General features: G+C 34.2%; 9 protein-coding genes, 1 long non-coding RNA gene and 1 other non-coding gene across 24 annotated transcripts; 7 read left to right on the forward strand and 4 right to left on the reverse strand.

The window, feature by feature from the left end:
- Nucleotides 1-3,093: 3,093 nt before the first annotated feature.
- Nucleotides 3,094-6,858, reverse strand: LOC122276226 (transcription factor bHLH144). 2 transcript variants are annotated; one of them, XM_043085793.1, is made up of 5 exons: nucleotides 6,697-6,858; nucleotides 6,178-6,320; nucleotides 5,579-5,751; nucleotides 4,348-4,482; nucleotides 3,094-4,230 (listed from the first exon to the last, which is right to left on the reverse strand). In XM_043085793.1, the coding sequence occupies exon 5, from the start codon at nucleotides 4,167-4,169 to the stop codon at nucleotides 3,456-3,458; it is 714 nt and encodes a 237-aa protein (XP_042941727.1). In that variant the 5' UTR covers nucleotides 4,170-4,230; nucleotides 4,348-4,482; nucleotides 5,579-5,751; nucleotides 6,178-6,320; nucleotides 6,697-6,858; the 3' UTR covers nucleotides 3,094-3,455. The 2 variants fall into 2 exon arrangements, with proteins under 2 accessions (XP_042941727.1, XP_042941726.1); XM_043085792.1 differs by having other exon boundaries at nucleotides 3,094-4,482.
- A 2,298-nt stretch (nucleotides 6,859-9,156) lies between these two features.
- On the reverse strand, nucleotides 9,157-10,465 carry LOC122276228 (glucan endo-1,3-beta-D-glucosidase-like). The gene is made up of 4 exons (XM_043085795.1): nucleotides 10,330-10,465; nucleotides 9,837-9,865; nucleotides 9,489-9,729; nucleotides 9,157-9,395 (listed from the first exon to the last, which is right to left on the reverse strand). The coding sequence occupies exons 1-4, from the start codon at nucleotides 10,397-10,399 to the stop codon at nucleotides 9,370-9,372; spliced, it is 366 nt and encodes a 121-aa protein (XP_042941729.1). The 5' UTR covers nucleotides 10,400-10,465; the 3' UTR covers nucleotides 9,157-9,369.
- Nucleotides 10,466-12,840: 2,375 nt separating this feature from the next.
- TRNAL-UAG lies at nucleotides 12,841-12,920 on the forward strand. The gene has a single exon. It is a non-coding gene; the product is annotated as a tRNA-Leu (tRNA).
- Nucleotides 12,921-14,198: 1,278 nt separating this feature from the next.
- On the forward strand, nucleotides 14,199-17,100 carry LOC122276229. The gene is made up of 2 exons (XR_006228813.1): nucleotides 14,199-15,569; nucleotides 16,760-17,100. It is a non-coding gene; the product is annotated as an uncharacterized LOC122276229 (long non-coding RNA).
- Nucleotides 17,101-20,102: 3,002 nt separating this feature from the next.
- Nucleotides 20,103-24,730, reverse strand: LOC122277794 (mitochondrial inner membrane protease subunit 1). Of its 7 annotated transcripts, none has more exons than XM_043087949.1 (7): nucleotides 24,544-24,729; nucleotides 24,235-24,459; nucleotides 23,201-23,311; nucleotides 22,170-22,216; nucleotides 21,981-22,043; nucleotides 20,789-20,879; nucleotides 20,103-20,383 (listed from the first exon to the last, which is right to left on the reverse strand). In XM_043087949.1, the coding sequence occupies exons 1-6, from the start codon at nucleotides 24,652-24,654 to the stop codon at nucleotides 20,837-20,839; spliced, it is 600 nt and encodes a 199-aa protein (XP_042943883.1). In that variant the 5' UTR covers nucleotides 24,655-24,729; the 3' UTR covers nucleotides 20,103-20,383; nucleotides 20,789-20,836. The 7 variants fall into 7 exon arrangements, 4 of the variants coding, with proteins under 4 accessions (XP_042943883.1, XP_042943885.1, XP_042943887.1 ...); XR_006229119.1 differs by lacking the exon at nucleotides 20,103-20,383 and adding an exon at nucleotides 21,517-21,636 and having other exon boundaries at nucleotides 20,637-20,879; XM_043087951.1 differs by lacking the exon at nucleotides 20,789-20,879 and having other exon boundaries at nucleotides 24,544-24,730.
- A 9,087-nt stretch (nucleotides 24,731-33,817) lies between these two features.
- On the forward strand, nucleotides 33,818-36,377 carry LOC122277264 (cold-regulated 413 inner membrane protein 1, chloroplastic-like). Of its 2 annotated transcripts, XM_043087204.1 has the most exons (6): nucleotides 33,819-34,149; nucleotides 34,256-34,381; nucleotides 34,925-35,020; nucleotides 35,255-35,319; nucleotides 35,835-35,904; nucleotides 36,019-36,377. In XM_043087204.1, the coding sequence occupies exons 1-6, from the start codon at nucleotides 33,992-33,994 to the stop codon at nucleotides 36,182-36,184; spliced, it is 681 nt and encodes a 226-aa protein (XP_042943138.1). In that variant the 5' UTR covers nucleotides 33,819-33,991; the 3' UTR covers nucleotides 36,185-36,377. The 2 variants fall into 2 exon arrangements, with proteins under 2 accessions (XP_042943139.1, XP_042943138.1); XM_043087205.1 differs by lacking the exon at nucleotides 34,925-35,020 and having other exon boundaries at nucleotides 33,818-34,149.
- Nucleotides 36,378-37,737: 1,360 nt separating this feature from the next.
- LOC122277263 (carbohydrate-binding X8 domain-containing protein-like) lies at nucleotides 37,738-40,311 on the reverse strand. Its single transcript, XM_043087203.1, has 4 exons — nucleotides 40,022-40,311; nucleotides 38,813-39,373; nucleotides 38,332-38,374; nucleotides 37,738-38,241 (listed from the first exon to the last, which is right to left on the reverse strand). Exons 1-4 carry the CDS (start codon nucleotides 40,080-40,082, stop codon nucleotides 38,031-38,033), a joined length of 876 nt encoding a protein of 291 aa, XP_042943137.1. The 5' UTR covers nucleotides 40,083-40,311; the 3' UTR covers nucleotides 37,738-38,030.
- Nucleotides 40,312-45,238: 4,927 nt separating this feature from the next.
- On the forward strand, nucleotides 45,239-59,795 carry LOC122275625. 2 transcript variants are annotated; one of them, XM_043084762.1, is made up of 10 exons: nucleotides 45,239-45,665; nucleotides 46,613-46,656; nucleotides 46,933-47,050; nucleotides 47,150-47,276; nucleotides 53,799-54,469; nucleotides 55,101-55,383; nucleotides 55,458-55,737; nucleotides 57,023-57,181; nucleotides 58,482-58,940; nucleotides 59,224-59,795. In XM_043084762.1, the coding sequence occupies exons 1-10, from the start codon at nucleotides 45,461-45,463 to the stop codon at nucleotides 59,509-59,511; spliced, it is 2,634 nt and encodes an 877-aa protein (XP_042940696.1). In that variant the 5' UTR covers nucleotides 45,239-45,460; the 3' UTR covers nucleotides 59,512-59,795. The 2 variants fall into 2 exon arrangements, with proteins under 2 accessions (XP_042940696.1, XP_042940697.1); XM_043084763.1 differs by having other exon boundaries at nucleotides 45,240-45,665; nucleotides 53,799-54,436.
- A 2,006-nt stretch (nucleotides 59,796-61,801) lies between these two features.
- Nucleotides 61,802-69,609, forward strand: LOC122275308. Its single transcript, XM_043084315.1, has 9 exons — nucleotides 61,802-61,871; nucleotides 62,436-62,550; nucleotides 62,872-63,588; nucleotides 64,972-65,160; nucleotides 65,468-65,559; nucleotides 67,147-67,206; nucleotides 67,293-67,362; nucleotides 68,655-68,858; nucleotides 68,990-69,609. Exons 2-9 carry the CDS (start codon nucleotides 62,494-62,496, stop codon nucleotides 69,371-69,373), a joined length of 1,773 nt encoding a protein of 590 aa, XP_042940249.1. The 5' UTR covers nucleotides 61,802-61,871; nucleotides 62,436-62,493; the 3' UTR covers nucleotides 69,374-69,609.
- Nucleotides 69,610-79,625: 10,016 nt separating this feature from the next.
- Nucleotides 79,626-87,575, forward strand: LOC122276475. Of its 5 annotated transcripts, none has more exons than XM_043086228.1 (9): nucleotides 79,627-79,795; nucleotides 80,364-80,506; nucleotides 80,597-81,325; nucleotides 83,055-83,243; nucleotides 83,541-83,632; nucleotides 85,523-85,582; nucleotides 85,669-85,738; nucleotides 86,560-86,763; nucleotides 86,895-87,575. In XM_043086228.1, the coding sequence occupies exons 3-9, from the start codon at nucleotides 80,597-80,599 to the stop codon at nucleotides 87,276-87,278; spliced, it is 1,728 nt and encodes a 575-aa protein (XP_042942162.1). In that variant the 5' UTR covers nucleotides 79,627-79,795; nucleotides 80,364-80,506; the 3' UTR covers nucleotides 87,279-87,575. The 5 variants fall into 5 exon arrangements, with proteins under 5 accessions (XP_042942167.1, XP_042942162.1, XP_042942163.1 ...); XM_043086231.1 differs by lacking the exon at nucleotides 79,627-79,795 and adding an exon at nucleotides 79,812-80,169; XM_043086233.1 differs by lacking the exon at nucleotides 83,055-83,243 and having other exon boundaries at nucleotides 79,626-79,795.
- Nucleotides 87,576-96,471: 8,896 nt separating this feature from the next.
- Nucleotides 96,472-99,155, forward strand: LOC122276476 (myrcene synthase, chloroplastic-like). The gene is made up of 7 exons (XM_043086234.1): nucleotides 96,472-96,735; nucleotides 96,829-97,096; nucleotides 97,178-97,553; nucleotides 97,707-97,922; nucleotides 98,013-98,151; nucleotides 98,262-98,510; nucleotides 98,614-99,155. The coding sequence occupies exons 1-6, from the start codon at nucleotides 96,493-96,495 to the stop codon at nucleotides 98,307-98,309; spliced, it is 1,290 nt and encodes a 429-aa protein (XP_042942168.1). The 5' UTR covers nucleotides 96,472-96,492; the 3' UTR covers nucleotides 98,310-98,510; nucleotides 98,614-99,155.
- The last annotated feature ends 13,090 nt before the right edge of the window (nucleotides 99,156-112,245 follow it).

Below are 112,245 nucleotides of genomic sequence, written 5' to 3' on the forward strand. Positions count from 1 at the left end.
TAAAATTTAAATTTTACTAACCAAATATCACCATATGGATGGTCTGTTTGACATACCGATTTGAAAATAGAATAACTCAATTTAAAAAAGTTAAGTATACTCATTAATACGCCTTAGAAAATTAAGGAAGAAGAATTATCATGTAGCATACTAATGCCAAGTAACATACAAATATCATATGTCAAGTCTTTGATTGCCTAGCATGTGGCATGTCATTAATATGCACGTTAGGCAATCAAAGACTAACACGTGTCATAATATGCCATGTGGCAATTTTCTATTATTTTTCAAATGGAGATTGATATAAAAAATATTTAATTACGAATTTTTAGAAATTCAAATATCTATTTTCCAAAAGCTGAAAACATAATTCTTGATTTGTAAAACCTTAAATACTGTCATCTGATCTAGCAATTAACAAAGAAAACCGAAAATGAGGACGACAATGGCCTAGAAGCATTTGGGTAAAAAAGAGCGACTTTTTGTAGGTTGTTGCATTTAAAATCTCCCGTTCAAAATTTTATGAGTTTTTTCTTCTTTTTATCTTTTTATTTTATTAAAACAGACTTGTAACACTGCCGTAAAAAAAGATCGGCGTAAAAGAATAGTATCATAACCCTTAAACAAAATTTAAATTTAAATTTTTAAATTTAAAATTTTTAATTTAAAAAAAAAGTTGAAAAAACACTTTAATTTATCAAATATATTATTTTTTATATTACAAAACTTTTAAACTATTAGAAGTAGTTTTCATTTAATCTCTAAAGTAAATTGGATGATATTTTTGGGAAAAAACTAAAGCACACTTTATGGCCTTATCCATATTTAGTTATACAATTCAGATGAGATAAGATAAAATTTTTTATAAAAATTTAAATAAAATATTGTTATAATATAATTTTTTAATATTAATTTTGTTTTAAAATTTTAAAATTATATTGTTTATTTCAGTGTTTTTAGTACTGTACCATACCAACCTGTACATTCCATATCGATCACTAGACCAGTACAGGTATGGTACCTCTTTCGTACCAGCTGAAATACCAACCGTACCGGCCTGTATTTTGGCCTGTATCGGCTTGCGTATTGGCCGGTATTTCAGCCCTTTATCTTCTTTTTTTTTTTCATTTTTTTAAACTATAATTTTATTTTTTGACTTCCAATTCGTACCAAACTATTTATAATTTATATATACATATTTATTCATATGTAATTTATTCATATATAGACTATTATTTTGAAATATAATATATATATTTATATATATAATTTATTTATATATCGACTATTTCGAAACGGTACACGAAACGGTACCGGTACCAAAATATTTCGTTCTAGTGCCTTAATCAGTACGACATCTGATACGGTATTCAAAACATTGGTTTATTTTATTTTGTATGAAAATTTAAAAAAATTGTAATAATTAAATAAGATAAAATAGTTTAATTTTGTATAACTAAAACACTCCCAATAGATGTTCTATAATATAATTTTCTTTAAAATATAAAGAAATTCTCTAAAAAATAGCCTCCAATGGATCTTGTTTTCCATTCTTTATTTTATATTTTGCTACCAAAACCCACTATATGTAGAGGAAACTATTCATCATTGTAAATATTTTTAATTAGTTTCTCTTGTTGTTGATTTTCTACTAGAGGAAAAGTATTAAAAAATATAATACTTAAATGATATGAAGAAAAAATAGATAAACTGATGTATGATATATTGTAAAAATTAATATATAAAATAGAAAAATGAATTTTTGTGATATAATTTAAAATATAAGATAAAGAATCCATCGTGAGTGTTTAATACAAAATACTTATTACTTGTCACCAAATAAAAGAACATGAATTATGAATATGCATGTATATATATATATATATCCTTATTCTTTGAGGAATAGGGATGGGAATGGGACTCTCATTTCCTTTAAGAATAAGAATATTAACCAAACATACTTAAAAGCTCCACACCCTCTACATAAGCAATAGATTCAAATCAAGATATAAGAGGAAAACCTCGTAAACCATATTCATCCACGCCCCAGAATTGCAAATAAGGATTTCCCACTTTTTATTTTTTTTAATGAAATAGATATTATATTGACAATGCTACTTCATCTACAAAACATAAAGAGATCGGAAAATTTCATATGTTAAGCTAAATGAAAATCAAAAGAACCTTGTTCCTAGAACTATTGGCCATCAAGATTCACCCAAATGGTAAAGGTCTTGGTCTTAGGATATCACTTATTTCAAGATCCAAAATTCAACACCTATGCAAACAATCCTTTAGGGGCACACTCCATAATGAAAAACCAGCAATTTAATCAATTCTACTTAGAAAAACTTACGAGTACGGTGCATGGGACGGGTTTACTCGGCAGGAGTGGATCCAAAGAGCCTTATCTTGGAGAGGCTCCCCAACATCAAATAAAAAAAAAAAAAAAACCTATTGGCCATCACGTGGTGGAGATCTAATCAATTTTGTCAAAATTATCACTATTATCGCTTCGTGCGAGACCAGTCAAAGGGGCTTAAACATTTAGAGAGGGGAGAGACAGGAAAAGCACAACTTATCAGGTTTGGAGTGGGATTGGGGAGGGTCGGGAAAAGCACCATGCATGCATGACAACGAATTCCATGTTCCTTATGAGTCCAACAATAAGAACAATTTTTCTGATTAAAAAAAATACAAAAATACAAAAGCATCTAAGATGCGTTGTTAATAAAGCAAGAAAAGAAAAGACTGACAGATTTTGAGCATGTCATCCTCACATAAAGTGACTAGTTACTATAGAGGCACCTTTATTTCTTTTTTTTCTTTTTTTTTAAATGCAACTTGGATCTAGCACCAAAGACAAACAACTGACCCTACACAAGTGTGCCACTAACACCATTAACATGTATTAATATTCCTGTGTGCATACAAAATAACAGGGTCCGCAAGGGGAAAGGGAGGGGGGGGGGGGGGGGGGTAACACTGCACTATATACAAAAAATCCATTAGGAACTCATGCTTACGGCAAAAATCAAGACTAATTGATGTCCGGTTAGATTTTGATAAAGAAATACAATTCGAGAGATTATAGATACCAAACAGGTGCTTAAGAGCAAACACTAAATAAATAATTTACAATACGGCAGAAAAGGGTGCGTTATTTACACATCCATCCACCCACTCATCCAATCTCAATCCATCAATACATTAATTACCATAAAGCTGAGGTCATAGACTCATAATAAAATACATAAGGTAAGTTCAACCACGCAAGTCACTGTTGGTGGAGCAGACTCCACTAATACAAGTACGACTAGGCTTTTCTTACAACACTAGCAATTACTATGTTATCCTAATACCAGCAAGCATGGGAGGGAAAGTGGGGGGTGGGGACCTAAATTACACATATATGTAATTTAGAAATGGAGTTCAGTCATCCTTACCATGGCAAACTAATAGTTTAAATCCCCAACTCCAAGCTTCTGTACCTCAACCTTGAGAGACTTGAGGTACCTAACAGCTTCATCCAGTACAGCAACTGTATTCATTTGATTGCCGCCAGGTACTATCCCTCTCAGTGCCTTCACCATCTTCTTCATTTTCTGTCGTTTTCTTTCACTGTTGCAGCTCTCACCACTGCCTGAGGCCTTCTGCATAGAAGAAGATCTATTCTTCTTTGGTTTTGAACAATAGTTGGAGAAGGAATCTGGAGATGTGCTTCTATAATCTCCATTAGTCCGGGCAGTGCTAACCTCTTCATCATCATATTCATCTTGTTCATCCTCTTCAAAGCTCAACAATGCATCAATATCACCCGAATCCTCTTTCAGTGGAGAAGATGTCTCTGGTTCCACAAAATCAACTTCTTTCACATCAAAATTGTCTTCCACGCTAGTTGCAAAAATGCTAGGAGCATTAAATTTGTGGGCAATTGTTGGATGAAACATAATCTGGCTTCGGTATTGCGTCTGATCAAAGACAATAAAATTCTTTGGGCAAACCTCAGAAGGTTGAAATTCGACACCATGAAAAGGTGTCAAGTGCTTAGCACCCGAATTCAAGACTGCACCAACAGCAGGTACAACAGGAGTGTGCACATAACAGTTGCCCACTTGATTTGTCAAAGGGAGCACAGCCTTTGCTCGGAAATGCTGGTCACCCTGCATTGTTTGTCCTATTTCCTACTTAACTGCAAAGTCCACAGAAATGAGCAGTTTGCCTTCTGCACTGGTAATTATTCACAATTTCAAATTGGATGAAGGTTCCTAAGGTGATGGGACCGCTAACTAGTTAATTATGGTATCGACAGGAACAAGAGAGCCATTTTTCCAAATAAACAGTTACCATCATCAAATGCTTCAACTCTTTCAATGCCTTCTTATGGATTAATGCAACCAAAGGCAGTTTCCAAAATTCCAGCTTCCCAGAACTTCAAAATAACTACGTAACAGGTTTAAGTAACTGACGGAAATACTCGGCCTGTAATAGAATATAGAAAGGCACTATTAGTGAAGCAAATAATGTCATATGGAGCAGGAAGGGTTTAGTTCCATCATTATCAAATAAGCTCTCTCTTCTTTTAGTCATCCTTCCTTTTTTTTCATAGGAACCAAGCATCCGGAACAAAGTCCCTTTTCATCATCCTTATCTAAAGGATAATAAAGTTTCATTTATTTAATATTAACTAATACGAGACAACTCAAGCATTATTTTTTTAAGAGAGAGAGAGAGAAATCTTTATTAAAACATGCAAAAGGCACAACCCAAGTTTCCAAGATGTACAAAAGAGAGAGACACCTGGTCCCATCTAGAAGGAAAGAGATACAAGAAAATTATGAAAAGTCCATTAATGCCGGTAGAAACAGTACAAAGGAACAGAGTATCAATACCAAAAAAGAATAGTTTAGAGCTCTTTCAGCATCTGTATGCAGTCCCAAAGTTCTATCGTCCATTTCCTTTGTAATATACAGGAGACAAATAGGAACTATCTTCCACAATGCTGTGATTTGCAGGCGGGCTCCTAGTCCTATTGAATTCGTGATCTCACCCTCTAACCCATGCTTTGAGGAAGAAATTTCATTTGAGCAAATTGGCATAATCATTCATGCATTACAAAAAAAACTGTTCACATGCATTCTTATAGTAATTGTTGTAATAAACATCCATCTACAATCACCACAAGGACACATCTAGAATCTGATGGAGAGGTTAAAATCTAATGTAACACAGCGAACCATGTAGTTATAACTTATGACCCATCGAAAATAGAGTGACTTACAAGCACTATACGATACATGAGATACAAGACAAAATGGAAATTATAAAGCAAATAACATGTGGAAATAAAAAAAAAGCTAGAAACATTTTCCCCATCAAGTAATAATACTGCCGTGGCCATAAGAAGCTTCTCTCCTTATGTCATAAGGACACCAGGATCATCATATAAGGATCAAAAAATAAGGAAGGAAAACAAAAATAAGGAAGGAAAACAAAAATAAGGAAACAAAATAGAGAAAATCACCCAAAGCCATGAAGGCAGTAACTTGCGGACAAGAAAATAGGAAAACATTTTTACCTGGCAAACTTGTATTAGTTGGTAGTATGCAATGATCCCGACACTCATTTTAATCTGCCCTACTTCTTTCACGGCTCTGTATCTTTTTATGGTCACTCCAATGTACATTCTCAATCCTCCAACCAGTTTCAAACTAAACAAATACTAGCTAAAAAAATTCCTTCCGAAACCACCTGTAATACACCAACAGAGATCAGGAAAAATCAGCCAAGGATCATCAGCATAGAGAAAAAAGTCAGGTTAAACAAACACATAACCAATGCTAACTAGTGAGAAATTTAAACAGAAAAAATTACAAGGATGAATCTTACCGAACTGGAAAAACTATGAACATCCAAACAACGGTCCATACTAAACTTATTACCTTCACCGATGTAGGTTCACATTTTTTGTGAACAAATGAAAATATTCTAAATATGAGGTGAAAACAAAAGGACATACAATACAATGATTACATTTAGTTTCTAATTCTTTCTGCACCCTGTTTCAGCCCAGAATATAACCATATAAAGTTGATCTCTTTTATTCATAATCTGAGATTCAAAGAAATGAACTCTGATCACCAACGCTGAGAGAGCGAATCAAAGAGATAGTCTCACCCGTTTAAAATGAAATTACAGTATAAAACGAAAGAACGCCACCAAGCGAACACGGTTCATCTTGTCGTTCACAAAAGAAGTCCACGGCATCTTGATTTTCCTCCCCCAATCCCAATTCTACAAGAAAAAGAACACAACTTCCACTGCAAAAGATCACATAAAAAACAATAGAAAGTCAAAATTTTAACTAACACAAGACAGGAAAACACAGATCTCTCCGTTTAAATTGCAGAGAAAATTAAAGAAAATAAAATTTTCATTGAAATTCACAAATTAAGTAAAATTCACAAATGTAAATGGAATGAGATCCAACCAATCCACAATAGGAAAAAAAAAAAAAAGACCCACTTAAACGTAGATCATAATCAAATAAGAAAACCGTCGACCTCTTCAGATACAAACATATATATCAATCTCGAACCACTTGTCAAAAAAATAAATCTCGAATGAAAAAACACTATCAATTCTGAGAGAGGCAGTGTTTCGCATAAACAGGGTAGAAGAACTAGAGGGCCAAACCTAGGGTTTTCCCAACGATCTTCCCCCCGATTTGCGCTGAAAGTTGCAGCAGAAGAGAGAAAGTGTTCCAGAGAGAGAGAGAGAGGAGTGAGTGGTGTTTGGATTGGATGCGTTCCATTATTTCTCGGGTGGGCTTTATTGGGATGCGAGCTAGGGTTCGAACAGTGAGAAAACTAATCGGAAAACAATAGCCGTTGGATTCGAGGGTTGGCTCTTAGTTGGGGGAATGGATTTGAGAGTAATGTGAATACGATAGCGACCGTTGGATGGAGCACGCGTGAAGTGGGAAGTGGGGCTCACGAAGTTTGACGAATGGGGATTGTCGTGGGAATCAATCACACGCCTTGTACTAATGTATTTAAATTCCATAGTTTGTCTGACTCTTAAGATTCAAAAATAGTAAAGTGACAGATATAAATTAATCTTGATTATAATATAAATATATATTTAAGTGAGTTTTTAAATAATAGTAAATAATTAATAAATAATGTAAAATGCATTCTATATATTGATTTTTTCTTATATTATAATTCAGACAATACGCACTGAGATATCAATATTGATATGTTAAAAATTATTAAATTTAAAATTTAAATTTAAAAATAAAATTGATAAAATGAATTTTATACATAAAATTTAAAATATATATAAAACTCCTCTTTTTTTAAAATCTACAAATTTGGAGTTGGATTTTTTTAAAACATGGGTGTGATGTGAAAGATAGAATTTAAAATTCACGTGCTCTCAAATTTCTTAATTAAATATATAATAATCTTCGCGTGACAATTTAAAAGTTTTGAGTGAATAAAAAATCACAATTCATGACCATCCTAATAGACTGACTAATTAGATTATTCATTCTGAATAGGAAAATATTTTAATTACAAAAAAATTACATAAAAATAAATTTATAAATTGATATAATTTGATATAATACGTCATATTGTAAAATTATTTTTATTATAAAATAGATCTAACTGATTTCATAAAATAAACATTTATTTGTGAATTTATTTTATAAAATTTCTTAATGTGGTTATGTTCTATAAAACTTATTGATTGCTCAGAGTTAAATAAAATTTAATTTTGTAAATTATTAAAATTGAAATATTGGTGCCATTAATTATTAAAAAAAACAAATAAATAACACCTTTCTCTTTTAACATCTTTCTCTTATTCCAAGAAAAGAGAAAGAATGATTGGGCTGGCGTGAAACGATACTCAAAACTCTCATTGCTAAGCATTGTTCTTGTGGCATGGATTTGCTAGCCTGATGATATGCAGCATGGATTGCCTTGCATGCAGATAATACCTTGCAAGCAGATATCACCTCTTTTCTTTTATTCAATGGCCTCAAAACACACAAATTAATGATAAAACTACATACTCTAATTAAATTGATCATCCCCAATATTATTATTATTGTTGTTGTCGTCGTTGTCATCGTCCTCATCCTCGTCGTTGCCGTCACCATTACAAGTATGCTGAGAAAACTACACCATTATCGAGCTATGAACAGTTTCTTTCACTCTTAACATTTTAGGATGTATTAATAATTACTGAATTTTCATAATTTTTGACAATAATTGTTTTAAGGGCTACTAACTCTATGGCATAAACAGATAAAAGGGTGAGAAATGTTGAAAGAAAGGAAATGAGATAAAATGGTTACTTCTTAAAAAAAAAAAAAAAACAAAAAGAGGATATATCATAATATATAGAAAGAAATTCCTCCAAGAATATAATGTAGCTTAATGAGTAAGGCATCACAGGCAGGGAAGTGGAACTGAGATTACAAATTATCCTGTCACCCAAGCTAATTACCACTTTCATCATCCTTTCTCAAATAGAAAAAAGTGTTTCTATCTTAGCAACCATCATTTTGATTCAAAAAAGGTATTTTGATGATGGGTGGTGGTGGGTGTCTTGTTGCAGAGTTATCAAGTTGAAATGTCTCTGCATTAGGCATAATTTCAATGACACCCACTTTTCCTACTTTCTTCACCCTGTCCCTAAGTGCTCTATTCAAACATCTGTTACAACTCTTCTTCAGTGGCTTGCACACATCTCACAAGTGCTCTCTTCCTTTGTGCTTATATAGCACACATGATCTTTTAATTACACTATGTCTATGTACACTGATTGAGCGGCTCAAACCATCTAATTTTATGTGATGGCCTGACTTTTTATCAATACAAACAACAGCATATCAGACATCATCTTCTTAAGAATCCAAAGACAGAAAATTAACCTTTTGTACCACTTGTCGAGTTTGATTATTACTGATACACCGGTGTGTAAATACATTCCTTGTTATGGGATTCAAAATAGTTATAAAAAAAATACTTACTTTTTTTTATCCTAACTGACGTGGCAGACTTTTATATCTTTGATGTGTTTACTTGTGTGTGATTTTGATACAGTAGGAACAGGCAATTCTGAGATTAGAAATCAAGGAAATTTCATGGAAGCGGAGTTGGTAGAACTCCTCCACATGTTATTACAAACTCTAAACACACACTTTAAAAAGAACCTTGTATATATATTTTCCACAATAATAGGCTTCTAGTGGAAAAACATAAGGGTATTATATATAGAGAAACACTAGTATGCCTATAAATCTTGAAAGCTGGCCTCTGAAATCACATTCTGCATATAAAGTAGTACTGACTACTAAACATAGGTGCAGCTATCATGACCTGCAAAACAATTTGCAACCCAGAAACAAGTAAAGAAAGGATAGCAAAATCACTGCACAAATTAAGCACAAGAAACAGTAAATTTACACCTACTTGGATCGGTCAGGGAGAGGAGGCCAGAGTTCCTGAAGTCGCAGTTCCAGTAATTTTTACCCATCGTTTTGTAGTAAAGATTCATGACGACTGAGGCATGGTGAACAAGAGTATTGGGTAAAAAGCATTGGCCACCTTCTTGTATCAGCCCGCAATCTAGCACTTGGTCGCAGGAGAAGTTGATGTTTGCAGTCAGTTCTGCATCACTCGAGGAAGGCTTGGCAATGCACCAGGTGTCTGCCTGCTGAACAACACAACATCAGATGAATTCCAGGAGTCAAAAGAACAATTTATTTGGGTTTTGCAGGTTTAAGGGTATGGAACATGGGTTAATGGATTTCTTTGTACCTGTGCATTTGCAACCTTCAGAGACTCTTCTGCAAGTTAAGCCGGAGAAAGTAAATGAATAACTATATTGAGCAGAAAAAGAAGTAGACAGAGAGTCCATGATAATTCCTTGCTAAAACTTCAAGAAGACTGTGGCTTGAAAAACACATTGACGGAGGGATACCACCAACAAATCAGGATAAAACAGCGGAAATACTCACAAAAATTTCAATAAAACAGTTATTTTTTTGTCAAAATATTGCAACCAGCAACTCATAAATTTCCTCCCAATTCCCGTTTGTTGAACAAGCATTGGAGAAAACCCAACAAAGCTACGTATATCCAAGAAGCAAGATCCTTTCACATAAATGCAGCAAGTTCCTATTAGGATATCTAGAAGAGCTAATTAATCAAATGAATGAAAATGACACAAAATTGAAGTGTTTTTGAAGCAGAGTCTAGAATTATAATGTTGATATTCTAATCAGAGATTAAAAAAAGACTACAAAATCACCTGAATTGAGGAACAAAAGCAGAAGAAGAAGGAGGAGAACGGGGGGGAGTGACAGAGTTGATTTGGCCATGGCAGTGATGGTGTGAAGATTATAAACAATCAAAAGTTTCTTGTGGGAATAAGTAATGGAGGGGTCTGTTTATATATACACAAATGAAAACAGTGTGAAAGTAGTCGAAACATCCCCCAACAATCAAATTTTCCTACGTGGCTGTGACCGTGAGGTAAATAATGTTCACTGACTGTTATAGCCAGTGGGGGAAATGACTTGGAAGATGAAACGAGGGGGCCCGGAGGTAAACAGGATGTCTGGAATAATTAATCACCTATGCTCATGTCCATATTAGGATGTGAAAAGATTCAAAAGAAGATCATGAGAAACTTGGGGGATTATCTTGGAAATGAACGGTTAATAGTGGATCTCACTCATTTAATCGTTTTGAAAAAAAATAGATTTTTTTTAACTTTTTTTTTTAAAAAAAATCTACTATTATGCAGGTAATTAATTACCTATAAATTAATCGCTTTGAAAAGAGTGAAATTTATTATTAAAAAAAAATTCATATGTTTTATTTTTTATTTATTTTTTTCAAAATAATTATACAGTAATTGTACAATTTATAGTTACAAATATCTTTTCTCATTATAAAAGTATTGGCCGATCACGCGTTTTGTGCAGATGATATCCTTTGGTTTTGGCCATTGTAAAATGCAAGTTTTCCAAATTAGTTTTCTTGAAAAGAAAGCAATCGTTTTCAAAGGGTTTCAAATTGCCATTTTCATTTCACTTGTAATTAATCTTCACCTTTCCAAATAAATATATTAACCTGCTTGTATAAGTAATTCCTTTTGTGGGTGTTTTTTCCATAATAGATATGAACATTTTCCCCCTTGTTATGTTTACGAATGTGGAATGAATAAACCAAGAAAGAGAATGTAAGCAAATCTCCTCTACCTAAGTATGGGAATGGGGAGGTGCCCACAATGCGCACACCCCTTAACCTTACATGTACGCTGAGTCATTATGGCCCGGCGTCGCACCTTGCATTGTAGTGGAACGACTACTTCATTGGAAGATAAGGGGTTGGAAAGCTTACCGATAACTTCTTCTGACATTTTTCTTGCTATTTTACGTTGATGGTTTCGAAACCATCATATCATAAGATAGAGCATATTAACTTAGTTTTCAAGCAGATTTTTTTAGGAATTTTGGGTAAAGAGGTTCCTATCAGATATGGCTTTATCAAAGAGATATAGGTGCCTTAACAGAGTGAAAATCCTTGACAAAAAGACATACGATGCATGTGCACTCGGTTGTTTTGGAGGGTTGAAGATGGAACAGATACTAAAAATGTCCATTTTTCATGTGGTAATATTCATCCCAATACCTTGCTTTATAATAATAAAAATACCCATCAAAGTATATTACCTGCATAATATAATATTGTTGATTGTTATTATGAGGTAGGGATGGGGCTATGAGATTCGGTTCACGGGTTGATGCAGACTGCTAAAGAAGGTATCATCTTCAAATTACAACTTTTTTTTTTGCTGAGATTCCAACTTTTTTCCCCTTTCTGCTTGATTTTGTACCTTTACCTTTCTCCATGATCTGCTTTCTACATATGTACATACTCTTTTGATATATATATATATATATATATATAACGGTCACAACAATTTTTTTATAAAAATAAATTCATATATTGTCATAATTTTATATGATATATTAAATTTATTTTATAATAAAAATAATTTTATAATCAAACGTACTACATTAACTCACGTTAGTTTATAAATTTATTTTTATAAAATCTTTTCGATTAAAACATTTCTCATATTGGGATCAACAATGAAATTGAATTAGCTTTGTCAATGGCTCACAAATCACAATAATTCATAAAGATAATTAAAGAGTTTTATTTTGTGAAAAAAGCCCCCTTGGTGAATTCAAGGAACTCCATTTAGAGCTGGTTTGTTACAAACCTTCCTATTCTATTTCATTTTATTTCATTATCATAATTTTTTCAAATTTTAAAATAAAATATTATAAATAATTTAACTTTTTTAAATCTCAAAATTAAAATTATATTAAAAATTATATTTTAACAATATTTGGTTCAACCTTTATTTCATCTCATTTTATCTATATAACCAAGCGATACCAATTTTAAGATTTTTATTTGAAAAGATGAAACCTAATCTGTTAACACTTTCTGCACTCTAATATTAAGGTGGGGTTTGGATAGTGAGTTGAAATGAGATGAGTAAAAAAAAAGTTGAATAAAATATTATTATTGTTTTAAAATTTGAAAATTTTGAATTATTTATTATATTTTATATAAAAATTTAAAAAAATTATAATAATTAGATAAAATTAATTGAAATCAACTTTAAATATAAACAGGAGCTAAGTTTGGACTATCGTATCATTTCTTAGTCAAGGATGGAATATCTGAACAGATGCTTTTATTTCTATTAATATCATTTTATGAAACTAATATAACATTCGACAGTTTGGCCGAGTGGTCTAAGGCGCCAGATTTAGGCTCTGGTCCGAAAGGGCGTGGGTTCAAATCCCACAGCTGTCAGTTGTGGTTTTTATCTCTAGTTTTGCCCTCCAGTTAAATGCCCGTACCACAAAAACAGCATCAAATTCAAGGTAAATGGGCTCTTTGCTCACATTGTGGTAGATGAGTAGTCCACCAGGTAGATGGTTGGTTATGTTTGTAGTAGTGCTCGGTTTTTGTTTTGTTTACCTAACAGGTTGTCATGTATTTATTGTTTTTTTATTATTGTTGTCCGAGAACAACGTCCATACTAATAACAGAAGTGCATAGGATCTCGACAAAGAGTTTCTCATAAGTATATCTTAGAAAATTTAAGGAAAATTTTTTTTCAATCTGATGACTTTTAGATATTGTTTGCATCCAACATTATTTGAACCTTAGATACGAAGGAACGTACATAAGGTCCAAAGCCTTTACCAATTGAGCCAAAGTTTTTGTCACATAGAGATGAGCTCATTTCAGATTTAGATGTCTTTTTATGAATCATAGAATGAGTTTTGTTCTGTTCTTAACTTTGTCATCTTCCTATCCAAAGATTCAAGCTTAGAAATTCAGATTGAGGGCATGAAGGCTTTTAGGAATTACATCACAGATGACCCAAGTTTTTAAATCAAGATTCCCCATGCAATCAAAGTCAGTAAATGTGACACTCACAACTCCAATATCCTAGAGTTAATAACTTGCAAGAACTTCACTGATAAGCACTTTACATAATGTACTTCGATATTTGGCTTTAATAGTTTTTATGCTGCATTTTTTTATTGGCAGTGAAACTCAGGAAGGTGCTATTATTTCGTTGCTAATTGCTGGATATTTGGCTTTCCAGCATTTCTCACGTGCAGGCAGCATGCAGAAAGCGTTTGACCCAGGTTCATTTGTTGCCACCTTAGCCATTATTTTCATTACTGCTGTATCATGCTCATTTTGATCTGAATTTCATGTAAAATTATAAATAGCTTTGCGTTTTAGTCATCTGAAAAATTTTGCCCTCGACTTCTCCATCCCGGGTTAATTCTTGCAAGCTCTTGAATAGATTACAAAAAGATGTGGTTTTCCTTAGATTGGAGAGAACCATGCCAAAAATATATATGTCAGTATATTGATCTTTCTCTCATGGGTGATTAGGCAGGCAGTTTAGAATTCACAATCCTTGCATATTCTCCAGAAGTTGGGAAAATCATCTAGTGGCATACGCCCTATGTGCAACAATTCTATTAATTTATTGCGGCCTTGCCACAATGATATAAAACCCAAGGCCGCAATGATATAAAACCTAAGCAGTGGGTTTCCTGAGGTTTATCACATAATCAACTTCATGGTTCTTGTGGTTGATTCAAATTGACCCTTGCAGATAATGCTGTTTAAAGGGACACAACTTTTTATGGGGTTACTTGTAGGTTTGGCATAAGAAATGAAAGCATACAAATTATGTATCAATCATATGGTTTGTATACATTTTGGGGCATAACAATTATCATCTTTAGTTGTGATACCCCATTTTAATAAGGGTAGGTAGTGTATGTCCAGTTAAATTTTTGTGAGAGCTTTTAGCTTTTTCTCTTAATAAACGATGAAATTTACATCATCTAGGAACAAGCTGAAGTTCTCGACTATGTATATCTAAAGTTTACATGAGCATCATCAATGCTCTATTCCTTTGAATGATTCCATATTCACTACAAACCCTGCTAAGTAATCACTCTCCACCTCACATTTACCTCTTAGGCAGACAAGTAAATATTCACAATCTTTCCAAAAGTAGCTACAGATCACCACCTCTGATTTACCTCCTGCAATTTGACAAACCCTATGAACTCCAACCAACTTAATTTTTTCCTCCTGTAATGATGCAACTGATCTCTTCCACAACCGAAATATTTAACTCTCTCTCTCCAGGGTAGGCTTCGCTTATTCACTCTTACATGCTGCTCCTTCAAAACACTTATCTTCTCTTGAAAAATCAGTCACCCTCTCTTGAACAGAAAATCAATCGATGAACATTTTCATATAAATCATAGTTTTTTTTATTATCATATCGAGGACAGTCAGATATGCCAATGGGTTCAATCATTGACCACTCTAGAAATTGATAATTGCAAATATAGGACTCATCCTTCAGCAGATATAAGAACAATTAGGCCTGGTTTGGTTTCACAAACCATCTCATCCTATCTCATCTCAACATCCAAACACCATTCAAACACAAACATTTTTCAATTTTAAATTTTTAACTTTTTCATTTAATGGGCTGAGTTTACATCATTTCTTAGTATCTTTTTCTATTTCTAATTAGGTGTTCCTCTTGTATATGTACTTGGGCAATGTCTACTTCTTTTGACGTTACCATTATGGCGTTGTAGTGGATGATATAGGGTATTGTTGACAACATTTAAGCAGGGCATAGCATGAACTTGCTACTTTATAGTAGGGATCAATCAATACAATCTTTCTGAAGAAGTGTTAGTATTGAACTTAACAGTAACTTGTTGTATGAAGATCATGCTGTTGTCAGGTTCATCAATACCCTCAGCCTTTATATTATGGATCATGAGAGAATTACCCCCATCAGTAGTAGGTAACATACGAGAAGCAAGTACAATAGCTTTCATTGCTGATAGTTCACCTTCAGTGCATCATCCTTGGTGCTGGACAGCTGCAACACAGAATCAGGTTGGCACATCCTTTTTGCTGGTTCATTCATTAATGCAATGTTTATGAACTAAATTTTTTATGACTACTGACATGGAACTCTCAACCTTAACTACATTAATTGTGGGGTGCTTTTCTTTTCAATGAGGACTCTGTGTGTGTGTGTGTGTGAAACATAAAGGGCGGTAAATGGAAGAAACCAAGTTAGTCAGCATCATTGGTTGCTGATCCATAAATTCTTACTGGCCGCCCCTAACCAAAAAATAATGGTTAGGATCATCTTTGACTAAATTAATGGTTAGTATTTCAAAAGGAAATCAAAATGAAATTGCAAATCATATTTGCAGTAGTCACATATACCTTTTTAATTATGATTGAGTTTAGGATTTTCAATTAGCTGGTATTATCTGGTGATGGCATAAAATTGAGGAGATAGTTAAAACAGTAAGTGATGGTGGAATCCAAAACAAATGATAATATTTTCTTCTAGACAAGAATGAACATATTGAGTTAGAAGCAAAAACAACGGTCAGATGAAATGGCATCTATATCAGAGGAGTGGATTAGTGTAAAGCAAGATAAAACGTGGAAGCATGAGAAGGAACCAGTAAAGAGTGATTGGTTACCAATATTTTACACTGCAGTGATTATGCAACAACACTAATTGAGTCAAGTTGTAAGCTATAGATAAAATGGTTGCCAAAAGACATCTGAGTCAAATGACAATCCGTTTGACTTGCCGCCAAGGTCTACAAATGAAGCTGTATTTCTACTAAAAGCATAAATGCAGTAATTTAGGGAAAAGACCCAAATCTAGACTAACGCTCATGATCCCAAACATGGTATTTCTAACAAGCTTTGTTCTATACTTGACAGTTAAGATGCAGCATGTTGGTTGATTGTTTTCATACAAGTTTGCCTGAAGTTGTAGCTGTATTCCATTTTTCTTATGCATTGGTGCAGTACATATGTCGTAATATTCTTCGGTGCCTATTAGGAGCTTTTTCCAATATGATGCCTTGGCCGTTCTTATTAACTGTGAAATACTACTTTGCATGTTTTGGTCTAGTCATTTAGATGTATTCATAGACCAGAGACAAGATTTTCTTTCTTCTCCCCTCCATTTATATATGCATGCAATGCATTTGTGTAAGATCATGAGCACAAGGCTTTTGTTCACCATCTGTGATTTTTTAGGTTTGCGCGTGCAGATATCAAGAGCCAGTCCTATATAATTGACTTTCTGAATGCAAATGACTGCTCGCTTTCTGATAGATTAGTGAAGAAGGCTGAGATTTATGAACGGAGAATGGTGTGAATATGACACTGAGATGAGATTAAAACAGACTGCTGAGTTCCATCCTTTGATGGCAGTCGGAGTACGACCTCAAGGTTGCTGATTGCCGCGGTTTTGACATTATTGGCATGTGTTAGTAGTGTGTGCCCTTCCAAACATACTGTTGTAAGTTTTGATATCATAAAGAAATTTATAGACCTAACTCATCTCTTAAAATCGGTTCAAATAAAGAGGTTTGCTTCAACTTTATAAGTATGCCCAAAACCTTGTTTACAGGTAATATGAAATTTATTCCTCAACACCCTCTCTTATGTGCAGGTCAATATTTTTTCTGGATCTTGTCACGAGATAAGTAGTGTGGGTCTATATTCATCCTGTAGCAAATTTTGATACCATGAAAAAATTCATGAGACTAACTCATCTCTTAAAACCGGTTAAAATAGAGGTTTGCTTCAACCTTATAAACATATCCAAGACCTTATCTACAGACAATGTGAAATTTATTCCTCAACATATTTACTGATAATATATTGTCAAAATGTATATAGTGACAGTATCCTAATCGATGGATTTTCCTAACGAGGGCATCCATCGTATTTGTTTGATTTTCCTATATTTTGTTTCATGGCCCTTGCTTTATAAACTGATTTCTGCTCCTTGCAAAACTATACAAAACTTGGACTTGGTTTACATTGATTGCTTTTTATCCGAACGATCGAGTTCTCAAGTTTACGTTGGACCCTCTGCATTTTTAATTAAGTTTTTTTACTTCTCCCAAAACAAAAGAAAATGCATGCCATTTTTACAAGGGAAAGAAAAAGATTAATTACGAATTCGGTTTCCACAAATTTCCAAATCGAGATCTACATTTTCAACTTTCATAAAATTAATCCAAGTTATTCTATTCTAAGCCAGCTTGATCTTAAGTTATTCTATTCGTTATTGTATAGAGCACGCTCAGTAAAATACTTATATGGTATAATTTAATTTAAAAATTAAATTTAAAATTTAAATCTTACGAATCAAATTTTATTACATAGATAATATACTCTATGTACCGACTTGATAATAGATTAACTCAACTTAAAAAAAAAAAAAACTTACACTTAATGCCACGTACTAGACAATCAAAGACTAACGCATGGCATACTATGTCTAAAGCGTGGCATTAATATACCAGTTAACTAGGGCTGCAACCCGAGATGATATTATCGGGTTTGTGCCCGACCCAACCCGACTCAAAAACTTCCATTACAGACACCAATTCAATCCAAACTGACCCGTCAAAACACAATTGGGTCTAACCCATATGACCCAACCCAATCTTAAAAAATAAATAATAAATAAATAAATAAAATAAAAAACTGAAAGGTTTAAAGCCTCATCTTCTGCTCCTTCTAGACTCATCTCTACTCCTTCGAACTGAATCAGTAAGCAATAGTTTTTTTTTTTTTTTTTTTCACCAGATGCTTTTCCCAAAAAGTCCATAAAGCAACAATGGCGATTTGGCCCAGAAATCAAGTTTGCTCCCGATGCCTACATGGTAGTAACTCTGGAAGTCCTTTAGAGCATCCCCATCCGATTTTCCAAAGCTCTATATTTCTCATAATTTAAGATTTATTTTGAGATTTTGATCAAAATACCCTCCACATCCGGATCCCTATTTTAGGGAAAAGGTTTAGGGAATAAACAGTAAGTCCCCATATTTAGAGACTCACTATTTATTCCCTAAATCATTTTTATTAATATTTTATTCTAATATATAAAATAAATAATTTTTCAATCATCTACACTTTCTTTTATACTCATATTTATTATAGTTTTAAATAATAATGTTAAAAATAATTTAATTAATTACGAAAAAATAAAAAAATTAATTTTAAAAATATTATTATATTCACAAAAAAATAATTTAAATTTTTGTTTAAAATATTCACTAGAGTAATAGTTCAAAAAATAAGAAAAAATATTGAGCAGTTAAATTTGTAAATAGAAGTGAAAGAAAAAAGTAATAAAAAAAGAATAGAAAAATATTATTTAATAGAATAGAGATAGGGATGGAGAATGGGATGTAGGAGGTTTTTAAAAAATAAATAAAATTTAGGAAAAATTTTGAGGAAATGTGATTTTGAGTTAAATTATAGGGATGGGGATGAAGAATGGGATGAGGATGCTGTTAGGTCCACCTTCACAGCAGCAAAGTCTCACAATGTGACAAATTTTGCTACATTTTCCGAGTCCAGCTGACATTTTCTTGGGAAAGTGACGGGAAAAAAAATAAAAATAAAAATTAAACATAGCTCCATTCTTGGTACTTGTTGCTTGGGGGTTTTGATAATAGTTTTTTCTTTCTGAAAGTTAAGAGGGATGAAAGATCGTGTGATTGGTCTAGAAAGATATTCCTGCAAACATAATGAAATATGCGTAATAATCAATTGAATCACTATCTTTTCTGTGCCTTCGGTGATTTTTCTCCTGAGCTTCTATGTCTACGAAAGAGAGAGATCAGAACCTACAATTAGGAAGCAATTTTGACTGAGCATATAAAGATTGAGAGAGGGTTTCTTTGCATCAAATCCTTTGTCATTCGCTAAACATTATTCTCCTCGTCAAGATCTCTCTAAGAGACATAGAATTTAATTAGAATTTTTATTTTTTGTCGAATTCTAAAATTATTAGGAGTAGAAAATATGGGAGAGTGACGAAGAAAAAAAACAAAAAAACTCATTTTCCAGTATTTCTTGTTTGTGGGTGTGGGCTTTTTTTATTTTTGAAAAGTAAGAGGGATGAGACAATCCATGGGCTTTGCTCACTCCTCTTCCTCCTCCGACCTTGCCCTCAACATTGCCGCCGCATGGTAGTCTTGGAGCCTCACAATCCATGGCCTTCGCTCGCTACAAGGTCATGTGGGATCTCGTGGCCTAGATGCGTAATCGCTGCTCACCCACAATAGTCGATCGATTTAACACCAAAATATAAACCCATCTATTCTCGGTCGGATTGGCGAACCAATCTGTAGTAACAGTCATGTGTCGAGTCAGGCAAGTCAGACAACTCAGGCCAGTCTGGGTGCCGGGTCATCTGCACAGGCCTATCTTTAAGCAATCAAAGACTAATGCATGGCGTACTATGTCGTGTGGCAATTTCTTATTATTTTTTTTTAACAAGGGATTGACAAGATACCTAATTGCAAGTTTTTTGAAGTTCAAGTATCTATTTTCCAAAAGCTGAAAACCTAATTTTTGATTTGTACAAAGTTAAAACATGAAAACCTTAAATACTGATTTTGCAATTAACAAAAATAAATGAAAATATAGGAGCCAATGATCTTTCAGTATGAGCTCACATTACTTATCAAAAAAACAAGAAATATGAGCTCACCAAAATAAAATGAATCTAATTGACTTCATACATAAAATCCGTTGCGATCCAACAAACATCCTGAACAAGTATAAAATCCAAATACTATAACAGAGCTGATAATTCGCCTCTCCAAACAGGTTACTCTAATGAACTGCAGATGTAGGGTAGATGGTACCTGTATTTCCAAAAGTTCTCAATGATTATATCAATTGTTAATTTAGCCTATTATCCACGATCAATTTTATACTTAATGTTGAAAGAACATGAACTCCAAAAGCCTCCTCTCTCTCTCTCTCTCTCTCTCTCTCTCTCTGATGTTGATAAGTGAGAAAGCTCAAGGAAAAAAAACAAATACGAATTTTCAAATCTTATCCTCCTTTTTTCACAAAAGATTTTCAGGAGACGTGAAACACAACCCATGCCAAGCGTACAAAAAATGTGCAACATGCATTTGACAAATTAATTTCTCAGGTTAGGAAAGATAAAGAAATTAAAGAAAAGAAAATATTGCCAATTTGACCAAAAAAATAATAACCTTTATGACACATAAGAAAGTCGCCTAAATCTTAGAAGTGCTTACATGGTTCATGTGATTAACGAGAAAGAATGTGCAGGACACCAAACAGAACTAGCTCAATAGTATCAGATCACGGAAAGCAGCTACAAAAAGCCTGCAACATGCATTTGACAAATTAATTTCTAAAGTTAGGAAAGATAAAGAAAATAAAGTGAGATAGGAACAAACAAATGGTGAGAACCCATGAAGGTTCTTCACGATCTCCATTTGCTACTAATCCATCAGAACTTTTATTTCCATTTAAGTCCTAATGGCTTTTGCAGTGAACCGCTGGGAAGGTAATGGCATTGGCCATTTTTCTTGGATACTAGGCATAATAATCACAAAATTTCTTAATATTAGAGATTTACAATGCAAAGCAATCTGTATATACGTTTATCCTACCAACCTTCCAGTTTGGTTTTAAATAAACTTCACAAAATGTAGAAATCATTGCCCCTTCCTTTCCTCTCACATCATTTTCTCCACTCTAACCACCATTCTATTAAAAGCCAGAACTAACATAATTTTCTCTTCATAAAAAAAGAATTTGGTTTCGTAACACAAAGATCTAATGCTTTTATAGAAACAATTTGCTTTTTCTATAAAAGAATTAGATTATCGAAACAATTTGCTTTTTCTATAAAAGCATTAGATCTTTGTTTTACAAAACCAAATTGTTTAGAAAAAGCAAATTGTATTAACATTATTGTGATAATATAGAAGACGGAAAAAGGTTTTACATACTTTACCTAACTGCAACTAAAACATTGGCTTCTTTCATCATAAAACCAAAGACTCTGACATTGACAATCCCTCACAGAAAGATTGTTGTTTTTTTTTTGCTAAACGAAACATTGTTGTTCTACACCCTGTTAAATAGAGGTATATCAACAGCTAGAACTGTATGCGGCAAGAGAAGTTTAAAAAGCAAGCAAGAAAGTGTAAGACGATGTTTGCATATACAGTCAAACTAAAAAACTAAAAGAATTTTACTTATGATTACTTGTGAAGATTTTTTATTTTTTATTTTTTTATAGTTACTTGTGAGGAAGATAAGCTTTTATATTTGTCTATAGAACAATAACTGCAACTGCAGCTGCATCTTTTACAATAAGGCCTCATAATTAAGCACATGAGCCATGACAATGAAGCTTACAGAAATACATGCATTCCTAAATGGTGGTTCAAAGGTATGATTGCGTATAAAGAGTACCTTATAGATCTGGATTCTTCATTCCGCTTGTCCCAAGGAACCAAATTCTTTAGGTGGCCATATCTACAGACAAAATGAGCAGAGATCTAAAAAAAGAAACCCCTTGCAATCATAGAATTGGAATGGTAAAATCTAAGAAAAGATAGCTCTTCTGCACAATATTATGTCTTTTTGGCTGCCTCAACTTACAACACGAAAGTCCCAGAGGTCATCACATGGGCCTCAGCTTCTAAAATCTAGCAAGAGATCATTTCAATCACTCAATTAAGATGATATCCTAATTGCGTCGATGGCCATACCTACAAAGGAAAGGCCTAACAAGAACATGAAGGACTTATTAAGGGAGCATATGATACTAACGATTTAGTATGTGAGGATGGTGAATGAGATCCAACATTTTGAATGGAGAAGTTCTTGTAATTTATAATAATTCCAAAATGTTTCAATTGTAACATTGACTAGTCTTTTTGGTGTATAAGACTAAATGTGGTCTTTCACAAAAGATAATTCTTATACTATACAAACAGATACATACATGCATTCCTACTTACATACAAAAAAACATGCATGCATTGATAGATATACGCAAGGATATGCTTGCACATACATGCATACATAATCTTTTTGTTCCCTTTAACTAGTAATCAGAAATAATAAACAAATTAAATGCACTCTCTAATTACAAACATCCTGCTTAACCACCACATGCAATCCAACGTAACAAAAAAGTGTATTCAATGTGCATTAGTTGGCCATTAATTTTTACTACTACAGTCATGCTTGAGCTTCTATTTAAGAAATGTTTCATATATTTTGAATTTAAGCCAACCTATCCTGACCCCCCACAATGTATATCTTCAGACTACCAATTTAATATGTATTCTAGTTTAGTCAACTAGAACTGAATCTTCCATGATTTATTTCTTGTAAATTCATTGAAAACCAAGGCAAAGGATTATATCCAATCTCAGAACCAAATTGGCACAGAACCAAATTGGTACGTTACTTGAGCAACGCCATTCAATATGTTAATGAAAAGGGGAATGAAAGTCCATGACTCTTCCTGTACATCAGATATCCTAAATAACCAATCATCGTGAAAGAAAATAAATAAGACCATGCTGACCATCTGTTATTTTGTCTCATTTTTGTGGCTAGAGTGAATTTTACTAATTAAAGCTTCAATTCAACATAAAAGGGTCTACAGAAGGAAAATACACCTTGCAAAATGCTTTGCCTTCGAGTAGGCCATAAGGAACAGGCCCAAATTGTCTTGAATCTCTTGAGGCATAGATGTTGTCTCCCTCAATCCAAACATGTCCCTTTGGAACCTATAGAGATAGGAAGATGAGCAACACTATCATAACATAGCACAGCATATAAGCTCAACAAGAAAATTAAAAACAAAAACACCACACACGCGCCCCTTAGGAGCAAATAATAATAATAATAATAGCAATAAATTTGGAAGAAAAATAAATTTGGAAGAAAAATCACAATCTCTTTACCAGTGAAGTAAAAGTCAGAAAAATACATAAAATAGAAAAGAGAAAAGTGGAAACCTCCCAAACCATTAAGGCAACAAAAAAGAAACCAGCCTTTTTTTATAGGCAATGAGTTTTATTCATAAGAAAACGAGGGATAGCCCAAGTACGCAGGAAGGGTACATGAGATGATGAGAAGTACCCAACTAGGGTAAACCTGAGAAAAACCAACCTTAAAACCCCATTCACCGAATGTGATTGAACTTTTGGCATGTTGGAGAGGAATCCGGGGCAAGGGGCAGATTGCAGATATTTGGAAAATGGTGCCACTTTGTCTAATGTGGTGCACCTGGAACGAAAGGAATAGTCGTTGTTTTGAGGATAAGGAGCGTTCTCCGGAAGGGTTTAGGGATTTCTTTTACCACACTTAAGTATTATGGGCTTCTTCTATTGTACTGAATGGCACTTCCTTTACTGAACTTTAAGCTGCTCTTCGCAGCTCTTAGCCTGTAGCAAGGCTCTTTGTATACCCCTGTGTACTCGGGCCTTGCCCTTTTCTTGATCTAATATATTTCCTTTTTACTTATTAAAAAAAGAAAAAATAAAAGAAAAAACCCATTCACCGAATAACTATCCCAGATAAAACAGGACATATCCAATCCTCAAAATCACTAGCGGAAGAGATCAAACCCATCGAACAGAAAACCATACCTAGCAAAACAAAACCCAAAAAAAAGAAATGGAAAAAGAAAAAGGTACATTGATCATACCACGACAGTGTTGCATCTAGAACTGTTCTTGGGGTCGACAGCGTACGTGACAGAATCACCCTCCATTCCCAGCAAGCGCTTCACTATCAACTTCCGAGGATTCTCAGGAGACCGTACGAGGACGACATCTCCGGGTCGCACCTTGTCAAATCGGGTGGAGAGCCGCTCGGCAAGGAACAGATCACCGGTAAGATTGAAGGTCGGGAGCATGCTGGGACCGTAGGCCTGCAAGCACAAGATCATCCATCATTTCAATACTTCTGGTCCGTTTTGGTTGCCACAAAGAGGGAACAGGTTGTTTCTACTTACAAGGGCGGCAGTACAGAGGTAAGTGTTGGTGACGTGAAGGCCGCAGAGGAAGTTGGCCACCGCCATGGTTCGATGCCATGCTTCTCTCACTATGCTCCTATAGTGCCACATCTTCCTCAACACCGTATCTCTCTCTCTCTCTCTCTCTCTCTGTGAAAAAGCGTATTTAGGTTGTGACCGAAACTTGCGGTAGCTATGTAGGTAACAGCTTCGTCGGGCTTAAAAGGCCCAGATTGGGCTTTAGAAGGAGATCTTTGTGGGCCCAGTCTTGCAAAAGCAACCTTGAGAATTGATACTGCATAATAATTTCCTGATTGGGATTACGATTGATAAACTTCAACCGTCGAAAAGTCACTGTTTAATAAATGTTCTGATCATCATCCTTATACCATATATCTATTAAGAAAAAAATAATAATAAAAACGTATATATAGTTTAATGGTGTAAAGATAATGAATATAATTTTTCTTTTAAACAAAGAAAAATGTTATTTCTAAATACTCTTTTACTCTATTCTCATTAAATACTAAGGCAGCCATCAGATTGAATTAAAAACTGAAGAGAATATTGAATCATTGATCACCTCTGGACCATTTTGAGTATTCTATAAATGAAAAGGTGGCCTTGAAAATAGGATATAGAATTTGGAAGAAAGAGGCAGTAATATATAAAGAAAAAATCTAGTTGCAAGTATAAGTGTGCACTAATATGTGTATCAATCTAATATAATTGGTCAAAAAGTAGATTTTATTGAAAATAGTACTAATTTAAATTTTAAATATAAAGGAATCAGTATTGGTATACAGATTAGTTTGCAACTTTGCTTGTATGTAATAAAACTCATATATATATATATCTATTCTATTATAATAAGTAACTATTTAACTGTTATAGTAATTTTTCTTTTTTTTTTTATTAAATCTGTTAGTTTCTTGTTTTAGGTATACAATTTTCTTTTTCTACCTCTCTCTCATTCGCCATTTTCTCTCTCCTCTTATCTCTAACCTCTTTTTAGGAGTAGCAATATGTTACATGACCTGTTAATCTAACACAAATACGAAACGATAATAGCAAGTTAGAGTTTAGTTTTAATAGGTTCAGGTCAAAACGGATTGATCCGTTAAGACACGATTGTTTAACGTGTTGATAACGGATCAACCCATTATAACACGTTAAAAAAGTTAAAGTTATAATTATACCCTTATATTTATAAGTAAAATTGTTAGAATTTTAATTTCAATATTTTTATTATCTGGATTATATTTTGGGACTTGTAGTTAGTTTTATAATTTTTATAGATATTGTGATTTTAATGTTGTAAGTGTCACATGCAATGCCATAATTCAAAGACTTGTCGAGCAAACAAAATTGAGAAGATGGGGAAGGCTCGAGCATGGAAGAAATGGCATAAACTCACTAACGAGAATGCGGAACTTATTGTGGTTCTTGAGACGAATCTGAGTGTAGTTGTGGATGAGCCTCCGTCCGATTCTGCAGTGGTATCTCACAGAAAAAAGGTGCTTCGGAGCTTGTTTTAGAAACATTAGTGCTGCAGTTAGATCCCGTTGGGAAGGTTTAGGTAATTTTTGAAACAAATACCACTATGGATATTGATGCGGAACCAAGTGCTCCAATGTGTGCCATGAACTCGGTCATGGGAATTGTGATGGGACAATCTTCTATGGCAGATAATGACCCACTGATTATGGCGAGTGAAAGGTGTAAGCCTGTTGTTCCAATTATGGTTCGGGAAGTTGAGTTGGATGATGAGGAACCTGATGATGAGCCAATTGAGGAGCCGCCTATTTTGGATGCTATTGTTTCGAAGCCGGAAGCAGATTTACAGATTATTTGACAGAATCTGAGGTTAATGAAAGTAAAAGGAAGTATAAGAAAAAAATGTTTGTTAAAATGAGAAGCTCTTCTCAAGTTCTTGCCCGATTTTCAAATCATTCTCAATGATTTATCCCATTTTTGTATGGAATATTAGTGGGGTTGAGACCTCTAAAGGTAGATTAAAATAGTTGTTTAGTAAGTTGAAGCTGAAAATTGTTGCTATTTTGAAACTTTTTCAAAATTTGATGTTGCTCGAAGATTGGCATGTGTTTTGAAATTTGATAATTTCATTTCAAATGAGGTTGGGGGGGGGGGGGGGGGTGGGGAATATGGATTTTTTGGGATAGTTTTCTCGAGGTGAGTTTGGCTTGAATGGGAGGGCAATTTGTTTCTCTCAAAGTAGACGAAGGAGCTAAGAAGTTTTTGCTTATAGTGATCTATGCAAAATGCACTATGGCTAAACGGCGTGAATCGTGGAATGATTTCAGTACTCAAATTTTGGGTTTAGACTTGTATTTTTATTGGTGATTTTAATATTATCCGTAATGATTCAGAACGAAGAAGAGGTAGGCCTCACCCTCTTATTGTTATGGAGGATTTTAATAACTAGATTCAACATGGAGATTTGATTGAAATGGCATCAAAGGGGAGTGCTTATTCTTGGTGCAATGGGCAATCTGGTCTTACCTATTCTTGGGCATGGTTGGACCGTGTTCTTATGGATGCTCATTTTCTTTCGTTATTTCCTAATACTATTTGTTCATACCTGTCATGATTTACTTTTGATCATACTCCCATGTTTATTGAGTTCAAGAAAGACTATTTTTCTTATGGTCCAACCCCTTTTCGATTCCAATAGATGTGGGTGGATCACCATAATTTTTTGGATTGTGTTCAAACTGCTTGGGTTTCTCGAGCTAATGATTCAGCCATTTAGAATTTGATTATGAAGTTAAAACGGACTAAGGTGGCATTGCAGGATTGGAATAAAAGGGTCTTTATCATACTTTGGGTCGTATTGTTACTCTTAAAAAACAGGTTGAGAAACTTGAACAACAACTTCAATTAAATTGGGAGGAAGACCTAGAAAGAGAGCTACATGTGGCAATCTCAGAATTGGCAACTTGGAGGCGTCAAGAAGAGACTCGTTTGGCTCAAATGGCTAAGCTAAAGTGGGAGGTAGATGGTGACCGAAATTCAACATTTTTTCATGCTTGCTTAGCTAATAAAAGGCGTAAGTGTGTGTCGGAAATGTGTTCAACTGATGTGGTTTTTGAGTCTTTGAAGAGCATTCACCAAGGTGCAATAGATTTTTTCTCATCTTTTCTCTAGGGGGATCTGCTGGTTGAGCAGCCTAATCTTAAATTTCTTATTGATCAGGTCATTTTTGAGGATGAGAATAGTTCCCTTGTTAGTGCGCTTACAATAGAGGAAGTTTTTGCTACTTTGTCTTCAATTCCGGTTCATAATGCTCATGGTCCTAATGGTTTTGGTTCTAGATTTTATAAGAATTGTTGGGGGTGGTTAAAATTGATTTGTGGAATGTAGTGTTGGAATTCTTTGCATCCAAGCATCTTCCAAATTTTTTTATTGCTTCATATTTGGTTTTAATACCAAAGGTGGATTCTTCAACAGGTTTTGATATGTTCCATCTCATCAGCCTCTACTCTGTCTTTTATAGAATTTGCTCCAAGATAATTGTAAATCACTTAACGGGTCTCTTGCCTCACCTGGTTTCTTTAGAGCAAGGAGCTTTTATTCCTAGTAGAAGTATCTTTAAAAATATTAGTCTTACTCAGGAAATGATTCACTTTATTAATAAAAGAAATCATGGCGGAAACATTATGTTAAAAGTAGATATGGCGAAAACATATGATCGTGTGGATTGGAATTATTTGATGAAGGTCATGCTGAGGTTTGGTTTTTCTTCCTAGTTATGTGACTTGATCCATTTTTGTATTTCAAGTCCTTGGTATTCAACTATGATGAATGAGACAATTAAGGGCTTATTTCCGGGAGGCCGTGGTCTTCATCAAGGTGATCTTCTATCATCTTATTTGTTTATTATCCAGCAAGAGGTCATTTTCAGGATGATTCAACGAAGTGTGGCTGAGTATAGATTTGAACATTTTCATCAGGCTTGAGGTATGCATATTATTTCTCATTTAATGTATGCTAATGATATAGTTATTTTTTTTTAATGGGAGTCAAAGGTCGGTTCGCATGCTTCTAAGGATTTTGCGCCAATATAAAAGCTAGTCAAGACATGATATCAATAAACATAAGTCCGCTTTGTATTGTTTGAATAAAATTTCTCTTACTCGTAAGTAGCATCTTTTACATAGCACTGGTTTCATGGAGGGGCATTTCCCTTTTCAATACCTTGGGGTGCCCATTATCCTGGGTCATCTCAAGTAATCATATCTTGAAGGCATGGTGAATAAAGTGAGACAAAAAATCAGTGGTTGGAAGATGCGGCTCCTGTCTACTGAAGGGAAACTAGTTTTATTACATCATATTATATCTAGCATGGCTCTTCACCTTTTTGCTGTTTTACAGGTCCCTCAAGCAACTATCAATAAGATCTACAAGATGATAAGCTCCTTCTTTTGGGGTGAGTCCGATGGGAAAGATAAAAAAAAAAAAAAAAAAAATGGGTGGCTTGGAAATATATTTGCAGTCTTGTGGCTGAAAGAGGACTTGAGTTGAGGCATCTCCAGGATACACAGATAGCATTAAGCTGAAAGTTGGAGCAAAAAATAGAAAGTGTTCCATATAGAGAGAGAGAGAGAGAGAGAGAGAGAGAGAGAGAGAGAGAGAGAGAGAGAGAGAGAGAGAGAGAGAGAGAGACATGTTAGGTGTGGCTTGGGTCCTGTTACAAAAATAACAGGAAGGAAAATACAACTTTCCCGCCCCAATGTGACCGCTCCATTTGATTGCTCATCAAAAAAAAAAATTTATTTAATGATTGAGGAAATGATTTTTAGTGTATTAGTGTATTTTTTTCTTTTTTAAAAATATTAAAAAAATGTGAAAAGAAAAAGAATCAAAAAATAAAAATCCCAAGATGTGCTAGCGACGGATTCCCTGGTGCAGTCCCGTGGAGTGGCCATGGCCTCAAAATGTGACTGCTGTTAAGTCCCACAGACAGAATCTCTGGATCATGTTCTTTCTTCTGGACAAGTCGCCGAGCAAGTATGGCGTCTAGCCTCTTTGACGTTGGACATAACATGTTTAACAACCTGAACCTAGTGGCATTGAGTGGAAGCATGGCTAGTGTGTGCAAGAAAATGGAAAAAATCGGGAGTTTTAATTGGCCTTCTACCGAGCATATTAACATGGTGCTTATGGTGTCGACGATGCCGAGCTCAGATGGAGGGAGTTCAGGGCAGTGCAGTGGAGGTATGGAGATTCGTTTGGTTATGGTTGGGGATTTTGGTAAATGACATGCATGACAAGAGGCTTTCCACAGTTGATGTACAGATTCTTAGTGCTTTCGACGTTAACGTAACGCTCTAGGCAACATGTAAACTAGTTCAAGTTGTTTGGTCAAAGCCACCGCTTGGTTGGTGGAAGCTTAATGTCGACGGTAGTTGCCGTGGGAACCCAGGAAACTATGGTGAGGGTGGAGTATTGCAGGATCATCGAGGCTGGATAAAGACGAGTTTTTCTCCTCACTATAGTTTCGGGACCAATAATGAGGCTGAATTAAGAGCTTTACTCCAAGGGATACGACTATGCAAAGAAATGGATTATCGGAATATAATTTTGGAATGAGATTCCAAGGTTGTGGTGGATTGGGTAAAGAAGCGAGACTGTAATTTATGGTATTTTTGAGATTATTGGGATGCTCTTCTTTAGGAACTTGATGGAGTCCACTTTCAAGTGGTACATCAATTCAGAGAAGGCAATCAAGCAGCGGATTATTTGGCAAGGAGAGAAGAAGTGGGTTTGAATTGGGATTTTGTTTCTGGTGATGACATTCCTAGATTATTGAGGAGTATTATTAGACTGGATGCGTTGGGTATCCCTTCTATTAGGAAGTAATTGTATGTTGGATTTTGTCTTGTGTTTTGGCATGTTTTTAGTTTCCTCTTTTGCATAAGGGTTTTTGGTAGAGGTTTTGGTTTTGGTTGTTTGGGCACTTGGCTCTTTTGGGTTATTTGATAGATTTTTGTAAGTCCCAAGTGTCACGATGTTTCCTATGGTATTCTTCAGCTACAAGTGATGGTTTTTTAATAAATTCGGGACGAGGTTGCTTTGTATATGGCTACTGGCTCTTTAAAATAAAAAAGGGAATACTAGTTGTAAAATAAAAAAAGACAACAATAACTACTAGAACAAAAAGAAGCAGTGCAACTATGGGTTCCCAATAAGAGAGAATAATTTAAGAAATTTTTTTATGAAATAACATTTTTATGATGTTTGTAATCTAGTGTTATGTATGAAATAATCTGTTGTTGTTGATCTAGTTGAAACTATAGGACGAGTATTTGTAAAAAGTACTCTTAGAATGTGAAGTGGGATGTCTTGTTTTAATTTGTAATATAATGTTGATAGATGATATGTCACTCTCAAAGGTGTAATTAATAGTTATATTTATTAAGTTTGGCTTTAGAGAATTCAGTTCATAAACAATACATATGTAAAACTTGTTCATCAATGTATCAATACTCAATGTATTCTCCAATATACAAAAAAAAAAAAGCCTAAAAACTGCTCCATTGTATCCTTGAACTAGACTGCAAATACTTGAGTTGTAGTTATATTTGTTGGAAGAAATGATATAGTGAAACATAACTTAATCTTGAAAGAAATCCCAGATGCTCATATCTTGAACATTTGTACTTATATGAGGACATGATTTAGTATTGGTATCTTGTAATATTTCAAATTAGATTCCACAAGCAACAAGAAAACCAAATTGGAAGACCAAATTGGATTTAAGAAAATGATATACAAAATAAAAATGGAAGAAGGCTTAGGAGATCAACTCAAATATAAGGAAAACAAATAAAAGGAAAAGACTTTGAACAAAGAGAGAAAAGTAGATTTACATTTACCAATAAAAGAGAGAAAAGTGCATAACAAAGCAGATTTACGTCTACCAATGTTTCAAGTTTTTGCTACTCGTTCTTCTCCATGCAAGCAAGTAGTTTACCATAAAGGAAAAACGATTTTTATGAGTTTACGTTAAACCAAAGTGTTCCAAATGAGTTCGGCCAATGCATAGTGGTCGATGAGTAGGCCACCAGATAGATGGCAGATGGTTATGTTTGTACTTTGTAGTAGTGCTCGATCTTTATCAATAAACTTTTACCACTTGAACCAAGGTTATTGTTACATCAAGCTGAGCTCATTTCATATTTAGATGTCTTTTTATGAATCATAGAATCAAGTTTTGTTTGGTTCTTAACTTGGTGTCGTGGTATTGTCATCTTTCTATCCAAAGAATCAAGCTTAGAGGTTCAGATTGAGGGCTTGAAGGCTTTTAGGAATTCCATCACAGATGAGATGACCCCAAGTTTTTAAATCAAGATTCCCCACGCAATCAAAGTCAGTAAATGTCACACTCAACTCCAATGTCCTAGAGTTAATAACTTAACCATAAACCTCAAGTAAGAACTTCACTGATAAGCTCTTTACATAACGTACGATAATTTCTTGTTGTCTAAAATATTTATAAAAATAATAATAAATATTGTAAAATCTATTTTATAAATTTATTGATCTTCTATTTAAGATTTTTAAATTTTAATATTAATTTAAAATCTCAAATTTAAATTTACCAATCTTGAGATCTCTAATTCACACAATTGGATACGTTTGGATTAAGAAATTATCTCATCTTTTTTTATCTCATTATTACAACTTTCTCAAATTTCTCACATAAAATATAATAAATAATTCAATTTTTTCAAATCTCAAAATAATAATAATAATATTATAACAATATTTTATTAACTTTAAACTTTCATCTAAAACCATCTCATCTCATCTCACTATACAAACAACCTCTTTAGATAATTACCATCTTGCATCATGTCCATTGTAATTGAAAAGGACAATGTTAGGATTACCAAGAAATGTGACTCCCACATTATACCAATAATTAAAGAGTAATGTTCATTATCATCTTATAATGTGGCGTTAGATGATTGGAAATTATTTATTATTTTTTACTTATAGACTAATTATCTAATACCACATTATGTGATGATGAGAATTAGGATAATGAATAAATTTGTTGATAATTAAAATTATATTTTTATTTTTATTTTTTACTTTTAAAAAAATTATAAACACATTAAAAAAATATTTCTTAATTATTAAGTAAAAAAAAAAAAGGTTAACTTTATGAGCTTGAAAATCCCTCTATTTAAAAAATTGAGTCCAGCATATTTGACCCACAAATTGAGGCGCAAAGCAATCTTTCTCCACAAACTCATGCTACTTTTAAGCAAGCGAAGCGTTCTCCTTCACTAACACATGCAACTTTCAAGCAGCTGAAATATTATAAATTTTGAGAAAAACAAAACAAATTCATGAACTGATCTAATATATTTGAAGCAACTCATTATTTAATAATAAATATATAAAATTATTTAAAATATATCATATCAATTAATAAAATTGGAAATATATAAAGATTTGGATTGTAAAAGTGTATTTAATTATATTTTTATTGAAGCTTGAAAATGTGGATTCTATTAAAAAATATGGTAAAGGAAATTTATTTTTATGATAAATAAGATTGAACAGGCATAAATAAATACATTAAGAGCAGTGCATCTTTAAAATTTCAAGAAATGTAGATACATTATCTATATTAGAATAGCCAAATGGTAGAAACTTAAGATATAAGTTACATTATATAGCCAAATGGACACACAAAATTTTCATCTCAAACATAAAATTCTCATCTCATCATTATAACTTTTTCAAATCTCCATACAAAATATAATAAATAATTTAACTTTTTTCTTATTTTTTCAAATTCTAAAATAATAATAATATTAAAATATAATATTTTAATATTTAATCTTAAAATTCAAAATTTTCATTTGAGAACTCTCAATGACCAAACAGAACTTAAATGTAAATGTTTCTTCATATTTAAAGATCCGCTATTTATCTCTATAACCGTTATTTTATTTACTTAAATTATTTGAGCCACATTATATTTAAGTTGGGAAATAATAATTTATGTATCAAATTAAATTATTAATTAACATAATTGTAAAATATAAAAATAATATTATTTAAAAAATAATACTATATTATTATTTTGATTAATTTAATAACTAATTCAATATAAATTTATGATTAGAAAGATTTTGAATTTATAAAAAATATTTCTTTTTTTTATCAAATTTTAAAGATACTTTGACGAAATCAATGACAACACTATATAAGAAACTATTTCTCTCATCTCCCGGATCGGACTTCGAATTACCGGGCTTTTAGCTCTATGTACGCTATGACCGACACTGCCAAGGTCCTGTGGCCCGACGGGACATCACTACGCCCTTAAAATGGAGATTACCCTTCCCCAACGTATTAAAAATAAACACTGTCACTGACACTGTCTTCGATCTCCGGCAGTAAGAAGATGGCGTCTCTCTCTCTCCCTTCAGCTTCGCTGAGAACTTTCTCTCCGTTCAACAACAGCACCAAAGGATCTCCATCTCTTGTCGCTCCGCGTCGTCCGCCCAAGCTCTTCTTCGATGTCGCTCGAAGCTCTGGCTCACTCAGCTACAATCCCCTCAGGTACAGTCTTATATATTTTGGATTTTCCAGAATATTATATCAAGTTTCTTTTTTTTTATTCCCCCGGAAAATAATCGAATTTGCTCCTTTTATTATATTGTTGCAGGTTCTCGGTGGATTATAAGGGACAGGTGATGAAGACGGAAAAAAGGAAGAGGGGACTCGGTGTGATTTGTTATTCTGCGCCTCTGGCTCCTCGTACCCTCCAGTGGATCTCCACCGTTTCGTCTGCGTATGCCTCTAAACATAGTCTCGTAAACCTTTTCGTATACTCATACGTACTTCTGCGTACATATGTACTTGTACGAGTACGTATCTACTTGATTTCACATAAGTTAGTTCTCCGATGAAAGCTTTCGAGAACCAATTTACTCAATCGAGGAATTTTGATTTTCTGAAATTACAAATTGCTTTTCTTTTCTTTTTTTCTCATCAGAAAAATTATATGATTTCCTACGAGTTTGTCGTTGCATGCAAACTTGATTTATTTACTATTTTCGAATGCAGCTATTTTACATAAGAAATACACGACTGCATTTGAAGTAAAATATTGATGTCGACCTTTAAGCAAATGCTCGTTGCTACTTATCTTTGCTTGTGAAAAGCAAGTTACAATCAAAATTATGGTCCTGTTATAATTTTCTCGAATTGAAGTGCTTCAAGAAGCTCTACGTAGCACTAATGATTAATAGTTTTATGGTTTGAGCATTTCCACAGAAATATTAGCATGTACTCACTTCCCTGTTATGCTGATGGATGTTAATTACTTTTTTAGGGTGTTATTGGTTGCCAGTGGCACTGCTGTTCAGAAATCGTTTATTGTTCCTTTATTTGCTCTGCAAGCTCCAGCAAGTATCATCTCATGGATGAAGTGAGCCTTCCAAAAATTTCAACTGCCTTTCTCTTATTAAATAGAAACACTACAATGCCAATAATTAATTGATTCACTGAAAGTTAATTGGGTTTGTGCTTGCTGGTTCTTAAGATTTCTCCCATAGTACGTATCAAAAAAAAAAAAGTTGTCTCCCATCGCATGTAATAGCATTTATCATATAGGTCAACCGGTCAAGGAAGCCTTTTAAACTTAGATAAAAAAATTTTGCAGGGGAGAATATGGTTTTTGGGCTGCATTCCTGGCACTTCTCATCCGTCTATTCTTCTTCATTCCTGGTAGGTACTGTTGATTTATAGATTACACAAAGTTTTTATGATTAATTTCTCAAGACTTCATGATATGGTATTTCAGACGTTAATATACAATTTTTTTTTTTCATCTAAGCTTTGGGAATATTGAAGAATTCACTTCTCTTTATGTTAATGTAAAAATAATATGTTTGTACATTCTTATGACAAAACTCAATCCAGTTTGGTTTGTATAAGAGCATGTGTATACTACTTTGCTACTTCTACAAAATTCTCAACTGTGATTTGGGTTTTGGGCCAAAACATCTGGTCAAGAACTATTAAAGCAGAGGTCATGGTGTAATCCCCTGTTGAGGAAAAAAAAAAAGAAAAGGAAAATGTTCACAGTAAAACTGTGAGGAATAAAAGCAAAGAATGAAAAGAAATTAAAATTCTTGTTTAAGTTTGCACTTCACATTTCTTCCTCCGTCTTTTACTCTCTGTTATTGTCTGGTTTAGAGAAATTTCTAAACGGTCCTATATTTGTCTTCTTTTGTTTCTAGGTGAACTTGAGTTACCATTAGCAGCATTACTGTTGGTGATTCTAGCTCCTCATCAGGTTATGAACCTACGGTATGTAAAAAACATTGTTTGAGACTAACTGAGATAGTAATCAGGCTTCCATAGCTTTTTCTCTCCTTTTAAGTGAGCTTTTATAGTTTTTATGTTGCATTTTTTCATTGGCAGTGGAACTCAGGAAGGTGCTATTATTGCCTTGGTAATTGCGGGATATTTAGCTTTCCAGCATTTCTCACGAGCAGGCAGCATGCAGAAAGCATTTGACCAAGGTTCAATTGTTGCCACCTTAGCCGTTATCTTCATTACTGCCGTATCATGCTTACTTTTGATCTGAATTTCATGTAAAATTATAAATAGCATTTTGTTTTAGTCATCTGTAAATTATTGAGCTTGTGACCCACTCGCTTAAAACAACATAATAATCGTGTTTTATGGACCGTTCTTTCTTTTTTGTAAGATGTATGTGTGACATCTTTAATAAGCATTTGTAATTAAAGTATTCTTGACCTGTGTGGGATTGCTTTCAATATTTCTGGGTTTCTCTTACGCATTATTTTGGCTGAAGCCAGCTTCTCCATCCCGATTGAATTCTTGCAAGCTCTTGAATTGATTATAAAAAGATGTGGTTTCCTTAGATTGGAGAGAACTATGCCAAAAATATGTCAGTATATTGTTCTTTCTCTCATGGGTTATTAGGCAGCCAGTTTAGAAGTTGGGAAAATCATCTAGTGGTGTGCAAGAAGTCTAGTAATATATTGCGGCCTTGCCACTATTATATAAAACCTAAGCGATGGATTTCTTGAGGTTTATCGCATAATCAACTTCATGGTTGTTGTGGTTGATTGAAATTGACCCCTTAGCAGAGAATGTTGTTTAAAGGGACACAACTTTGTATTGGATTACTGGTAGGTTTGACATATGAATGAAAGCATGCAACTTACGTATCAAGCATATGGTTTGTATACATCTTGGAGCATAAAAATTATTCTCTTTAGTTGTGATACCCCATTATGATAAGTGATTAGGGTAGGTAGTGTTTGGGATCCCACATTGCTTGGGAATGAAGTTCTTGCTCTTTGTAATGTTCTAATGTGGTTCCAATTGTATCGTTAACTAGTCCTTTTCGAGTATAGGTAATGTGGCTTTGGCCTTCCATTGGGGCTTTACAAATGGTATTTGAGCCTTATCCCAACTAGAAATGTGGGACTTGAACCGTGCTACCTATGATGAACTGGCCCAACGAGGATGTTGGGAACATAAGGGGGGAGATTGTGATACCCCATTTTGATAAATGATAAGGGTAGGTAGTGTATAGGCCATGTGACTTGGGCCTTCCATTGGAGGGCATACATGCATAATGCTTTTATAAAATGACTTGTTTACCGTACATACGTGTAAGGGTATGTTAAATTAGTGTGTGATGCAATACCATTTGAATTTTGGAGGCCTTTGATTGGTGAAGTCTGAAAATTCTGTAGACTGGAGATACCACCTGATCCTTAGCTAGTTCCTTTATGTCTACCAGAATTGCATTTGTTCATTTTTACCAATCCAAATGTAATTTCAATTTGCCCTTTCATTTTTTGGGATCATTTCAGATCTAGTTTTACACAGTTTTGTATCTAGCCAACTCAGTAATAACTTTACAAGGCATAGGGATTTGTTTAAAAAGGAAAATTTTTGTTACTATTGTCTATCCCTAGTTGTCCATGTCGCAGCTACCCCAGTGTTTATTAAATAATCATAGAAACTTCTTATTTCTGTTATTTTGAATACACTGAACAGAATGTCGTATTTCTTAGAAAATATCTCCAAGTTCTTTTTCGCTCTTGTTGGTCTGTAAATAACTGATGCCCTAGCTGATTTCAAGTACAGGCTCTTCACTGCTTGTCTAAATAATTTATTTTACTAACACTGCAGAGAAAGTGACTATGAGTCTACAAGTACAAGAACCTATATATTTCTTTGCTCTTTTGCGTTTTCTCCTGTGCTTCTTAGTCCTCTATCAGGGATACATATGTAGCTAAGTAGAAATAATTTAATGGCAAGAATGAGGCGTTGAGATAACATAAAATCTCAATGTCAATCCAAGTGCCTCCTCGGAATTCATGAGTATATGCTGGCATACTGAGGGAATCGCCAGCTCATTCTGGAGAGTAACTGAACTTGGTTTCCTTCAGTTAAAGATAATATGCAGCACGGGCCCCCACCAGAGCAGTTATGGTGAAGAGCATCAGTGAACAATAGGAGACTGAGCTGGCTGAGTTAGGGCTTCCTGTTGGTTCTGAGCCATATATTGTTGATCCACCAGGTATACTCATGGTCGGTGTGGGTGGGGTCATTGGGATTGTTGTTGGGGTTGTTGGGGTCGGGATAGCCGGCGAGCTCATGCTGTTGATGGTAAAAAAAAATTGGGTATGATTTTCCATTGCCTTGAGCTTTGACACGAAAAATGAAATTAGCAATGGTTATGAAGATTACCTGGGTGTTGTCGTGGATGATGCATAGTGACAGTTTCCACTACCTGTAAAAGGCAGAAAGAGAGGGAAGTGTTAGATGAATCGTATTATAGGTAATATGGGGGAACTTTTTTTGTTGTTAATGAGAGGGGGAGCACTCATTAAGATGGTGCCAAAGTTGCAATTCAGTTTTAGGGGCAGAAAATAAAGTGTGGGAATTATTAAATAGCAAAGGAGTTGCAAAAGTAAGGTTGGCCAATATTTGTGAAAATCTTCACCAGCAGTTCGGAGAAGTCCTAGAAGAAATTAGGACGTGGAAAAAGTATTCAAGTTAGAAATAGCCATTTATACATACTCAAGAATTCTGTGGATTAATTTTGAAGTAGAGAAGTCATATTATATATATATCAATAAAAAAACAAAAGATGATAATCTGTCGTCTTTTGAGCAGAGATAAAAGACATAGATGGTGGTGATTATGCCATACGAAGAACATTTCTTACTCGGGTCAGTGTAGGTAAGTTGTGCCGTTCCTCCAAATACACAACTGGTAGGTGCTGGATTTTTATGGTAGTAGTCGTTGAAGGCATATGAAGCGTGATCACGCAGAGTGTTTGGGTTGTAACAGCTTGATCCTGGTTGAATTGCAGAACAGTCTGCTCCTCCATAGCCACAAGCATAGTCAATAGCCACCTGTAAAGCTGTTTCTGAAGCTGCTTGGCTTGCAATGCACCAAGATCCACCTGATGATGCTGGAGTTGTGGTGGTTGGGGTCGTGGGTGTTGTGGTGGTCGGGGTTGTGGGTGTTGTGGTGGTTGGGGCCGTCGGCGTTGTGGTGGTTGGGGCCGTCGGAGTTGTGGTTGGATCTGTTATCGGTGCCGGTGGGGATGTAGGAATCACAATAGGAGTTGGAGTTGTACCTGGAGTAGTTGGGTTGACAATGGGGACGGTATCCAGTTGTGTAATGGACACTGAAGATGGGAAGAGCATCCGGTTTTCTTTATTGTGCTGTAATTTGTTTTGTTGGATTGCTTCTGAAGGAGGTTTCTCTGCAACACTTGAGCCTGAAGACCCAAAAAAAAAAAAAAAAAAAAAAAAAGAAGAAGAAGAAGAAGCAGGTTAAGTACTTCTCTTTCAAGTTTCAGTGACCTGATATAAAGAAGCTGCTAACTTTGAATCCAGGTCATGTTATCATGCTATATTTGCAACTTTCTGTCTGAGATATCGGCGATGCAACTGAGGCAAGGTTTAGCATTACAGAACTCTCTCTCTCTGTCTCTCTCAAGGATATATATATAGAGTGATAATTTCGTATAAATTTGATGTAGAATTATATAGATTCTACCTCAAAACAAGAGAACATAGTCCATATGATGGAAGTACATAGAAACAATTATAGACTCCATATCTGCCAGAATTTAACGACCTTTTAAAAAAAATGATAAATGCTAATGTGATAAAATCTCAACCACTTGATTTGAAATTATTCGTAAAGATTTAAAGAATGTTGCGTGGTAGAGGACTATAGAAATTCTAGTGGATTGTGATCCTAAGCTTTTTTCTTAAATACCAGAAATGAGCAGCAAGACTGCTCTTCTTAGTTCTTGCCATGGAAATCATTTTCTGCTGTGAAACATTTAGATTTGAGATTGTCTAGCAGTTTTACAACTTCACAAGGAAAATAGGCAATCAGAACAATGCAAACAAATCACCTGAGCTGAGGAAAAGGCTGAAGGAAATCAATGCAAGACGCCAAAAAGTGGTAGCACCCATCCCTCCAAACTGGTCTGGAACAATGACAGAGAAGCTTAAGGTATGAATTGGAGTAAGAGAGAAGAACCAATAGGTTTTATTTCAGAGAAGAGTTCATCTTTTCCCAAAGCGTTAATTATATATATAAAACCCAGAGAATCATAGATTTCTTGAATCATAGAGAGACGAAAAGAGAGAAGAAAGAATATAAGAAAACTTAAGAAAGGAGGCATTGGGTAGATGGAAGCTTCAAGCAAGAGAAGGTGCAAAAAAGAGCAAAAAAGGTTTGTGAAGAGGGACAAGGGCAAAAGGGGTGATCTGTTTGGAATTTAAATCTCAAATGTTTGTGCTGATATACTACTGATCCTCACCAGTGATGGTGTGGTATTTCCCTTTCTCTTTTAAACGGTTCTCTTTCTACTGTTTTTATGGTACTAAATCAAAAGCTAAAGGTGGAGAGAGAGAAGGAGCTGTTATGTTTAATACATCTCAACGGCTGAATCAAACAGCCTCTTTTCCCCAGAGTTAAGTTCACTTCGTTAGTTTACTTTGCTGTCTACAAATGCCAACCACCTGAGGTGTCTAGAAAAATTGCCTCCACTAAATTATTTTATTTTCTCTAAATGATGCTGTCAATCCTTGAATTTTGTCATTTCCAATCACACCAGTTGATACATCAATTTTTATAACTAAAGATGATAAAATCAAGAATCAGTTAGATCGTAAGCACATACGAGTTGATAACTTTTTTTTAAACACATACGAGTTCCATCGGATCGATTGTAATTGATTTTAATGGTATGAATATTCATTCATGAATTTCTTTGTATCACCAGAACATCATGTATGGGAGTTACTCTTGTATATATGCTGTGTGCTTGAACTCGTCCATTCTTACAATCAATGAAATCTTATTTACAGTTTAAAAAATAAAAAAAAATAAAAGAATACGTAGCACTGCTGTTTTTTTTCCCTTCAATATTATTAATGTAGTAATTAAGTGGAAAACTAGAGTACATTCAAGGGGGTTGAGTGACCGTTTTAAGCGTCTAAAATCTCTCTTGCGCCTCCCTCTCTCTCAGCAGAAACCACTCCTCTCCCACAAATGATTACATGCCCCCCCCCCCCTTTTCCCTTCTTCTTCCATGCACCCTAGCCTCCATTTTTTCCTGACCCATCCCTCATGCACTTGTTTTTTGGATCTATCGACCTCCACTACTCACCAAGCCACGCAACCACCATGACCACCACCAGAAGCCCCTCTAACTATCTATCAAAATCAGTCAAAAAATGGTTCAATCCCCTCAATGAATCATCAGCTCTATGCGCAAGGCCGTATCAGAGTCGGTTTTGCTCTACATCCATCATCAATTTCTCTTATGTTTGTTATTTTTAATTGTATTTTACTTTGCCTTTGGCATTTTTCTGTTTGCTTTTTCGTAGAGTTTGGAAGTGATATCCTCCGATGCTGACTGGTAGGTGGTGAGGTATATGAGATCCACCTTGTGTGGTAGGGATAAGTTATTGTTCTTTATAATGATTTCAAATTTTCAATGGGACCTAATTATACTATTGACTGGTTATTTTAGAATAAAAATTTTATATGCAATCACTTTTACGTATTTTTTGCACGCTCCATTAATGTGATTGGCCGTATTACTTTTTTTTTTAAAATATAAAATATCTATTTTAATCAATTATATCAGTAGAGTGTATAAAAAATATATAAAAATAATTATAAATAATAGAGCTCATTTTAGAATATTACCAGATGTGCTTTGACTCTTTTTTAGAAGTATACAAAAGGAATCAAAATTTATTCTCAAAAGTGTAGAATGTGAGTCATATCCTACTAATTATCTGCCAAAACCATTTCCTTTGTCTAATAGTCTCTTTAGGGGTCTAGGGTATACCATTGAGGCCCAAAAGAAACTCTGCTAAGTGGGGCTTGTAGATCAAAGAAGAAGAATCGTAAAACAAACCCAACCCACTTAATAAGTTGACTTTATAATTTTGATTCAAACTTGATAAAGATGCCAATTCACATCAGCAACTTTCTAGCACAGGGGCACAAGCTAGCTAGCATCAATTGTTTTGTTTCAATGCTGCATTATTATGATGCTGATCAATTCCAACTTTCTCTCTTAGAAAAAAAGCAATTACCATTGTCATTGTCATTATCAAGAAACAATAGTTTCTTGCAACTATAGAGTTTATTTGAAAAATGATGGAAATGTAAGATTATTGTAATAAAGAGTTTTGACTTTCAAGTGTATAAGAAATCAAAGCCGTTAATACATTTCACAATTATGTTTTTAGATAAGTATATTATTGTAAAATATTTTATAAAAGTAATATTATTTTACAAAAATACATTCATTTTACTTCACTTTACAATGATATATTACTAAAACTATTGTGAATGGTATTGTGTAGATATCCTTAGTCATTACTATAAGTCCTTTTCCCCCACAACTACAGCCCTACAATTAACACATTGCGGCTACCAAATGCGAAGTGCCCAAGGCGGACCCTTTTTTTTTTTCTCTGTGTATTTTTTTTTTTTTTTAATTGACAACAATTTGTTTTGTTTTTATTTATTTTTTTATCTAAATTATCTCAAAACTGTTTGGACTGTCTAGGAAAGCCCAAATTCTAATATGGGTTTCAAACCAATCCAAGTGGGCCATGGGGTTCAAGGCCAACCCAAAACTCGGCTGATGTTTATTTAAGACAAATACTCTGTCTTCCAGTCTCGTTTATTTTAAAAAATAAAATAAAATAAGATAAATTAAGATTAAATTTAAAAATTAAATAAAATATTATTATAATATATTATTTTTATATTAAAATTTAAAAATATTGAATTATTTATTTTATTTTATATAAAAATTTAAAAAAATTATAATAATTATATAAGATAAGATGAAATAAGATAAAAAATTTTATAAAAATGAATAAATTTTACATTTATCATACCCAATAATCTATAATCTTGATGGAGGGATCGCGGACTACTCCTGCAAATTATTTTGGCTAACATGTAACATTGCTCTGCCACCTGTACCGCTTCGAGCGGAGGAGCCACTGCCTTCAGGAGTGGTTTCGTTGTTCGCTTTTTATCAAACCCTTTAATTCTATCATTTTGTAAGATAGCGTCATATTTTAAGACATGGTAGAGGTCAAGCTTTTAGTTTCAAATAAATCTATTTTTTATCACTATTTTAACACTGTTATATATTTATTTGAAGGTAATTATCGGAGATCTCTGTCCCTTCCTTGCACATCATTTCCTAGTTTAATGATTATGTTTGCTTCAAAAAAAAAAAAAAAAAAAACTTATTATCTTGATTACTTCCTTTCAATTATTGTCGTCTATGCATTAATGGTGACACGACATGTACGGTTTTTCTTGTTTTAGAATTTTTTTTATTATTAAAAATGGTACTCGGAGAAGAGAAATACTATACCGACAATTTGTCTACCGAATTTTATTTTATTTTTTCATTTAATAATTAATCAAGTATTTTTTAATAAGTTTATAAATTTTATTTTATTTTTTAAAAATATTTAAAATGATTTAATAAGTGTGGGAAGAAAAAAGCAGAACAAATTTTTTTTTTTACTGTTTATATCTATTTTTCGGTGTAATCCATAGAGAATACTCAGTAAACCGATTACATATAAAAGATACTTAATAAAATATTTAATTTAAAAGATAAATTTTAAAATATGTATCTTATAAATCAAATCTTAATATTTAAAAAGAAGTAAAAAATAATAAAATGCAAATTCAAAGAGGATAAAATATCAATAAAAACCCTAAAAATTTAGAAAAAGGGTTAAAAGCACCAAAAGTAAGGAGATAATGCATTTTGCTTAGTCAAGATTGCGAGATGATTGTGAGTTTTGTTAAAAAATGAATTAGGGAAAGAAAAATTCTATACAGTATACTATTATTCTCTTTTATTATATTATATAAAATTTGACATATTTATCACTATTAAATAATTTTTTATTAAATATTTTTTTATCATCTAATGATGATAAATGTGTTACATCTTATATAATAGGATAAAAAAATAATAAGAATGTAGTATATAATATTAATCTTACAGAAAACATGAGGCTCCATAAGCGTAAAGATGGCGAGCTACACATATAGATCAGTCATGATGAACTAGGGTTTCTCAAGAAATTGAAATGAAACGTATCGACTTTGAAAGAAAAAGATTCGGTGGAGGTTTAGATAGTGAATTGAGTTGAGATGAGATAAGATAAAAGTTAAAAGTTGAATAAAATATTTTTAGAATATTATTTTTAATATTATTTTTATTTTAAAATTTTTATTTTTATTTATTATATTTTATTTGAAAGTTTGAAAAAATTATAATAATGAAATGAGATGCGTTGAAATAATTTTTAATCCAAACAACCTCCAAGAGGCATAAAATAAATGATATTAGGGTTAGAAAAAAGATATATTTAGGACTATTTAATTACACAAAAAAAAAGGATATTTATGTCTATTTAATTACATTATATAAATTAATTTGTAAACTAAAATTACAGTCAAAGTTGGATTTTATTGAGTTTGACTTGCACAACTTCGATTCAAATTGAAGTAGAAATAAAAGAGAGATGAAAATGTCAAATGTTTTTGTAAAATCTCAATAAATTGGTCTTTCTCCTCAAAGAATCACCAACTAACTTAACCATAATAAGATACTCTTCCTGAAATCAACCTGATGAGGTCATTTTTCTTCCTTTCTGCTGCTTCTCTTTCCTAGATATCAATCTTTGACATTCTTTCTTTTACAAGGAGTTAAAAGGTTTGTTTTGTAATATTTTTTGATAAATGATATTTACAGTCATAAATTATGTAATATTTAATATTTATTTTAAAAAATTGAGTAAATATGATATTTATTTAAATAATAGATTTTATTTTTTTTTAAAAAGAGTGTTCAACTCTTATCTAACTCGTGACTGTATTATTATTTTTTTTCTCAAAAATACCCTTATCTTAATCTATATATAAAATTTTATTCTATTTTATTTTTTGGGTAAAAAAAATTATTTATTATTTTCACAATTTCTCATTATTTGATCTTCTCTCATATCCAAAGATAAGAGTTACAATATTTAAAAAAGGTTTAAAAAAAGAAAAGAAAAGGGTGGGGGTGTAAGGGTAGAAAAGAGAGACACTGAGACCGAGAGAGTTTAGAGCGAGAAAGGGTTTTCGGGGCAAAGCCAGAAGGAGATCATATAGTGTGACCTTTTTCTTCTTCTTGCCGGCGCGGCGGAACGTAATCGCAGCTAGGTACGAACCGTATCGACCTTTTTCAGATCTGAGCGTTCCAGAGAGAGAGAAAGAGAGAGGGAGAGAGAAAGAGAGAATGAGTGGGAGAGGAGGAGGAGCAGGAGGAGGCGGTAATGGTGGGAAGGGAAATAATGGGGTATCGGCAATCCCGGCGGCGTCGAGGAAGATTGTGCAGAGCTTGAAGGAGATTGTGAATAACTGCACCGAGCTGGAGATCTATGCTGCTCTTAAAGACTGTAACATGGACCCCAACGAGGCCATTAATCGCCTCCTCGCCCAAGGTCCTATCTTTTCAATATCTATCTCCCTGCTTTGCAGTTTTATTTTCTAATTTTTATTATATATAGATATATTTGTTTTTAGGTTTTCAAAGGGGTAGTATTCTTCCTTTTCTTTTGTTTGTTACTGGGAAAAGGAGACTTTGAGCCTTTTGTTTTATGGGGTTCTGCTCTCTGGATAAGGAGAAGTTGTTCATTGACGGAGCCAAACCGCTGTATCAGCACGAGTCAATAATTTATTGTTCAGAAAAAATACCCTCTCTCCCTCACTCCTTCTATTTGGTCGAAGGGATGGAATTTAATCTACCATTCAAGATAAATCTCTATTCTTCTTGTGCGTTTTTAACAATGGTTTTTTCTTACTTGTAAGAAAACTAATGTTTTTTTTTTCTTTAGTTTACTAATGCTCCCCCTAAATTTTCCCTTTTCTTGAAAACTTGTGTTGTTCAGCCATGGTTTGGATCGTTTTTCGCTGTAATAACATGCATATCTGATTATTACCAAGTTTTTCTCTGGATATATATTTTTTTAAATAAGGAGGACTACCACCCATTTTGCTTTTTGATTCCATATGTTGGGGAATTTTATGGGCTTTCTCTTACTAGCATTGCGTCTTGTTAGAAGATTATGTTCCAATCTTGCTTTACTCGATTTAAATCATTGAGTAAATCTTTTTGTAAGAGAACATAAACTGAAGCAATGGTAGGGGTTGGAATAAAGTAATATATCAACTTCATTTTGAAATATTTACTGAATCATGTTACTCCCTTTCCCATTAGGCTTCATCTCGATCCATATGTGATATTGGGATTTTGATGTCTTATATCATTACAGTGGGATTTGGGAGGTTTGATGTCTTATAGCTTTACAGTGAGATTGGGGAGGTTGAGATTATTGCATTGTTGTTGATAACTATACCGGTTTCTCATGTTAAGTTATTTTCTGTGTAGATCCCTTTCATGAGGTGAAAAGCAAACGAGGAAAGAAAAAAGAGGTGGGTGCATGGGATCATACTTCTTGAAATCTGGAACACCCTCTTGCTTTGCTTCAGATTTTATACTGATGTCTTTCTGCACCGTAATGTTGTGCTAGTGTCATTGAGCTGTTAATGTTTTTATTTAAGACATGCTCAATGTGCTTAGGTTTTCACACTTATTGGGAGCTTGCTTTGGCTGATCAAGGAACTTTTAATCTTTCATTTAGTTGTCACCATGGTGGTTTGCATGGTTCTTGTTATTCTTGTTAACCAATCTTACTTCCATTGTGTCAGATTAAGGACCCAACAGATTCCAGATCTCGTGGTGCTAATAGTGCTTCAAATCGTGGCGGTAGGGGTGGCACAGACCGTCATGTTGGACGTGGTGGTTCCAACCAGTATGGCTTTACTGGTATGTGGATGCCACAAAGCAAATCCCATCACTTATTTTGTTGGAAATGGCTGTGAAACCATGTCAAAGATTCTCACTTTAAAAAATGTTTTTGGTCAGAGTCTGGAAGTTTACATGGTAAACCTGCCTACAAGAAAGAAAATGGAACACATGCTTATGCAGGTTCTTCACCTTCTGCATCCAGTATGGCAGGAAATAACATGAGTCGGCGACCTCCATTGTACAGGTTTGCCCGGTTATACCTCTAATTTGATTTGTCTCTTTTGCTTTTGACAATTGAGAATTAGCACATTGCAGCAAAATATTATGGGTTGTAATGATCATAATTGTTTCTCGATATAATGTAGTTTTTTATTAGAGAAGAAATGAAAAGGGCTTCTTCCTAGTGCGTGGAATGGGTACAAGAGAATTTTACCAAAAAAAGGAAGAAAGCTAGAGAAGATCTTAGATTGAAAAGGCTGCAAAAATGACCTAAAATCTCCCCACATCCTTTGGACATACAACTCAGTCGGCTTTTATCATATTATGCTTCTAGACATCATTACTGTCAAGGTTTTATCTTATATAGCTGTTCAAAGATGGGAAGATGCTATTTTGATACTATTTTGGGTGTATCCTTTTGTATACTTCCTGTGTCTTGGGTTGCACCTCCTTGGGCCTTCAATAAAACTTGCACTACTTATTGAAACACAAAAAAAAAAAAAAAAAAAAAGACCCCTTCTAATCTGACCTCCAAGGGAAACCCAACCCCTATGCCTTCTTGTAAACCTTGCTAATCATATTTTGCTCCAAATTTGTTATTCTTGTAGAGAGTTCATACCATTCTATTCACACCCATCCTATGTGGTGCTATGAAGGGGGTCATTATGCAGTTGCAAGTAACCTAGTACAATTGTTTCTCTATTGCCCATGGTCTTAGTACTTGTCAGAGTACCACTTAGTGGTCAAAGGGCATGCTTGAGATGAGTTGTATAATTAGACATCCTAGATTATCTAATGCTATACTGCTGATAAAAGCATTAGATTGCCTAATGCTATACACGAGTTTGATAGATGGGATCGTGTATTTTGGTTTAGGGTCATTGTGTCCGAATGGCCTTGCCCAGGTGAGGTTCAAAATCTTCAAATACTCACACACACACATCATGGAATCGGAGTCTTGAAGGTATGTATACATGTTATAGATTATGTTGAAATAGTATGTGGTTATTGTGTCTACTTTCACACATTCAAAAACCTCTCCTTCACATTTGTTTTCATGAGGTCACCTTGTAGAAATCTCTTGTTTCTATAGAACACCTTTGACTCGATTCTGCAACATATTTAATCTTTACAATGAAGAAGCCCCTTCAAATTTTTTTTTCTTGAAGTAATCTTATGGAAGCCTCTTGTTGAAATTCTCACTTTTTTTCATTATGTGCTCATCCAAAGATTAGTCTTCCTTCCGATCCCTTAAATCCAAAACTAGATATTCCTTGATAGCTTTTTTTTCCCTAACTCAACTCCTTAATAGACTCCTTATTCTACTTGATAAGGTCAAGATTTATTGCTTTCAGCTTCTCATCCAAAAAAAAAAAAAAAAAAAAATCCTTGAAGCTATAGCTACTCCAATAAATCTATCTACATAGTTTGTCTTCAACAACCACATGTTCTTAATTTTAACCGGTCCCCTTGCTTGATCAAGGCCACCACTTTCTAAAATGGTCAGGGAAAATGTCCGATATAGAATGAGGAATTCCTTGTTCTACATGTCATGAATGCTCCTAAAATCCAATGAAGCTAAATAATTTTCGATCATCGACATTGATGGAGGGCCTTGTAAAAGGATCAACACTTTGTCATTACTTGTGATAACCACTTGCACTCGAATCTTTTGCAATGGAAACTTTTATTTTTATTTTTATTTTACTTTATGCTAAAAAAGCATAGAGGGGCACAAGCCAAGTACACAGGAAGAATACAAAATGATACACCCAACCAGCAATAAGAAAAGTTCCTTAAATTCTACTAGCATGGAGAATTGGGAGCTGTTTGGGAAGTAATCCAAGTGTAGAGATTCTTGAAATTTATGGATTTTAATCAAGACATTTGAAGGTAGCATGCTTTCAAAGTTCTATGGGATTATTTTTTAATGTCAACGTATGACATTTGATTCCACGATCTTTGAGATTATGGTGGCAGGACCTAGTTCAATACGTATAGTAGAGAGAAATAGAAAGGGTGATGAAAGAATTGGTTCTGGGAGCTTCAATCATGAAGTGGCTGGAGAATACTTTGGAAGAGTGCATCTCCTGATGGAAAGGATTTTTATGCAACATTTTGTGCCAATAATAGTACTTTCCTTGCCTAGAAGAGTTCGAATTCTTATGGAAAATACCTATGATTAGTGGAATATGTAGTGGGAGAGTTATTCTTGAAGAAGCGGGGAGGGGGAAGGGGATGAAATTGACTAGCTTTGGAACTACATGAGGCCTGCTTCAACACAACTAATGGCGGAGAATGTGGCTCAAAAGAATTCAAAAATTGCAAACAAATGTTGTTGGGCTCTAAGAACGGATTTGCAAAGACATAATTGGAGGTACTCTTGTCTCCAAGTCTAGCAGCTGCCATTAGAGGAGATCATAATAGAGGGAAGGAGGCGTTGGGGGAGGGGTGGCTCAAGAGATAAAAGGGAAATGAAGTACAAGCAGGGGGGCAAGATTAGAAATGTAGAAAAAAGGAGATGACCGTTGGTCAGTCATGCCAGAAAAACGTGGTGCTGTTTGCCATGACCTTGAGGAAGGAATTCTTTGCTAGGGTGGGCTTAGCTTGGGTGATACTGAGAAGGTTGATTGATCTCTTGGCTTCATGGTAAAGGAGCCAATTTTGGCTTCGGCTGTGGCATTGAAGGTGGTTAGAGGTCAAGTGGTTTGTGATGCAACAACTTGGGATTATGGTGATAGGCATGCATCAAATTGGGCATTAAACGAGGCTAGGGAGGTCCAATGGTGCGTAGGGCTCTCATGTGAGGGTTTTGAAGACCAATTCATAGCTCTACTTGAATGTACCTTAGCAAAGGGTAGAGAGAGAGGCTTACCTGGTTGGTAAACTATGATGCAAGAGTAGGGAGTGCTAGTTGGGAAAGAACAAAGGGTCGGGCGACGAAGGTGGTTTATGAAGCTCAAAATTGTCTAATGGAATGTTAAGGGAGCTGAGCAAGTTGGAGAAATGCCTCAAAATTCAAAACCAACTTTGCGATTTGAAAGTTGACACTTGACATGCTATGTTTACAAGAGACAAAGTTGGAAACTTGAAAATTGTTGCTTTCGGAACAATGTTATTGGAGACTATAGAACTTTTGACTATGTTGACTCACAAGAAGTATGGTGGCTCCAATTCGTATGGTTTTTCTGTGGCTTCCTTTCGAGGAAAATTGGGAAGTGATCAAAGATGAAATGGAAAATTTGAAAAAGGCCTTAATGCAACCAAAAATTCTGTCATTCCAACAAAATCGGGTGTGGTAGAGGTTATAGACTCGTCCCATTTGCTTGGTTCGAAGGTCTAGGTGAATAAATTGAGCTTGGTGGTGGAAAAGATTATATCAAAACCCGAAAATGCCTTTGTAAGAGGCATGCATATTCTTGACTCCATGCTTATTGCTAATGAATGCTTGGATAGTAATCTTAAGGCGGGAGAGACGAGGCTTCAATGCAAGCTTGACATGGGAAAAGTTTACAATCAAGTTAATTGGAGATTCTTGGATCACATGCTTGAGAGATGTGGTTTTGGTGTGAAATGGTGTGCATGGATTAAACATTGTATCTCAACATACTTATCCAAAAATAAAACCATTACATCTCTACCGCTTGTTTTCTTATCTTGGTGAATGGCGCACCAATGGGCTTTTTAAAAGCTCCCAATGCTTGCAACGAGGTGATCCCTTAGCCCCCTAAATATTTCTTTTTGTAATGGAAGCTTTTAGCAAAGTGATTGCAGGTGTCGTGGAGGGTGGATTCCTATTTGGATTCTCAGCAGAGTCGGCCATTATTGGTACTACCAACATATCCCATCTTTTTTTTGCCAATGACAAACTCTTCTTTTGCCGTGGCTGTTATGATCGTATTCGAGCTTTGAGGGATCTCCTTTGCTTTGAAGTGGTTTCGAGATTGAAGGTGAGTCTAGCCAAATCAGTAGTTCTGGTGGGGAATGTTCCTAAAGTGGAGATTATGGATGGAATATCTTGACCTCCCTTTGGGTAGTTAGAAGAGGATGTACTTATCCAAAGTTGGTAGGGTCACACTTGTTAAAAGTACTCTCTCCAACTTGCCAACCTACTTCTTGTCTTTATTCCCGCTTCCCATTAAGGTGTTCCATTGCATGGAGAAACTTCAAACAAGATTTCCTATGGGGGGCCATGATATGTTCCTCGATTTTAGAAGGTGGATGGTAATCCAGAATTTACAGATTTTTAATAGGGGCCTTATTGGGTAAGTTGTTATGGAGATACCTGCAAGAAGGGGGGCTTTGTGGAGGACTGTCATAGAATCAAAGTATGTTGGGGCATGCTGAGGTTGGTGCTTGAATGAGGTGAGTGGGCCACATTGGGTGGGGCTTTGGAACCATATACATAGAGGATGGGATACATTTTTTTAGATATACCCGCTTTGTGGTGGGTGATGGGACCAAAATTAAATTTTTGCATGACATATGGTTTGGCAATAGGGTCCTGAAGGATGCTTATCAATAAATATTGCATGGATGTAGGATGCCTTGAGTGCCTGTCTTTTGGGCATATCCAATGCAATTCCCCATTGGAATGCCACCTTCTTTAGAGGTGTGCTCAAGATTGGGAAGTTGATGCCTTTTCAGAGTTCTAAAATTGTTTAGTCTACTAGTGACGTGTTAATCAAGATAAGATTTCTTGGCATCCCTCTGAGGTAGGGAAATTCATCGTATGTTCCTTTTACAAGAATGTTAGCTTGCATAACACAAGTCCATTCCAATGGAAGAGCATTTGGAAGATGAAGACTCCCCTAAAGGCAACCTATTTTGTATGGACTGCTGCCTTGGGGAATACTTTCACATTAGACAGCCTAAGGAAAAGCTGAATCATTGCCATGGATTGATGTTACATGTGCAAAAAGAGTGGGGAGTTCACTGAGCATCTACTACTTCATTGTGAGATTGCTATGACCCATGGAGTGACTTCTTTGCTAGAGTGGGACTTGCTTGTGAGATGCCAAGACACGTGATCGATTTCCTAGCTTCTTGGAGAGGCCCTTAAGGTAATTCATAGATTGCAGCAATGTGGAAGATGGTCCCCTTATGCTTATTGCGGTGTCGTTGGAGGGAGATAAATGAAAGAAGTTATGAAGATTGTGAGTGATCAATAGTCTGCTTAGAACTTTCTTTTTTAATACTTCATCCATTTGTCGACTGTAATTGATTTTAATGGCATGTCCTTTCATGAATTCCTTTTATAGTGGGATCACCATGCATGGTTGACACTGTTGTATATACCGTGTACTTCGTCTCTTGCCTATTCCTATTTCAATCATTTTTTTACCAATAAAAAAAAATTAAGACAATGCATGGTCTTGAAAATTTTGAACGTTGCATTATTGCCAAATGCATGACACTAAGCACAAAAAGATCATCCTCCAAACATCTGAATTTCTGTGACCACCACAAGGATTTCTTCAACATGCCTACAACTCCATCCTTTGAGGATGCAAGAGTCACGCCCCAAAGTTCTAAATATTAATGCCCACAAGCTTCTAGCCAATCACAATGTAGCAGAAAATGATCACTATTTTCCCCATTTTGCTGGCACATACAACTCAATGCTACTCCAATACTAGAATATGCCTTTTACACATTTCCATCATTAAAATCTTGCCTAAGGCAGCCCTCCCTGCAAAGAAGGTACTCTTAAAACATATTGTTTATCTAAATATACTTCTAGGAAAACGAGGAGCCAACTGGAGGGATAAGTACTTCAAAAAAGGACTTACTCTCGAAGTTGTCTTTTTCTATGAAATCCTGCATATTTGATCATCTTTGCCTTTTCTCCACCCAACAGAATACAACTGGTTGAAGGAATGGATATGTAGGTTAGAGAGGGTAATCAAAGTAGCCCAGCCGAATTTGCAACAAACTTTTGCAAGGGAATTTGACAACATTAAAATCAGCCTCCATGAATGAATACTTTTTTCCCTTGTTTTCGTAATTATTTTGTAATCAGTTCTTGACTCTTATAGTTAGCATACTTAATCAGCCTCCATGCATGCATACCTTTTACATCTATTTCCTTAATCAGTTATTGACTTTTATGGTTAGCATGTTTTTGGAGGCCTTAAGTATTTAACGAATTTAATTTATAAGAAAAGAAGATTTGCTTTTGCTTTCTAAAGTTGCTTGTTACTTCTACGGAGGCGTGCCTATTGAACATTGACCCTATGAACTGGTTTGCAGCATTTATTGAAGGTATGCTTGTTGCATATAGCAGGCATATATAGTATTTAAGACATTATTTCCCATATCTTGGAGGCTTGAATTTGTTGACATTATCTTGCAGATCTTGTTTCTTTAGGCAGCAAGTCAAAATGTTTGATAACCTGTAAAAGAAAGATTTTGTTTACACATTTAAGTTTCCTGCATTTTGGAGAACTTGAATTAACTCTGGACTTGTCCCTTGTGAGGGCTGATTTTATTAGGAAATAATATCTATTTGCAACGGTTAGCTTAGGTATTAAGATTTTTTTTGCAGCGAGTCTGTAGCCATGGAAAATAAGATGTCGACAGCGGACACAAGTGATATATCTTTATCGGCGCAGCCTTCTGGATTTCAGTCTCCCTGGTTGGGGGTGCCAGGTCATGTGTCAATGGCCGACATTGTAAAGATGGGTAGGCCACACAGCAAGGCTTCTAATGTGTCAAATCCCCATATTCAAAACAATATTTTGGCAACTTCTTCTGGGGCAATACTTCATGATTCACATTCATTGCAAGATCATGCTTCCAAGCTGTCGGACATAAATGCCGAGTCAGGACTTGCCACAAACCAGCACCTTCCTCCTGCTGATGAATGGCCTGCAATTGAGCAGCCACCAGCGACTACTGTGTCATCTGTTATAGGGGAACCTTCATACTCTGAGCCATATGCAGATCCATTGAATTTACCCTTGGGTAGAGGTAGTTTCCATACAAAGTCCCAGTTAGATGAGGTCCAGGTAGCAGAGGATTTGACTGTGGAGATGCTAAATGCAAGCCATGTTGGACCTCCTTCTGTGTCCAGTAGAAGTATGCATGAGGAGAATTCTGCAAGTGCATCTGTCTTTGATAATACGTCGTATAATGACATGAGTTCCTACCAGCCTCATAAGCATGCTTTGGAGCATAATGAAGGTGACAACAATGATATCAACGTTGCTTTGGCCTGTATTTCTTCTTTCCTTACACTTTTCACTGATATGCATATTTTCCTTGTAGATTTGTTTTTTAGTATTTGAAATGGCCATCCTTTTTTTCGTGGTTGTTTTGATGATTATTCTGAAAAACGAAGTCTAATTTTTCTGGAGATGCACACGCATGAATATGAACTACAGTATCTGTGTACCAGAAGCATTAGAACTTCTGTTGGAGTAATCAAGGAAGTTTGTTATTCGTAAACTTAATCCTAACATAATTCTACTGGATTAAGTGATTGGAAGGCTAACATTTTTTTTTTTCCCCTTTTTTCTTTGTTGTGACCTTGAAGTGAACAAGAATAGTCTTTATTAGAAATTCCTGAATGCTCCAGGAAAGATCATTGGAGGAGCTTAAACTTTTATTTTTCAGAACTTTTTGTAGATGGGCCATAGCTGTAGATTTTAATGGCATGGCCTTTCGAGATTTCCTTTCCTCTAATGTGCCCACTTAGGTGGGGCATCAGAGTTGTAATTCAGGCATTGCCATTTTTTTATCAATAAAATTATTTATTTATCAAAAAAAAAAAAAAGAAATTCCTGAATGCTTATTGGTTTTTGAAGAAATTAATGTCTTACAATTTGTTCTATGTTTTCAATATCAGCTGAAGATGATATTTCATCAGCGGCTGCCGACTTGCAGCACCTAAATTTACAGAAGGATGATCACGTAGCGCTACCTGAAGAGGATAACCCTCCTGTAATAATTCCAAATCACCTCCAACTCCATACATCAGACTGCTTAAACCTGAGCTTTGGGAGTTTTGGATCTGGCAACAGCGCTGCCTTTTCTGGTTCTGGGTCGTTTGCAACTAGGCCTTTGAAAAGTGACTTGGAGGAGACATCTACCGCACAAGATGTTTCATCAATTGGGCATTCAGAATCTAGGTAGGCCCTCCTTGTTGTGGTATCAACTATTTTAATCTGTTTTTTATATTTTTATTAACAAAAGCTTCTTGCAGGCAACCTGAGTATTTTGGGGATGAGCATATTGGAACCACTTCAGATGGAAATTTAGTTAATAGAAATGGTGGGAGCACTTCAAATTATGATTCTCCTTCTGTTTCACAGCCAGAGGTGTTGAAACAGCAGACCCCTGAAGTTGCTCAGGGGAATCAATATACATTCCCTTCATCTGCGCCTGATTTTACATACGAAAGCTCCCAACAATTCAATGCTGCATTTAGTCACCCACAGACTAGCTCGCAGATGCAGAATCTTGCTTCTTTCTCGAGTGTAATGGTAACAAGATAAACGGCTTAGTTGTGTCTTCAATATGCAATATTACTAGTTTTTGGAATGATGGTTTCATATAAACTTATGTTTGGTTGAGTACAACTTGTTGCCATTGAATCACTGAGTTGATATTGAAATAATTGGAGATCATTTGGTTTCTAGATAAAAACTTCTTTTCTGAAGGTCCTTTTTTGCTGATCAAATTATAAGATTTCAATTCCAATAAAATTTTCACATCTTCAAATTAATCATCGAGGAAACAACATGTGAGATTTTTACTATTTACCAAATTTATAGATGTTTGGTGAAAGATTGAGATGGAAACAGATTTACAATGCACCAAACTTTCTAAATGTCACATGGATATGCATGTCAAGATGATGAATATTTAGGCAAGTTGCTTTGCAAATAGGTCAATGACAAAGCTTTGTGAAAATAAACATGAATACCTTCTCTTTAATAATGTGGGCATATGTAATGTTCCTGATTGAGTCTACGAGGTGGTGACTGGGATCTCCCATAACTTGGAATGGAAAATATTTTGCTGTTTATAATGGTTTGCACTGATAGTAGCATTTATCAGTCTTCTTGGAGTATAGGTCCAGATGTGTCTTTGGCTTTCCTTAGTTCATTACATCTTGTGTGTGGTTGTCGGTCAAAAAACATGTACATATATATAGAGGGATTTTGTGGCATATAATTGAGAATTCCTTACAAATTTGCATTCTAAGTCATGGGTCATATTAGATTAATCTTTGCGTGCACTTGTTCAAAATGGTTGCTTATCACTTCATCCTGACTGATAAGTGAGGATAAAATGATGAGCTGGCTTATTAGACACATCTTATACAGTATTTGAAAGCAAATGATTGTGATACAAGAGGATTTAGGAAGTCTGGGTTTATGTCCAAAATGATTTAGGACACTTAAGTGGTTAGAAGCCTATAGTATTTAGAGTAATTTATTATTGTTTGTTTTGTAATTAGTACTTAGGATAATTCTAGACAAGAAATATGTAACAGAGGAATGAAAGAGGCACACGATGAAGGTTTTTTTTTTTTTTTTTTTGTCATTATTTACTGAAGTTGAATCCACTTTTATTCTTTATCTTTTTGAACTTATTATAATATAATAATTTGTTTCATCCATAATCTATCCATTTGTGCTGCTTCTTATGTGCTTTCTGTTGCTGCTTTGTTGTCCTATACGTGTATATACTACCCTGATCTTAGGTGAACAAGAAATTGAAGCACTTAACTGTTGTAGCTCACTTTATATATTGCTTCAACAGCAGGCATATACAAATTCATTGCCCGGCACTTTGCTGGCTTCAACCGCTCAGACTGCAAGGGAGGATCTTCAGTACTCACCCTTTCCTGTGACACTAGCAATGCCCACAAAATACGGCAATGTGGCTTCTAACAGTGGTCCAACCATTTCCATGCCAGAGGTGCGCCTCTGCTCTGGCCTATTGTACTGAATTTTTTACAGTTAGGCTGCTTAATGACAGTGAGCACCCATGTTCTATGGGAGTTTAAATTTGAAGTCAACAGACTATAGGATTTAAGTATCTATCTAAAATGAGAATCTAGAAAATGATGCTTGTTCAGGCTTTCAGGTATAAAGTCCTTTATTTTGCCACTTTTATCTTGAGCATCCATGATGTTCTCCACTTTGACAAGGCTTGAAGAATAGGTATAACTTATTTAACCTTTCTTTTTCCAAGCTGAGATTCATTGTGTGATGCTGAAGTTGGATCTTTGTGTCACTGTATTAACAAGGCAAATCTTCAGTGCATGTCATCACAATTTCTATGTGGAGTGCAGTTTAAGTTGATGAGGGATATGTAACAACCCAAGAAAGCGCTAACAACCTGCTCTATAGCCTGAAAAAGAATAGTCAATTTGAATTTTCCTTATAATCACTTGTAAAGTTTAGTTTTACCTAGCACGTAGCCAATGTGGGACTTAGCACCCGTGAATGCTATTATAACTTGCTCCACATGTGTTATTCATATTCCCAATGTAGGATTAGGAATTACAAACTTTCCCTCTTAAATTCTTGACGTTCTCATTAGAGCCATGTCACATAATGCTCTAGTATCATATGGTTGGCCTTGCTAAATGGCTCTGTGCCATATGTAACGACCTAGGAAAGTGCTAGCCGCATGTGTTATAACATCCTCATTAGAGCCATGTCATGTAATGCTCTAGTATCATATGGTTGTCCTTGCTAGATGGCTCTGGTACCATATCTAACGACCTAGGAAAGTGCTAGCGCATGTGTTACAACCCCAAAAAGATTAGTCAATTTGAAGCCTTCCTCAAGATCACTTATAAAGCCCAATTTGACTCAGAGTAGTCAATGTAGGACTTAGCATCCATGACTACCTAATATGACTTGCTCTGTGGGCTATTCATATTCCTAATGTTGGATGGGTGTTATAGGATAATATTGGTCATAAGCTTTCTTGTGTTAGGCCTGGCATCACTGCTTCATGCGCGCACATGCACACCTGCATTAGTTAATCAATAGAAGAAATATCAGGGCACATAATTGTTTCTGTAATCATTACTAGCTGATTTGACGTTTTTAAAGAAGCTAATGTTTGTTCAATAATGTAGTATTATCCATAAATACTACCCATAAACAAGTAATGGAATTTGTGTCAGGAAAACAATGTAATTCAATAACCTCAGGAAGAGTTAGGTGTGCAATTTTCTTCTGATCATTATCTTCGTTCTGTGCAGAGTTTGGGAGCTGGTAGTATGTCTACACCTCTGCCTAATCCACAGACACTGCCTGGTGCCAGCGTTGCCACAGGACCTGCTCTTCCGCAACACCTTGCTGTGCACCCTTATTCCCAACCTAATCTTCCTTTAGGACATTTTGCCAACATGATTGGCTATCCATTCATGCCTCAGAACTACACGTATATGCCCTCAGCTTTTCAGCAAGCATTTGCTGGTAACAACACTTACCATCAGTCGCTGGCCACAGTGCTACCACAATATAAAAACAGTGTTTCTGTCAGCAGTTTGCCTCAGTCTGCTGCTATTGCCTCTGGGTATGCATTTGGGAGTTCAACCAGCATTCCTGGGGGAAACTTTCCTTTGAATCCACCTGCTGTACCTACAGGCACAACTGTTGGGTATGATGATGTTAGTTCTCAGTACAAGGACAGTAATCATTTGATCTCACTTCAGCAGGTGATTTCTTTACTGGGCTCTGGAAAAACCATGAAACGAAATGCTTACCTTTGGTTCTTTTATTAAACACTCTGGATGTCACATCTGAAAATGATATTTTCGTTAAAATGATTGCAAAGTAGAAAAATTAACTTGGAAAGGTGTTTTAAAAAGGCATGGTAATCGATCTAGAGGGATAATTTGCATGCTGCATGAAAAGCCACCAGTTGTGTCTTAAAACGGTTTTTAGTCTCTGTATGTGTCTTCTGAATCTCAATTCGCTCATTTACCCTTGTGCGTTCAGCAGAGTGACAATTCAGCCATGTGGGTTCACGGGCCTGGTTCCCGAACAGTTTCTGCACTTCCAAGCACATATTACAGCTTCCAAGGGCAGAATCAGCAGCCCAGTGGGTATCGGCAAGCACAGCAGCCATCACAACATTTTGGTGCTCTTGGGTACCCAAATTTCTATCATTCTCAAACTGGGTTATCAATGGAACATCAGCAGCAAAACCAAAGGGATGCAGCCCTTAGTGGCTCCCAAGGTCAACCATCTAAGCAGTCTCAACAGATATGGCAAAACAGTTACTAATCTCTTCAGTGACCTCCTGGTTTTTCGGGGTCTTGTAATGAGTGTGAAAAAAAGGCCAATCACAGGCATTCCACGGCCTAATAATTCAATGTTTCATTAGTTGGTCTGAAGAGACCTCGACTGGCTGCTGCCCTGTGCCATTGAGGTTGTATTCTACTTATTTATGTCTTTTTGCTTATGTTTTAACTTAGGAAGACCGCTTGCTAATTTGAGTTAGAGGACAAAGTCGATTCTCTCACTTGTTTTTGTGTTCTCTGTCTTAGTGGAAAGTTTTATTACTATTATTCCCTCTGTTTCCTGCAACTTGTTAGTCCACATCTTTCTTTGGGTTAATCCATCAAGTCATGTGGCAAATATGACGTGTCAGGAAATTAAAAAACGACACGTCATCCTTATTGCACAACAATTTTTAGTTAAAACGTTGAACATTAAAATTTTTTTAATAAACAACTCAGTTTAGATAATTTTTTTTTTAAAAATATGTTTAATTAAAAACCATTAATTTAACAAAAAGTTGCAAATTGCAAAATTTTAAAATCTTAAGTGCAAATGTTGAGTTGGGAAAATCAATGAACAACCGGCCGGACGGGTGAGAGTTCTTGTTTTACACCAGCAAATAAGGAGTTGACTAATATGAGTTGTAGCAAATTAAACAATAGGCTAGATGTAGGGAATCATTTTTTTTTTCCTTGAAAGTACGTCCCAGCCCTCTGTCTGTGTCTCCTCCTCCTCACACCTCCGTCGGCCTACTCCCCCCAACCCTCTCTACAAAATCTATCATTCACAATGTAATATTACACCTCCAAAAATTTGCAACAGAGATCAGAAATTAATAATTGAAAATTTACAACCAAAAATTTAATATTACACCTCTAAAATTCATCCTTTTGAGATTAAAACAATGTTTAATTGAACTCAGATTTCATAACTTTTCTAGACGAATACATTTCAATTTCCAGTCCAATAATATTCCATTGGGTTAATCTGAACTACTCTTTGTATTTGTCTCCGATTTCTTTATTTTTGAGTGAAAGGATATGAGCCCATCTCTTCATGTTGGTGGCCGGCCAGTTACTTTTTCACTCTTGTTTTCAAATCACTCTTCATTCGCTCCCATTTCAAGCATCAAAGCTGTTGTCCTATTTCAACTTCACATTCACTGGCATAGATTTCAATGCATCTCAAAATAACAACCACAACCCAGTTTAATATATAGAATAAATGAATAAAAAACTTCAACCACAACCCAGTTATTTTGCTAAAATCAAAGCGGGGATCGATCGAGTTACAGGTAACCTTCTTTCTTTCAATCCATAAATAAACCCACCAATAAATCGTGGATTAATGAATCATAATCACATACTCTACAAAAATGGGTCTATAATCCTTTGATTCTATTCTTTTTTATTTTTTTCTTTAATTTATATAGATTTTAAATATTATTTTTACACGGATATCATCATTGATGAGGGGACATATTTTAAATGAATTTATAAATTAATCACTTTGAATGAAATTTTACTTAAACTTGACATGATTGGTATGACTAATATGATAACTCTAAAATGGAAAAAAAATTATGTTTTTCTTGCTTTAAACAACTAGGTGCATTATTATGGACTTCAAAAACAAGATTCCTATTAACTTTATCTTTTTGGACCCATAGGGATATTATTGTATCATCTTACCTAAGCATGTAGCATCATTTTGTACACATAGGGTCGATATTAGTAATCCTTAGTAGTGAATTGTTTATAAATAATAATAAAATAATAATCTCAGCCTGCTTCACTTATCAAACACAACCTTAATGTCACAATTAGAGACTCATGTTCATAAAAAAAATATGGTGGTTTCACATTATTTTGATGAAAAATTATAATATCAAATCGGTGTGCAAAGCATTAAAATTTTGATTTGAAGATAAGTATTAAAAATTTGAATTTTACTAATCAAATTTTACCATTTAAATGACATGAATGGTGTATTCTACACATCGACGCTAGAGTAGAATAGCTTAATTTCTAATAGATTTATTTTAATATAAACAAATTTCCAATTTATTTGAACTTCTTTAATAAATAAGAGATAAGTAGATAAAGCAAGAGTGGTTTTTCAAATAATATAACGATATTAAAATATTGTTGTGATAATTTAATTATATTTCTTATAAACCAACCAGAGCAGAACGGCTGTCCGCCTTAACAAGTTTAATTTGATCGTCGTAACAATTAATAGCGAGTAGCTAAACTGATTCTAGCACTGAACCTTCTTTGCTTGCCACGGCCAACTGTGCATGTTTGCTTAACACCTACTCTCTCTGGAAATTCGTTCACTTTCCCCAGAACCTTCATTCTCTGGTAATCGCGTTCCCTTATTCCTTCCTATTTTAATCTTTCGTAGTCATTTATTTATTTATAATCCTTGGCTAGCTGCCTTTTTTTTTTTTTTTGCTTTTTAATAATGCACTTGATTTGCGTTGGCTTTATTCGTTTGCATGCTTACTTAGGCTCTATCTTGTTCAACTTTACCTATCAGATAGTGTGCTTATGATGTTGGGCGGATACATTTTTCATAAGGACAATTCTATAAACCGAGATGAGGAGAAATTTAGATATCTGATGATCGAAAACAAGAGCGGATAGAATTCCGAGAATGGTTGAAAAAAGTATGTTCAAAAAGTTGTGTAGTTGAGGACCCTTGTTTCCATTTTACATGTCCCTGGACAATTTCCGGCGGTGAGAAATATGTTTTTTTCTTTGAAGTTGTTAAATGTGAATTAAATGATGGTGGTGGAAAATAAGCAATTCTTGAAGAGCCATTGAGTTTTTGACTTCTGTTGAAATGGTGAAATATTTTTTAAATGTTTTGAAGTTTTGTTTCCCACACAAGCTTTCAAGCTATTAACTTGGGATGGTCATCAGTCTTAGGCTCAACAATTCGCGAGAGAAACAGATTGTCACTGCTCCGACCCAGGGTTTGATGTTTGATGAAGAGATTGTTGAGGTTGTCCCACATCAGTTGTGGAAGGGGCTGATGGTTAGTTTATAAATATAAAGAAAAGTCTCACCTCTTGAAGTAGCTTGTTGAGAGGTCTAGACCACCCAACATCTCTTGCAGCTAACCTTTATTGTCTCCCAAGTTATGCTACCATATTTGACTTCTCAAGATGTCAACACGAGCTTCACAGATGTTAGCCTTAATAAAGCTGTTACAGAAAATAGATGCTCGCGAGCTTCTTATTTTGTGTGAATGGCAGATAAAGGGCTGATTGATATTTTTTATTCCTTGTGTCCTGTCCACCGAACGTCAAGAGAATATAGATGTTATCTGATGGTTTCATTTTCTATATTTGCGTAGATGGAACGCATGAAGAGTGACACGAGCGACAACACTTCTACTTCCCCTGGCAATAAAATGAAGAAACCAGGAGGCCATAAAAATTATTCTAATAAAGATGACAATGCGCAAAATGATCTTTGGACAGATGGGCTCATTTGTGCTTTTGAATTCGTCCGGGGTCCAAAAAAATCAATTCATTCAAGATCTGGTTCGAAAATCCCATCACGATGGCAAGTGGATGGTGAAGATTTCAAGATGCAGGTGCCTGCAAATGGAAAAGCCGAGTCTTCTTCCCCGACAATAGATGGGAACAAACTATTAGAGTTGTATTCCTTAAAAGAACTCAGAAGCAATGAGACTTCTTCTTTTGATGACTACAAATATGTTCAGACCCATCAATCAAGCCAATGCCAGGGTATAGAAAGACTTGAAGGTAGTCATTGGGTACCAATTGGCTGGGCTAGAATTTCAGAACTTGTTAAAGATGTGCAAGTGGATGCTGAACTGTCCTTGCCGGAGTTTGAGTCCATAGATGATGACCTAACTGTTGCGGATCTAGCAGCTCCCTATTGGGAACGTCCAGTAGGGCCCACATGGTGGTGCCATGTGTGTGCAGATCACCCCTCGGTTCAGGCATGGCTCAGCAATTCTCAGCTGTTACATCCGGCTGTAAGTTTAGCTCTAAGAGATGAAAGTCTCCTAATTAGCGACAGGATGAAACACCTTTTGTATGAGGTAGATTTCTTTACAAGTATAAGAAATTTCCAATTTTATTCGTATGACTAGTTTCATGGATTACACAACATATATTTCGAGTCGCATGTAGCACATGATCATTGACCTGAAGCTATGATAGGTATCGAGAGTCTCATGCAGATAAAGAGTGCTGAACTATTAATAACCACTTACATTTCTGGTCTGCTGGTTTTTTGTCTTTCTTTTAATAATCAAGGGTGTTATCTCTTGTATACAACCTGTGTACTATGGCTGCCTCTGCACTTTTAGTGAAATAAGTTTACTTAAAAAAAAATTTATACTTCCATGCAAGGGGAAGCTAAATATGAATGCTGTATCTAGATATGTGAGTGTGTGATTGAACCTTGGATAAAAGTGTATGTTAAATAATTAGAATATATATTGTCAATCAGTTGCACAAAGTCCTATGTAAAGCACAATACCAGTAGTCTGCAGATTTCTCTGTTGTTATCTTGCCCTACCAACTCTGACAAATTTGCCCTCTTTTTCCCTTTTCATTGGTAAGTAGACACACAACCCTTGGGCTATGGGGGAGGAAATCTCGCTTGAACTAGATCTCATCAGTTTTTTTAACTATGAACTTGTTACGTTACTTTCACATCCTCTTCTGCCGCTTAGTAGATAAATTTGTTTTATTCTCTTTTCTCTTTTTTACTTGTCCATCATGTATTTCCCAAAACAAATGAAAGCAACCTAACTTGATATCTATGAAGTAATGCTAAAATTGGAAATAAAATTGAGCAAGAAAGAAGATGTAGAAGTTAACACCACCTTAAAAATTTCACACTCAGAGTAATGCTTCCGTAAGCTTTATATCCATATTTACATGGAGTTTTTCTATATAGTAACAGCACAAACGAGAAAAAAGTAATATTGAGAATTCAAATGATCTTTTTGACAGAAACCTCTTATAGCCAAAATGCTAATGCTCAAATGATAACACTTCTAGCCATATGCCCAAGCCATCTGGGTCTAAACTTTGAATACTCAAATGTGTGATTGCTCTTATGATGACATGATGACATTGATGAGCTATTAATCATCAAAAGAATGTCATAGCTAAATTAAATTACTGATTGTGTTGCTGAACTCAGGAAGTCAGGTCTAGTTGACATGTGCAATTGCAGTACTGACCATCAATAATTGCTTCATTCTTTGTCGACAATCCCTCCCACCCTTGCACTAGATCACATATAAGGAAATTGAGATGGCTTATAGGGATTGCACTAGATCATTTTTTGATCAGTGAAACAAATAATTGTAATTTCTTCAATGTTCAAAAGTTCATGAATTGTGGTGTACAAACTTTTCCGAAACTCTGATTGTGTTGGATTCTTTATTGTGCTTTGTACTGTTATTCAGGTCCCAGTTAGAGTTGCTGGGGGGCTGTTATTCGAGCTCTTGGGACAATCAGTTGGTGTTCCTTTTGTTGATGAGGATGACATCCCCATTGTTCTTCGGTCTTGGCAAGCACAAAACTTCCTAATAACAGCATTGCACTTAAAGGGAAATGTTTCCAAAACAAATGTGTTGGGTATCACAGAAGTTCAGGTTGTTCACTCTTGAAATAAAGATATGTTTAACTGGCTCAAGGTTTATGGTTTGAAACAGGGATTGATTTACACCCAAGAGAGGGGGAACAAAGTTAATAAATTGTCACCAACTTTTCTACTTCTTTGCAGAAAGATCCCCAAGCTTTTGAAAAATTATATACATATCAATCCAAACAAATTTGTTCCATTTGGCCCTTCCCATTAAAATATGATAAGCTTTCCCTGATTGCAAACGTGCAGAACTTTACTTTTTACTCCATTTTTGCATCATTGATTTAGTGTGTTAGTGTGTTGCTTTTGTATAGGAGCTGCTTTCTTCTGGAGGTTATAATACACCAAGAACAGTGCATGAAGTCATTGCACATTTGGCTTGCCGCCTTACTCAATGGGATGATAGGTAATAATAATATTGCTAGATTACTACTTTAATAATGCATGGACATTTATGTAGATTCATGTATTCAATTTTTACTGCTTCTAGGGGTTGGCTCAAGTGGTAAGGGCCTTGGTTTTGGTGGTATATTCCCATCAGGTCTAAGGTTCGAACCCTTAGGTGCAAACAATTTCTAGGGGCCACGTCCCATTGGTGAAAAGCCAATGATTTACCTGATCTGTGTGATGGGGATGCATTACACGGGTCCAGGATTTAACCAGGTTAAATATATCTTGCGTTTGCACGGTCTCTGGGATTCCTCATCATTAACGATATCTTGTGAGTTGTGTGAAATGTCTCCATTTCCACCCTTTTCTTTCTAGCTATATTGTCACATACATTGGTAATTGACATGAGTGGCATGATGTGTACAAAAGAAATTGACATGTATTATGGTTCATGAAATACTCTTCTAAGTTTGCTGTCTGTTGATATAATCCATTTAATCTTTTATCGATTTCCGTGCGAAGAAGTACTTCAATGCTCCTTGACATGAGGCCAAACTCTTTGTTTTGATCTTGGCAGAGGTTTTGCAATTTTCTACTGGTTTTTATGATCTTCTAATTTACTAAACTTTTGTTTTGTCTTTGGATTGGGACTGCTAATGTAAATATACAACTGAAAATACAATTTATTGGCATTAATTGATATAATGTTTTTGGTAGATCTGTAAGCAATACATCCCATTGGGGGCTTGTTTGTATTCCATTTAGTCCTGGTCCTATTAAATGTGGAAGAGAATCTACCTTAGTTTACAAATGAAAAACAAATTCAGGACTTTATCCCATACTAAAGGTAACCTATTCTATGAATAAAACTTCTTGATTACGTATAAAAAAAAAAACAAAAAAAAATCTGTCTCTTCTCCGTTTGTCCAGTCCCATATCTCTCAAAATCTTGATTAATGCATTGATGTCCATCTTCTTTTCTGTTCTCAAATTGGGTTGATGTTGTGTCTTCAAGGATGATGAACTTGTAGTTAACATGTGAATTCCAAGAGTACCAGATAAAATATAATAGTAGAAGTAGACTTTATGCAATGATGATGTTTGAGACAAGTGGTAAGCCTTGGTCTCGGGGGTATGCTCCCCTGATGTCTAACGTTTAAACCTTGGGATGCAAACAGTTTTTAGAGGCCACTGACGCTCAGTGAAAAAGCCGCTGATTTACCTGGTCCATATTATGTGGGCTAGTTACATGGGTATGGGGTTTGGCTGGGTAAAAAGACATGTTGCGTTCGCACAGTCTCCAGAGTTCCTTATCATAAAAAAAAGAATCGAGAGCATTCGCTCCCTCTCTCACTACACACACACACATGTCCTCATGCATATTCACACATGTGCCCAGTATTATTGAAGTGCGTTGAGGCAGACACATGTAAAATTAGTTATTGCCATTCAAATTGCTCCTCTTTCACTATATGATATTTGTTAAATCTGTCAGTTTTCCTATATCAATAGTTTAGTCATATTTCTGTTTCATCATGCATAATGTCATAATAATTTTTGTAATTGTGTGGCTTTGATTTATGTTTTTTGTTTTGTTTTATAGGCTATTTCGTAAAGACATATTTGGGGCAGCAGACGAGATTGAATTGAAGTTCATGAACAGGTTTTGTTACCTCTATATTTTCAAAATATTCTTTGCCCAACGTTTGAAGTACTACAATGTTGACCTACAATTTACTCTATGAATAGGAGAAACCAAGAAGATGTGCAACTCTTTAGTGTAATTCTCAACCAAGAAATCAGAAAGTTATCGAGACAGGTATGTTACTTCTCCTTGCTAGAATAGAGACGCTGAAAATTATCCATGAGTATGCCAGCTCGTATATGATATTTATAGAATTCTATGTCCTAACTGCTAAGTGAGTAATAAAGTTAGATGAATTCTATGAAGTGACCCTTTCACTTATTTTCCTACTTCTTTCTTTGTGATGGCAGTTAATATATTATTACTTTTTTCAAATAAATAATGAATACATTACAATGAGTACCAAGTATGCCCCATAATGCCATAGAACAGAAATAAACAAAAGTTAAAACAGGGCATTAAAATATAGTAAAACAAAGGGTACAGAACCAATCTTTCTAATGAACCACAAATAAAAATTCTATAGTCCTAGCAAATTAGAAGAAGAGTTATATGAGATTTGAAAAATCACTGGACCAGAATTTAGGGGGATATGCCCAGCCAAGCTTAAGAGAAATCTCCATTTTTCCTTGCATTTTTTACCTCTTTTCTTTAGGATAATCGGAATCAAACATCTGAGTAGACAACTATGGATTAAATTTTTTCACCTTTTGGATTCCTATAATGTATCCTTGAATGCTATCCAGCCTATGGGGTACAGACAGGCAGTCCAAGCAACTTTTAAGTAGAACCGCTTTAAGTTTTCTCTCTTTTCAAATGGTAGAATTTGGCTGATTGCTGGAGTTTATGTTGAATATTCAAAATCCCATCCTGTAACCTGAGACTGAAGCCACAGAAAGAAAGTTGACCTTTCCAAGAGTTTACGCATGGATCATCTATCTAAGAAACCATATTGTTGTGGAAGGCTTATAGATCATGGAGAATGGGATTGGATGGGAATGGTGATACTCCTCCAGAAATACTCTGGTGGAGAGAGAGGCAGAGAGAGTGTTTGTGTTTAGCATGTTATATGCTAGTTTTGATGGTGAGTCAGATTAAGATATATCTGATTGTTAATTGCTGATTCTTATGTGGATTTCTACTACCATTAGGGGCTTGGTTTTAACGTCCATGTGAAATTACGGGCATTAGTTGTCATTTGCATTATTTTCCGTCTGATGATTTCTTCTTGCCGTATTAAAAAAAAAGAATTATTCTCGACTCAATACCATTTAAAAAATACGCAAATGACTTGTCAAAAAAGAAATTTTGGAAATTGGGAAAAGTCAACTTTATGTGTTGGCTCCATATTTCTTGAACCTTCAATTACTGTCTAATTTCTATTTGACAGTCTTGTGAGGTTGCACAGCCACTGAATTTTATATGTACGAAGACTGCAATCTATAATTTTGCAATTCTGATGACAGGTGATCAGAGTGAAGTGGTCACTTCATGCAAGAGAAGAGATTGTGTTTGAACTTCTCCAACATTTTAGAGGAAATGTGGCAAGAAGCTTGTTAGAGGGAATAAGAAAAAGTACAAGAGAAATGATTGAGGATCAAGAAGCCGTTCGTGGCCGCCTGTTTACCATTCAAGATGTGATGCAAAGTACTGTTCGTGCATGGCTGCAGGTTTGTGTAAATGAACAAAACCAAAATCTACAGTGAATATTTTAGAGCTGGGTAATAGTTAATTTGGCCACTCATTTCATCTATCTTCCTATATTAACATAAGTTTTCATCTTTGAGAAATATCAATTCAGGATAAAAGCCTTCGAGTAACCCATAATCTTGCTGTTTTTGGGGGCTGTGGCCTTATTCTTTCTATCATCACTGGGCTATTCGGGATCAATGTTGACGGAATCCCTGGATCAGAGAGTACACCATATGCATTTGGTTTATTTGCAGCGATCCTCTTCTTCTTGGGATTTCTACTGATTGTAGTTGGACTGGTTTATCTTGGGTTGAAGAGGCCTATTAAGGGGGAGCAGGTTGAAGTCAGGATATTGGAGCTTGAAGAGTTGGTTAAGATGTTCCAGCATGAGGCAGAGACTCATGCCCAAGTTCGTACAAGATTTTCTCGGAATAACTTGCCCCCAACTGCTGGTGACGCATTAGATGATGTGTATTATCTTCCCATACATTGACTATATGCTTGTTCTATACATTCTGCACCATTGGGCAGTGGCCAGGCTCCTGACCCAGAAAAAAAAAGAGTGATTCATCTTGCTGGTTGTACTACTAATTTTTGCAAGTTAGACTGGTTTAGAAAAGATAGTGAAGGATCATGGAGAAGACGATGGATGTGATACCCGAATGTTAGAATGTAATCTTTAACGACTACTAAGAGAATTTGTAATTTGTATTTAAGACTTGAAACTATTATTCAAATTTTGATGTGGTTTACTTGATTCAAAGCTCTCATTGGCCGATAAAGACATGTATAGCTGTACATAAAAATTGGGTAGGTTTGGGGTATGGGATGAGATATAAAATTCTCATCTTATCTTATCTTATCTTATCTTATCTTATCATTATAACTTTCTTATATTTCCATATAAAATATAATAAACATTTCAACTTTTTTAATATTAAAAAAATAATATTTTAAACTTTCATCTAAAACAAAAATTTCTCATCTCACTCCTCAAACCTGTCAACGGGTTTAAAGTAAGGCAAAGATAGGCGAATCAATTATGTTTTGTAATAATTAATGAACATTTAAGATTGTCTAAAATTGTAATGGATCAAAATAAGTCATATTGCCCAACTACGATTTACAATTGTAATGAATAAAAAAGAATAATACTAGATATAATTTTGAAGTTTGCAAACTATGTTATGTGCATTTCATTTGAAAAAAAAAGGGGAGATCCATCATTAAAATAATAATTTTTTTCTTCTAGTTCTTAGGTTTATTCACTTTTAGATGCTTCCATTTGGCTGTCAATCATGTACTATTGTGTGTGCCATGATGGTGTATCGTTAAGTTTGCTCTATTTATTTTGTTGACTGTACTCTGTTGCTACAAGAAAAGAACCAACATTATTATTATATTTGTTTAATAAATATAACATATATAATAAAGAAAGATAGTAGAGAAATTACTTGATATGTTGGATCTTCAAACATATAACAAAACTTCTCCCATTCGTTTGGTGGCATGTTTTGGAAAGAGTTTGATGCGCCTCTGTTGCATTATTAAACTTTTAATAGTGTGCATGTCATCTATTTTTGTACCTCCAAAACGCATTGCTCATCAACCGTTACTCAATTCTCTCATCGGCTAAAATTAAATTCAAACTCATTCTTGAAATAGTGCGAAACGATTAATCCAAAAATAAACTAATTATAAATTAAGTATTATTTTAATAAAATTGTTTTCTAAGTAACTTCCTCACTAGGCTACGAGTTTTGATGTAATCTTTCACGTCTTGGTGAACCTTAGCCTAGAAGGATGTAACCATGTGTGTATATGTCTAGGTTAGGGTACTAACAAAGGAGGTAAGCCAAGTTGTCGGATCCCAAGAGCTACCGGTGTGATTATCAAGAATATTAACTTTAATTTTTCCCGCTTTCCATACTTTTTCTTTACAAACAACTCTACTAACACCTCTATCTTGATGATGGCTTACAACAGCTATACAATAGAGTATATACTATAGTTTAGTATTTTATTTTTAAGACACTATTACTTAAATCATAATATAAACCCTTCTAGTTTCACAAATAACATACATTGTTCTGGGTTTGCTGATGTTGGCCACCATCAGTGGCAGATGAACCAATTGGGGAGTCAGTAATGGATGGAGATGGTAAACAAGTTGCTTTACGTTTGGGAGGCATAGTTGTTTTAAACCGTAATAAATTATTATTTGCAAAAATATTCTTATTTTTACAACAACGATACTTATACATATACTTATGGTCCAACATTTTCTTTACGCAATGGAACTATGTCATTTGGCTGAGATCAATAAATAAATTGATGCCTAATTCATTTTTTTTTATATGCTTATTCATTTATTGGACCATCAAATTCTTCTTGTGGTCCATTTATCTCAATAATGTAATCATATATTTTTCTTAGTGCAAACTTATGTACTACTCACTATGGATTTCCATACTCCAAGTCATTTAAGTATAAAATTTGATTTGTTTGGCAAGCAAAAATGAAAGGATCCTCTTCATACTATGTGTGAGATGCATTAACACTCACAAAATATTTATCATTATGCACTCCCAACTTAAGATTTGAGACATATCACCAATTACATTCAAATAATCATACTATATGTCCCCCCAAGTACTTTAGCCCAATGATATCTTGGATGACTCTTAATAAGTCAATGTTCTTCTCCTCGTGGCTTCCTTCGAATATGATCCCACAATTTTGATTTTTTTTTTTATATCATTCTCTGTCAGTCGTATGAAACCTATATCCACACACCAAACATACTGAGTATTGAATAGCCCGCCTGGATGGACCACGTGCTAAAACATACAATTCACTTGAGGTTTCTTCTGAATTATCACCATATCTAGACACAACCTATATTAATAAATTTTATTTCAGTTATATTAGTGTTAAATAAGAAAAAATCTATTTTAGTGATATGAAATTCGTAGGTAGTAATACATTGTTTAGCAATACCATTTGTTCAAACCAAGCGGTGAACTCTTCTTCGTTCTTATTTTTTACGTCAGTTATATCATCCATTCGAAGTAATTGAATATGTTCACTACACATGTTGAAATTAACAATTAATCCATATAAGTTATATTATCTTCCAAGACTTTTAAGTTATTTTTATACGCACAGATCACTAACTTCAAGTACTTGTCAATCTCTATAAAGTTATTCAATACATACCATCGGGCTCCTATCAAACTCTCGTCTACTTAAGTTATAGTCCCTTTGTGTACGTATGCGATATGTGGTTTGAGAAAATATGGAGAATGATTAATTAACTCCCAAATGTCCACCTTAATAATTTTGTTCTAGTATCAACTCCAAGAAAATACATAAAACAAAATTTATGTTATTCATTATCAATGTATGACTCTGTAATCAAACCTTCCAGATGAGCCTTATTCCTCACAGATCGCTTAAGTATTCCAAAAAACCGTTCAATAAAATACATTCATATATACTGGATCGGGATAGTAACTAAAGCCTCACGAGGCAGGTACACAACCAACTGAACAATTACATCGAAGAATGATGGTGGACATAAACTTTCTAATTTGCACAATATCACGGTAATGTCAGCTTCCATTCTTATTAATGCATCAACTCTTAATGTTCTACTGCAAATGTCCCTAAAAAATCCTTCTCATTCTTTCAGAGCTACATGAACATCTTGATTCAGGTTTCTACTCACCCCAATTGGCAACATATGCTGCAAAAATACATGATAGTTGTAACTTTTAAAACTAGTTATCTTTCAATTAGGGGTTTGCACCAAAGTTTTGAATACCGTACCGGAGATTGTATCAGTCAAGGTACTAAAATAAAATATTTTGGTACTGGTGCCGTTTTGGAATAGTCTATATATGTATAAATTATATATATATGCACATAAACTATATTCTAAAATAATAATAAAATAAGTCATAAACTCAATAATACTACTTCTCAATACAAGTGTTAAGTTTTAACACAATACACATACTTGTAAAATTAAATAAGCCTAAATCCAATTAATAAAATAAAAGCACTCATCTTGAGATCACATAAAAAATAAAAAATAATAATACCAACTAAAATAAATAATAATAAAATTGATTAAGATCACATAAAATAATAATACAATTCTGAACTTTCAAGCAAGAAAAGACATAATATATTTTTATTTTATTTTATTTAGAATAGAAAATATTCGTATCTATTTTAAATTAATTAAAAAATTAAAATGCTATTTTAAGGTCAGACTTGCAGCAGTAACATCTTGTCCTTTTGACTTTTTTTGTCCTAAAACGAGGGCTTGTCCTTTTTACTTTATTTTCCTAAAACGAGGTGCAGTCTAGTAAGGTAACAGTCCGAAAATGCCTCTACATTTTAACAAAATCACAAAAATATCCAGTTGACTCAATCCGCCCCTATTATATGTACCAGCCGAAATACCAATTTTGGCTGAAATCCGAAATACCGGCCGATACTGATCGAAACATACTAATACGGCTGATATTTTAGCCGGTACGAAATAGATCTATTCTTTGTACCAGTTAGGATTCTGGTACGCTATATTTCGGCTGTATCGGCCAGTATGGTACGAAATTTAAAACACTGGTTTGCACACATCTTGACATATTCAAGGCATAGCCTTCAGGTTATTTGATTGCTATGAACCACTTACATAATTTTTTTTTTTTTTTAATCATTTGATAGTGTATACCAATCAAGGGGTATATAAGCTAACGATTTATTATCTTACAAATGCAACTCCCTCTTTATCTCCACTTCTTTAAATCTTTACGAGAGTTAGTTGTATATTTCGTCTTCCCTTTTGTTGACATTAGAGCGCTTAGTATATTATCATTAACATTTTTTTCAATATACATAACATCTAGATTATGGCAACCATTTACAACAAATATTGTAACATCAAATATAACATCTAGATTATAACATCAAATATTATCACAACAATATTTTAATATCTTTATATTATTTGAAAAACCATTTATAGTAAAAGTAAAAACCATCTTTTCATACGGGAGATAAATTGGTATTCTAATCAAATCATCAATGATTTCGAGTAAATATATAGAAATAGATAAAAAAAAAAAAAAAAAGTGAAAAGAAAGTTATTTGCTTTATCTACTTATCTCTTATTTATTAAATAAGTTCAAATAAATTGGAGATTTGTCTTGGAGTATAGCCTCTCATATCGACAGCTTGGAATTGAAGTCTAAGGTAGAGAAGTTAAAAGCAGAAAAGAGGCCAGAGTAGATTTAAGATAATGCAGTTATTTCTGTTATAACAGTTATTACTTTTGTGTAGTATAAATATTAAAAGGATCTTCTGTATTTCACATCAAGTAATTCATTTTAATTAATTCAAATTGCACAAGCTCTCGAGTTCTCTCGTTTTCTTTCTAAGATTTCAGTTTTCATTCTCTGATTATCAAGTTCTCAACATGGTATTAGGTTGAAAATCATACTTGCTTCCGCATCTCTTCTCCTCCTTCTATCTTTGCAATTTAAATTGTAAATTCTGCTCGGGAATTTTCTCGAGAATCTTCTTGCATTTTTCTTGGTAAAATGCCAGAAGCAAACTTTAATAGTTCTTCAGAAACTCCAATAAATCCTTCGGATGACTCTTCTAGCCCATATTATCTTCATCCTAGTGATAATCTAGGTTCTCTCTTGGTCTCAGAAGTATTTGTAGGAGACAATTACATCTCCTAGAGCCGCTTGATTACAATTGCTCTGACTATCAAGAATAAGGTAACCTTTATTTATGGTTCAATTTCTGCTCCTCCTATTAATTAGCGGATTCTTCACACTGCTTGGCTTCGTGCCAACAATTTAGTACTTTCTTGGCTTATGAATTCTATTTCTAAAGATATTAGAAATAGCTTGTTTTATGTCGCCTCTACTGTAGATCTCTAGAATGAATTAAAAACAATATATTTGAGAAGTGATGGCCCAAGGGTTTTTCATCTTGAAAAATCTTTAAGATGTATAAACCAGGGTTCATAATCAATTTCAGAGTATTTCTGTGCTTTTAAGACTCTTTGGGATGAATATGTCAGCTATAGGCCTTTTCCAACCTGTATGTGTGGCAAGATGGCTTCTTGCACATGTGATTTGTTCAATTTCTTACTTCTTCGACAACAGTCAGATTATGTGTTGAAGTTTCTTGTAGGCCTTAATGATTCTTATGCTTCTGTAAGAAGTCAATTGTTGCTTGTTGTTCCATTGCCTAGCATGGCTAAAGTTTTTTCTTTGTTGCTTCAAGAAGAAAGTCAGAGGCAATTGACGAATTTTACACCTACTGAAACACATGCTTTGTTAGCAAAGCAACATACTCAGCCTAATCTAAATACTCAGTCCAAGTTGTACAAAGACAAGTCAAAGAAATCCTCACTACATTGTACTCATTGTGGCTACAATGGCCATACAATTGACAAATGCTTTGAATTGCATGGTTATCCACCAGGATGGATTGGACCCAAGGGAAAAAGAAATCCTCCCTCTGCACATACAGTCATTTCAACTGAAGAGGTCTACATTCAAAACAGTAATGAGAATCAAAGGTTTAGTTTAATTGCTGAAGAATTCAATAAGCTCTTAGCACTTGCCAATTCAAATTCCTCTACTTAGAACACTGGTATAACCACAACAGTAGTAAATCTAGCCACTACCTCTCAGTTTTCTGGTAACCCTTTAAATAAATGTAATTCTGCTTCTACCAAGTTAAATTCTAAATTTTCTTGGATTCTAGATACTGGTGCAACAGATCATATGATCTATTCACCTCTGTTATATTCTTCTACTCCTAAACCAATTACAAATTTCATTAATCTTCCCATTGGACAAAATGTTCCAGCATTATATACTGGAATTGTAAGTTTCTCCAGCACATTACATTTAAAGAATGTCTTGTGTGTTCCTAATTTTTCATTCAATCTATTATTTGTTTCTAAACTAACCAAAGAATATAATTTGTCTCTATCCTTCTTTGGTTCTTATTGCCTTTTATAGCACCAATCAATGAAGAAGATGATTGTAATTGCCTTTGAGAAACAAGGACTTTATCACATATCTCAAGCTTCCTCGAATGCTAATTCCTGTCAGCAATATCAGTTTAATTCTACACCAGTCACTGCATCAACTACAACTCAAAACCAGTCAAACCTTTGGCTCTACAAATTAGGTCATGTCTCGAATTCTAGAATACATTTTCTTAGATAGACAATTCAATAACACTTGATTATACCAATGTCTGTGAAATCTGTCCACTGGAAAAGCAGAAAAAGCTTTCTTTCCCTATATCACAGAGCATTTCTAATAAATAATTTGATTTGATTCATTGTGACATATGGGGTCCTTCTTCAACTATCTCATATTCTGGTTTTAAATTCTTCCTAACTATAGTAGATGATTTCACAAGATGCACTTGGGTGTATATACTTAAAAATAAATCTGAAGTCTCTTTTTTGTTGCCAAATTTTTGTAAAATGGTGACAACTCAGTTCAACACTTCTGTCAAAACCATAAAAACTAATAATGGTTCCGAATTTATTCTTGCAAAATTTTACACAGAAAATGGAATTTTACACCAAAAAAGTTGTGTAGAAACCCCACAACAAAATGAGGTTGTTGAAAGGAAACATCAACACCTATTAAACACAGCTAGATCTTTGATATTTCAAGCAAACTTACCTTTAATTTTTTGGAGTGATTGTGTGTTGACTGCAGCCCATATTATAAACCGAATTCCAACTCCTCTTCTTCAAAACAAAACACATTTTGAAATGTTATTTCATAAACCACCAAATCTTTCTCATTTAAAGGTTTTTGGATGTTTATGCTTTGCATCTACACTTACTAGTCACAGACAAAAGTTCGATCCAAGAGCAACTAAATGTATATTTTTAAGATGTCCAGCTGATGTCAAAGGTTATAAACTCATGAACCTAAACACAAACAGAATCATTACTTCTAGAAATGTTGTCTTCCATGAAACCAATTTTCCATTCAAAATCCTTCCTATTAATTCTGAAATACCCAATTTCCTGTTTCCTCCTGCAAAATTTCAACATGAAGCCTCTCATATAAATAATCCTATCTTTTCTAATCAAAACACTTCCTCACATAATCCTAGTGAATCAGATTCCTCTCATATCGACAGTGATCATCCAACTGACTTAGCAAATCCCATCCCTACTGATTCACATATCAGAAAATCAACTAGAATTAAACAACCACCAAAATTTTTGCAGGACTATTATTGTGGTAAAGTCTCATTGATTCCTTATGCAAACAACTCATCTGCTTCCATTGGTTGTTCCTCTAACACAGGTAATCTCTATCCTATATCATCTTTTATTTATGTCAATAGACTTTCAGCACCACACAAATCGTTTCTAGCTTCCATTTCTGTTACCAAAGAACCCAAAACATATAAACAAGCTCCAACTCAATGCTTTAGAGTTAAACAAAACCTGGGAACTTGTTACTCTTCCTAAAAATAAACAGACCATAGGTTGTAAATAGGTTTTTCAAGTGAAATACAAGGTTGATGGAACTATAGAAAGACATAAAGCAAGGCTAGTGGCCAAAGGTTACACCCAACAAGAAGGATTAGACTTCTTTGATACCTTTTCTCCAGTGGCAAAAATTACATCAATTCGGTTGTTGTTAGCTGTTGCTGCCATTAGGGGTTGGCATATTCACCAATTAGATGTAAATAATACTTTTTTACATGGTGAATTGTATGAAGAAGTTTATATGGAAGTGCCCCTTCGTTTGGATGTTAAACAGCCTAACATGGTTTGTAAACTGTTAAAGAGTCTCTATGGCCTAAAGCAGGCCTCTCGGCAATGGTTTGCAAAACTTTCTCAAGCTCTTCTTGATTATGGCTTCACTCAAGGCAATTCTGATTGTTCCCTTTTTATTAAGAAAACTGCCACTTCTTTTATAGCACTACTAGTATATGTAGATGATGTTTTACTAGCTAGTGATAGTCTAATTGAGATTTAGCAACTCAAGACTTTTCTACATGATAAATTCACAATCAAGGACTTGGGACAACTGAAGTACTTCCTAGGATTGGAGGTAGCCAGATCAAAGTCTGGAATTTCTACTTGCCAAAGAAAGTATGCTTTAGACATACTTGAGGATACAAGTCTTATAGGTTCCAAAACAACTGCATTTCCAATGGAATCTAATCTTAAACTTATTGCATATGATTCCAATCTTTATGAGGATGCCTCAGGTTACAAAAAATTAATTGGCAGTTTACTATATTTGACAATTACAAGGCCTGACTTGGCTTATTTTGTTTAGGTTCTTAGCCAGTTCCTTGCTAAACTACAATGACCCATCATCAAGCTACAATCTTTGTGCTTAGATACTTAAAAGCAACACCAGGTCAGGGGTTATTTTTCTCTTCATCCTCAGACTTGAACTTGAAAGCTTTTTCTGATAGTGATTGAGCAGGCTGCTTAGACACCAGGAGAAGTTTGACAGGTTATGCAATTTTTCTATTAGACTCATTGATCTCATGGAAATCCAAAAAGCAAGCCACAATTAGCCGATCGTCTGCAGAAGCAGAATATAGGGCTCTTGCAGCCACCACATGTGAGATCCAGTGGTTACCCTATGCTCTTCAAGATCTCAGTATTGATCATTTTCAGCCAACCATTATTTACACTGATATTAAATTAGCTCTGTCCATTGCAACCAACCCAGTACAGCATGAGAGGACTAAACATATTTAAATAGATTGTCACATTGTTAGGGAAAAACTGCAGCAAAATGTTATTAAGCTTTTTCACATTCCCTCAAGATTACAACTAGCAGATATATTTACAAAACCTCTCGGATCAATGCCTTTACATCATAATTTGCGCAAGATGAGCATTATAAATATACATGCTCCTTTTGAGAGAGAGAGGGAGGGGGGGGGGGGTCTTGGAGTATAGCCTCTCATATCGACAGCTTGGAATTGAAGTCTAAGGCAGAGAAGTTAAAAGCAGAGAAGAGGCCAGAGTAGACATAAGATAATGCAGTTATTTTTGTTATAATAAATATTACTTTTGTGTAGTATAAATATTATTTCACATCAAGCAATTCATTTTAATCAATTCAGATTGCACAAGCTCTCGAGTTCTTTCGTTTTCTTTCCAAGATTCCAATTTTCATTATCTGATTATCAAGTTCTCAACAATTTGTTTATATTATAATAACTCTTGAGTAAGACTAGAAATTGAGTTATTTTACCCTCAAGTCCATATGTAAAATACACAATTCACATTACTTAAATTATAATATTTGATTTGTAAGATTTAAATTTTAAAATTTATTTTTTAAATTAAATTATGTCAAATAAACGTTTTAGTATATGTGCTCTACACAGAAATATGATAATATAATTTTTTCTAGAAATTATATCATCATTACAACATGGGAAAAAGAAATTCGCTTACAACTATGTGAATTTGAGGGTAGTTATGTAAAATTAAGAATATTTTTTAACAAGAGATATGATGATATTAGTTGATTGTAAAATAAATTATAAGTAGAGAAATGATTTCTACAATCTTAGATAAATTTATTATAAAAATAATTTCTAATCATCTGATATTATAATGAGATTTTTTTTTTTTTTTGTATAAAATAAATTGTAAATATAAGAATAATTTGTACGATTTTTAATTTGATAAGCTCTGCACAAGCATTTGTCAACCAGAGCAGAACGGCTGTCCGTGGCAACATTTAATAGAGAGTAGCTTTACCGATTCCACTGATCCTTCTTTGCCTGCCACGGTGCATGTTCGCTTAACACCTACTCTCTCCGGAAATTAGTTCGCTTTCCCCAGAACCTTCATTCTCTGGTAATCTCGTTTCCTAATTCCTTCCTATTTTAATCTTTCGTAGTCATTTATTTATTTATAATTATTGGCTAGCTGCTTTTATTTATTTATTTAGAGCTTTTTAATAATTCACTTGATTTGTGCTGGCTTTATTCATTTGCATGCTTGCTTATCTTGTTCAACTTTACCTATTAGATAGTTTTCTTGTGATGTTGGGCGGATACATTTTTCATAAGGACAATTCTATCAACCGAGATGAAGAGAATTTGGGAAATTTGATGATCGAAAACAAGAGCGGATAGAATTACGAGAATGTTTGAAAAAAGTATGTACAAAAGGTTGTGTAGTTGAGGACCCTTGTTTCCATTTTTCGTGTCCCTGGACAATTTCCGGCGGTGAGAAAGAAATATGTTTTTTCCTTTTAAGTCGTTAAATGTGAATTAAATGATGGTGTAGGAAAATAAACAATTCTTGAAGAGCCATTGAGTTTTTGACTTCTGTTGAAATGGTGAAATCTGTTTTAAAAGTTTTTGAGTTTTGTTTCCCACACAAGCTTTCAAGCCATTAACTTGGGATGGCCCTCGTGCAGCTAACCTTGATTGTCTCCCAAGTTAAGCTACCGTATTTGACTTCTCAAGATGTAAGCACGAGCTTCTATAGATGTTAGCCTCAATAAAGCTGTTCCAGAAAATAGATGCTCGCTGGCTTGTGTGAAGGGCAGATAAGGGGCTGGTTGATATTTTTTTTTCCTTGTTTCCTGTCCACCGAACGTCAAGAGAAAATAGATGTTATCTGATGGTTTCATTTTCTCTATTTGCATAGATGGAACACACGAAGAGTGTCACGAGTGACAACCCTTCTACCTCCCCTGGCAATAAAATGAAGAAACCAGGAGGCCATAAAAATTATTCTAATAAAGATGATAATGCGCAAAATGATCTTTGGACAGATGGGCTCATTTGTGCTTTTGAATTCGTCCGGGGCCCAAAAAAATCAATTCATTCAAGATCTCGTTCGAAAATCCCATCACGATGGCAAGTGGATGGTGAAGTGGATGGTGAAGATTTAGAGATGCAAGTGCCTGCAAATGGAAAAGCTGAGTCTTCTTCCCCGCCAATAGATGGGAACAAACTATTAGAGTTGAATTCCTTAAAAGAACTCAGAAGCAATGAGACTTCTTCTTTTGATGACTACAAATATGTTCAGACCCATCAATCAAGCCAATGCCAGGGTATAGAAAGACTTGAAGGTAGTCATTGGGTACCAATTGGCTGGGCTAGAATTTCAGAACTTGTTAAAACTGTCCAAGTGGATGCTGAACTGTCCTTGCCGGAGTTTGAGTCCATAGATGATGACCTAACTGTTGCAGATCTAGCAGCTCCCTATTGGGAACGTCCAGTAGGGCCCACATGGTGGTGCCATGTGTCTGCAGGTCACACCTCGGTTCAGGCATGGCTCAGCAATTCTCAGCTGTTACATCCGGCTGTAAGTTTAGCTCTAAGAGATGAAAGTCTCCTAATCAGCGACAGGATGAAACACCTTTTGTATGAGGTAGATTTCTTTTCAAGTATATGAAATTTCAAATTTTGTTGGTATGACTAGTTTCATGAATTACACAACATATATTTCGAGTAGCATGTAGCATGTCATCATTGACCTGAAGCTATGATAGGTATCGAGAGTCTGATGCAGATAAAGAGTGCTGAACTATTAATAACCACTTATATTTCTGGTCTGCTGGTTTTTTGTTTTTCTTTTAATAATCAAGGGTGTTATCTCTTGTATACAACCTGTGTACTATGGCTGCCTCTGCAGTTTTAGTGAAATGAGTTTACTTAAAAAAAAAATTTATACTTCCATGCAAGGGGAAGCTAAATATGAATGTTGTATCTTGGGCTGAACATGGGGTTTGAATAATTTCTAGTTGTACGATTCATTCTATAAGTTTTTTATGTTGCAGTTAAATTTCTAGATATGTGAGTGTGTGGATAAAAGTGTATATTAAATAATTAGAATATATATTGTCAATCAGTTGCACAAAGTCCTATGCAAAGCACAATACCAGTAGTCGACTGCAGATTTCTCTGTTGTTATCTTGCCCTACCAACTCTGATAAATTTGCTCTTTTTCCCTTTTCATTGGTAAGTAGACACACAACCCTTGGGTCTTGATACTTCACACTCCACCCAATTCTATGGGGGAGGAAATCTCTCTTGAACTAGATCTCATTGGTTTTTATAAGTATGAACTTGTTACGTTACTTTCACATCCTCTCCTGCCGCTTAGTAGATAAATTTGTTTTATTCTCTTCTCTTTTTTACTTTTCCATCATGTATTTCCCAAAACAAATGATAGCAACCTAACTTGATATCTATAAAGTAGTGCTAAAATTGGAAATAAAATTGAGCAAGGAAAAAGATGTAGAAGTTAACACCACCTTAAAAATTTTACACTCAAGTAATGCTTCCATAAGCTTTATATCCATATTTACATGGAGTTATTCTATATAGTAACAGCACAAACAAGAAAAAAGTAATATTGATAATTCAAATGATCTTTTTGACAGAAACCTCTTATAGCCAAAAAGCTAATGCTCCAATGATGACACTTCTAGCCATATGCCCAAGCCATCTGGGTCTAAACTTTGAATACTCAAATGTGTGATTGCTCTTATGACGACATGATGACATTGATGAGCTATTAATAATCAGAAGAATGTCATAGCTAAATTGAATAACTGATTGTGTTGCTGAACTCAGGAAGTCAGGTCTTGTTGACATGTGCAGTTGCGGAACTGACCATCAATAATTGCTTCATTCTTTGTTGACAGTCCCTCCCACCCTTGCACTAGATCACATACAAGGAAATTGAAATGGCTTATAGGGATTGCACATGTTTAATTTCGAAGGATGCAAACCTAACATTTTTTTGTAGTTTTTTTTTTTTTTTTTTTGGGGGGGGGGGGGGGGGGGGGGGGGGGGGGTATTTTGTGCCAGTTTTCATTAACGGCCAATTTGGATGGCTTTTGAGTTTTACAGTCAGTCTTTATCTAAGGGTTATAAATATATCTATCAGATCAATATCTGCACATTGAGGCAGTTATTACTTGCTTATAGTACTTCATAAGTTGAATGAAATAAATATTTGTAATTTTCTTTTATCAGTGAAATAAATAATTGTAATTTCTTCAATGTTCAAAAGTTCATGAGTTGTGGCCTTCAAACTTTTCCGAAACTCTGATCGTGTTAGATTCTTTATTGTGCTTTGTACTGTTATTCAGGTCCCAGTTAGAGTTGCTGGGGGGCTGTTATTCGAGCTCTTGGGACAATCAGTTGGTGTTCCTTTTGTTGATGAGGATGACATCCCCATTGTTCTTCGGTCTTGGCAAGCACAAAACTTCCTAATAACAGCATTGCACTTAAAGGGAAATGTTTCCAAAACAAATGTGTTGGGTATCACAGAAGTTCAGGTTGTTCATTCTTGAAATAAAGATATGTTTAACTGGCTCAAGGTTTATGGTTTGAAACGGGGATTGATTTACACCCAGGAGAGGGGGAACAAAGTTAATAAATTGTCACCAACTTTTCTAATTCTTTGCAGAAAGATTTCCAAGCTTTTGACAAATTCTACATATCAATCCAAACATATTTGTTCCATTTGGCCCTTCCCATTAAAATATCATAAGCTTTCCCTCATTGCAAACGTGCAGAACTTTACTTTTTACTCCATTTTTGCATCATTGATTTGGTGTGTTGCTTTTTTGTAGGAGCTGCTTTCTTCTGGAGGTTATAATGCACCAAGAACAGTGCATGAAGTCATTGCACATTTGGCTTGCCGCCTTACTCGATGGGATGATAGGTAATAATAATATTGCTAGATTACTACTTTAATAATGCCTGGACATTGATGTAGATTCATGTATTTAATTTTTACTGCTTCTAGGGGTTGGCTCAAGTGGTAAGGGTTTTGGTTTTGGTGGTATGTTCCCTCCAGGTCTAAGGTTCGAGCCCTTAGGTGCAAATAATTTCTAGGGGCCACGTCCCATTTGTGAAAAGCCATTTACTTGATCCATGTGATGGGGACGCATTACACGGGTCCAGGATTTAACCAGGTTAAATATATCTTGCATTTGCACGGTGTCTGGGATTCCTCATTGTCAACGATATCTCGTGAGTTGTGTGAAATGTCTCCATTTCCCCCACTTATCAGAAAAATTATCTCCATTTCCACCCTTTTCTTTCTAGCTATATTGTCACATATTGGTAATTGACATTAGTGGCATGATATGTACAAAAGTAATTGATATGTATTCTGGTTTTTGAAATACTCTTCTAAGGTTACCATTGTCAGATTTGGCTGAATGACCCCTTTGAGGTGCTTCCTTCTCATGATATAGAAATAATTAAAAAGATAAGATTGAGAATTCAAATTTGAATCTCAACAAACTACATCTTTATCTCTATCTAAACTAACCTGATTTTATCCTATCTAAATATGTACAAGTTTAATTTAAATACAAGATAAGATTAGAAGATAAATCCTAATCTATTTGAATTTCAGTTCTGCTGCATCCCAATAAAGTAGGAGATTAGCTGCCATGTAACCCTAGCTGCAACTTAGTAAAGAAAACCCTAGTTTTCCTTTGATAACTGTCTGTTGATATAATCTATTTAATCTTATGAAAAAAATCTATTTAATCTTTTTATCAATTGCCATGCAAAGAAGTACTTCAATGCTCCTTGACATGAAGCTAAACTCTTTGTTATGATCTTGGCAGAGGTTTTGCAGTTTTCTACTGGTTTTTATGATCTTCTAATTTACTAAACTTTTGTTTTTTCTTTGGCTTGGGACTGCTAATGCAAATATACAACTCAAAATACAATTTATTGGCATTAATTGGTATAATGTTTTTGTAGATCTGTAAGCAATACATCTCAATGGGGGCTTGTTTGTATTCCATTTAGTTCTTGTCCTATTAAATGTGGAAGGGAACCTACCTTAGTTTACAAATGAAAAACAAATTCAGGACTTTATCGCGTAACCTATTCCATGAATAAAACTTCTTGATTACCTGAAAAAAAAATCTGTGTCTTCTCCGTTTGTCCAGTTATCTCTCAAAAACTTGATTAATGCATTGATGTACATCTGATGTTGTGTCTTTAAGGATGAAGAACTAGTAGTTAACATATGAATTCCAAGAGTATGAAATAAAATCTAATAGTAGAAGTAAAATTTATGCAATGATGCTTGAGCCAAGTGTTAAGCCTTGGTCTTGGGGGTATGCTCCCCTCATGTCTATGGTTTAAACCTTGGGATGCAAACAATTTTTAGGGGCCACTGACCCTCAGTGAAAAAGCTGCTGATTTACCTGATCCATATCATGTGGGCGAGTTACATGGGTATGGGGTTTGCCTGGGTAAAGGAATTGTTGTGTTTGCATGGTCTCCAGAGTTCCTCATCATAAAAAATAAAAAGAATCAAGAGAATTTTGCTCCTTCTCTCACTACACACACAAGTACTTGTTCAGATTCACACACGTACCCAGTATTATTGAAATGCGATGAGGCAGACACATGTAAAATTAGTTATTGCCATTCGAATTGCTCCTCTATCACTATATGGTAGATGTTAAATCTGTCAGTTTTCCTATATAATAGTTTAGTGAAATTTCTGTTACATCATGCATAATGTCATAATAATTTGTGGAATTGTGTGGCTTTGGTTAATGGTTTTTGTTTCGTTTTATAGGCTATTTCGTAAAGACATATTTGGGGCAGCAGACGAGATTGAATTGAAGTTCATGAACAGGTTTTGTTACCTCATTATTTTTCAAAATATTCTTTGGCCGACGTTGATGTATTACAATGTTGACCTACAATTTACACTATGAATAGGAGAAACCATGAAGATATGCAACTCTTTAGTGTAATTCTCAACCATGAAATCAGAAAGTTATCGAGACAGGTATGTTACTTCCCCTTGCTAGAATAGAGACGCTGAGAATTATCCATGAGTATGCCAGCTGGTATATGATATTTATAGAATTCTATATGTCCTAACTGTTAAGTGAGTAATAACGTTAGATGAATTCTATGAAGTGACCCTTTCACTTATTTTCCTACTTCTTTCTTTGTGATGGCAGTTAATATATTATCACTTTTTTCAAATAAATAAGAGATACATTACAATGAGTACCAATGTATGCCCCATAACGCCATAAAACAGAAATAAACAAAAGTTAAAACAGGGCATTAAAATATAGTAAAAAAAAGGGGTACAGAAACAATCTTTCTAATGAACCGCAAATAAAAATTCTGTAGTCCTAGCAAATTAGAAGAAGAGTTAGGTGAGATTTGAAAAATCACTGGACCAGAATTTAGAGGGATATGCCCAGCCAAGCTTAAGAGAAATCTCTGTTTTTCCTTGCATTTTGTACCTTTTTTCTATAAGATAATTGGAATCAAACATCTGCGTAGCCAACTATGGATTAAATTTTTTCACCTTTTGGATTCCTATCATGTACCCTTGAATACTATCCAGCCTATGCAGTACAGACAGGCAGTCCAAGCAACTTTTAAGTAGAACCGCTTTAATTTTTCTCTCTTTTCAAATGGTAGAATTTGGCTGAGTGCTGGAGTTTATGTTGAATATTCAAAATCCCATCCTGTAACCTGTGACTGAAGCTACAGAAAAAAATTTCACATTTCCAAGAGTTTACACACGGATCGTCTATCCAAGAAACCAAAGTGTTGTGGCCGCATATAATTTTGCAATTCCGATGACAGGTGATCAGAGTGAAGTGGTCACTTCATGCAAGAGAAGAGATTGTGTTTGAACTTCTCCAACAATTGAGAGGAAATATGGCAAGAAGCTTGTTAGAGGGAATAAGAAAAAGTACAAGAGAAATGATTGAGGAACAAGAAGCTGTTCGTGGCCGCCTGTTTACCATTCAAGATGTGATGCAAAGTACTGTTCGTGCATGGCTACAGGTTTGTGTATTTGAACAAAACCAAAATCTACACTGAATTTTTTAAAGCTGGGTAATAGTTAATGTGGCCACTCATTTCATCTATCTTCCTATATTAACATAAGTTTTCATCTTTGAGAAATATCAATTCAGGATAAAAGCCTTCGAGTAACCCATAATCTTGCTGTTTTTGGGGGATGTGGCCTTGTTCTTTCTATCATAACTGGGTTATTCGGGATCAATGTTGATGGAATCCCGGGATCAGAGAGTACGCCATATGCATTTGGTTTATTTGCAGCGATCCTCTTCTTCTTGGGAATTCTACTAATTGTAGTTGGACTGGTTTATCTTGGGTTGAAGAGGCCTGTTACGGAGGAGCAGGTTGAAGTCAGGATGTTGGAGCTTGAAGAGTTGGTTAAGATGTTCCAGCATGAGGCAGAGACTCATGCCCAAGTTCGTACGAGATTTTCTCGTAATAACTTGCCCCCAACTGCTGGTGACACATTAGATGATGTGGATTATCTTCTCATACAATGACTATATGCTTGTTCTATACATTCTGCACCACTGGGCAATGACCAGACTCCTGACCCGAAAAAGAAAAAAAGAAAAAAGAAAAGAAAAAAAGAGCAGTGATTAATCTTGCTGATTGCTACACTACTTATTTTTGCAAGTTAGACTGGTTTAGAAAAGAGAGTGAAGGATCATGGAGAAGACGATGGATGTGATACACTAATCTTAGAATGTAATCTTTAACGACGACTAAGAGAATTTGTAATTTGTATTTAATACTTGGAACTATTATTCAAATTTTGATATGTTTCAAAGCTCTCATCGGCCGATAAAGACATGCATAGCTGTACATAAAAATTGTGATTAAGGGTTTAGACAAACTTTTAAAGAAAATACACAAAAATAAAAAAGAATAAAAAAATAAAATGCATGAGCTGTCAAATCCAGAGGCAAAAGCATGGGAGAAACTAACATTTTCTTTCATTTTTTTTTCCAAAAAGAAAAGCTGAACTTACACAATTTAAAAAACTGCAAATATAGCTTTTTCAAACAAATATACACCCACTAATCTGGTCGGCTGGACCTAATAAATGGGCTTGAGAATTGGGTCAGAATCAGTCAGGCCTGATTTGAAAAATATTTTTTTCTATCTTATTTTATCATTATAATTTATATTATACGTTATATTCTTCCGAATGTGTATAGATATTATATATATATACATATATCCCGATATGCATCTTTTGGGTAATCATATAGTCCATTTTGGGGTTAATGGAAAGCGTTAATTGGTTTCGTTATCAAATATTAAATTATTTAATCTCATTTTATCTAATCATTACAATTTTTTCAAATTTTCGTACAAAATATAATAAATAATTCAATCTTTTTAAATTCTATAACAAAATTAATATTAAAAAATTATAATAATATTTTATTTAAATTTCAACAAAAATATTTCATCTCATTTAAACTGTATAACCAAACGAGACCAACATACCCTTAAAACCAAACAATATTTTATTTTTTTGGTTAAAAGGTTCTAAATTAATCTGCCTGACTGAAAAAGTCTTCAAATAGAAAATACATTTAATTTGTACCAAGTAGCGAGACAGTTGGGACCCCTTTCAAGAGGTACTCCAAAGTGTTGGCCGGTCCGCTAATAATTATGAGTTTTATTACATACAAGTACAGTCGCGCACTAATCTGTGTATCAATACTAATTTATTCATACTTAAAATTTAAATTAACATCATTTTCAATAAAATCTACTTTTTAACCAATCACATCGCATTGGTGCACAGATTAGTGTACAATTGTGCTTGCAACTATATTTTTCCAATAATTATAGATCCCTTCTACAGGCACCGAAGAATATCCCGAAAAAAGATCACGAACATTGCATTTTTTTTAATTTTTTTATATATATTTTTAATCATCATAAACATTTAAAAAAAAATCACAACTTTATTAAAAAAAATTTTTTTTCATTAAGTAAAAAATACAAAAAAAAAAAATTCGAGACACTTTTTCTATAAAAATAGTGTTTTTGGACAGACCTATCACCACCACCGCTCGGAGCTCTCGTTGGAGGCACCTGCCAGTTAATTTTGCATTATTTTTACATTTACTTTTTTCATATTTTTAGATATTTTTTTAAAAAATTATAATATAATTAAAAAATATTTACTTAATTATTAAATAAAAAAATTAAAAATACTAACAATTACTTGGGAAAATGAAAAATATTTTCCCACGTTTTTTTATACGTATATATTCTGCGAATCTGGCCGCACATCTTTGATCTGTACGTCTTGTCTGTCAGGAAAGAAAGAAAATGAGGTGGAGTAAAGTATGGAAGAAAAACCCAGTGGGCCAATATGCATGTCTTTCAAGATGGAAAATTAGGCCTGCAAATAAACAGAATCGCTCGTGAATAATTTGATATCGATTTGTATAAACTTGATTCGAACTCAATTTATTTAATAAATAAGTTATTCGTAAACATTAATATTGATTTTTAAATATTAAACGAGCAAAACTCGTATAATCTCGATTCGATTCGATTTAAGTTCGTGAACAATATTCGTATAAACTCGATTCGACTTATTTTGAACTCGTCATAATACTCGTAATATTTATATATATATATATATATATTTACGTATATACTTATATGTATTCTTTTATTATATATATTTTATATGCTATGTATATTATTTTTTATACTTTATATAAATAATATATATAAAAAATAATATATGTTGTTATTTTAAGTTCGTGTATAAGTAACATGTTTTATTATTTTACAATAATAATTTATCTAGTTCATAAAAGAATTATTGAGTCAAATATAAAAATTTTATAAAAATAAACAACTCTAATTGATTGCGACACTTTCTTAGCTAATCATATTTTGATTATTTGGCCATATTTTATATGTTATGTATATTAATATTATATCAATGATAATCGAATATTTAATATTAAATTAATAGTTTAATTATGTAATTTTTTAAATGACTTTAATGTATTAGGCATTCTTGATGCCATATGTATTGGAAAATGACAATGAATCAATGTTATATTGATATCTAGTTAAAATTGATTAAAAGAAATAATCTTATTTATTTATAAAAAAAAAAAAAAAATCTCATTTGTGCTTCAGCCAACCAAAAAATTGTGGATCAGATTTTAACCGAGCTCGAGTCAAACTAATCGAACTCATATAAACTCGTATATTTTTTGTTCTCGAGTTCAAGTCGAGTTCGATCATCATTTATTTTGTACGAGCCGAACTCGATCAGAAATTTTCAATATTTTTTGAGCTTGAGTCAAGTTCGAGCGGATATATATGCTAAATGAGCTCTTGACCCCCTGCTCGAATTCGACTCGATTCGGTTCATTTGCAACCGAAAAATACTAAAATTGATTATGCTGTCAACCTTGCACCATTTTGATCAGACTCCGTCACCCACCTTGATCACGATCGTCTTGACTTAGCTTGTAACCCCAGGACTAGGAGAAAGGCAAAAGGCTCACGGTAGACAATCTTAGTTCTCCTTGGGATACAAAAGACAAAAGTCCACCATCAACACATTTTAATTTATATTATCTGATTGTTATAATTTTTTTAAAATATAACGTAAAATATAATAAATAATTTAATTTTTATAAATTTTTAATAATAATATGATAAAATAAATTTTTAAAATTTATTTGTAGTAAAATTTTAATAAAAATTAATAAATAAAAAATAAATCAAACATATGGCACTCCGACACATCACTAACACCCTCTTTTTATTTTTAAAGAGGGTGCTACTATAAATTTTGCTACTATATTCATATGAAAAATGATATTATTACTATTCAACTATAATTTATTTACAATTTTTTTTTATATTTGATTTTGTTTTTAATTTTTTATTTTATTTAATGATTAAGCAAGTGAGTATTAATAAGATTATATTTTTTTAAATTTTTTCTCAATAATTAAGGATGTTAAAAAAATACTTAAAAAAAATAAAATAAAAATAAAAAAAATTTAAAATGCAAATGAATACTAAATGGGTTGTTAACTCTATCACTACCCTATTCATATATCTCAAACAAATGAGCAGCCATGTATGAGAAGTGGGAAATCTCAAAGTGAAAAAGAAATGAGAGCATCGCTATCATTAGATCTTTTCGGGAAGGCAAATGTGATTACGACATTCCTGCGGTTAGGTACTGGCCAAACGGGAATCTATATACAAAGTTTTTCTTTTCTTTTTTTAAGTTAAAAATAAAAAAACGAGATTGTGTCAAAATAAAATTTATGGTCTCGATTAGAAACATGATAGTGCATATATAATTATAGTATGTGAGAATCACGCTTAATCACATTGATTTTATAGATGGTACTAAATGTTAAGAATGTGTTTCACTTCTAATCTTTTACTATTCAGTCTATCTTCGTTGATGAAACTCGAGAGAGCTCCTCCTGCAAACACTCTGATGTTAAAATCAGTTAAAAGGTGATTATTTTTTTAGATATCAAAGATTACCTATATATATAGACTCGTTTGTTGTACATATCTCGTCCATGATTTATCGAAACAGATCAAAACTTAAGATTTTGAATAATCCTATCACTTCTTGCTATTTTTATCCTTCCATTAAAGGTGACATCATGTATATTTTTTTCGAATTCTTCTTAACTATTCTTTTATGATGGGCCCATATTTTAGGCTTCTTAATTTTTATTGTACTGTGAGTATTCTTATATGTTTCAGGAGCCTTCAATTGAGATGATCCTTCCATAGAGTAAGACAGATCAACTTTTAAAGAAAATATACTAAAAAAAAAAAAAGAATAAAAAAATAAACTGCATGAGCATTAAATCCAGAGGCAAAAACATGGGAGGAACTAACATTTTCTTTCATTTTTTTTTTCAAAAAGAAATGCTGAACTTGCACAATTTAAAAAACTGCAAATATAGCTTTATCAAACAAATATACACCCACTAACCTGGACGGCTGGACCTACTAAATGCGCTTGAGAATTGGGACAAAATCACTGAGGCCTCGTTTGGATTTGAAAAATATTTCTTCTTATCTTATCTTATTATTATAACTTATAATATACGTTGTACTCTTCCTAATATATGTATAGATATTATATATATATATATATATATCCCGATATGTATCTTTTGGGTAATCATATAGTTCTTCGATCCATTTTGGGGTTAATGGAAAACATTAATTGATTTGATTACTAAATACTAAATTATCTCATCTCATCTAATTATTATAATTTTTTTAAATTTTTATATAAAATATAATAAACAATTCAACTTTTTTAAATTGTAAAACAAAATTAATATTAAAAAATTATAATAATATTTTATTTAATTTTTAATAAAAATATTTCATCTCATTTTATCTGAACAGTATAACCAAACGAGAGTGATTTACCCTTGAAACCAAACAATATTTTATTTTTTTGGTTAAAAGGTCCTAAATTGATCAGCCTGACTGAAAAGGTCTCCAATGAAAAATGCATGCATTTAATTTGTACCAACTAGCTAGGCAGTCGGGACCCCTTTAAAGAGGTACTCTCCAAATTGTTAGGCCGGTCCACTACTAATTATAGAGCTCTTCTACATGCATCAAAGAACATTCCTAAAAAAAGATCCCGAACACTAGATTTTCATTTTTTTATATATATTTTTAATCATCATAAACATTTAAAAAAAATTAAAAAAATTACAACATTATTTAAATTTTTTTTCTTAATCACTAAGTATAAAAAAGAAATGCAAGATACAAATTCGAGACAAATTTTCGATAAAAATAGTGTTTCTGATATAATTGTATATAATTATGGGAACACGTGCGTTCCCTGCATGCATGTTCTTTATTTTAAAGGAAAAATATAGTTATAAGTATAATTGTGTATTAATTTGTGCATTAATATGATGTGATTGATCAAAAAGTAAATTTTATTAAAAATAGTATTAATTTAAATTTTAAGTATGAATAAATCAATGTTGATACACAGATTAGTGCACGACTGTGCTTGTATGTAGCAAAACTCTATTTCAAAATGCATGCAATTCATGAGCACATGAACATATATGGTACGTTCGTACGTGAAAGATAGGTTTTGTGGCATTGCAACCTCTTAATTTGCTAGCGGTATGCATTCATGTAAGCGTACCTGCTTTTATAGAATATAAGGTAGTACTATTTGATTATTATCATTATTATTATTAATTTACATTTTTTCTAATTTGGAGCCATTCTTCTATTGCCAGCTTGGCTTTTATATGCATCATTGTATACTAGTCTAATCAAATATATATATATTTGTTGTGCATTTTATACATCATTTTTTGAAATATTACATATTTTTTATACATTTAGAATCAATATATTTTAATTCTTTCATTACATTATTATTGATTTTAGATAAAAAAAAATGATTAAGATGCATAAATTCAAGTTGTAATTTAAATTGATTAATAGCATAAATTTATACTTAATTTTATAACTTGTGATTTAAATTAGATAATGTTTATTTACATGTATAATATATTTTTAATACTTTATTCTTTATTTTTATTTTATTTTATTTTATTTTTAATTTTTAATTTTTTTATATAAACTAATAAATAAAAATGAAACTTTGATTTAATTTTCATATAGTTGGAAAGAGATTCATTGAATGTCACATGTCAATTAGTAGTGATTTTGATAAACTTTTTCTATGGGATTTCGATTCTTACGCGACAACTTTTGAGTTGAAATTTTGAAGACATATTTTCACATTAAAAAGTTAAATTGCATGGATAAAAAGGCAAAATACATTATTTTGACCCACCTAGGAAGCCGTAAAACACATTATTATGGGACTTTTGACCGGCAGAGAAAAATGAGATATTTTTTCAGACCTAAGCCGTAGAGGGAATTCTTTTTTTTCTTTTGAAAAAAGAGGCGTCGTGTACTATGAGAGATTGCAGAGTAAGTATTAAGTGCTGTACATAATTTTTTCTAAATCGATCTCTGGCATTTATAGTGCCGTTGAAGAACTTTGAAAGCTCCATTACCATTGGCCAACTTCCTTTACTATTTTTTATCTTTATCTCTATTTATTTAGTTTATTCTTTTTATTTTTTACTTTTTATTTAATTTTAATTTAAAATTTATGGAATATTTTTAAAATTTTTGGCTTAGAAATTTGGACAATTTATTTATTGTTTATTTATTTCTAATTATTTAATTTTCTCACTTCTTTAAACTTTCATTTAATAGTGATCACAATTGCTATGGATTAATTTTGAGAATTTGTGATTTTAATACAAGGATGAACTCTAGAATCTTGGTTTTGGGACTTTTCAATTTTCAGTTCGTATTTTGTTAATTACTTTCTAATCTAGTTTAATTCTTAGCTTAGTTTTATTAATCTCTTAGTTCTATTGCATATTAGATTGATTAAAGTTTAATTAGGACTTAAATAATTTCAGTTTTATTGTTAAATTTTCAAATTAATTAAGATTATTCAGTTTAGTTGATTCTTTGATTGTTAATTTCAATTTATTAGCCTTTTACATTTCATTTCGGCACTCAAAAATCTAAAAATATGAATCTAGTCCATGACTAGTGCAATTTTTCATTCTTGTTGCATTCTTCCATCTATTGTACATACCATCATTTTTATTTTTCTTTTTGTGAATATTTTCACAATTGTAAATGAAAGTAACTTTTCTTGAGGAGACGATTTAGGAATTTATTCTTAATTATTACACGACATCCTCCTGCACTTGAGATAGTTTTTGTTCTACTCTTTTTTGAACGAGTTAAGTTTTTAGTGCCGTTGCCGGATAAAAGTTATCATGCACAACAAATATGATAACTTTTCTGATTTGCTAATCCAACTTAATTAAATCTAATGCATTAGTCATGAGCAGATTTATGTAGACCTTTCTTGTTGGGGGCAAAGTGGTACTACTATAATAATTTTGGACATACACCAAGCCTTCTAAAATACTTCGAAAATCCATGGATAACATTGTAGGTCAGTATGTAAAACACACTATCTACATTGCTTCGATTTGCTAGTTCTTCCTAGAGATCCTTCCTAATCCTAACAAAACTTGAATTTGTAGTTAACTGCATACTTAGATTTTCATCTCATGGTAAGTACGTAAATAGCATGCATGTAAATGTATGACAAGTAAGCTACGACTTATGTAGAAAATAAAAAATAAAAATAAAAAAAGGGAATAGAAATATTGATGTCGTGTTTCGCTGCCCGAGCAATTCCATGGTGACTGAGCTGTACCTGCAATAATAGAGAAGTGAAGGTTCCGGGGTGGTGAGGACACCTCCGATACTTAAGTCAGAATATGATCATCTATCTGTGAATCACAGGAGCTTGAGTAGGAAAAGTATCTAAAGAGTTTTTTTCCTCTGCAAGGGGGTATATATATACCTGGTATGGATGGTCCCTAGCAAGTTGATCGTGGGGGTGTTGTTCTGTACCCAGGCTGCGTCTCCTGCCACATGACAAACCATCCAAGCCTAATTGTGAACTGTCTCTAAAAATAACTGTAAATAAAATTATATCATGTTAATACTGTAGAAAGTATATCTTTTGCACCAACTTGTAAAAATTAGACAATTCCATTCATCTCAAATCCATAGGTATGGTCGGGAAGGTGCGAAAGAATAGACAATCATGTCATGTAAACAGTATGAAAAATAGAAAATGGAAAAAGCTAGTTTGCTTCTCAACTTGTACTGCTACAGTATATCATTGGATAAATTTTTTTCTTTTTTCTTTTTACTTAGTGATTAGAGAAATAATTTTAAGTCTATTAATATATTTTTTTATTTTTTAAAAATATTGAAATATATTAAATAATGTAAAAAAAAAATTAAATAACCTGGACAACATGTCCAATAGTAAGAGCTGGGCTGCATAGGAACCCAACCCATCGAAAATAACCATATACATCAATTTTCATGATAAAGACATCGGTCATATCAAAAGTTAAGAGTTTCCAACATACAACGTCAGGCATGGCTCCAAATTAAAAGTGAGCAAATTCTTTCCTCCAATCTCATGCATCTAGTACTTGTACTTGAGCACGCGCGTGTTCAAGAAACATACGTAAATTTAAAATAATGTTTGAAAAACTGCACGAAAAGACAAATAAAAATAAAAGACTACTTTGAAGTTGTAAAGAATTAAAGCACGTCGTGATGCATTGATAAGAAGCCGTCAAGGGCTGTTCAAAGACAGAGAGTATACGTAACCTTAGGTAGGAAAGAGATGTTGAAATGACGAGTTGCGTGAATAAACAACGGATTTTGTAGAACTGGGTGAGTTTAGATGCTAAGAATATCGAGGAGAGTTATGAAAAAATAAATAAAAAATAATAATAAAATAATAAAAAATAAGTAAAAAATAAAAAATAATAATAAAAATAGATAAAAAGTAATAATAAAATAATGAATAGTTATTTTTAAAATGACTTTTTAAGTAACCGTATCAACCAATATATGGCCACCAATCCCTTTAGCCTCCCTTGACTAAATGAACAAGCTAAGAAATCTTTGGAATCTACTAAAGTTTGCTTTTAATGCCGTGACATAGAGATGATAGCCACCCAAGGATATATAAAGGCATATATGTGAATCTTATGTTCCACAAGTTAATCCATTTAACCAAAAACCAAAGCCTCGCTAATGGGGTACTCAATGTGTCATAACCTTCTTGATTCGGTACGACGTTGTGATCCTTCTGCATTGCTTCCATCTAAAAAACCTGACGCACATGTAACAAAAGGAGATCGTGATGTTCCTCCTCCATTCAAAAGCATGGCCCTTGCAAAAAACTCAAGTGACTCCACTATTGTTCGAAGATCAGGAAATTTTCATCCTACCATCTGGCATGATGATTACATTCAGTCATTAAAAAGTGATTACGTGGTAACTTTTTCTATCTCTATTATTTTTTATTTTTGATCTCAATAGTTCTTGCATTATCTGTGCAAGACTAATCAATGAAACTTGGATTGGCAGGCGGAGTCATACACCATAAAAATTGAGAACTTGAAGGGAGAAGTGACAGAGATGTTTCACAAAATGGTGGATCCTTTAAAGCAAGTTGAGAAGATTGACATCTTGCAAAGACTTGGAATATCTTACCACTTCGAAGATAAAATAAGGAGGATGTTGGACAAAATGCACAAAACTCATTATGGAGGTGATGTTTGCAGGGAGCAAAGCTTATATGCCACAGCTCTCGAATTTAGATTGCTAAGACAAAAGAAATATCATGTACCTCAAGGTAAACAACATACTAGTAATGCTTGAAAAATATAAATAAACCATCATTTGTTAACTAGTGAGCTTAATTTGTTAATTGCAGATATTTTCAAGAGTTTTACCGATGAAAAGGGAAATTTCAAAGAATGTCTTTGTGATGATGTCGAGGGAATGTTGGCTTTGTACGAAGCCTCCTTCTTCTTGATAGAAGGTGAAAGCATCTTGGAGGAAGCAAGAGATTTTACAACCAAACATCTCAAAGACTATGTGGACAAAAGCACAAATCAAAATCTTCATGCGATGGTGAACCACGCCCTGGAGTTTCCATTGCATTGGAGGGTAAAAAGATTGGAAGCAAGGTGGTTCATTGATGTATATAGGAGTAGAGAAGATATGGACCCTATCTTGCTTCAGCTTGCAGAATTAGATTTCAACATGGTACAAGCAGTCCACCAAGAAGATCTTAAAGAAGTGTCAAGGTAAAAGGGACATTTATACTCATGATCTTGTAATTTGACACTCAGCCAAAAAAATATATGCGGGGATTTACTGGATATATATACAATTAGAAAGGTAAAAAATTTCATTACTATAGTTCTAGAATTGATATTATTTCCTTGTCTCATACATAGGTGGTGGAAGAGCACTGGCCTCGGAGAGTTGAGCTTTGTGAGGGATAGGGTGGTGGAGAATTTCTTATGGACAGTGGGAATATCCTTTGAGCCCCAATTCGGATTTGTGAGGAGAATGTTAGCAAAGCTCGGTGCACTGATAACAATAATAGATGATGCCTATGATGTCTATGGCACTTTAGAAGAACTTGAGCTCTTCACAGAAGTTGTTGAGAGGTTTGTATTAATGGCAGTGGTACATCTCTAATAGTGCTTCATTTATAGCTTGTCGTTAACCCAAATACTTATGTCATGTTTGTGTTGTAGATGGGATGTCAATGCAATGGAAAAACTTCCTTACTATATGCAGCTAAGTTTCCTTAACCTCTACAACACAGTTAATGATCTGGCTTTGGACACCCTCAAGGAAAAAGGTCTCAACATCATTCACTACCTTAAGAAGGGGGTATGAGCTTCACTCTTATATATATAAATATATATATATATATATATTACTCTAGCATTTGTTGTACGTTATAAATCTTCTGCTTCATTGATCCACCATAAATGTTTCAGTGGGCAGATTTATGTAGATGTTATCTAATGGAGGCGAAGTGGTACTAGAGTGGATATGCACCGAGTCTTCAAGAGTACATTGAAATTGAATGGCTGTCAATATCATCACCACTTTTACTAGTGCATTCTTATTTTTCTCTAACGAATCCCATAACAAAGGAAACCTTGGATTTGTTGGAAGACTATGCCACTATAATTCGTTGGCAAGGAATGATTGTACGACTTACAGATGATCTTGGAACATCTAAGGTTTGCAAACCGCACTATCCCAAGTCTTTTGCCAAAATATTTTCGGTCTTCTTCACATGAACATAGGATAACATACTTATATTTGTGTTAATTTGGAAATCAGGATGAGTTCGAAAGAGGTGATAATCCCAAATCAATTCAATGTTACATGAATGATACTGGTGCTAGTGAAGAAGATGCTCGTGAGTATATATGGAATTTGATTAATGCAACATGGAAGAAGTATAATGAAGAACTCGCTGCAAGTTCTCCCTTTTGTGAAGCATTTATTCAGATTGGATTGAATTTTGCAAGGATGTCCCAATGCATGTACCAGTACGGAGATGGGCATAGCGTTGAACATCATGAAAGTAAGGACTGAGTGCTAACGTTGCTTATTCATCCCATTCCTCTATCTAAAGATTGATGAATGACTGATATATATATATATGCATACGTGATTGAAGCTTCCACTTCAAAATTACGTAGAAATATTTTCTTTTCTTTTATCCGTATTTGACAAGCAGCCACATCTTTCCCTTTACAAAATACAGGATGTAAAAGCCAAACCAAAACTAGCCTGGTTTGCTTAAACTTGAATAAGACTGCGCTTTACCATAGATGTATTGCATGCTACACTTCTTAGTTGAATTTGCTGTGTATGCCAAAACCGACTTGATTATTCGAACATTTTCAAATTTTATGATCAAAATGAATCGTGCAAGAATTTCCCAATACATTTATCGACACGGAAATGGTGGGCAGAATATTTAGATGTTATGCATAAATTTTACTACGAGAAAAAAACTAGCACACAAAATGCCAAAAAATTAAAGATGTAAAATGCCCTAGTATATACATTTATATACTAAGTCAAAAGTTTCTTATAAAAAGAAGCTCAAGTTGGAAAAAAAAATCTAGTCATCATTTTTGTAGAAGTTAGCAAACTCAAAACATCTCAACTCAAACGATTCTACTACTATTCACAAATTATTTCATTTTATCTCATCTCATCATCCAAACGAGGCCTAATAAGAAGCAAGAAAATACTCCATTCATCAATCTCAAGTCATATTGTTAACTTCCTCATTGGCCTTATCAAAGCTGCAGACTAAACCAGCACAAGCTTTTTTGTTGTAAAAAAAATTCCTTTATAAAAGCAATAAGTCCCCTTTAGCTGCCAAGGATTTCACAAATATTGGCACAAATACTTCTATATATGTGTGGGCACAACCCGCCACACAGGTACGTATGTTGCTGCCCCATCTTGTGATAAAAGTGTTAAATTAACCCGTAACTCCATACTAAAAAACTCCATACCACCTTCATTGACCTTTGATCACCCAAGTTTACTGGGGAAAAAAAAAAGGGAATGCAGAAAGTTACTAACATCCAGATATGAATATCAACTTATAAACTAAGAATGAAAGATTGAAGTTAAGACAGTAATCAACTCAACTATTTAGAGGCCAAGAATTTGTTTAAGCATAATGAGTTAATATCCAATAGAAGAGCCATTAAGGACTAATCAGGTTGCTGCTCAAATTTGCGAGGTTGATAATTTTCAACCAAGATGAGTATGAACAAAAGCTCGCGATCGCTTCTTGAGCGTATATAGCCTAGAGGAGTTGACGGCCTGAGGCCACCTAACATCTAAAAGACAACTAGCCAAGCACGACACTAACTTAACAGAAATTTGGTTACTTATGAGGAGTCAAAAGGCCACTGATAATTCTCAGCATTTGCTGGGGGATTTGGAGGGGTTGAGGAGTGGTTAAGGAGTCAACATCAAACTTCAATAGAATTCACAAAACTTGCAGACACTTTTGAATAAATAAACAGGAAAATACGTCCACGTTGTTTCTTTTAATGAATGTGACAAGATCAAAATTTGGAACTCATATAAGAGCTATTTTGATTCTAAATAGCATTAAACAAATATAGAAATTGTGTAATGTCCAAGAAAATCTAATTGAACAGAATAACTTCTTTTACTCTATGGTGAGTAGCTCTTTCTTTCATGATATGATAATTGCAGAAAATCGAAGATAATGACTGCAAACTATAAAAAATGATTCTTTAACAATATGATAGAGAACATTATGGTACCGGATGGCACTCCCCTGGCTTCAAAAGGTTTTATTCCGGCCCAACTAAAACTAGCATGTTCATTCGTTATAACTCCCCAACTAAGTGGATACCACATGTATAAACAGAATACTGAAGAAAATGAATCAGGAACATCATTTTCTGTTGGAATTAATTGGTTTTCAACGGCTAATTTGATGTAAAATAGTGGAAGCAAATAAAAAGAAAAAAACAATCACATATATAGAACATTGAGATTTAAGTGGTTTGGCTTAGAATAAGCCTATGTCTACTAGTGGGGTCGGTCTCAATGAATTTACTATCAACAAAGGTGGAGTACAAGAGATGAATCATATAAGTTCTCAAACCCAAAGTGTTGCGCCTAAACTTTAACTCAAACTAGTGAACTAAAATTCAAGGCAGTTTTACCTGTAAGTATACATATATTGTAATACTTAATCGAGTCGAATCTACAGGGGTTGACTTATATGATAAGGAAATAAACTCAAACGATGAAAATAAATTAATAAAAGGAACGTGCAATCAAATAGAAAATAAAATTAATAAGATGAAAATTTTTAAAGTAATAGAATAAAACTAAAATGATAACATAAATTGATATGGAGACCGACTAAGGTTTCGAGGATCCATCTAATAATTTAGAATATTGTTTCGGATCGATTTATTTCAATTAAATTAGAATAATGATTCTATTTAATTGGAAGATTTAGCACTTAAGGTCAAGAAAAATAGTCACTAATGATTAAGCATGAACGATTAATGATTATAACATTTACAAACTCAATTGAATATCACAGGAATTTTTTTTAAGCATTTAATGTATTCGAAAATCACAATGAATCAAGATAAATATATAGATAATCAAAATATCCAATAATAAAATCATTCAATTGATCAAACTCAAAATATAAACTCTAATGTTGATCCAAAATTGATGTTTAAATCATTGGACTTCACATCTAATCTTAGTGCAAAAATTTAACCAATTATATTTATCACAAAAGCCATGAAGATCAAATAAATATTTTTTATTAGAAAACTAAAAAAAATACAAAACTCAACATAAGCAACCTTTAGAAAAGAGCAAAAAAGTGGAATGGAGATAGAGCCAAAAGAACTCCTTCCATATCAATGTGCTGTTTTTCTTTTCGAGAGAGGGCCCCTGAGTGATCCAAGCTCTAGATGAAAAAGAACTAACTCCGTGCAGCGTCCCTCGTTACCCCAACGTCTTTCACTTCTAAAAAACTCGCTTTCGTCAAAGCCCAAAGTGCTAGGGAGCCTCTCCGTCCCAAAGCTCCAGTCCGTTCTTCCCCAAAAGCTCCAGACCTCTGCTTTCACCAAAATAAAAATATATAACCCGTTCGTGCCTTAGCTGTCTCTCCCTCAGCTCAAAACCAGAAAACCCTTGTCCCTTTTCGTCGAGTGCCTAGTAGCTCCAGAAGACTTAGCTTTCTTTCCCTTTCCCAATATGAAATTGCTCCTCATATTCGAAGCTCCCCAAACGAAAGCTGCCTTGCATGTCATCCAAAACCCCTGTCTCCGTAAATCACTCTCCCTTTGAAATAATCTTTTTCTTCCAGCGCAACGTTCTCACCAGTTTTTGTTTGGTTCCCTTGCGTTTTGTCTGAGAGTCCAACAGAGGCCTTTGCCATTTCTGTCCTTCATCCAAGACTTTCCCTGCTGCCAAAAAGCCCTCTAGCCTGATGCAAATAGCTGCCCCCTGCTGTGTCATGCCTAAAACGAGAAACTGTCGTGTTTCCCTTTTTTATTTAAACGTAAAAATGGCATAAGCTGAAAGGGAAAACACTATCTTAAACAAAAGAATTTTATTTCTAGTCCTTTTATCTATAGATTTTGAGAACAATGCGAGATGCACCTCTTATTTAAAAATATTCCAAAAACTAGAAAGGAAAAAACATAGAAAATTAGAAACTCGAAAAAAAAAAATAAAATAAATATTAAAATAACACAATTGTGTTGTGTATATGAGAAAATATTTTCCAATTAAATAACAGGCTATAAAAATTAAGCATAAACATGATATTAATTAATTTAAAAATCACAACTCATATTTTGCTTATAAACCATTTTTTCATATAAAACTAATAATAATGTCATGAAATAATTAAAATGTATTGGTTCTGAATGTATGAAATATGTAATATTTTAGCTCAATCACAGAGTCCCAATATATCCAATAAACTCTTAGAAATCTCACAAAAGAACTTCTCTTTCTCTTTCTCTCTCTCTCTCTCTTCTATGTTCTGGTCACAGTAATCATGCAATACAGTGAAAATACGCATGTATTTATACTTAACGGGGCAGGAACCCTAATTTATGAACATTCACTCGAGCAGAGTGTTGAACGAATAATCTGTATTGGGTCTCCCTTGAGCTGACTGTCAAGCAACTATCAATCTAACAATCTATCTGAAGCTACACTCGAGTGGAAAACCCTTGGCTCAAGCGAACAATCTAGAATGATGCTTTTTCAATAGGAATTAAGCCACCACTCAACAAATCTCCACCTTAAATTAAATTTCGTCAAACCTAAACAAAATCCATTAAACCAAGAGCCGACCCCTTCCACCAAATCCCTTAAGTGAATCACAAACCCCAAACACCAATCAAGTCTAAACAAAGGTTGAACTTGTACACAGGAACTGGCTTCGTCATCATATTTGCTGGATTCTCTAAGGTAGCAATCTTCTGAATTGCTATCATACCGTCCGTAACAACCTCTCGAAGAAAATGATACCTAACATCAATGTGTTTGATTCTCTCATTATACAATTGATTTTTGGTCAGATGTATTGTGCTCTAGCTGTCACAAAACACAGAAATTCCATCTTGCTGTAGGCCCAAGTCACTAATCAAACCTTTCAACCAAATGACCTCTTTCACTGCTTCTGTTGCTGCCATGTGTTCTACTTCTGTAGTTTATAAAGCAACAGTGGATTGTAGCGTTGCTTTCCAACTAAAAGCAAAGCCACACAAAGTAAGAACATGCCCTATTAGTGATCTTCTCTTGTCCAAGTCTCCATCATAGTTTAAATCAACGTAACTAACAACTCTTGAATTGAAATCAATTTCTTTATCAAAGAGTAAACCAAAATTCGAAGTCCCTTTCAAATACCCAAGTATCCATTTCACACCCTCCCAATGAATCTTACCTGAATTAGCCATATACCTGCTAACAATGCTCATTTACTGTGAAATATCTGGACAAGTACAAATCATTGCATACATGATACTGCCCACTACACTTAAATATGGAACACTTGACATGAATTGTTCCTCCTTGCAAGGATGAGGAGATAAAGATGCTGAAAGTTTAAAATATGTAGTAAGTGGTGTACTTACTGGTTTGGAATTAGACATTCCAAATCTCTCAAGCACTTTCTTAATGTACTTTTCCTATGACAAGTACAACTTTCCAGCTTTTCTATCTCTATGGATTTCCATCTCCAAAATATTCTTTGCAGCGCCCAAATCTTTTATTTCAAACTCATTACCGAGTTGAGTTTTCAACAAGCTAGCATCATATATGCCTTTGGCAGCAATAAGCATATCATCAACATATAGTAGTAAATAAATGAAAGACCCATCAGAAAACTGTCTGTGGTAAACACAACTATTATAGCTACTTCTCAAATAACCATGATTAATCATAAAAGTATCAAAATGCTTATACCATTGCCTCAGAGACTACTTCAAACCATATAGTGATTTTTTCAATTTGCCATATAGTGATTTTTTCAATTTGCACACATGATCTTCTTTACCTTCAACAATGAATCCCTCTGCCTGATGCATATAAATGGTCTCCACAAGCTCACCATATAGAAATACTATTTTAACATCAAGTTGTTGTAGTTCTAGATCATACAATGCAGCCATGGCAAGCAACATGCAGATTGAGCTGTGTTTCACAACTGGAGAGAACATTTCATTGAATTCCACCTGCAACATGCAGATTAAGCTGTGTTTCACAACTAGAGAGAGCATTTCATTGAATTCCACATCCTCTCTCCAATTGTAGCCCTTTGCAACTAAGCATGCCTTGTACTAGGGCTGTGCTCCGATTCCGACTTCCGACTTCCGATTCTGACTTTTGTTGGAGTCGAAATCGAGCTCTGATTTCGATTTTGAAAGGAATCGGATTCCGATTCCGTTTGGAATTTAGAATTCTGAATTTCAATCGAAATTCCGACTTCCGATGTCTGAACGGAAGTCGAAATTCTGAATTCCGATCGGAAATCTGAATTCCAACTGTAATTCTGACTTCTTTATTTTGATAGGTTTTATCTTCTTTTAAATTTATTTTATCCTTGTTTAATAAAAGCTCTCACTTTATATATAAATTATTCTTGTTTAGTATTTCTCAATTAAACAAATAGGAATTATTTTATTGAATGGAGTTTGAATATGTATTAAATATTTTCTACTCTATTAATATTTCTCTTTTTTGTTTTTGTATGTGACACAGTGACAGTGATGCTAGCTTGGTACTTGAAAGGTGAAACTTTAGTTTTTATTAATTTGATGTATTTTTGTATAGATTTCATTCTTATTTTCAATGTAATTGAAATATATAAAAGCTTGAACACGTTAAATTGTATAATTAATTAATTTTCCTGGTACAACGAGTATTTGTACAATATTTTCATCCCAAAATGTCAAATCTGTTTGAACACGTTAGATTGCATAATTAATTATTATACATAATTCAGAAGATCATAAACAATGAATAATAGAAATAACAGCCTATTTTAAAGTTTGATTAAATAGTTCATAAGAATAAACATTTTGATTCAACCAAAAAAAAAAAAAAAACATCATTTGCAGCATCGTAGTTGGTCATTTGAAGTACCTGAAATTAAGATAAAAAAGTATTCAATCAATCAATATAACCAAATATTGATCCAGAAAATTGAACACAGTAAAAGTAAAATTTAATTATCATTAATACCAATAAAGATTAAATTAATTCTGATATCAACTTATCTTTATCCATACTCCATCAGTCATCGGCAACTAAACTGGGGTTCACAATTACATCTGTGAAATGATAAAAAAATATAAATTAAATAAATTTATGAAATCATAAAAACAATTAAAATAATGATCAATAATAAAAAAACAAGTAAAATAAGGTTACCATCTTCAAGTCTATAGCTCTCATCATCAATGCCAATGCTATCTAGTCCAAGGGGTGTATCATTGATCCAGTTCTGTGTGCAAACGAGGGCCTCCACGGTTGACAGTGACAAAGAACTCTGGAAAGCATCCAACACTCGACCTCCAGTGCTAAACGCCGACTTTGATGCAACCGTCGTAATAGGAATGGCTAGCACATCTCGGGCAATACGGGAAAAGATTAGATACTTGATGGAATTAGCCTTCCGCCAAATGCATATCTCAAATGCAGAACTAGGTGTCTCGACCTCTTCCATAAAATACCGTTCAACCTCTGAAGTACACCCCATAATATTCTTCAATATAACGAGCTGATGATACTCATTCATGATGTCATAATTCCTACGGCGTTGAGGCAATGCACCTACTGGGCTAAAGACATCAGAGGGAGGTGTCGGAGTCACGTGTGAGGTACCCGCTGAAGATGAAGGTTATCTACTATTTTTGTAGTGGTTGTACAAGTCATCGAGAGCAGTTTTAAGCGCTATAATAAACGATGTAGCCTTCATTACCCCAAGGACGAAATTTGCCCAATATTCTATCACAGTCAACTTGATTCGGGGGTCAAGGATCACAGCCACAAAGAGTAATTTATGTATCTTCTCAACTTGCCCCCAATATTTATTATATTTGGACAGCATCCTCTGAGCCATACCAGATAGAAGTCCGCTTGGGTCATCACAACCATCTTCCAAGTGGTGGTGTAGTGTCGAGATCTGACTGAACCACAAGTTTGCAGTCGTGTATGCGGATCCAGATATTTTCATTGTAATATCATAAAAAATCTGCAAAAATGTGACAAAAAATCATACACTCGTCCAATCATGTGTGTCCGGCGGACCGAGCCTCTTTCCGGCAGGCTTCAGCAAAGCATACTTAAGGCCCCCATCTTCCACTTCCATACGCTCAAACACTTTTTGGTACCTCTATGCCACATCCAACATCATATATGTAGAGTTCCATCGAGTGGAAACATCTAGCACAGCGTCCGTGAATGTTTTATTCCAAGTTGTTCTTCTATTGCCCTGAATTTTTTCAGCCTTTGGGGGAAGCCCTCACATACCGCATAATGTTGCGGACTTTTGTAATGGAATCGTCAACCTCTTTTAACTCCTCAGTCACAATCAGGTTGATTATGTGAGCACAACAACGAATATGGATAAACTCATGGTCCCAGATGACATCATCTCTCACTCTCATATTTCGCTTGAACCATTCAATTGCAGTATCATTGGCACTGACATTGTCAACTGTAATGCATAAAAATTTCTGATTTCCCCAATCTTTCAAGCAATCATCCATCGCTGTCCCAATTGATGCACCCTTATGATCACTGATTTCTTTGAATCCAATAATCCCTTTTTTTTGAAGTCCATGAACTGTCGATGTAGTGTACTGTAAGACACATGTAGGAAACATTCTGTATAAATGTCCATGTGTCAGTCGTAAATGAGACTCTCTGGCCAATCCTCACAAACATTTGTCTCATCTCAGCCTTCTCTTTTAAATGCCTTTTCATACAATCTCGCATCACTGTATACCGTGACAGCAATGGGAATCATGGCTCAATGAACTTGATAAACTTTCGGAACCCTCTTTTCTCAACTGTAGTAAAAGGAATCTCATCTTCAATGATCATCTCAGCAAGCGCATCTCTCAACATCTTCTCACTGTATTGATGGATAACCATTTTCTTAAGTTGCGTACCATCAGTCGCAGTAAAAGTTTCATAACTTAGCATTGTCTAATCTTTGACCGCCAATCCCTTTGCTATCTTATACCTCTGGTAACCATTTAGATGTAATATCAAACAATTAGTGCCTTGTTTCTTTGAATGACATGCAACTTCTTGGCCACAATGGTTGCAAGTCGCGTGCGGTTCTGAGGGACCACTGTCAACCTTGGTGAAATGTTTTCACGTCCACGATCTTTCTTTTTTTGATCGTGGACGTGGTGGCTTGGCCCTCGCGGATGGAGGTGGTACATCCGACTCATCCCCAATACCCATCTCATCCTCCTCATTAAATGTATCCTCATCTTCTATATTTACCGAGAGTGGGAATCGACTACTTGCATATGAAGTTTGTGTTCTGGAAGTGGGTCTCGATCTCGGTGCTGGGGACAGAATTGTGGCATCTTGATCCTGTTCTGGGGTCCCATATGGTTCTTCCTCCATGGCTTGAAATCTGACACATATATAAAAGACCAAATTAAGAAGTTTATTAAAAAAATAATAAAAAAATCTGACACATATAATAGGTGATGCAATCATGCAAGACTACATCTTTGAAAGAGTAAATGGTTAAATATGGAGTTTTTATAAGATCATGGGAGTAAATGGATCAACATCTAAAATAAAGACGGCATTAAGAGTCAAGTCTTGAAAAGACAAAATATACACATCTCCATAAATTACATCATCATAAATAACATCATCATGTAGTATATATATATATATATATATTTACGAGAGATATTAATTTATAGTGAAAGAAAAAAACCTGAAAAAGTGGCTCATGAGTAGTACTTAATCCGTAAAGATCATAGCTAATTTTATTAATTTCTTTTATGCATTAGATTTTGATTTAAAGTTGATGGCCAGCTGGATTGGAGGGTGATCACAAAAACCATTAATCTCCGGTGGTGAGATCAGTAGTGTTTTACATGCAAGAAGTAATAAAAAGAAGGTGATTTTGTTGAGTTTAAGGAAAGAAATTAGGAGGTCATGAGGGGTAGATGAAATATGCGTATGCATGGATATATATATATATATATTTATTTATTTATATTTTTCATGTTTGAATTGGCAAGGGTCAAGCTGGCTAGCTTGAAATGGTTTGAAATGTTTCTCGAATTTGCTAAAAGACCAGCTTATAAATGAGCCCGATGATAAACCTTTTTTTTTTTTTTTTGTTTAATCCGACAGGAAATCATCAAGTCTTGGAACTCTTTTATATTATAATGTATATATATATATATATATATATATATATAAATTAGGACATATATATTATAATGTATATATATAAAGTGGACCCCAACATCCACAAAAAATTCATGTATTGGCTTCACAAAAAAGACATGCATGGCAGCTAATTCAGTCGGTCAAAGAAGTGGGGATGCATGGTGTACTCAGACAGGCTGGCATGCATGCTAGCTAAATATATATATATATATATATATATTAATACCCAAGCCCCCTTAAAAACTCTACTAAATAAATCACCAGATGAAGAAAAAGTAAATTATCACTTGATTTTCACATTGTTGTCATGATAGAGTAAATTATTCAGGCAGGAAGAGGAGAAGAGCAGCAAGTAATTTTTACAGAGATTTTAATAGATAGGCCATCAATCGAGAAGCAAAGACATTAAAAGGGAACTGCAGTATATATTTATTTTTATGTCAATAAATTTGGTGCAGTACCAGGCACATAATGATATATGTACAAACCAAACCACGGCTGAAAATAGCCCATTGCCAAGGAAGCTTTTATCTACATTTTCTTTGTGACATTTTCACAAACAGTTTGCATTCAAAGTCCAAAATCACAAACAAATAAAAGTGCTGAAAATGAAAAATAGTTCCTCAATACATTCACATTTCACAACGTCGTTCACAATTCACAGAACAATTCCAAATTTCCAATTATCAAATAATCCGTTTAAATAAAATTCAGAATCAGAATACACAATCGGAGTCACCTATATTTACCGATTGGAAAAAACTAGTCGGATTTGGCACTATGGCGACGGCTACCTCTGGCAGTCTACGGCGGACGTAGGTCGGTGGGGGGTTGCGGCTTCGTGCGGCGTGCAGCGTGAGAGGTCTGTGGAGGTGAGACCGTGAGAGGCTATTGAGTATTGTGATTCTGTGAAATCACTCAAATCGGTGATACTGTGATGGACGGGGACCCTCGCGGTTTGCACTTTGCAGTCGGATGCAAGTTAGCCGTGATTCAAAATGGCATCGTTCCCATTTAAATGGAACGACACCGTTCCAGTCAATAAGAAAAAATAATCCAGCTGCAAAACGACTGGATACTTTTTTTTTTTTTTTTAAAAAGTCGGAAGTCGGAAATCGAAACCAACGGGGGTACCGATTCCGATTCGGACTTCCGACTCGGAATCGAAGTAGTTCCGATTCCGATTCCGATTTTTGAAACTTTCAACTCTGCTCGAGTCAGAATCGGAGTGAAAATCGGCCGGAATCGAAAGTTTCAGAATTTTGCACACCCCTACCTTGTACATTGCATTTGCAACACACTGGATTCCTTCTTTTCTCTTGACGACCCACCCATTTGCACCAAACAGTCTTCGTCTTCTCAGGCAACTTAAACAAATCTCAGGTTTGGTTCTTATAAAGAGACTCAATCTCTTCAGTCATCATTTTGTACCACTCTGCAGATTCCTTACTCTTGACAGCTTCTAAATAAGTGGAAGGCTTCTAACCATCAATGTCCTTTGTTATAGTAAGTGCACACATCACCATGTCTGCATGAGGCATATCAGGCTTGAGCATATCTTTGAGGTAGCCTAATATGCCTCATTTGTCTACTAGTTGCTATACTATAGTCTTACTCACCCAGTGCGCCACTATCAGAATCAGGCTTATCACCAATAACATGATCTTGAGTGTCACCTGGCATACCTTATGAAGCTTCAACTTGCAACTCCACTTTCTTGCCATTGCCTTGCTCTTTACTTGTAGAAACATAAAGCTCATTTCTCCAATTAAGCATGGATTGTTCATCAAATACCACATCCCTACTAATGACAAACTTGGGTGATTTAGGATTAGTACACCACATTCTGAATTCCTTTACCCCATTAGCATTTCCAATAAATATGCATTTCTTTGCCCTTGGCTCAAGTTTTCCTTAATTAACATGAAAATATGCAGGAGAACCAAATATTTTCAAATTTGAATAATCAGCAGGAGTTCCAAACTATATCTCATTCAGAGTTTTCAATTCAATAGCTATGACTGAAGACTGGTAAACCAAATAGAAAGTTGTGTTGACTGTTTCAACCCAAAAATCTTTAGACAAGCCAACATTTGAAAGTATACTACGGGCTCTCTCCAAGAGAGTCCTATTAATCCGTTCAGCTACTGCATTTTGCTTTAGAGTGTGTTTGACTGTATAGTGCCCAACAATACCCTCATCTTTGCAAAATTCATCAAACTCACCTCTGCAAAATTCCATTTCATTGTTTGATTTTCAATAAAAGCCTTCCACTGTTTATAGTTAGCAAATACATTGCTCATTTGTTTTAGAAAATAAACTCAGACCTTTCTCGAACAATCATCAATAAAAGTGAGTAAATAATGAGCATCACCTTTTGATGGAACAGGAGATGGACCACAAATATCAGAATAAGTATAGTCCAAAGTACTTTTGGTTCTGTGAACACCTATAGAAAACTAAACTCTACACTGTTTCTCAAAAATACAATGCTCACAAAAGTCAAGTTTCCATATCTTCTGATCACACAACAAACTCTGCTTACTCAAAATAGAAATTTCCTTTTCACTCGTATGACCCAAGCGCATGTGCCATAAACTAATAATGTCTGAGTTTGAATCATCTAAAATAGACACTTTAGCTGCACCTGTCATTGTATTGCCTTGAAAGAAATAAAGACCATTGGTTTTATCTCCTTTCATTACAACTATAGAGCCCTTATTGACTCTAATAGCTCCACCTTCACCGGTATACCAAAAACCCAGAGAATCAAGAGTGCCAAAAACAAAAAAAAAGATTTTTCTTCAAATCTGGGATATGTTGAACGTTAGATAAAGTTCTGACAATCCCATCAAACATCTTGATCCTAATTGAACCAGTCTCAATAATCTTACAAGTCATATCATTCCCCATCAGAACGGAACCATCATTGACTGGTTTGTAGGAAGTGAATCAGTCTCTCTTGGGACACGTATGAAAAGTAAAAACTGAGTCCATAACCCACTTACCACCATAGTGATTGTTAGAGCCGCTAATTGCTAAGACAATATTTGAGTCATTAGAATTATCATCAGCAACGCTAATGACATTAGAGGAACTAGTGCCTTCATCCTTATTCTTCAGTCTAGGACACTCATTTTTGTAATGACTGAATATATGACAGTAATGACACTTAACATTTTTCTTAGTAAACTTTGACTATGAATTGCCTCTAGATTTACTCCTACTCTTCTCTTATATCTACCCCAGCTAGAGGAACCCTTAACACACAAACTACTATCTTTATTATCCATGCCCTTCAAATTCAACTTAGTTTTCAACTCCATAGAATTCAAAGCAGATTTCAAAACTAACAAGGAAATAGTATTTCCATCATATAGCATTGAGTTCACAAAATTATTAGATGACATAGGCAACGAACACAAAACAATTAAGGCTTCTTCTTCTTCAAGCTTAATGTCAATATTCCTCATATTCATAAGC

Source organism: Carya illinoinensis, chromosome 9 (assembly GCF_018687715.1).
Source record: "Carya illinoinensis cultivar Pawnee chromosome 9, C.illinoinensisPawnee_v1, whole genome shotgun sequence".
Classification (NCBI taxonomy): domain Eukaryota; kingdom Viridiplantae; phylum Streptophyta; class Magnoliopsida; order Fagales; family Juglandaceae; genus Carya; species Carya illinoinensis.

Bases quoted from the DNA above. Each gene is read 5' to 3' on its own strand.
- LOC122275625 (XM_043084762.1), top strand. From the start codon at position 45,461: ATGAGTGGGAGAGGAGGAGGAGCAGGAGGAGGCGGTAATGGTGGGAAG. The intron at 47,277-53,798 runs GTTTGCCCGGTT...TTTTTTTTGCAG, and splicing joins CGGCGACCTCCATTGTACAG to CGAGTCTGTAGCCATGGAAA. The intron at 54,470-55,100 runs GTATTTCTTCTT...TTTCAATATCAG, and splicing joins TATCAACGTTGCTTTGGCCT to CTGAAGATGATATTTCATCA.
- LOC122276475 (XM_043086229.1), top strand. From the start codon at position 80,597: ATGGAACACACGAAGAGTGTCACGAGTGACAACCCTTCTACCTCCCCT. The intron at 85,739-86,559 runs GTATGTTACTTC...TTCCGATGACAG, and splicing joins TCAGAAAGTTATCGAGACAG to GTGATCAGAGTGAAGTGGTC. The intron at 86,764-86,894 runs GTTTGTGTATTT...ATATCAATTCAG, and splicing joins CTGTTCGTGCATGGCTACAG to GATAAAAGCCTTCGAGTAAC.
- LOC122275308 (XM_043084315.1), top strand. From the start codon at position 62,494: ATGTTTGATGAAGAGATTGTTGAGGTTGTCCCACATCAGTTGTGGAAG. The intron at 65,560-67,146 runs GTAATAATAATA...TTTGTTTTATAG, and splicing joins CTTACTCAATGGGATGATAG to GCTATTTCGTAAAGACATAT. The intron at 67,363-68,654 runs GTATGTTACTTC...TTCTGATGACAG, and splicing joins TCAGAAAGTTATCGAGACAG to GTGATCAGAGTGAAGTGGTC.
- LOC122276228 (XM_043085795.1), bottom strand. From the start codon at position 10,399: ATGGCCAAATCAACTCTGTCACTCCCCCCCGTTCTCCTCCTTCTTCTT. The intron at 9,866-10,329 runs GTGATTTTGTAG...CTTAACTTGCAG, and splicing joins GCTTTTGTTCCTCAATTCAG to AAGAGTCTCTGAAGGTTGCA. The intron at 9,396-9,488 runs GTAGGTGTAAAT...ATTGTTTTGCAG, and splicing joins CCTCTCCCTGACCGATCCAA to GTCATGATAGCTGCACCTAT.
- LOC122276476 (XM_043086234.1), top strand. From the start codon at position 96,493: ATGGGGTACTCAATGTGTCATAACCTTCTTGATTCGGTACGACGTTGT. The intron at 97,097-97,177 runs GTAAACAACATA...TGTTAATTGCAG, and splicing joins GAAATATCATGTACCTCAAG to ATATTTTCAAGAGTTTTACC. The intron at 97,554-97,706 runs GTAAAAGGGACA...TCTCATACATAG, and splicing joins GATCTTAAAGAAGTGTCAAG to GTGGTGGAAGAGCACTGGCC.
- LOC122276226 (XM_043085793.1), bottom strand. From the start codon at position 4,169: ATGCAGGGTGACCAGCATTTCCGAGCAAAGGCTGTGCTCCCTTTGACA.
- LOC122277794 (XM_043087949.1), bottom strand. From the start codon at position 24,654: ATGTGGCACTATAGGAGCATAGTGAGAGAAGCATGGCATCGAACCATG. The intron at 22,217-23,200 runs GTGTATTTTCCT...ATCTCTTGCTAG, and splicing joins AAGGCAAAGCATTTTGCAAG to ATTTTAGAAGCTGAGGCCCA. The intron at 22,044-22,169 runs GTAAGTTGAGGC...TTTTGTCTGTAG, and splicing joins ACCTCTGGGACTTTCGTGTT to ATATGGCCACCTAAAGAATT.
- LOC122277264 (XM_043087204.1), top strand. From the start codon at position 33,992: ATGGCGTCTCTCTCTCTCCCTTCAGCTTCGCTGAGAACTTTCTCTCCG. The intron at 34,382-34,924 runs GTATGCCTCTAA...TTACTTTTTTAG, and splicing joins ATCTCCACCGTTTCGTCTGC to GGTGTTATTGGTTGCCAGTG. The intron at 35,021-35,254 runs GTGAGCCTTCCA...AAAATTTTGCAG, and splicing joins AGTATCATCTCATGGATGAA to GGGAGAATATGGTTTTTGGG.
- LOC122277263 (XM_043087203.1), bottom strand. From the start codon at position 40,082: ATGGGTGCTACCACTTTTTGGCGTCTTGCATTGATTTCCTTCAGCCTT. The intron at 39,374-40,021 runs GTGATTTGTTTG...TTGGGTCTTCAG, and splicing joins CAGCCTTTTCCTCAGCTCAG to GCTCAAGTGTTGCAGAGAAA. The intron at 38,375-38,812 runs GTAAGAAATGTT...TGCCTTTTACAG, and splicing joins ACTTACCTACACTGACCCGA to GTAGTGGAAACTGTCACTAT.